At 41.4% G+C, this 144,179-nt stretch overlaps 2 protein-coding genes across 2 annotated transcripts; both read left to right on the forward strand.

Moving 5' to 3' along the window:
• The first annotated feature begins 14,554 nt into the window (after nt 1–14,554).
• GPR78 (G protein-coupled receptor 78) lies at nt 14,555–22,104 on the forward strand. The gene is made up of 3 exons (XM_056326923.1): nt 14,555–15,224; nt 15,723–15,836; nt 19,868–22,104. Exons 1-3 carry the CDS (start codon nt 14,557–14,559, stop codon nt 20,103–20,105), a joined length of 1,020 nt encoding a protein of 339 aa, XP_056182898.1. The 5' UTR covers nt 14,555–14,556; the 3' UTR covers nt 20,106–22,104.
• A 16,145-nt stretch (nt 22,105–38,249) lies between these two features.
• On the forward strand, nt 38,250–81,591 carry CPZ (carboxypeptidase Z). The gene is made up of 11 exons (XM_056326703.1): nt 38,250–38,509; nt 50,538–50,561; nt 52,916–53,290; nt 54,084–54,296; nt 56,422–56,618; nt 57,583–57,744; nt 65,445–65,603; nt 69,583–69,718; nt 70,789–70,928; nt 73,619–73,718; nt 75,500–81,591. The coding sequence occupies exons 1-11, from the start codon at nt 38,422–38,424 to the stop codon at nt 75,853–75,855; spliced, it is 1,950 nt and encodes a 649-aa protein (XP_056182678.1). The 5' UTR covers nt 38,250–38,421; the 3' UTR covers nt 75,856–81,591.
• Nucleotides 81,592–144,179: the final 62,588 nt, after the last annotated feature.

Raw genomic sequence — 144,179 nt, forward strand, 5'->3', positions numbered from 1 at the left:
TGTGCCCTAAGAGCTCTGACCCTACATGCACTCTATTCTCAGGAGATTATTTCATTATTTTTGCCCTGTTTTAACTCATGCTGTTCAAAATCACCTGTGAAGCATATCCCCCATTGACACACCAGTCCTGGAAGACCACCATGCAGTTTGCTTTGTCTTCCCTGCAGGGACCACTGAAGTTATGACAATCTTCTCTGGTACCACAGATGAGAGACAAAAGCCCTTTTGATGAGAATTTTTTTTCCAAAACACTGACCCTACTGATTATTACCTGTTTGCACAACAGCTAGGGGGAAAAATCCATCAGGAATGGTTGCTTTTCTTCCTAGGATGATATAAGAAAATATTTTGGGTTGAAATGATTCCAGGTTCTGCTGGATGGTCCATTTTCTTCTTATAGCATAGCTGGGAATGCACTGAACAGAGACAAGTTAGGAAGACTAGGCCATGTGTTGCAGATGTATTTTCTGGGGTTTGATGTGAGCATGGTTTTTTCCAAATCATTACAGGACACCAGTGGAAACTGGGTCCCTAAATGCCTTTGTAAATCAAAGTGAAACTGTAAGTGAAAGTTAATGGGTTCCATGCTTAAATATTCATGTCTGAAAATTTCCCTCACCACCCATTCTAATATAAATGTGTGAAGGGAAAATTGAGGATGTTACATATTTAGAGTTCAGTGAAGCACTTGGCACTGTGTTTCATGAAATCTTACTGCTAAATTAATTCAGATTGTCTTGGATAGCAGCATACCCATGTGGGCTGAAAACTGCCTGACAGATTGTAAACATGTGGCAGTGATAGAGTCCTCCTCCTAGAGTGTTAAAGATACGTGTTTAGTGACATATACTATAGGGACTGCAACTAATCAAATCTCATTATATTATATTAAGAGTATAAGCATATCCAACATTAGCTGAAAAGAAATGCCCAAATCTGGAAAGACTGAAGTATATATAGCTTTGCAGAGGTTTTAAAATCTTTTTGTGGTCTAGAGATCAAAAGTTCTGAACAGAGAAGAAATACAAGGCTAAGAAATTAGAAACGAGATTGATTTGGTCAGGAAAAAACAACCAAAGCAAACAACCCAACAACAAAAAGAAACACCCAAGGAACGTAATAATAATAAAAAATACAATGAAAAGTAAAAGTCTAGAAAAGTACAATGATTATTGACAATAACGAAGAAGTGCATTAAATAAAACTTTGCAATATGAGACAGGAATGAAATAAGCCAGTGACTTCAGAGTGGATACCCACAAAGTCACAGTGTAACGGACTACTTTTGTTGGGATGTTAGCTGTTAACCATGCTGATCAGAATTATTCCACTACTATTACTTGAAATAATCTTCTTTCTTCTATAGAATCTAAAAAAACAAAGAGCTGTTCTGTTGTGTGTGGAACAGCAGTTTGTATAGTGAAGCTCTGAGCCATCTCTCGGCATTGCAGAATTACAATGAGTAACACAAAAGCCTTTCCTCTATAGCTCTGAGATGACTATACTTTCCTAAAGACTGCATTGTTCGTAACACCCAAAACACATCCAAGGAAACTCAGAGATGTAAAACAAACAAATGAAAAACAAAACTGTGCTTGACTGAAAGGAAAGGTTGAAACAGCTAAACCTACAGAATTTTCTAAAGGATGAAGGGGTACTAGATGTTTTCCTTCTTGAAAGTATTTAGAGCCATTTTGTTCCATTACAGGCTTACTGAAATCCACTGGAGAACCCAAGTAAAAAGAAATATTTTTCATACTACTAAGAATTTCCTTAGCATTCAAAATGCATATTTTGCAAACACAATCCCTGGACTGAGGAGCATGTAAATTAAGAATCATTGTACAATTGCTTCACTGTAGTTTTACCCTGACACAACCTTACATGTCAGCTGTTTCACAGGACCCTCCCAAATGCTAGATCTTCGGCTTATGACAAATCTGAGTTCTTCTTCAGTGAAAGAGGAGTTATTTACAAAAGAATAATACTGCAAAAATAAATGGGTACCATTAAAAATTGGTAGCTTTATAGCATGATGACATAATAAATGACACTCTATATATTTTGCACTCCCATGAACCTTATTTGACCATGTGCAAAAACTAGTTACACCTGTATCTTGGGAGTTCTGAAGCAGCTACAAAGGATGCAGCCTTTTACCATCAAAAAATTGGGTTAAAATCTCTCAGGTGATCGTGTACCTACAGGTGTTGTAATGCAAGCTTTTACTGATAGGTGTTGGGGGATGGTTCCGCTTCACATTTAAAAGAGGGGAGAAAAACTCTTCTCTCATTGATGTGGAGGGAATGGACCAAGTGGATTCAAACCTAAGGTAATGAGAAACACTAAAACCAGTTGAGTACCTCGATCTATGGTAGCCTTATTTGTCATCTTCTGAGTGTTTGCTGTCTATTCTCCACCAAGTTCTCAACCAGCTGGTTAATAGAGAACAACACTTACCGGAACCTACTTGGGTATTTGGTTACAGTTTCATAACAAACAGGTCTCCAATGTATTCAGCTTGACAAAACAGTTATGAATCAGTTTTAAAACTGAACTTTAATTTGAACAAGGCAAAAAAGTGTCTAGGTTAGTCCACTAATTAATGCAACATAAATTTATATAGCTACATTGCTACTTCTACTGATTTTTTAATATATGTGGACAATAAACACATGTATTGGCCAAATGGCCAATTTACTCTTAGCCTAGACTGGCGAGGCAGAGAGGTTTTCTTCTTAATCATCATCCATTAATGTTCAGCCAGCTAAAAAAACCCTCTGATTATGACACCCTTTACTTTCCAGCACTGATGCTATAAGCTGAGAATAGTTAAAGGCAATGTTGAAAGAACTAGGTGCTGGGATACTGCAATTCACTCACAGTGTGGCCAAATACATACATTCTTGGTGGGGGGGTGGAAAGACTTAAAATTCTGATTTATTTTTTCTTCTGTTAATTGTGTCATCCGAGGACAGAGCTAGCAAAAAAAAAAAAAAGTATAAACCAAACTGCAGAAAGATATATAAAATGCAAAAAAACCAGCTAAACCAAATAACCTTAAACTGGATCACTGAGACTATGTTTTTCCCAGTTAACACAGATTTTTCTTTCACATTCGGCATTTTGATTATAAACATATATTTTTTTCATTATTTTGCTTTCATGTTTATTTTTTTGCTACTTAAATCACAGGAAAGCACTATCAGTCTGTAGACCTCCTTGGAAAACTAAGGTACATGCTTAGTCACTCCAGTTTAATCTTATTGAGTGCCTTTGGGAACCAGGAAACTGAGGCTTCAGCAGAGCTGCTGGCCTGAGTACTGCTGGAAAGCTGCACGGACAGCTAAGCCTGGAATAAGAAAAGGGAATGGGCCTGTCACCTGTCTTGGAGAGGAGGAAACACTGCTCTCTGATCTGCATAATGTTACCTGGAATCATCCAGAATTTCATAGGATTAAAATATGCAAAACTGGTTTTGCACCAAATTCAAAATGGGACAGGAATAAAGCTCACAGATCAGGAAGCCTCCCCATGCTTCCAGCAGCCACCAACATTGTCTTAAAGAAGCTGATCTTTTAAAACAGAACACACCGGTTTATAAGATTGCAGCTCTTGTTTCTGTTACAATATTGTTCTTCATAGTAGGCTGCAGAATCATCATCCTGCATGTCAGTTATATTCAAAAACATCATTTGGAGATTCTGAATGTACAAATGGCCAGATTTCAATCATTACTTTCATGAAAGTGGGGGGTTTTCTCCAACAGAACAAGGTTGTCAGTTTTTGTGAGCTAGTTATGATAAAAATCGATTTACATAAAAGGCAATTTTAAGTTGAGAAATACTGTCAATTTTTTGTTTCTTAGAGAATACCATGGGAAATTGGGTTTGGTCTGTGGTGTTTAATACGTTGATCAGGGACTTGGGAGATAATATAAGATCACTGATAAAAGCTTCAGCTCAAAAAGTGAATGGAGATAAGTAACAATGAAGAGGAGAGGCCTATAACCTGGAGTGGTCCAGACCATTCAGCTAAATAAAAAGTACTATACAGTATATGCTTTAAAACAGCCAGGGCAAAATCTAAAGTCCTACCTGTAGGGCCATTTAATTTAGCTTATATTGATAAGAAGGAGCTCTCTGACCTTGGGAAGAAAGTACTGTAACAAAGATTTTCAGGTAACTTTGAAATCAGCTGTACCTGATGCCACAGTGGGATGTTGTTTGATATAAGCCTTCGGCATGTAACAGAATATTCCTCGTAATCAGTGTGGTGGTATCGCTTGTGAACACATCTGGAAGGCTGTGCTTAATTGTGATTCCCACTGTTGAAGACACATGTTGAATTGGAGAGAGCTCAAATTAAGGACTAGAAATGGGTGGTTTGAATCTGTCAGTTTACAGGAGTAGAATTTAGGTAACTGGCTCTTTAATATGGTGAAGAAAATAAGCAATTCCCTGGCTGAAGCTAAAGCTGAACACATGCAGTTCAGGAATGAGCCATACCTTTTTCAGCAGTGAGAGCAATCAGCTAGAACAAATTTGGTGGAACCCATGCAACAGTTTCCCTGGATAAGACTTTTTTTTGTCATCAAGGTTTAATGTTTATTTATGTTGTAGTCCAAACAAGATAATACCATAGCCATTTTTGACAGAATGTCAGAATAAATTATCACAGCTCTTCCCTCCATTTGGTTATATGATCTATAAATTCTCTTAATATACCTTGATTATTGATTTTTAACATTAGCTAATTAAAAAAAAACAACACAACTTTCAAGACAATGTTGTCTTTCAAGATGTTACACAAACCCATTCAGAGATAGTAAACACCTTATTTTGGAATACAATTACATGATCTAATTGGAAAGGAATAGCACATACATAATCTCAAAGAACATGAAGGATTTTATAAAATGAACTTAAAGAGATATTCCTGGCACATTTTTGCTAGGGACACCCATTCATAAACAATGAGAAATGCTGCTCATAAGCATCCTGGTTACTGAGGCCAGCAATTGGTTTTGTCAGCATGTTCTCAGGGTTGGTGATTACTCTCCTGTAGCAGAGCCTGTGTTCCATGTAGTTTACTCCCAGTCCACCATGACTCATGTTTGATGTCCATCCCTGCCCTCCATCCAACGCAGTGATCAAAGGGTAATGACCAACCCCTGGCAAGTAGGGTGCCACCTGCTCCTGCTCTGAGCAAAAGCTGTCCCCACTGACCTGGCACATTTCTCATCTGGTATGGTACCTGCTTCCCATCACTGACCTTCAATGATTAGGCACATGGCCAATGATGATGATATCTTATGCTTATAGGAGATTATTTTTAAGGAATTTGTGCATTTTTCATGTTGCTTGAATAGCACTGGGAAGTACAATTATTTGCTGTTTCTGTAAGGGTATGTATAGGGCCCCCTACAAACACGGCACCTCATAGGCAGCAACTAAAAGGCAGAGATTTTAGTCTCTCCTGCACATAGATTTGATGATGTAAATATGAGATGGGGAACAGCAAATTATACAAGTAAGTGGGAGGAGTGGGAGTTGGGGTAAGGATAGATAAAAAAATGCAGAGTAATGAGGGTACAATTTTGTGAGACGTTTCAAGATGTTAAATTTGTTTCTCTTCAACATCAGAACAAAACTAAAGCTTTCCCAATGTTTCACTAAACTGTAGACAAGAAATGGCTGCCTTCTCTTACCCAGCAGTTTAGTTATTGGCCTCCGCAGGCTCAGCTCCCTGTTCGGGTTAAAACAAGGCAGAATTTTTACCCCAGATTACTCAGGCGGATGAGGGAACATAACCCAAAGTTTTCCTATCCTAGACTTGCAGCTGAATTAGACCAGCTAGCGAGAGGGATTTTGCAACTCCTGGAACATTCTTTTGTGGGAAATAAAGGCATTTTCAAGATGTCTTTTCCTTTTTTTAAGTTGCTGTGTCAAAGGTACCAGCAGCTCGACATGTATTGGAGTGGCAGGGAGAGCTCACAGCAGCTCTAGACACCAGTTGCCCAGAACTACTCTGTTTATGACAACAGAACAGCATATTTTTACTTGCCTAACTCATTGCATGAAGCTAGATGATGGGTATAAAGCTCTGCTTAGCCGTTTCCAAGACTACTACTATGTTAATGAAAACAATTATCCAGAAAAGAGATAAAAACCTTAACAACCTTAAGAGACAGAAAAATGGACACAGTTATCAAAAATAATAATACAGAATTCAGAATAAATCAATGATTTGTAACGTACCTCCAAAGAAATTTCAGAGGTTACAAAACTCAAGGGACCTCATCAACATAGAAGGAAAAAATGTTGTTCTGAGAATAATTGTTTTGCACTGGGCTTCTAAGTGAAGGTCAGACAGAGCACAGGGTAAGTTTTCTGGTCCTTTTGCGTAGCTGTGCCTAGCCAGGCACAATGGAGAACTTCAGCTGTAGGTAATCTCCCAGAGCACTGGCTGAGAGGAGGAGCACATGGCATTTCTTCTTTCCCTACCCATGACCGTGAAAGACCTACATGCCCATCATCCTCCCTCAGGGCCAAGGTTTGAGGAAGCAACATGCAAAAACGTTGTGTGGCAAACAAGCAAGGGTTCATTCCAAGGGTTCCTCAGCCCCTGCTGCCACAGGCACAGGAGAGGTCAGGGCAAGGTTATTCCAGCATAGTGTTTTGGGGAAGAAAGTCCTTCCTGTGGCCTTCTGCACAGGTGGGCAAAGGTGTAGAAGAAATTACTCTAGAGGGCCATCATCCCTACCTTGTGCTTTGGTTCCCCATTCCTGTGCATTTCTGAAGATCTTACTGACTTTAATAACATTTGTTTGTGGGAGGGATTCCTGGCAGGACCGCAGAACAACTCATCCCATGTTCTCCAGATGAAAGCCCATCCCAGGGAAAGATGTGAGTGAGACTCAAGGAGGGATGTGATATTCTTCACCTCTGTGCCTCTGGGGGGAAACTGAGTCTCTCTTCCCACAAAATCAGTAGGGATAGTTTGGGGCTATATGTTATTATTGTTCCTAAGCAACATCACTCACTGTGGGAACCCCTGCCATGCCAGCGCACAGTTTGCATTATACGGTGTCAATTCTGTCCTGGCAGTTCCTTGATTTTCTTTCTTTACCTTAATGAAAGGGGGGCTTTTTGGTGTTGTGGGGTTCTTTAATACACTCGGTGAAACACACAGTGAATGGTGTGTGATAATAGCGACCCCGAGATAGCTGTGCACTCACAATAACCTGTGTTCACATTTAAAAGCCCTAGCCCCGGAGTCTGTTTTTATGAAAGCAGCATAGTGCAGGCCTATTTATTACCTGCCAATTCCATTTCTTACAGTGAAGTCACTTCTGAGCCAGATTTTTTTTTTTTCTGCAAGAACATATTCCTGCGGATGGATGCGGGGGTGGGTGGATGGGTGGGTAGGCAGGGGAAAGGGATGGGTGTGATGGGAGGACAGTACCTAGATGTTACAGAATTTCTGTAGAAAATATCTTGCTATTTATTCCTCGAAGCAGATGGTGCCAGTTGATTACCTTCACCAATAGAAGCTGTACCTGTTAGCGGGGGTGTGAAGAAACCTCTCTGCAGTGATAGCTTAGGGAAAGGCAAACTCTGGCTTAAGGTATTGGAGCAAGAACCTACTGCAGAAAGATTAATGCATGAAGGTTAAAGGGCTGGGGCAGGGGAAGTGGGGTCAGCTCTGTACAACACAGGTCTGTTGCCCTGAATTAAGGAGGCTAGTCTGCTGCATGGCCATGAGGAGATATCTCGTATCCGTCCTGTAGCAGGGGATTTGCAGGGACAAAAGGCACTGTGACATAATGCCAGAGCAAGTTGCCCCACTGCAGCTGCTCTGGCCACGTCTGAGTTCAACCCATGGCCACTTGTCCATCCCACAAGCCCAGCTCTCTCTGTTCCTTTGATCCAGCATCAGTTTAAACTTCTCCTCAGCAAACAGCTCAGGAAAAATCTTTCATCTTTGTGCATGCACTCCTTCCTCTACAGCCATGCAAAAGGCTGTGTGCATCTCTGTCCCTGAGCAGCTCAGCAGTGATCTCGGTCAGATCAGCCCTTCCACTGCACATGGTGGGGTTAATTTTTTCTTGATGTGCTTGCTGAGAGTGCTCGGTGTAATAAATAACTATAATCAAAATGGCCCCCATCATAGAAGCTTCATATTGTTTCTACAGAGTTATAATTGATCGGTTTCATTTCAACTATGTTGGTTTTCCCAGTGGCTTTAAGAGACTTACCCTGGGTTTGCACTGACTCAGGGAAAGCAGAATCAAACCATCTGTGTAAGATATGTGGGGGATTTTCAGCCAGTAAGGCAGCAAAAGGAGAGTTTTACAGTACAGCAGAAGAACACATGCTGGTTTTTTCATATGTTGGCTCCTGGAACTTTACTGCAACAGTAAGTAAATTGCCACAGCAGTTTCTGAAAAATGCCATTTAATGTTTGCTGGCCCCTGGAAGTGCTAAACTTTGTCACATTTGTTGAAAATGCCAGTAAAAGACTCCTGGGAATTTCATCCCCATGCCTGCAGCTTTGATAAGTTTTATAACAAGCTGGTTACAACTGTGTTTGTGAAGCACTGTGGAAAAATAGTAAGAAAAATGTACTTTAATCTTTTTCCTGGCTGGTTAAAAATCTATCTATATACCAAATCCTTATGAAGTGGATGGCATAGATGAAAACGGAAGGAGTCTACATGTGCTCTTACACTGAGATTCAATAGGAATCCACTCCCCAATTTATTTTTTTCTTGACTGTAGAAGAATTCTACCTTAGTAAAATGAAAAATTCTGGTTATGGCCCAAGTTCTGAATATTCCATTAAATCAGGAGTAACTCTGTTGCAGAACCAATCTGAGGAAAGAACTGGCATAGTGAAGGTATTTTGAAGAACTTGACACTGAGTTATGGAAGACAGATTCAAGTCCCTGTGCCATTTGTTCGAGGGAATAGTATTTCTCCATTAATATTTCAGACCTCCTGCATTATAGCCATGAAACTGTTGGGTGTAAAAACTAGTTAGCATTTGTTTACCTCCTGACACAAACTTCACTGAAATCAATATATTTTGCTGCTCAGTAGAATAGTGTATTTTTGCATTGTACTCTAGGAAAAGAATTCAGCCAGTTTTATTCCAAAGCTGAATCTGGCAGTCCAGAGTTCTGGTTCTACCTGCTGCCTCATGTTGTGGAAAAGGAAGACAAAATGAACTGGTGGGAGAAAGAGGAAGCATTGACACATATCCACACATAGCCATTTTTAGAATTGTATCTCAGCTGCAACTGTTTGAATTCTGTGAATATTTTGCTGTTTTCCTTTCATCCTCCAGTATCTGTGCACTTCCATTTCCATTAAGAAACATCAAGAATATAATCATAGAATAGTTTAAGTTTGAAAAGAACCTTAAGATCATCAAGTCCAACTACTAACCCAGCACTGCCAAGGCCACCACTAAACCATGTCCGTAAGTGCCACATCTACATGTCCTTTAAATATCTCCCAGGGATGGTGAGTCCACCACTTCCCTGGGTAACCTGTTCTAATGCTTGGCCACCCTTTCAGGGCAGAAATTTTTACTAATACCTAATCTAAACCTTCCCTGGTGTAACCTAAGGCTGTTGCTCCTTGTCTTGTCACTTGTTATCTGGGAGAAGAGTCTGACACCCACCTCGCTACAACCTCCTGTCAGGTAGCTGTAGAAAGCAATAAGGTCCCCCTGAGCCTCCTTTTCTCCAGGCTAAACAACCCCAGTTCCCTTAGTCGCTCCCCATCAGACTTGGGCTCCAGACCTTTCCCCAGCCCCGCTGCCCTTCTCTGGCTATGCTCCAGCCCCTCAATGTCCTTCTAGTAGTCAGGGGCCCAAAACTGAACACATAATTTGAGGTGTGGTCTCACTAGTTATTCTTGTGGTATTTTTACCTGTTTCTTCAAACCCCAGCTCCATCCTCCAAAACAAAATCTTTTCTGCTGGAATTATATTGAGACCATTTTTTGCAGACTGTAGGAATATGGCTAGTTTGCATAAACACAAACATGAGCCAAAATATTTTTGCACATGTATAGTTTTAATACAACTGCAAGATTGTCCGTTGAACTATGAGATTCCTCATGACAATATTTAAGCAGTTTTGAAGTAATTTCAATCTGCAGAACTGTTGCATGGTTGAGCTTCATATTTCTTTCGCTGTTCTTCCTTCCCAGGTAATTATGATGAATACATCTGCTTTTTACTGCTCCAAATTTTTCCCTACAAAGTAGGGGTCTGCAGGAGGAATGAGTAGACCTTTCAGTTTGGCTTTACTCCATTTTAGGAAGACCTTTATGACAAAGCTATTCCACAGGTGGTAAATGTGCCCACTGGAATTCTGCCACAGGAACAGTGTTGCAGAATTGTATTAGACTGATGAGTCAGGCTTCACATTTTTTCTGAGGAAATTAACAGCATGTCAATTATGTTACTACTATCTACTGGCTTATCTGTCTTATTGTTCCAGAATGAATAAAACTGTATTAGTTTAGCAGGTAAGGATGCCCTGCTTGCTCTAAGACCCTATAGTTCAAATCATAGCAAAGCAGGACTCTGAAAAGAAAAGAGTGAAAAAAAAAGAACAAAGGAATTTAAAAAAAAAAAGAAATTGCTGCTAAGTCTTGATGAACTGAAAGACTCTAGCTTCACTAAGGCTTCATTAACTAAAACTAATGTGACAACAATAATGGACCTGCTGCCACTGTGGTGGTGAGAAGGTATTTCCATGTGCTTGTTGGGAACAATAAGTACCAGACCTGCTTACAGAGCATAGTCAAAAATCTCATGGGTATTAACCATTCTTGTTCATTTTTGAAATGGGTCACTTTATAGCAAACAGACTAACAGTGAAAAGCTTTGTTCTTACCATCAGTTCCATGAGTCATTCCATTTCACCCCATATTGGTTAATATAATCTAATTTCCCTCTCTTCACCTATCATAAAAGAATCTGGGGCAAAGGGTTGCTTTTCTCTGTACTTGCAAATTATTTCATATAATTTGTTTGAGATCTCCTTTCATCGTGCTTTCTTAAAATCAGAGCCAAATTAAATGTGTTCCTAGCCATTGCAGAATACATTGATTAGAGCTGAATTATGCTCAGTTGTGATCTACATTGAAATTTCAATGACACATCTCTCCTGCAGTGAAACTAAAAGGGAATTTGAATCATCCTCTATTCCTTTCCAATGAACACAGTTCATTAACCATTAAATCCAATAAGTTGTGGTCAATATTTAGAACAGATGAATGTGTAAGTTTAATGAATGATGCAGCTATTAGAATAAAAGTCTCAAGTACTTACCTAATCTCTGCTAACTGAATAGCCTATGTTTATTAAAGGATAATTAGTGACAAGCACCTCTTTTTTTTTTCCTTTTCTTATTTGTATTGCAGCAATCTCCACAGTCCCCAGTTTCAATCAAGACAGCATCCTTTATTATGAAAGTAAATACTGTAAGATCTTGCTTGTGAAAATATTTGTGTTTAGTATAACTGTTGTGAGCATTTGCAGTGATTTACATATATCTGCTATATGCAAAAAAAGTAGCATGAGCATATGTATTTTCAGGAGATAAGGTGGCAGATGCCTACTTTTGCAAACCCGCAGTGGCAAGCTCAAGACCTCTGGTCTCACACAGGTGACTGTTTTCAGCCTCTTATGTTGTAAATGGGCATTTGAACATCAGACTGAAAGGTGGCTGGTATGAAGTGGAAAAAAGGTCAGCAGAGGACCCACACCCCACAGGAAGTTATGCGTATGCTTAACTGTTGTGTTGATCAATGTCCACTGAAAACAAAAGGGGAAATCTAACAATGTTATCCTTATTGGGTTCTTTGAGCCCAGGATATTGTTCCAGGGGACCTCATTGTACATGTGAAAAAGCAGAATCACTTTCTTTCCTGTTTTTTTTGCTACTTGCCACCTTTTTTAATTTTCCTTGTCTTATTTTGATATGTTCTTTCTCCATTAGTTTTCAGAATCAATTCATTCTTCATTTGAAAAGGCTCTATGAGAGAAATTATGTGTGTGTGTATAGAGGAAAGAAAGAAAGAAGACTGAGAAGTTGCCTTCTGTCTGGATCCAACAGGACAGAGCTTCTCAGGCAGCTATCACAGTAAGAGAATAGCACATCTAGGTTGTCGATGTGATGATATAAAATAGCATCTACTCCACCTGACATCAGAACACAGACAGCCTCCTATCCCAGATGGCTGACATAAAAGCTCCACAACCCTGTGATACTATTAGATGAAAGGTAGGTCATAGATGGGTTCTGACTAGTAAGAACCTTAAGAACTGCTGCTGTGAAAGGTAATTGCAGAACCTCTGCTCTGCATGAATACAGCCAGCTTCTCCCATAACAGTTCAGTTCTTCCCAACTATCTGCGCAGTGTTTGGCTCTGCAACGTTGATTCCCTGATGATAGAAATGCAACAACTGAACTCTGAGAGAACTGATATTGTCATGCTTTTATAGATTTTTTTTCCAAATGCTTACACAAAAAAATATTGGATTTTTGTTTGTCAAGCATAAGCACTGTCAAATGTATCTGCTCTCTTTTAACTTTGGAAATGACAGCTTTCTGATCAAAGAAAACACTCCTTTTCTTTCCATCCTGAGGAATAATACAGTACTGGTTCTTTTCCAAATAACACATCTCATGTCTTGTTGCTTTCTTCTTTCCTTAAGACATATAACTCACCATAGTAAGCTTTTAAATTAGGGCCTGATCCAAAACTTATAACTACTGTTGGAAGAAAAACAAAAAAACACCCCGACAAACAAACAAACAAACAAAAACACTCAAAACATTGCCTTCATGCTCTTTCAAGCAGTTTTATGTGCAATTATTCACACAGTGGTCACACTTGCGTGACAAGGCTACATAGTAGGGACAATATATACAATGAAACCTTTCCTTAGGATGTTAATGGTTATTTTGGATAGTGGGGAAACTACCTTTTCTTCTCCTTTTTCTTCGTGTCAGTTCTGGCGATCAACTGTAAAATGTGATAGTAATTACACATGGCAGCTTTTTTTTTTTGTACCAGTGTTCTGATGCACCAAAACTTACTCCCACTTTTCTTTTATATATTTTTTTTAAATCTAAGACAAAGATTGATGGCATTTTTGGGAATTAGCCATGCGATCCACTTTCCTGACAGGTGCAGAGGGAGAATTTCTGGCCTCTTTCATGTCTCATTTCAGCTTTTGCCGAAACATGATAACTGAAAGAACTTTTCTTACCATTGCACTTCTGTGTTATCAGTGTGCATGGAAAATGTTAAGAGAGACTTTAGTTTTCCACAGAACGTGCCAGCACCACCCTAATGTGGGCACTTGTTCAGCCAGCTGGGGCTTGGAAAATGTGAGTCCAAGCAGCCAAAGTGGTCTCTAAGCAAGCAACATCCCTCGCTGCTGGCCGATGGGGACAGTGTGAATACCCAGAGGGCAACCATAGCTCCTCTGAGTGCTATGAAATAAAAGGGGGCAAAAAAGGCAAGTGATCCCTCGGACGGACGGACGGACGGGGGGGGGGGGGGGGGGGCGGGGAACCTTCCAAGAGGTACAGATGCTGCTTTTTGACAGGTTCCAGGAATGCTGGATGCACCGTTGCACTCAGGGTGTGTCTGAGCACTGCACAGGAATTAAGCTACTAGCAACTGGTCGGGAGGTCTGATCTGTCCCGAGCTGCGCATCAGCGGAGAGCTGGGCTTTCCCCTGCTCCCTGCGTGCGGCAGCGGATCGGACCGGCTCCGCGCTCCCTGGCTGAGCCTGTGCCTCGCAGCCGCTCGTCTGCGCATGAGTCGCCGCGGGAGGTTCCGCGGCTGGAGTATTTCAGGGGCTGGGCACCGGGGGAAGATGCTCAGTGCCTGACTGCGCCCGTGCCCCCGGCGGCGGGGGGAGCCGCGGCGGGACGCGGGCACGGGCACGGCGAGGGCGCCGGCGCGGGGGGCACCGCGGAGGGCGGCGTGAAGCGAGGGCGGCGCGGCCGTCGGGGCAGAGCCGGCTTCAGCACCGCGGACAGCGCACAGCGGGCACCGCGCCCCGGCACCGCGCTGCCCCCAGCCCGGCTCCCGCCGCCGCTGCCCCGGGCCCCGCCCCGGGGCGCCCCGGCCCCGCCAGCTCCGGCTCCGATTCCCGGGCGCCCGACCTCCCGCTGCCTCGGCTCCGGCCGGCGGCAGCCCCGGCGCCCCTGCCGTCGGCTCCGGCACCGCTGCTCCTGGCCCCCGCTAACCCAGCTGCCCGGCACCGCTCCTCGCGGGTCCTCTCCCCCCTGCCCCTGCCGGCCTTCCAGCCCCTCTCCCCGCGTCTTCGGCTCTGCTCCCCGCCGCCTGCCCCTCTCCCTACACCCGCTGCCCCCGGCTCCGCTCCCTTCTCCCGCGGCTCCTGCCCCCCGGCAACATGCGCGGGCGGCCGCGGGTGGTGGCAGGCGAGGCTGCGGTGCCGGCGCGGATGCCCCCTTCCTCCTGCCCTCACCCACCCCAGGCCACCCGCTGAGAGATGGACTTGGCAGGCGTGCTGCTGGCGCTGCTCCTCGTGCTGGTGCTGGTTGTCTCTCTGCTCTCCAACCTCCTGGTACTGCTATGCTTCGTCTACAGTACGGAGATCCGCAAGCAGGTCGCCGGGGTTTTCCTGGTGAACTTATCCTTTTGCAACCTGCTCCTCACCGTCCTGAACATGCCTTTTACGCTGCTGGGGATCCTGAGGAACCAGCAGCCCCTCGGGGGCTGCGTCTGCAAAGCGGTGGGTTTCCTGGAAACTTTCCTGACTTCCAACACGATGCTGAGCATGGCAGCTCTCAGCATCGACAAATGGATTGCCGTGGTGTTCCCCTTAAGCTACACCAGCAAGATGCGGTATAAGGATGCTGTGATACTGATGGGCTACTCGTGGCTCCACTCCCTCACGTTCCCCTTGGTATCCTTGTTTTACTCGTGGGTAGATTACAGCAGCGTTTATGCCTCTTGCACCTTGCACCTGAAGGAAGAGACGGAGCGGAGAAGGTTTACAGTGTTCACCATCGTCTTTCACTCCACCAGTTTCATGCTGTCGCTGGTGATTTTGTGTTTCACCTATTTAAAGGTGTTGAAAGTTGCCCGGTTCCACTGCAAGCGAATAGACATTATTACCATGCAGACTCTGGTTTTGCTGGTGGATATCCACCCCAGGTAATGCGTGCTTGTTCGTATTCACAGCCCCGGGGCACTTGCATAGGTACCCCTGGCGGAGAGGATGCTCTGTACCCCCCCCCACCCACCCCCCCGAGCACCCCTTCCTGTGCTCCCGCCTGCCCCAGCCACATGGCGAACGCTTCTGCCTCTAGTTTCAGGCTCTGCTTATAGTGCCAGAGGACGGTGGCTTGTGCATTTGTAGCCTGCTTTGTGTAAATGTTAGTCCTGCTCGCCGGCTGCTCCCACTTGCCTGAGCTCCCTTTCACAGGGAGCTGCTGCCTCGGTGAATGCGATCGTCCCCGGGCTCGGCGGGGCCAGCGGCTGCCCTCCCCTTCCCTCCCCTCTCCTCCCCTCCCCTGGGCCGGGGGCTGCCCTGCCCTCCTCTGGGCCGTGGCAGGGTCCCTCGGGCCGGGAGCGAGCCCTTCCCTCTCCCCGGGGCTCCCATCCCGTCTCCTCGCTCTTGCCTTCACCCACCGCCTGCTTTCCCCCTTGCAGTGTGAAGCAGCGCTGTCTGAACGAGCAGAAACGGAGGCGGCAGCGGGCTACCAAGAAAATCAGTATTTTTATAGGGTCGTTTGTGATCTGTTTTGGTCCTTACATTATTACCAGGTTAGTATCGCCTGTTGGGGTGGGGGACTTCCCGGAACCGCTGTGCCATCTGATGCTCAAGGGGGTTGGGGCGGGGGGGGGGGGGGGGCACAGCTAATTTTGGGGTGCCAGAGCCTGACAGAGACCTGGGGCCGGTTCTGAGGGACAGAGCACTCACACATGCACACACTCACTCACTCACACACACACACTCACTCACACACACACACACACACACATACACACACACAGAGGCCCTCGCACAGGCCAACGCAGCTCGCTGGGTAAAGCCCCTGGCTCTCCCTCCCTCATTGCAGCCAAGGCCAGGAGCCCCTGCCAAGAGCAAGAGGCTTTTAGGACAAGTACCAGGAATTAATTACATACCAGTGGGAGATAAAAGCAGTTGAAAAGACTTGCCACCCTTCCTTATTAGCGCAGCCTGAGCAACAGAGAGGCAAGCAGACTTCTTTCCCTGATTAGCTCAGGTCTTTTTGTTGTTTTATTTTTTAAAGGCAAAAAGCCAAGCTTGCTGCTATTGGAAGCTGAGGTGACATAATGTAAATTTATCCAGGCTGATAATTTGTCAGATAAGCTCTGTGTCTGGAGACATCAACATCTGTAAATATAACGCTAATGGTGCAGCATGGCCTTGTGATGAAGTGTAAGAGTTATCTCCCAGGAAAACCAACAATTAGGCCTGTAATATGCATAGGAAACACCATGCTCCTCAACTGGCCAGAACTATTGGCATCCACCCTGGTAGTTCGCACCTTTTTAAGTAGCCATGTATGCATTTCTCATTTCGTACTTGTATAGTCTTTATACAACATATGGACAACGTATGGTTATTATTTTTAAATCTTGCATAAATCAATGATCTGGAAGCCCATGTAACTATGCTGAATTGAAGCACCTCAGGATTTAGCCTTTCATCTCTTGACTAAATGGGTTACATCCTTCACAAATGATTTTTTGAAATATTTCCCACTTCACTTTGTGTTCAAGACACCCTTGAAGAGTACTGACTTCTGTCAAGAAAGGTGCACTAGTCTGCAGAACCACCCTAGTGAGGGCTTCCTCAAGGTTGCTACCAAGCTTCTGGGGTCTGCAGCCACACCAGCTCAAAGCACTCAGCCAGCTGTAGCACACAGGTCTTCCACAGTCACATATATATATAGGCCATCCACACATATATAGGCCATTTATTGACCATTGCCATTACCCTTTTCTTACGTGGGGAGGGGGACAGATTTAGGCCAGTGCACAAAAATTACAATGTTTTTTTAACCTTTAGGATGACATTTATTTCAGTTCCCATTTATATGTTGAAAAGGATTCCTGACTGATTGCCTGGATAGCTGCATATATTTTTTCTGCAGTTGAAAGGGTTATTACAAATGTTATCATTACATCACAAAGTTAAAAGGTTAATTGATCACTGTTCAGTACATTCTGAGTCATTTTCTATTCACCTTTGCCATAATCAGGATATAATTATATTGAGCAAAGTAGATTTTGCCATCTTCCTTCCATCTGAACATTACTGAGCTCAGCAAATTCCAACATTGCCACATTTTTCAGCGTGGAGATCTCTCTCATAAACTTCTAAAATAAAAGCAACTTCCTTCTTCAGATCTTGCATTTGGAAAATGGTGCATTTTCTAAGCGTGACAAACTGGTATCTCATGTGTCACTACAGAGAAGACTGAGGGCTGGTTTCTGTGAATGTGTGTCACGGTACAGCTTCTGCCTCAATCACAAGAACCTAGTTGGTTCAGCAACAGCAAAACAGGAAGTATTTGGAGAGGACATCCTCAAAGGCTCTTTACCCCAAAGGCAAAGCAGTGTCCAGGCAGCACTAGATAAAAGGTGGTGGAGTTGAGACTGGAGGACTTGCTGCCATGCCCATGTCTTCATTCTTCCCCCATTCTGTTTTTTAGGGGAGTGGCACTGAAGCTATCTCTATGGAAGCAGTATGAAAGATATCCCCCCTCTTCTCTTGCTCGGTGGCCTGGTGACTCAGGTTGCATTGTGAGCTCAGTGTTTGCTCCTCACTTCAGAAATGTGAATGAGATTATGTTCATTATCAAGACATTCGTCTGTTCACTAAGAGCCGACAGATGAATTTAATCTTTTTTGTAACAACACCGAAACCAAGAAAATGATACTAAGATGCATTCAGATGGATATTTCTAAGGATGACTTGGTTTGGCCAGGACCTTTATCTTATTAAAATCTGTGTAATTTTTCTTCTGTTGGCTTCAATGCAATTGTGTTGAGGCCCATAACACAATAAATGGAACACACAGTAATGCATCTATTCTCATGACTGAAAGATACCTCACTTTTTGTTTAGTGTCTTTATAAAAAAATGAATTGTGTAAATATCAAATGTATATTTCTTGTATTAGGATGATATACAGGATGGCATATACCTAAGCAACCATGCAGCAAGTGTCATTTATCGTACATTTATTTCTCATGTTTTGTGTCTTCCTGTTCTCTCTGTTTTGACTTGACTGGATTTTTTTTTCCAAGCAGCTTCAAACAGAAGTCATCTTGTTTTTAAATGCACTTGCCATAGGAATGATTTCACTTTTACATATAATAATAAGAAATTTTCCTGTCAGAGTTCAACCACTTGCTGCAATGTTCAGTCCTAGTGGTGGTAAGTCAGCTTTTCTATGTGGAGGGATTGGAACAGCTTCAGAAGGCAATGCCCTGCAAGGTAGGAGCTCTGCACTTTGGAAAGAGGCCAGAAGGTTCTTCAAGCTTGAGAAAGCTTCTGATCTTACATCTTCAGACAGTGATGTTTTAGGGTACAGAAAAGGGCTATTTTATCTCATGGTACTCTTTTTTTTTTTTTTTTTTTTTTTTTTTTCTTCTGGAATTAATATAGCAAAATAGTATATTCTTGTTCCTGCAAAAGGTTTCACAAAAGATGTACAGATAATAAAAACTTCTCACCCTGTTCTTTCCACCGTCCTGGAGAGTCTGCCCACTGCTGATGATCTGTATGCCAGACATTTGCTGGAACAGTCTAAAGGTTTGTTCTCACTTCCATGGAAAAATTGTTTAACTTAGTTGCAGTTTCTCCCCCTGTGATTAATACACCCATCTCAACTGAGGTGCTAAGGCCACTAATCATCCGTGAAGCACAGACCAGAAGACACAGGTCTGGAGACAGCTGACTGGTCATATAATGATGATAAAAATGTTGTTTGCTTTTGTTCTTTGGCCAAACTAGTGGTCAGCCAAGTGCATGCAGAAACTCTCACAGGTAAGCAGATGCAGCTGTGCTCCTAAACATACTATGGGATTGCAGGTGCCACCCGAATCTCTCTGAGATACTGCCACAGTGTTTGTACTATACTGATCTAACATGAATCCTTTTTGCATATGAGAGAATTCACAGCAGTGGTGCAATGCAGGTTCACTGTTCTGAACCTGAGGAGGTGTATTCAGTGATCTAGACCAGGTTTCGGGTGTCATTTGATATGCTGCATAGTATACAAAACCTCTACATAGGCTGTAGAAGACCCACAACTTCCAGGAGCAGCAGCCTGATGCCACGGGGGTTGTACCCAAATGTCTCAAGTGTCACTAGACAGTTGTACTTAAGTAACTGATCTGAGTGCGCCTGGATGCCCCAAGTCACCTGTGCCTATCTCAAGCTTGCCTTGGGAGAGGGGTAATCAATTAAGTCACCAAGATTCTGACTACTTACCAGCACAACTCTCTAAACTCAGAAAGTGAGCCATAAACTGCAGCACTTTCTTATCTCTGATGCATGGGAGCATTAACATTAAAAACACACTTTCTCTCTCTTTCCATAGAGGGAATGATTCTTGTCTCCCAGTGGCCTTGCTAGGAAAGTTCCTTTTGCCTTTATTGAATCCAAGGAGTAAGTAAGTACAGGGCCCTTCTCCTGCAGGGACTGAGTGCTGTAAGAAAATAAGTTTTACTTTAATATTTCATGAAGCATGAGTTGAGCATGGGCTCAGTGTGAATATAACACTCAAGTGTTTCCATCTCTCTTTAATGTTTAACAGGTTGATAGAGCTCCTTCCTTTTGTTACCATAAATTACTACTGGGGAATCATAAGCAAGTGCCTCACCTACAGTAAGGCTGCATCAGATCCATTTGTTTACTCACTTTTACGTCAACAGTACAAAAAAGTTCTGATCAACATCGTCAATAGGATACTTAAGAGGGACCTATATCCGTCATCGGGGTACAACAGCTCTCTCGATACTGAAAACGATTACTGCTTGCACAGAACAAATTAACATGAAAAGCATTCCCCTTCAAGTGAGACAGGAGCTTGCTGTTGCTGGAAAGCTGCCTTTTCCCTCTCGTGCTGACAGTGGTGACAGTGTCTCCAGGGTGCGAAAGCTGCATTAATGTGATGCATTTCATTGTGGACTTTCATGAAAGGCTCTTCCCTGGTCTGCAGCCAAGTACAATATATGGGAAAGCCTCTTCCCTGAGTAAAAGGAGTAGGCTTAAGGGGCTTTAAGAGAGCCTTTGGAGGCTTTAGAGAAGCTTGGAGAGCTTTTAATGTCTCCTGTCTGAAGACTTGGCATATCTTGGAGCATTCCACATCAGACATGATATTCCAGTGTCTTCTGGGACCACAGGAATCCCCAGGATGGAAGGAGAGGTTGAGAGTCCTCCGTGCTGTACATGTAACTTGACAGCTCAGGATCTGCTCTGTTAGTTTTGAACATTACAAATAAGTCTTTTAATTGATTTATTGTATTGGTGCCTCAAGTGAGTCAGCACTTTGAATCTGAGATTGTTGTTATTAATATTTACTACTAGGCATCATGATTGTAACATAGCCTTTAGGAAGTGGTACATATATTTGATATGCCAGTATTCTATCAAGCATAACCAAAGTCCACATATCTGAGTTACTAATATTTAGCACTTCAGTGGTATGTGATTACAATAAATGCAGCAACAGTAACAAAGACATATATGGAATTTAGTTAAATAGCACTGTAGTTCCATCACTGAGCTAGTAATCCTATTCAAAGAAGCTTTTATTCAGAAAAAAAAAAATCAGTTAGACAGTAGAAATGACAGATACCACTGTGTTTAAGATATATTACTTCAGAAGCTATCTGTTTTCAAAGAACAGGCTAAAATATATCAATTCTTTTTAAAGGATATATAATGTGTACAATATTTCATGCATTGGCTATATTTGGTAGATTGTAATAATATTGTGCAATCTTTTATTCGATAATGATTGATTAATCTGGTGATTTAACTGATACTAAGAGATGTCTAAGAGATATTATAACAGACCTGCTGCCAAACGCCCAGAAACACAAAGCTGCTTTATTATTATGTGTATTTTTCACTTATTATTTCTTTTTAAATCTAAACAGGCTTTGGAAAAATATGGGAATTATTTTTGAACAATATTCCTTTGATTATATAAGACATGAATCAAAATATTCTATGGCATTCAATAAGCTACTATTTTCTAATTGAGTACATAAGGGGAAAATTAAAGCAATTCCCAAGTATATTTTAAGAAAGAAAAAACAAAAAAAAAAGAAAGAAGACAGTAAAGAACACCTATTTTTAATGTAAAACTGAACTTGACCCTACGAAGCATTGAGAAGGTTGTTCCTGACCAAACTAAGCATATAAGCATGTGGTTAGGCACAAATATAATTTCCTTTGAAGTTAACAGCTCTATTCCCATGCTGAAATTTAAGTATATGTATAACTGTTTTGTAAAATCAGCGTTGAGCAGTCAGCACATCGAGAGGGGTTTTTCCACCATCCACAATGAGGAAGGAGAGCATCTATCTTATTGCAATTCCATTGAAGTCAAGGAAAGGCGATGCTGCATAACAAATGCAAGGTTCTCTTATCTCCTTCTTTTAATCTCTGAGGCCTTTCTGATGCTTTTTTTTCCCATGCAAATACCTTGGGCCTCTGTGTTTTGCATCAATAGTTCTGCCTGTGTTTATTAAATTGAATGTATTACAATGGTTTTGTCTTCTTAGTAAAGTATTTGTACTCTCTCCAATTTTGTGTAAATACAGTATTTCCGAAAAAAAGCTGTCTGTGGAATCTTTGCAGTTTTACTATCTTCCTGTCTGCCTCCACATATCTTCCCCCTCTGCTATGCCACTACAAAAACCTGATGCTTCAGTCTTTCATTTCAGCTGCAACGTAAGGACCAGATAGCTCTGTAGGGGGTGGGAGTGATGCTAAATTCTCAGTTATTTTTTTGTCAGTTTTGTGCCAAAAAGTTTTGATAGTCTACAGCATTTATCTGTGAATAAACATGAGTTTAATGATACCTACAATTGTTAATTGCCTTTGGTTTCCTAAAGAAAATAGTGCTGCTTTAAGAAAGGAATATGTTACATACAGTTAAAAGTATTAAATTGTCACTTCCAAGACACACAAATGAAATAAAGAAGTGTTTTGACTTTTTTCTTAGTACCAAGAAAATAGTAGAGGAGAAAAAAAATAATAAACTTTAAAGCTATTACAGTAATAACTAAAGCCATTAAACTATAAGCCACATTCTAAAGCTATAAAACAGAACATATACTGCTACATCTGGTATTAAGTTAATTAATGAAGCTTATTCATACCAGTTGAGGGTGTCATCATGCACACACTTTACAATACCACTCAACCTCACAAAGCATTGAACATTTCCAGAGGTGCTCAGGTTCAGGCAGGGAGAAAACAAAAACAAAGAAAATTATTTGAGCCTGTGCTGGGTGTTACAAAACATCTTTTAAATTTCCATAGAGAATTAGGAAGCTAATGTTTACAGTATGCTGTAGACCAGAAACTAAGAAAGGGCAAGGAGAGCCGTAGTCCTCAGCCTGGATTTGCAATGAAGTTTAACTGCCTCGTTTAGCATTACCAAAAGGCATCTTCCTCTGCTCGGTATGCACAGCCAGTTCTGTAGGTAAATTTTTCTTTCTCCCTTCTTCTCACCACCCACTTCCCACCAGAGAAGGGTTTGCTCTACTTTTCTAACCATGGAGGAAGCATTTAGTGAGAGGTCTCGGTTTCATTCCTCCAGCTTCCTGATGTAGGCAAAACTCTTGTTAGCTTGGTGCTTCATTCATCATGCTCTGGGTTATTTGGGGATAGGAAGAGACAGGAGGGGAACCACACTTTGCCCCCTTTTTGTGAGATGCTGCAAAAAGGATCAAAGGATTTAGTGCTCTACTGGGGGTGAGAACATTTATCTTACACAATGGGAGCATCCACCAGAGGTGACAAGGTTGTTGATTCCCTCTTACTGGCATTTTAAATGAGGCAGACATTAGATGCACAGTCCTGACAGTAGGGTTTAGTTTGGATCAGATTTCCAACAAAGCTGAAGTGTGATATCCAAAATGGCATCTTGTCATTGACACACTCTTGCCAACTCAAAGGTATCACTCCAGAAAACCTTATCGGAATTTTCTGCCCAGTGGCCTGGAGTGTTTTTTGCTAGGAGACAAGAGACTGGCAAATACCTGGCAGGTGTGTTGTATAGTTGGAAACACCACGGGGGTTCAGCATGAGCTACCTGCCACTACGACTTCCCTAGCAGAAGGAGCTGTCACCCACCTGTGGCTGCTTAGGGAAAACAATGGCGAGTTGTTAAAAGAGTGTGTGAAAGAAGCATCATTTCCTCAGGGGGGTAGCAGAAGTGCCCAGAAGCAGTCCTGGGCTGTGGCTTTTTCAGCTCCTGGTTGCAATCTGAATCAGCAAAATGGTCTTTCCTTCTCCAAACTTTTATTTTGGCTGCAAAGGCTGGAGTTGAGAACTGCACCTTCCCTGGGTGACATCCCTCCTCCTAATGGCAGTCAGAGTACAAACTCTGCAGCACAACAAACCTTAAATTAGTCCATGTAATTAAGAAGACATTCAACTTCAATTTTTTTTTCTTAACACGCCTCCATCAAAGTATTTCCAAGCCTGATGATTTGAATATTTTCTGGCAAGATCCAGGATGGAGTTTTAAATCTGCAGTATCAGAGGAAGGAAGCTAGCCTGCATGTGGCATTTCCTAGGTGAGTGCACTGGGGTTTATTTATCACAAAGAGAGTTGCCACTTCCAAAGGAACTATAAACTTTTTTTTTTTTAATTTTGCCTAGCACCTATGTTGCAGGTAAACTCTGAGACCGACAGTCAAACTGAGTTTCTGAGGCAATAGAAGTGGAGTAGTGCTTAGACTACAGATTCCCAAAAGTTTTAGGTATATAAGCTGGATCCCAGCCTGCTAAATCCTGACAAGGTGGATGTGCTTCAGTCCAAGTGCAAAAACAAAAGCAGTTTTCTTGGCTTGTGTAAAACCAAAAACTTACGTGGTTTTGAGCTGAGATGGCAACAGAGCAATGAGGACCTCGGGTTCTGTGAATTTTCACTCTGCAAATTCCTTAGCCTCGCTAAAGAAAGAGCATTTTATTCATCTGAGCAAATCAGCACCTAATAGACTTTTGCAAAAAATCTGTGCAGCTCAGTGATTACTGAATACATATTTACCTTGTCTTTTTTCATGAGTAATGATGATACTGAACTTAAAAGTTCAGTGCTAATAGTAATATTAAGCTTATTACATGGTTAAGCATGTAGGAACCAAAGTTCTTCAATGCATGTGCTCCTATATGACCAGAGAGTGATCAGGCTCTTTACAGCTGTGGGTTAAAATTTGGCCCTACTGAGAAATTTAGCAGCGTTGAGCTTTGTTGAATAAAACAACCTGTGACAAGATGTTCACACTCATCTAGTTAAAGTACTTTAAAAAACTACAAATAAACAAACAAAATCCAAACACAAAGAAAGCTGTACTGCATGGGAAGAACTGTATCAAGTGGGAAGGTTTGACTGTATCACCTGGAGGGCATATTTTCTTCTGTATTTAAGGGTGGGTTTTTTTCCAAAAATAATTATGTGCACTTGTGCACCCACAATAAACAAGCAACTGTGTGTCTGTCTCCAAAGCACACAGCATATTTCAGAACTGCAGACAAATGGCTTCTTTGGTCTGGTTCAGGAGGACACCTGGTTTGTGGGAAGTGTTAATTACACAAGTAAATTAGAGGTTCTGCTTTTTATTTTTGGAAAGCAGGTCCAATTAATATTTAATGGCTCAGCTGGAGACACAGCAGAGATGACCTTAAGAAAGGTTGTAAATATATTAATATCTTTCAGTTGCCAGAAGCTTCAGAGAGCAAAATGTCACTTGGCTCAGTATATGCAACCAGCTCCTACTCTGAGCTGGAGCTACTTTTCCCCTGTGGCTTACGAACGTGACACAGGCCAAATGGACGGTCACATTTCTGCATGTCCCTGTTTTTTCTCCCTTTAACAGCAGGTTTTCCTTGCCAGGACATGAGTGCATGATGCAAACTAGGTGCTCCTGCTCTTTTCTGTAAGTGGGCAGTGCATGAGCCATGAGTTGCTCCCAGCCAGGCTATTCACACATTCTCTATGCAAAAGAAACTAATTGTAAAGCATGTATGTTAGATGTCATAGGGTCTGTATGGTTAAAGTTATTTTCGAGTGTTGAAAACTACAGGCCATTCCAGTCCACTTGCACCACCTTTTTAACCAGAGTCCATTCCACTATCACAAGTGTGCAAGTTGATGAGTTGGGGATAAAGACTCTCCAAAGAAAAATCAAAACCATCCCCTTTGGGACATATTTGTTGTGTGTATTTCACCATTTCACTGCATCCTGCTGTTTGTACATGGCATATGCAGGTTAGTAGCCAGCAAATTACCCAGCATATGTTTAAGTTTGCAAGTTTCCTTTCCTGAACCAAATGGATTGACATCTTGAAATGCTTCCCAGAAAACCTCTGCTCCTCATGCCTAACCCTAGAGTACCTTTATTTAACTCACTCTCTGTTCGAATATTTTTTTTCCCAGCTGAAGGTTTAGTACTCTAATTGTATTTCAGTGAAGCCTGACATTAAGTAGCAGACTCATTACCACCTTCTTTTCAGTTTTATAATTCCTGCCTTTACATATCCAGCCACTCTGTTCTCTTGGCTTGCAGCTGTCAACCCTGACGCAGGTTTTCAGAATGTTTTATCGAAACCCAATAAATTGCTCAGTGCCCTCGCTCCATGGATGGAACTGGAGATTGGGTTCGTGTATGCATCTTCGCGAGATGAGTTTTAAGTATTCTGTTTCATATTTGCCCTTATTCACAGTAAAACAAAATGTCGATTGGTGATATGTGACCTTTTTTTTCACAAATGACTGCTGAGCACTTCTTACAGGGGCATAGCTCAAGCAGGCTTTCAGCTTGAAATCTGGCTTTTCAGCTAATCAGACTCTTATTGTTGTCGTTGCTGATGAAACATGCTTGAGGCATTTATAATGTGTTTCGGGCTCCCCACACAGTAGCCTGAATACTTCATTATATTTTTATTCTTACTACCTTGCTGGAAGCCAGGGAAGTACCAGTACTGCTTTTCTCAGGAGCCCTGAGGTACAGACACGTGAAAGACCACACAGCCAAGCAAGGAACAAAATGCGTGAAACAAGGTTTAGGAGATACCTAGGAATGGGAGGCAAACACTTTTATCTTGAATCTATCTGTTGATCTTTTGCTTAAAGTTTCTGAGGCATTTAAAAATGTGTTTCTCATGATATCTGGGGATGCCTTAGAGTTGACAGCAGAGCTGAATTTCTGGAAGAAAGCTATTTAGAAAACAAGAACAAGGTGTTCCTCCTTCCATCCTGAGGAGCTTGCCACACCAGCACCATGTAAAAAACAGTGGCAGACAACCCTTGTTCACAAAACACAGCTGCATGTTTTGAAGCCACAGCTCCCTTTTATGCTTTTCTAGATGGAGCTTCAATGGTCTTCTCTGGGTGTGAGAGCTCAGGCTGGGATCTGTCTTCTCCTTGGAGAATATTGCCTTGGCCAGGCTGGAAGCTAGGTAGGGAAGGTGTCCTGCTCTCCCTCTGTACAAACAAGAATTTGAGATACCGTGGACTCTGTGTACATGACAGCAAAGTTTAGTGGGTAGGGAGGGCACTCATGACAAAGGGGGAGGAAGCTCCTCTCCTGAGAGCTGCTTATATCGGAACTGTGTGTTACATCCCACTCGTTTTGTTAGTAGGCAGAGGCAAAACTGAAGGGGAACGTATGGTAGGGGTAAGAGCCTGGCTTCACTGACTTCAGGTGAAAGTAAGCCAAGATTTTACCTGAAAGTTTTCATCAGTTGAGTCCAAGTCTGAATTTGCAGAAATCTTTCCAAAAGACCACTGAAGAACAGCTCAGTTAAGACATCTATTCACTGAATTAGTCACATTTAAAATTCATATATATATATCTCCTTGGATTCTTGTATATCCTTAGCAAAACACATTAACAGCACTGAATGGAAATGTAATCTAAGAGGTGTTAAGTTTTTCTTCAAATGATAACATAAGGATATTAAGCAGACTGAAAATGCAGATGGTGTGGCTGTAGAAGAAGATGCACTCCAGTCCTTACACTTCTTACACTTGTTGCTTACACTTATGAGTCCTGTTTTTTCTTAAACTTTCTCATGTCCCTCTGTGTATACCCTTGCTGTCCTCTCCCTGATGGATATCTGTGGCTTGCTGAGCAACCACAGCCACTCCAGCCAACAGAATTTAACACTTATAAACTCCTTTCTTCCACACCCAGAGGAGCACTCTAACAGTGGCCCCGAAAAGTGATTCAAACCCAGGGTTTGTTCCTTCCTTCTTAAAAATCCTGTTTATTCTTATTATTTGTAAATTCCCATCTATTCAGTTATTTTCATCTCTGTGCTTAGAGCTCAGTAGGCACAGGAGCAGCATCATTTGTTCTTTGCATCTCTGCTGGCCTGTGCTCCCTTTGCAACTGCTGAAAGCTCAGTCAGTCCCGATGCTTCCTCCACCTTCATCACCTTTTAAAGCCTCTACCTGAACATATCTTTTTTTTCCTCTGGTTTTGCTTTTCTGTGGGTTTTTTTGTTTTTGTGGTTTTGGGTGTTTTTTGTTGTAGTTTTTAATTATTTTTCACTGACAGCCTTTTCAGGTTTTAATTTTGTGCAGCTGAGCAGGATTGTAAAATGCAGATTAAATAAAATAGAAAGAAAGCTATGCTCCTTGCTTTTTTTGTGCTCAACAAAGAAAACAGCCAAAGGAATCAAACCAAGAATTTTACTGAATCTGTTTTGTCCCTTGGAATTACAGCTTACCGATTTCTGCAGTCAATGGCAGACAGAGAGCAGTAATATGACTACTGTCACATTTTCCATTTCAGATAAAATTACCAGATATCCATTTATGGCTGAATCAAGGTGTTCAGCATGAATTCCTCATTAAAATATAATTCTTATTTTTGGAGCTTCAAGAAAACTTTCCACCTACTGTCCCAATAAGCTTCATGCAGGGAAGATTGGATGGAAATGCAGCCTACCCAATGTGGATGCATAGTGCATTTCTCTGGGCTTGTTCTGCAATAACTAAATATCTGGTATTGCGCTGGCAGCTCATAGCCTCTTCTTCCAATGCTGATGATCTCAGGTTTAGCCCTTAGAGTGTCAGTCACCTTTTGCCTTTCAATTGTACATGATACGAACCTGCAAAAAAACAGATAAATGGATCCCAGGACCTTTTGCCTTGCAATTTCCCCTACTGCTGCTGCATTGATTTGATGAGTCTTGAGGGTAGCTGTTGCTTGGCAACTTGAAGCTAAACAGGTCCAACATGAGGTGGAGTATGTAAATGACTTGCTCTGAGCTAGCAAGGTTTCTTGACATCCTGACTTCCTCACAGAGGAAAGCTGGAGGCTGGATTTGTCTCCTAGTGCAACGTAGTTTACTTCAAGGAGAAAGAAGGAGCTACTGAGAGCTGTGTCTAGCACAGTAATCTGTAGGAGAATGGAAAAAATCAGCCTCTGCAGGAATTTCTCTGGATAATTGTGTTCCAAATGTGTCCTGCTTAGCAGTGGTTTAAAGGATAGCCCTGACTAATCAAAATTTTGACAAATACAATTAATCTTTTTGATGAGCTACTGGTTCTTTCTTGTTCCCTAATCATAGTAAAATAGCAGAGGATAACTCAGTAAAATCAATGGTTGAGGGAAATTGGAAAAATACAAATCCCTTGTTGCAGTAGCTCAAGGAGCTACTAGCGTGGCTAGGATGACAGACAGCAGATTTTGAGCTGCTAAGGGTCTTGTCCTTGTAAGCTGAAGAAAACTCTCCCATAGGTATTAGTGTCATATGTGGATGATAAGGCATTTCTCATATCTGTAAAAAAACTTTGCAGTTCTGGATCAGATCTTTAACTAGAGTAACATCTTGATATCAGTAGCAATAACTGATGGAGCTGATCCCAGAGTTTAGCCCATGACTGGTATTGTTCCCAGAGTTTAGCCTGTGGCTAGTAATTAAGAGACTATAGCCTTTCTTTTACTCTCCCTGACTGCCTTGTCTTGTTCTCTTGACCATTCATAACTGTGACTTGGCCACAGTTATGTTTTCAGACTTGGCCAAGAAAAAAAAACATATTCAGCAGCTCAAACTATTTCTCATGATGAGTCAATGCTTAAGCCCCCATCCTATTTGTTACTTCTCTTCAAATCTCTTCCAGTTTGTTAATGCTTTTCCTGAGATGAAAACCCTCATGCTTTTGATGTCATTGGATGCACAATACCGTGACAGAAGGTGGCTCATAGCAGGGACTATGTAGAGTCCCCACATATGTGGGACTCTAGCTCTCCTGCTGAACCCTGAAACACGTCACATGAGGCAACTCCATACCAGTGACCCCCCTGCAGATATTGTTGCAAACTACATTTGAAATAGATATCTATATCTAGGAACTAATGACTTTCTTATAAATGACTCGGGGAGCTGAGATGCTGCATATAGGTCTGGCATGAGTTATGCTCATACAGACTTTGATAAAGCTGGGAGAACAGCTTTGAGGTCAGCTTGCTCTTTGTAGAGCAAACAGGATGTTTGTGATGTCTTTGTGGGGCTGGGTATCCCGCTGCTGAATATGCTGGCTGTGTGGGATCCTGTGGGATCCTAAGATTGACCTCCAGACTTGTCTCTCCATCTTTGCTATCCCTATCCAGCACCTCTTTGTCCTTTGTGGGCAATTCAGCACATCTTCAATGTGAGCATGGCAAGTGGAGCTTGCCTGAATACCACAGGCTAGAGATAATGTCTTCCAAAGATTGTCTGGAAAGAAATGCACCTTACTATTGTTTTATGTTTGGTCTTTGTAACTTCCACTGGTGGCTTGTAAATTCTTTGAATGAAAGAAGAAAATAAATACTGAATTTAAATTCCTTATCTGTTAAAAGACACTATTTAGGGGCAATTTGGGCTATGCCACACTAAAGGCTTGGAACCTTGATCTGAAACCAAATCTTAAGACACTTAAAAATGATGTCAACGCAGACATTTAGTTGAATGTAGACCCTCGGTATACTGATACATAATTTTAAAGTGCCTAAACACCTTTGAAAACATCCAGTTTTAACAAGTTTAGCAGCCTGTTTTTCCTGGCTTTCAGTGAGGCTGGGGTCTTGATCTGACTCAGAAGCTTGTTTGTGGAAGTGAGGTTGAAATCCTCGGAGCTCTTATGCCAAGATCATTCCAAATGGCTACTGGTCCTTGCTGTCTAACACTGTGTTCTGGAAAGCATCAGCCTTGGAGGGCCTGATTTTTCTGAAAAGTGCTTAGGATCTGCCTTCAAAGAATCGGGATCTGCTAAGTGTTTCCCCAGTTGGGTATCTACAAACTAAAGCACTCAAAGTCACTTTTTCAAAATGTTTCCCAGCACCTCTGCAAATGTGCAAAGCAAGCCCTAGAGGACTTCTTTTGAATGTTTTGGCATTAATGTTCCACAAGACAGGGAGAAGAGATGAAGTGAAATGAGTCTCAAAATAGGACTGTCAAGTTCTTTTCTGGTAGAGCTTACATTAATTTTTAATACTCCATCTGTGATCAGAAGAAAAGAAAGACCTTCAGTTCTAAGCACAGATCTTTTTTTGAGCACACTTATTTTTCCTTGTAGCCGTTATATATTCAGCTCTGTGATTCACCAACTTATTTATATTATTTTCTTTGCTTTGTGGGAGTCAGGCAGACTCACCTTTGGGTCTCATCTTGAACTAAAACTGCAAAATGCATTACCAGTAACCCCTGAGTAGGAATCCTGCTTTGCATTACGTGGGGGAGTAATAAGAGGCAGCCTTTGAGAAGATAACAAGGTCCTCATGTCAGTTCTATCTTTTTAATGACTAAGTTTAAATAATGTTGTGTGCTTATAGCAGAGTTTGGTGATTGGTGCATGTCATTTTACACATGTTCTCCTGTATGTAGTCATATTTATTACTGTTGTTCCTTTATGGTCCCATTCTACCATCTGGTACCAGGTTCCCTTCCAGTTTTTTGTATCACTTGTGCCTTTGATCATGGCTGAATTTTAACTAGACATCATTTTCTCCTGTCATCAAAAGAAACTTTGAGTGGCTTCATTTCTTACTGATTAGCCCAAGCAAGCACAGAAATCACATGAAGGGTATGCTAAAAGAAAGGCATGCATTCAGCTGAATCTTTTTGGGATGTTAAGACCTTCTCCTGCTTTAATTGCTTTCCTCTGCATTATGATAGGATCAGTTCAGTGGATCACCTGGAAGTGGTATAAGGAACTAATTTTGTGGGTCATTGACTTAGTTAATCTGTGACAAGTCAGAAGATGAAAACGGAATTTAATTATCACTGGCAGTACTTGTACTGAATTTAAATTATTTCAATATTTTTCAAGAGCTGCAATATTATTTTTTTTTTACATTTTTTATATTTAACCAGGGAGGAAAGAAATATCTGCAATTAATATTAAGGTGGACAGATGGGGAGGGGGACACCCCCCTCTCACTCATTGCCTGCTTTTGTTTCCGGCGTATGAGAGAAAACAGGAAAGAAATTGGCAAAACATGCCAAAATATCAAAAATAAAGAGAAAATAATTAAAGTCAAATTTTTAAGCCATTGCAAGAAATTTAATTTTTGAGTAATGACTAGACTGATCTGCTCTGCAGAGATCTACCAGCACATTACTCCCCCTCCCTTAGTGAGCCGGTACAAATAGGTATTTGGTCAATAATGATAAAAAAAAAAACCTGCCAGAAGTTACAGGGAATTTCTGAAGTATCTGAGACATGTAGAAAGTTGCAGCCCATGATCCATTCTAGGTTAAACTCTCAGGGTACCGTGTAGGAAAACAAGAAAACTCTTACTTGTGTGATCTTTTTCTCTACTCTCAGCCTGTCCATCAAATTTGTGGCACTCAGTATATGTGCTTGTTTCATTTAATCTTGTGGGTCATAAGGGGAACAAATTGAAAGTTGAGATAAAAGGAACTGCTGAAAAAATTCTCAGTGAGAAAGTTAAAAGCTATGTAACTGGTCCCAGAAGGCACAGAAATACATCCCAAAATATCTGTTCCTTTTAACAAGTGCCGAGCTCAGAACAGTCTGTGTATCTTTACAGTAAAATAGCTATTTCTCTTATCCATATGCATGTTAATTTGAATTAGAAATATTTGTTTAGAGAATAAATGTGTTTTTCTCAATTTAGCACCTAGAAGCTGAAAGAAAAGCCCTCATGGGACCTTTCTCAGATCTCTGCTGTTACATGGAGCACAATCAGGGCACAGGGGGCAAAGTCTTGCAAAGGTAGAGGTGTTTGGGTTTTTTTAAAAGTCGCTCTTGCTTTGCAGGAAGTTACTAATCCACTCCCCATCTGTTCTGAGAGCAGCTCCTCTTCTCTGCCCTGTTCTGCAGAAACTGAATGGCGGGGGGGAAGCAGGATGGGTATTGCTTTCTGCTGTGCAAATGAAAGTATCTTCTGGATTGAACTACCGAAAAGTCCTAAAACTACGCCTGCTGACTCTGTACTGGAGCAAATGGTATGTGCTGCATTACACTGTTCTGCCAGCTTCCCTAGCACCTAGTGAGGGAGAGAATAACAAGTCATGAAGTAGCATTTTGATCTGCTCTCTGTCTGTTTGTCCTTCAGAAAAGTTATCTAGGCAGCACTGCTTCTGTTTATTGTTCAACCTCCTATCAGCAAAGTCAAAAAGAACCAGGTAATGAAAACCAGTCTGAGTCTGATACGTCCCTCTGTTAAATTTCCCTGACAATAGTAAGAATCATGAGAATGCAAGCAAGTTAAATGTACTGTATTTAATCCTACTTTGAATACTTGCCAAAGACATAAACCAGTTTAGGTATTTATCCTGTCTGAGGATTTCTGGATTGCTAGGGGACTGTGGACTGTAGGCTAACAGAAAGTTCTGATCAAGAAAGAGGTAGTCAGCAATAAGAGCTAGTAAAATTATTTAACTTTATTGTTGTGATTCAAATGCAAATGATTACACCCAGCTGATGCTGCTACATCTGCTCATCACTCTGGGATTTGTTTGTCCATTTTTAAGATTCTTTTAGAATTGGGGTAAATATATAAAGTTCTGGTTTAGGATTAAATATGATGTCAACTCCCGGGAAAGCCTACAAGATTTACTAAAACCCAGAAATGAAAAGCCAGAGGTGGGTAAATCCATTTGTTCCTGACCATCCCTTCCCTAGCTGCTTTTAATGCTTTTAGGTTTTAGCCATGCACCTGTGCAATACCTGCTTGTTAGTCCCATTTGGTACAACACACAACAAACATACGAGAGAACAAGTGATATATACAAAGTACTAATAATGGGCTGAAAAACAGCCAAACAAGGTAGAAATGCTGGATGGCTGCCAATATTGCATGGGTGAGAGGAGCAGTAGCTGAACTTCTGTCCCCCTCAGAAAGGTGCAGATCTACAGGGGAGCCCAGAGGCAGCAACCATGCGCAGGGGAACAGACAAAGCTTCGCAGAAAGACACACTGCAAAGCCTGGGGTCAAACCCCTTCGAAAGGAGGAAAAGAACAGCCAGTTTAAGGTAAGAGTAATGAAATAACCCTTCCAGACTTTCTGTTCTTCATGCCTTATGGCATGCAAGCATGGGAATATTGCTAGGTGGTGGTGACAAACTGATAAATTTACCTTTATTGCTAACTATCTTACTGATAATCTTAGGTCCCCATCTCCCCTACTTATGTTGTAATTTTTTTCTTGGTACCAAATAGACATCCTCCTTGAATGTAAAAGGTTTGTGGAAGCTGAGAAGCAAAGAAATTTGGAGCTTTCTGGATGCCAGCTATTGAGGGGTTTGTTTAGTTGGTGTATTGGAGCCTGTTAGGGATGTGATGTTTATGGGTGCCAGGTACAGGTAATCAGGACCTGGGGATTCCCTCTTCGTGAGTGTGCTCCAATGCCCAGGAATCTCTCTGTCCCAGACCTGCGGGTGCAGCTACTGCTGTTCCCAATTGCAGGTTCAGCCAGCAGTGAGGACTCCCACAGTGGTACACACACCCACGTGTTACATGTGTTTGGTGCCAGAAGAGCCCTGCCTTTACCAGGGCACTCTCACAAATGCAAATACAAAATGCCCAGTCCTGTTTCCCCTCTCTGGCTGGTTCAGAATTGAGGTTCACTAGTGAAAACACATATGCTCCCCCTCTCTGGGTTTACGTGTATGATCACATTCTCAAATCCCTCAAATATCAGTGCAAGCTCTCAGGCCATGTCTGTGCCCTGGGCCCCTGACCCAGCCACTTTTTCAGACCTTGAGTCTTTCCAGATGCAAGTCTTCTCCTACTTGTCTGCTAATCCAGACTGAAGTTTACTAGAAAACTACACATACACAAACATAGACATAAGATTATGTTCATTTGGGAAATACAAATACATCCAGGTCTCTCCAGTCGCCGATACTTAGACCTTGCAAGCTTGCACCTTGGTCTCTCCAGTTGCTGGCACACTCACCTTTCAGCACTCACACCTAGGTCAGAGAGGGAAATTACACAGGGGGTAAAAAAAGTTAAAGGATTTAATATGAAGATAGACTAGATCGCAGGGACCAGGCACAGGACTCAGTCAGATGAGCATACTGCCCAGCAGCCTGCATGCAGCTGTTCCCTTTAACCCCCTCCTTTCTGATTTTCCTACTGTTGTGCCTCCCTGATCCACTCTGGTCTTTCCCTTTGCTCCTTCCCCTAAGCAAGCCATAATAAGTTGCACGGTCCCTGAAGTCACTTCTAATATCTCATAATATTGATGATAATCACATGTAATGTTTCTTATCAGTGATGAAGTTCAGGCTGACCTGCTTCAAGGCTGTGCCCAAATCATTGCTTTAACAGCTCATCAGTAAGTGACCAATATGTTTTGGTCCCTGTTCATGTCTCTATCACCTGCTTGTTAATTCTTGAGTGTCTATGGATTTAATTTATCACTTTTCTTGTTACTTGTTCATTCTGTTATACTGAATAGTCTCTGGGTGTATGCACCAGGTAAGTTACTGAACCAAATGCTCCCTTATTGTGCATACCCATGCAGAGCTTGCTCTGCAGTATATTGGTGTGTATAGGAGCCACAGAGTATGCCACAGCCCAGGGCTGCAGTGAATGAGCTAACCCTCAGGCAGGCCAATTCTCCCATTTTCATGTTTGAGGTAAACCTGGGTGTGCAAACCTTGGGTGTGGGTAATCCCCGACAGCAATGCTGAAGGCCTCTGTCTCTCCTCCTGCCCAATACTTCCTCTCGATCTTTTAAGGAAGTCAAGAAAAATCAAAATGGAAAGACAAGAGCTTTAAAGGGCTCTCCTAGGCAGCCCAGTGCACACAATTCTGGTGTGGGACAGGATATAACCTTGAAAACACAAAGAATGCGTAGAGCTCTGTTCCTGTCATCTGAGATGGCAGTCCCTTCAAGCTACTCTGTAGCTCGAGACAATGTCATAAAGAAAGCCAAGGTGACCTGCAGGAGTGAGGGTACCACGCTGCAACCATATGTAAGGGCGGTAGCTCTGGTCCTGGAAAGCTTACACTGAGGCCAAGGAGTAGTGACCCTTGGCAAGGCTAATTAGGCTGAGCATATTGCTATGATGATGAGACACAATGTTCTTTTTGTTCCAGAGCTCATCCACATTAGTCACTAGGTTGTACTGCCTTATGAAGGCAAAGAAAACGCTGTCTCTGTTTGATTCTGATGAATACAGTTTAATGGCCCAAAGGCTGGTTGAACTGGAGATGGTGTGTGGAAATGAATGCATAGACAAGCTACAAATAATACTGGATGGATACAATAATCTTGAGAACAAGAGATTATATATTGTGTACCACAATCATTTAGTTCACAGAAATAATGAATGGACATTCCCAAATTACACAAAATCAGTATTCTCAGTGTGATGGGACTTTGTCTCGTTAGTATTTAAGATGAAGTATACAGTGCTGTATGAATGTGGAGTATCACAGTAGGACTAATAGTGTTGGTGAAAGCAGGTGTCGAAATGTTTTGTGGGATCCTGGTAAAGTAGATGTATGTTTGCTGGTGGTTTGAAATATGTGGTCCTAAAGTATGTGGCATCTAAACTGGAGCTGGTGGCTTGAAGTGCAGTGGAGGGGAGGAGACACAAGGATATAGTGCCTAGGCTGAAGCATGGGATATTAAGTGAGAAATCACAGGCAGAAACAAAAAAATGCCAACAAGAAAAAGACAGAAAAAGGGAAAACTGGTGGGATTACAGCTACTGAAGGCTTAGTTCCACAGCAGAGCTCACCGCAAAAAGCATTGGGATGTGTGGGTGAGATGTCACTCTGTACTCTTGAGGGCTGCAGAAAATTACAAATTCTGTTGGTGAGTATAATCTCTGCAGCCTTTTTTGATGTGAGGAATTTAGCCATATCACTGAAGTTAGCAGCCACATTCTTTCCCTTTAACACAAAATGCAGCCCCCAGCACGAAGCAGGCCTGCGGCTCAGACACACCACCAGCTGTACCTGAGCACAGCAGGTACCAATGTGGCACACTGGTATTCAGAGCTGACCTCAGGCTGCCGGGATGCTGGGCAGAAGGTGAAGTACTCCTGCCCTTGGAGACCACGCTTTCAGAGCTCTGTTGGTACTAGCTTTTTTTTGATTCTTCTTCTTTTTTTTTTTTTTTTTTTTCCCAAGGGTCCAGACATGCTGCTCTGTGATCAGGGCAGAAAAAAGGCAGCTAAATAGCATGCTTCTCCTTAGAAGTTTGTTCTTTGAAGTCTGATGGGTTTTGGTATTGTTTACTCCCAGGGCAGACTCTGCAGTCTCCGGATCTAGCAGGAAATCCTGGAGGCAAGAAAAGTTGCCCTCCCTTGCAGAGCCTGGTAACCAAGGATGTACTTTATTGCTGAGCTTCCCAATCCATCTAGCAGTATAATCTCTTCTAAATATGATATCAAATGCTTTCCAAGATGCATATAGTTTTCTCCTGCTCTGTCAGCCTCTTTAGTGTGTTTCCCTATAGGGGGGTTTATTTGATTACATTATCATATAGCATCATAACTCCCTACTGATCTCTCTGATAGTGATCAGCAGGAGCCAGTGTGCTCTGACTGCAAGGACAGATTCTCTGCTCTCATGTGTAAGTGGGTATCTGTCCTCAAAGGAATATGCACTGCCTGGAAAGATTGGTCTGTTTTGGTCTAGGTTTTTGAAGGAAAATTCCTTTTCCTGTGATACAGGATGTTTTTTTGATGTGTACGTAAGAAATTAGGTATTCACATCCTACCTAAGGCAAGCTTCTCCACCATACCTGTTACAGAGGGATAAAAACATACAATGCATATTTCTCCGGGAAAAAAAAAAGACAAAACAAAACAAACAAGCAAACAAAAAAACCCTTTAAAAGTCAATTTAAGATAAACTCAATATAGATTTACTATCCAGTTAAAGCCTGTATTGTAGTTCTGGCATCTTATCTACATTTTTGTGAAGTTATTTTTTTAAAGACTAGACAGAAAAGACTGGTACCCCTCCAAGTTTGCTTCTGTAAACTGGATCTTAAGTAAAATGCTCAGAAGGAGAATATGGAGGGGGATACTGCTGGCTATTTTATGGGTTCCCATTCTCACTGTGTTGGAGGGGATACAGCTTACAGCTTAGAGTTCCTTTGCTGTCATGTTATGTTTTAAACTTGCAGTTAAGTGGGTTATGAAATACCATTCTCTGGGAGGAAAGTGGCTTTCGATTGTTTGCTTTTCTCTGTCTCTCTTCCCCCTGCTCTCTCCAGGCAGTTGCTCTTGGCTTCAGTGAGATACGCCTTAACAAAGCTCCCGTGTCCCTTAGGAAATCTGCTGCATGAAGACCAAAGGCATCGGACCCATGGCGCAGGATAAGGCAGGCGCATCCCTGCAGGGACCCCCCTTCACTCAAACTGTTTATGAAATTGTAAACCAGGCTGGAAGAGTGAGACTGTCCGGAGGCAGAGGGGAGGGGGAGCTCATTCCTCCTCCCTGTCTCAAAGCCTTTTGCTTTCCAAGCTCAAATGCTAGCTGAAATCTGACGCCTGGACTGCACATAGTGAGACGTGGGCATGCCCTTGCAGTGCACTGATTTCCTCTGCAGCTTGGAGAGCCAGAGCCGCGCTGAGGCTCGGCTCCATCAGGCAGCGAGTGCCACATCACTGCACGGCCTGCGCAAGGGGCTCCAGCATGGTCCTGAGGCTCCTGCTCCTCCTCGGCGGGCTGCTTAGGGCTACCAAGCCGACACCCCGCTGTGAAACTGGCCAAGAAACCCTAGGTAAGGCTAACCACCCCAAAAGTCCCCTTCTCTCCTTCCTTCCCCTGGAGATGAGCAGAGTATAGGGCTCCGGCTTCAAGGCGAAGGAGGCAGGAGCTGTCACTCTCCCCTGGAGACAAGGGGATCAGCTCTTTGGAAATCTGCAGGCTGCCAGTGATGACACTGGGGTTGTGCTTGGGAAGTGTGGATGGGAAGGCAGGAGGTGGTGTAGTTCTGCAACAGAAAAACAAGCCTGTAATGTAAGGGATGTAATGTTTCCCCATCACTGTCTTTTAAGGCCATGTGTAGATGCGTCTTTCTGTCAATTTATGGATTTCCCAGTCAGTAGGATCCCCCTCGCTGTTGTGGGGAATGCAGAGGATTTGCCCCATCTCTGGCCTTGTCTTCTAGGAATGTGGTAGTCGGATTGCAAGAAGATGAACTTTCGACCTTCTGTATGCTTTTCTGCTAAGAAAAAACTCCTCTCCCTACATTTAGCTTTAGGTCACTTATTGCAAGTCCAACATATGAGAAGATTTATTAGGATCTGACAGCTGTAGGGTGTGTTTTAGCTTGCTATAAGCAATATGGAATTTGTATGAGTTGATTGGCTGGAAAAGCAGATTTACCCTTTAGGATAAAGTTTAGCTAGGAACACGTAAAATTAAAGCTTTTGGTTCAATAACCAGTTGATTAACAAAAAATATTAAGAGTATATTTTCAAAATACCTGGTGTTTTTTCTCAAGTGGCCTTAATTCAAATTTCATTTATGTGAGGACAGTGGAGAGATGAATGCCATTGTAGTGACAAGTTCTATTCCAAGAAAAATATTTTCATAGGGTTCAAACTCAAAATGATTCAGAAAAATACTTATTTTATGGGAATACAGAAAGAGATAAGTTAACTTGAAAATGACCTTAATGTTACCCAAGGAAATTCAGCTATATTTCAGTGCTTAAATATAAACCATAGACTGTCACTGGCATTGAATGACTACACAATTCAGCCCATGTGCTGTGTACTGCATATAATTTGAGAGTACTGTTCCCACAAACATCAAAGTGAGGTCTACCGCAGCCAAAAGGGATTTTATTTTTGGATAAAGCTGCACAAAGAGAAGTGTTGTAGACTATTTGCAGCCAATTACAGGAAGAGGCTGTGGGGTTTGCAGCATGACTTTTCTTGAGTGAGGTATGTTTCTGCTCCAGTTTCAGCTGATCAAAGTTTTGCCATGGGGTATTAATCCCAACGACCACAAATGTATGGATCATGGAGGGGTAACTTTGCTGTGGCAGAATGTTTTGTGTGTGTTGGCAACTGTGCTGTCTCTAGGGAAGGGCTTCAGGGAAAGGCAGGTGATGGAAATACACCTTGCATGTGGTGGGACTGGACTGCCAATTGTGGCCCTAGAGGGATGGCTAGTGGTAGGGAAACCTCGCTGCATGGTGTGCAATGTGAGGAAGGGGCACATTTCATACTGGAGGGATGTTGGATGGGGGAATAAAGTAGCAGCTTTGCCACTGAGACACCTGCCAGATTTCTCAAGGGTCTTTCTTTTCTAAAGGGGAGAAAAAGTCATGTCAGCCACATGAAAAGAAATGGGGTTGCGGTGCTGCAAGTGTTCACCAACAGACCTTGCAGGGGTCTCCTCTCAACATCCAGGGCAGTAGCTTATGTCTTCAGCTGTAGCAACAGGAATTTCTCCCCTATTTTGGGGTCCCTTGGGCAGATCCTGGCGGGTCTCAGTGGCCAGACCTGCCATGTCCTGCAGAAGGAGACCAGCCTGGAGCTGCTCCTCCGGGAGAGAAGGGCAGCAGGGTCCAGTGCCATTGACTCCCAGCAAGGCTGGAGCTGTTTTTTGCAGGCTGCCTGGTCTTCTCGGTGATATTTGCTCTACTGTGACTCATTTTGTTGTTTTTTTTAATAAGAAACCAAATTGAAACATGGTTTACAACACCAAGATCCTTAAAAAATGCTTTGTGCTCTTCTGTTTAGAAAAATAAGGAAATGATTAGTGTCATCCAGCCCCACAATATGGCACAGGCATCACACACTGTGTGAAGAGCTTTCTGAGCAGCAGTTGGGAACCATGGCACTGAGAGGGCAGAACCCTTTTCCCCAACTGTGTCCTGCATCCCTGCAGGGGCCACTAAGCCACACACTAAGCCCCAGTGATAAGATGCTACATTGCCCTGTTGTGAGGCAGCACTTCCAGACCCTGGTGAGTTTTACTGGCCTCAGCCTCTAGTTCGGGTGAGAAAAGTACAGCTTAGCACTTTTCACCTGAAAGGTGGCCAGCCTTCAGAGCTAATAGCACAGGTGGTCCCTGTTTTATCTGTTGTGCATGCCTTTGCTGCTGACTGATGTATTCCAGCAGTAATTAGTTAAAGGCAGCACTTTACCATCACTGACAACCAAAATAAAAACAAAGTAGAAGCAGGCTGAAGTCACATGCCTTGAAATACTGAAAGCAGCTGACTTCCCTTGCAACTGGGGCCAGGTCTACCACTGGGGTGCTACCAGGGGTCAGACTGCGGCTGCAAAATAGCAGCGATAAACCCCTTCCCCACCACTCATGTTCAGACAGGGCTTTCTTGGGGACTTCTGGGGCAGGGGTACGCCAGGGCTCAGGTGGGTGTGCGAACCCCGGGGCTGACAGGGTGAGCTGGCGGGGGGAACACCGGAGCGCCGGCCCCGGGCGCTGCCGCGATGCGCCGGGAGCGGCGCCGCCGTCTGTGGTGCCACCGTGTGGGCTCCCGGCGAGCGCGGCCGGCCCGGGGCTGCGGCGCAAGGAGGGGGGGCAGGGCCTTTAGGACCCCCGGCTCCCTGCCCAAGCACCGAAGGGTGTTTCGGGCTCACGGCATAGCCTGCCAGGTGTCACGGCTGCGGGGCGAGGTTTGATCCGGAGCTGTGGAGGTGGGGAGCAGCTGGCGCGCTGCGCCCGGCTTGGCACTGGCTGGCACTCGTCACCTGCGGGCCGCCTCTCTCCCAAGCACCTGGGTGTTTCCCGTTATCCCGGGTCGCTCTGCTCCGAGCCAGGCGTTGCCCCATCCTGAGGGTCTCCGAGCTTAGCCACTGGAGACGGGAGGGAGCGGGGAGGTACAAGAAAGAGAGCTGGGGAGGGAGGAGACAGGTAATGTCTTTCTTCCGGAGCCCAGCGCAGGTTTGGTGGCACTGGCTCCTCTCTGAGCTATAGCATTGAGTAAGACTGTCTTCTGGAAAGTCAGACTGACAGAAAAAGTGGCTTCACATATAGACGCCATACCTTTTCCCTCTCCTTTTCTGCCATCCCCAACTCTGTTGTGTGCCATGGGTTTTGCCGAGCTCTTCCTTCCACGAGCTGACCTCAGCTTTGTGGGACCTGAGCATATTGGTTCACCTGCTGTGGACATTTCTGCTTGTTTCCCAGTGAAACCCATGTCTGCATGCACACACACAGGCAGAGCTCTGCAGTTACTGCTGCTCTCATGCGTGTGACTGCGCTGAGTGAGCTGGCGGTGGGCTGGGGTCTGCTCCTCTCCCCCAGGGCTAGTGCTGCAGCTGGACCCCTCAACCCACTGGGGCTGGCACGGGCAGGCGCGGACATGGAGCACAGCCGCAGTACTGTGCTGCCTCGTGTGGGAAAGCCCAGGCTGTAGGAACCTCGCCTGCTGCACCCAAGATGGATGTGCCCAAGTCTTGTCAAAACAAAAAAATGCAGAGCTCGTGTCTGCTCCATGCACTCCCACAAGATGAGAAACTCCAGCTCTCGTAAACTCAGTTGTCATCACCGAGTCATGAGAGCTCCTCTGGATTCCCTCCACCGACTCTAGTATTTTTACACAATTACTATTTTAACAATACTTTTGTTCAGCTACTTCTAACACGGGAAATGGGATCAAACGCAGCCACTTATCTGGGGAAAATAAATTTATATTGAAAATACAATACACAGGTATATCCTTTTACTGCTGAAATATGTTGTGTATTACTTTAATCTGAAGGCAAAGTTTTCTTCTGAATACTTGTTCAGACATTTTTAAGGTGTGGGTGTGTAAAAACATAGAAGTCAAAACCTGATCAAAACCCCCACTGCCCTAAGGCACAGCAAGGCTTTTAGCAAGAGTTAGTAATACTAATGGTTGATCCTCTTCTAACATTTCTAGATATTGCCTTTCCCTTCACACACTCAGTAGCTGGTTGGGGGTGCTGGCTGGCTGATAGCTACCGTGGTCCCATTGGGGCTGCCCAGGCCACATGAGAGCCATCCCCCCCTCAAGCCTGGACCAAATGTTGGATGAATGCCACAGGTGCCATTGTTTGAGGGGGGCTGGGCATGGAGGTACCATGCAGAAGTCACCCATTATGTTGTGAACATGGTGTTTGAGGCTGGTGGGCCACACCCTGGTCTCTTTGCTGGGCTTTTGTGGCTGCTGAATCTTGGTTTGGACAAGATCACCTTCAAGTCGGACGCAGCTGTCACAGATCAATGGAGTTTAAGGACTTGGGGGTTTTCTGCCCATTGCAGAAATAAAACTGAAAATTCAATCCCTTTGTTTATCCTGTTGTAACTCCATTGATTTACTTGGCACTATGTCAGTTTTTACAGGGTTATAACAGGACACCCTTATCCAAGAGACGTTATGAGATTAAGCCATGGATTTAAGCTAAGGCCATTGAATTAACTGTCAATCTTTTGTAACATAAAAATACCATATTTGGCTAAAACTCAACTACCTACAGAAGAACCAGATGTGAAATTAATTACATAAGTTCTCATACATCTATACTAATGAAAAGACAGTTATGCTAGGGGGCTGCACAGACTGTGTTTAACAAGGATGGGATCATATTTTGGCAAAAGTTTTGAAAGTCTTGTAACACCAAAGAGAAAAAACCTCAGTTTTTCAGACATGCTCCTCTGTCCTATGCCATTCAACAGAGTTGAACTTACTTAAAGCTTCTGACTCTGTGGTAAGCTGTTGGCCAAAGCAGTTAGAGAGTGCTACATCCTTAGACCGTGAGAACTGAGCTGTAGAGAGTATAAGGTCACAAAATAAAGCTATGGAGGCATCACAGTTCCAGATTACCAGTTTATTAAGTTTTTTCACCCTTCTGCAGTCATCCTGATAAAAAAATGGATCCTTTAGACAATAGTTATAGAGATTTCCTGACCTATTCCACCTTCTCACCCCAGCTGTTGTGTTAACACCAGCATCCCCCAGATCTGAACTGATTTCTCTTCACTGACCAGACGCTAAGAGATGGTCTCTATATGTCTCCAGATCATCTTGGTGCACAGCGAACACATGTTCGGCATCAGCCCAGGCACACATGCAGCCCAGCAAGTCTTCAGCCAATTTGGCAACTCCTGGGCCATTTTGTTGTCATTGTCTTTGTTGTGTTTTGTTTTCCCAAATCGTAATTTTTCCCTCACAACTTGGAAAAGATCTCAGCTGAGGTAAAGAAAGGACATTTAGTGTTTGTTTTGGGAATTATGCTTCTGTTCAGGATTTTCAGGTGGGAGGACTCCCTGGATCAGCACCTGTTGGCCAGAGACACAGCTGGGGTGACACCAGGGATCCTGTCACTAGAGGCACAGAGACAGGCAGTGGGGACAGACAGGCAGACAGAAATGCTCTTCATCAGTTCTTTCAGGTTCCTACAACTGCAGCCTTGTTCAGGTTTCATCTGGACAATTAGAAACAAGGGAGAATTACTGGTAACCACTGAGGCTGGCTTTGAGCTGTTGCTGAGTCACAGGTCCTGGTGTGTACCCGCACAGATTTTGACCTGTGATCCACAGGTTGCATGAACACCCATCACCCATGGGAAAGCTTCAGCACCTTCTTGCAGGCCCCAGACCAGTTCTGTGAGAGAAACAGTCCTGAAAGAGCCAACTGCAGTGTCATTGCTGTGGGAATACATTCAGTAATTCAGTAAAAATGGGTGTTCAACCGAATGCCAGGCAGCAGGTGGGTTAGAAAGAAGGGTGATTAATAATGAACACTGGCTTGTGTCTTCCTGCTGTGATCTTGCTTGCAAAGTGAAGGCAGATTAGGCATTAATCTCTTTCAGGTGCTTTCAGGCTTCTTCATGTGAGGGAGCAGGGCTAAAACAGGTCTTGTCTCACTGCCTGCACGTCAGGCTGCTGCGTACTGCTTCTGCCCCCTTGCAAACACATTGCTGCCCTGGGGCAGTTACAGCAGTTGCTGGAGTGGAAGATTAGTAACAGGAATTCAGTCTTCTACTCACAAAAGCTTTGATGTACCCAGAAAAAGGAGTTAACCACGTGAGTTGCTTTTGGCAATCGCTCCTCCCTCCTCCAGTTTTCCTGGAATTCCTTCTCTATGGCTGGGGAATCTTCTCCAATTCTGCTCCTGCATGTGTGCCTTAGACATGTAGCTGTCTTCTCTCCTGGACTTTCTGCTTGACCATTTTCCCCCTAGCCAAGCTACCCGGGTGCCTCATTCCTTTGCCACTAGTCCCCTTACTTCACTCCTCCTGGAGGTTCTGATCCATTACAGTATTCTGTAACAGATCTTGTCCTGCTCTTGTCCTCATGCTGTAGCTAGAGCTTGCTCTGGAGGCAGGCTGTGCTTTGCCATTTGCAGGTGCTGTTGCAATGTTTTGTAAAATGGTGCATCCCAGCAGTGTTTTGTATTACTGCTGATGTTAAGTTTTGTCTCTTTAGTGTTACAAGGCAGGTTATAGTTGCAAAGACTTGACTTGATGAACTGTGTAGAACTGCAAGGAGAGTAACACTAATTTGATCAGAAACTGAAATGTTTTGTTTGGAGAAGTGGAGGTCTTGACTATAAACAGTCTAAAATGAATACATATGTCTTCCAATTTAAAATTGTGTTGTAAGAAACCCTGAAAGCTGGCAGGGGGTGTGCTGGTCTGTACAAGATAAATTATCTAATCTTGTTCGATCTGTCAGTCATAACAATGGGATTGTGTAAGCCTTACTGAATGATTTAGATATTTTGAATGTAAGACTGGCCCTTGGGCTTATTCCATATCCTCAAGCACATAAGTCTCCTATTGGCTTTGTTCTCAAAAAGGCAAGCAGCCAAGTCGTGGCACTGGAAGTAGCTGTTGAGCTCTATTGTCTGGGTTAGGGTTAATCACAGCAGCTTGCCTCTTTCAGTGCTGAATCATCGGGGGGGGGGGGGGGGGGGGGGGGGAATGTAAGCTTGGCAGTAAAATATGTATGTGCTGCATTGTAGATTTTCAAGCTTGCCTTTGCAAATTAAAACCAGAAGCGTGTATTATAGAGAGCGCTCAGAAAGCTTGAAATGGCTTTTCTCCTCTTCAATAAGTTATTTTATCCATGATCTTAAATAGAAGCTGTGCTACTGAAAGGACTTTTGTAGCTTTGGTGGAATAGCTAGAGTACAAAAATAAACATAAAAAAGGTTGTTCTGTGTCAGGAAGAAAAAGGTCTCTCTGTACCAACCTGTCCACAGATGGGACTGTGAGAGGAGGTGGCACTGTCTTCCTCTGAGCCCAGGGAAGCCTCTTCTCAAAAAATGGAAGAGGTCTGGGCTCTTTCAAGCGCAGAAGAAGCAGCAACTGAAGCCTGCCAAGTTAATTTGGAGACCTGAGAAACTCCCTGTCATTTCTTTTCTGAAAAAGAGAAAGGGAGTGGCTGAACTCTTCTAGCATTGCCAGAGCTTTGACAAAACAGGCTATGATGGGTGGGGACAGGGATTTGCCAGTTATTTCTGTGTGCAGAGACCCAGACCCGTGAGTGCAGGGCTCCAGGAACGGAGAGTGCAGCTGCAGCTTGGGATCTGGCCTCAGAGGGTTGCCTGCTGCCTGCTCTCCAGGCAGGCAGGCTCTGGCCCAGCTACGTGCATCCACACTTACTTATATAAGTACACATACTGGAGAATTATCTTTGGCCCTCGTAGAGCCGCACCCTTCAAAACATATGCAGGCATTGGCATTACAAAACATAGGAAAAGTCCAAACACCACATCTGCACACATACACATTTAAGACTCACTATAAAGCAAGAAAAGCAGACCTTTTCTCTCTTGCTTTTACGTATATTAACTCCTGATAACATGAAAGCTCAAGCTGTTTCACTCTTGCTTGTTCACAAGAAGAGCTGTGGCTGATGTATGGATCATATGGCAGTTTGCACGGGGCTGTGGTGGGGAGAAGTGTTACAGTTTGGGCAGAGCTGGCCTCTGACAGCAGAAGAAATTGCACAGATGTCTTTGGCAGAGAGAGACAGAGAGAAAACAGTACAGTATGCTGCAAAAATGTGAGGCTTAGTTCTATGTTTAGGCTTAGAACTAGGTTTAGGACCCAGGAGGAAGGAGTTTGTTTTGCTGCGAGCCAATGAGTGAGTCTTGGTAACTGCATTTGTGAGGGGCATCCTGCACCAAAAGTAGTAGAAAAGCTTTATCCTGTGTTGAAAAATTATCCCTGCTTATCACATACTGAGATGAACAGCTTCAGTTGCCGTGGGAAAGGCTTACCTGGGTTTGGGTTACTCACCTAAAAAATGAATCTATCCTCTTCAGTCAGCATCTTTGTTAATGAGTAATAGTCATGTCCCTTAGTAGATTGCCCCTTCCTGTAAGTATGGTAAAAATAACAAAATGTAAAAGCCAGGTAGCAGACCATCTGAAACCAGAACTGCCTTTACCTCTCCAGTGCTAGCATTTACTCCTGCTCACAAAATGATCCAGCCCTCTTGTGAGCCCAGCTACAGCATATGACTTAGCAAAATTTTGCATGTCTGTTCCATCAGCTATCCATTTCTTCCTGACTCCTTCTGGCCAGCTGGGCCAAAAGAGGGTTCTGCTAAGTGCAGCAAAACTGCTGCTGCTTGGAGAGCCAGAGCAGGGGGAAGCAGCAGCCTCAAGCCCAGACCGCGCCTGCTACATTTTCCCTTTGGTTTTGTCTGCTTGTTTCAGCAAGTTGCCAGAATACCTTTTTGCTCCAGCTGAATAAGCAGAATACTGAGACACCGTTGAGAACAAATTTGCGCCACGTATCAAACTGACTGATGGCTCTAGCACTCCTGCACAGTAATAGTGGTCTGGGGAGACTGTGTGTGCCTCAGCTTCGTTATTTGAGCAGTGCATGTCAGAGACACACGAAAAGGATGTTAGTAGCTCGTCAGCAGAGGGGAAATGCCTCTTACCTTTGAGGATATGTGAGCAGTTGTAGAAAGACCATCCACAAATGAACCCATGAAGAACTGCACGCAGCACACACAACCCTCTAGTCTAAAATAATAGCTACAATACAGTCATTTTCTGCTGAGAAGAAAAAAAAAAAAAAAAGTCAAATATTTCTTATCCACCCTTCAAGGTACTGAAGGGGATTCATTGCTAATGACCCTGGTGATAACCAGAGATAGTGTCACTCTGCTCATTGGGATGTGGCTGGACTCAAGGCAGTCCCATCCACATAAAGTTTTCCTCCCTGTATGGAACAATTGGCTCGCTCTATAGACTTCTGTCCATGGATAGCCTCACAAGTTGTTGTGGGTGTGATAGCATTATGATATAAGACTATCCAGATTCAGGGAGGTAGTGACATCCAATTTTATTAACAGGATTAATTACTAGAGCTCTTACTAAGAAGAGATCACTCCTTTCTCTTTCCCAGCTAGTATTGTACAAAACGTTATTCCTTGATTATGCCCAGATGTAAAACTTCACACAGTATCTGGCTGAGATGAAGCTTTTTTAGAAATACCTTGACCTTTAACTAACTAACTGAGGGGATTGTACCTAGCGAAGGGAAACACTGAAATCCTGTAACAGAAGACACTGTTGATGAACCAGGTATTGTTTATTGCTATCAGCATAATGTACCAAGCCAGGAAAGGAGTTTGTATGGATATGATTTTTTTTCCAGCTTGCTGCTTACCAGAACTTGCTGGTGTTGGAGATGGACTCTTTCTGCTAGCTCTGATCCCTCATTTATTTTATCAGGTAATGTGGATCAATGACAATCCATAATACAGAACCAGACTAATTTCCAATTAAATGTATCCCTCCAAGATAAAATTCCTGGGTTATTTTTTTTTTCTCATTATAATGATTTTATTTTGGCTAAAGAATGATCAACTCGTTAGCAACAGATGTGCAGATGATTTCATTTAAACAAATAGGCTGGGAATAGAACTTTAAACTTTCTTTAGTAGGAAAAAGAAAACATAATGAATTTGTTCTTACGAGGACAAATACTCAATTCGCTAAGCAAGAAGCTAGATGCCTGTCCCCACAGCGAGAGTTAGAAGAAATAGCAACATAGCTAGATCCCCAATACATCACAAGGAAAGCAGACCTGTTGGTGTTCAAAAAGCATGCACATAGTGGCTTAGCTGCTATGAGGTACTGGTGAAACAGCTCTGATACCTTGATAGCAATATTTTTCTTTACTTGCCAGTATCGGAGAAGGGCAATATAGAATCATTGGCTACAGGACCAAAAGAGGCCCCTCCTGGGTGATCAAACCATGTTCTTTCAAAGCCAAGAGAGCTTCTTTGTTTGACCTAGTAAACAGAAAGCTGAGGGGATCTGATTGCTCTCTGCAAACACACGGTGAAGGCATGCACCAGAAAGTGCAGATTGCTATTTAAGCTAAAGGACAATGCTGGCACAGCAATGCACGGATATCAACTGGCCACGAATACTTTTAGGGAGGAAATTAAAAGGCAATTTCTAGCCATTAAAGGAGTGAACTTTTGGAAAAGCTTTCCCATGAGAGTAGCTGGGGAGGGAAATAATTAGTTTTAAGTTTTTATTAAAAGGATTATAAAATGCAGTTGCTAGGGATAGAATGAAGTAGGATGGGGAAGAAATACATCCCTTCACATCCATCAAAATTTTAATTGCTTTACAAGGAAGGTAGGCACACCATTATGTGGGACACAGATTTGTTAGGGGAAGATCCATGAGGCATCTTGGTTATGTTCAGAAGGACTCACATGGACTTTTGGACTAAACCAGATTATTAAAGACCTACATTTTCATTAGTGAAATTTCCTAGGCACCTAACTTACAGTTTTTAAGCATGCCTAGAAATATTGTCAGGTTGTCAGGGCTGGGGAGCTCCATGTTTTTTTCAAAGATAAGCCTGGTTTCTTACACAACCACACTTCAGATATATTATCAAGACCTCCTCCCTTTTTAAACTGGATCAAAAACTGGCTGGTCAATATGCTTGTCTGGCCATGCCCTGCACAGGATCCTTGAAGTCTGTCCTGTCTTCTTCTTAAACTCCATTTCTGACTGTTTGCTAGGGTGAGGGTCTCTTTTTTTTGTGTGTGTGGGGGTGGGGGTGTATGGGGCTCCACAAGAGCCCCATATGGTCTGGTGTAAGACCATGGGTTAGAGGGGTTTCTGTGTCTGGGGTGCAAAACCCAGAGGGACCAGAGTACATGTGCCTTGTGCCTGTATGTCAGTGTGTGCAGTTGCTAGCAAACACCACACTGGACAGGACAAAAGATTGGGAGCTGGGTATTTGAGCAGCTGTGATCCTGGGCTGGAGAGTGAAGAGTCAGGAGGGTCTCAGACATGGCTACTAGAGGAACCAGGAGGTCCAAGCCAGCTATTGGGAAGACCATGGTGCCTGGGGCTTGGCTACCAAGCATACCGTGCTCTAGGTATGGGCCAGCTACCAGTGAGACCAGCATATGTGTCAGTGCATGAGACAACTGGGAGATCAGTGGATCCAGGTACCACCTGCTGGGTAAACTGAGCCTGGCTATTGGGGTTTGAGTATGTCTAAGCTGAGCTACTGGAGGAATCCACCTGTACTTCTGTTCCACCAGTGGTCTTTCATCCTGATTAGCCAGAAAGGGGAATGGGATGATGCTTTTGGTGCTGGTTGGTTTGCCTGTACTGTGTTTTCTCATTGAGTAAATATATGTAATATGTGACTGTTGGGAATAAATGCGTGTCCCCTGTGGACCTCAGGACATAGAGCTGCAGCAGCCTTTGTGGGGCTACCAAACTGGACAATTCCTAACATGAGGAAGGTACCACAGATACCGCCATAATGCTTTTTTTTTTTTTTCCTCTTTATTTGCAGGTCAATGCCAAACCGTACAGAAAGGTATGATGTGACTTTGCTCACTGTCCTTGGAGAGTCTTGAAACCTTAAGTATTCCTTTACTATTTCCTATTAAGTTTTCTAGTGTTGATGCTATACTAGGTCTTATTCCTCGAGAGATGATCTCTCACACAAGGTAGCATTTTGCTGCTGTGACAATGCTATTTGCTGCCAGCCAGAGATATTAGCAAGAGAAGGAGGCTCAAACATAGGCCCATTACTGTAATAGCTGGTAATTTTATGAAAAGACATCTCTCTATTAATCTATTACTACTCTTCACCTCCGAGTGGGTTGAAGGTATTACCAACATTTATCCTTCGTAAGACCTCTTAACCTGATTTTTTAAAAGGTATTAGGTTTGTGAGAATATACATGTAAGGACATTTATGGGCCTGCTTGCCTGAGAGTCAAGTCCCAGAATAACTTTTGATCTCTTTGGGCAATTTCAACCAAACTTCACAGAGGAGCTGCATTCAGACATATTAAGTCTTATAAATTTTATGGGGCCAAGCAAAGAAGAAAGATACCTTACTAATGCCTTCCCCATTACAGAAAATAGAGATCTGTATGATCTCTCACCTCATCAGTGAATCCATAACAAAAGGTAAGGACAGGGAAGATAATGATATCAAAACCACACTTTATTCAGAATCTGAGTTTTTCCTATGTTAGACACCAGCAAATTCACACCTCAAGGTTTTTTTCTCTCTTATGGATTCTCTGGTGTTTAATAAGATCAAACTGTAATGTTAATTTAAATCAGATAAGATTTATTTGGAGATTAAGCTGGAGACATGGATTTGACAGATGGACAGCTCAGTGGATAAGGCATTGGCCTCGTTGCCGATCGGTATGGTTGCACTCAAAGAATTACGGTCAACAACGGCTCAATGTCCACGTGAAGACCAGTGACGAGTGGCATTTCTCAGGGGTCTGTACTGGGACTAGTGCTGTTCAACATCTTTGTCAGTGACATGGACAGTGGGATTGAGTGCACCCTCAGCGAGTCTGCTGACGACACCAAGCCATGTGGTGCATTCAACATGCTGGAAGGAAGGCATGCCATCCAGGGGGACCTTGACAGGCTTGAGAGGTGGGCCCATGCAAACCTCATGAAGTCCAGCAAGGCCAAGTGCAAGGTCCTACATATGGGTCGGGGTAATCCCAAACACAAATACAGGCTGGGTGGAGAATGGATTGAGAACAGCCCCAAGGAGAAGTACTTGGGGGTGTTGGTTGACGAAAAGCTCAACATGGCCCAGAAACATGCACTTGCAGCCCAGAAAACCAACCATATCCTGGGCTGCAGCAAAAGAAGTGTAGCCAGCAGGTCAAAGGAGGTAATTCTCCCCCTCTACCCCACCCTCATGAGACCCTACTTGTAGTAGTGCGTTCAGCCTTGGGGCCCCCAACATAAAAAGACAGGGATCTGTTTGAGTGAGCCCAGAGGAAGGCCACCAAGATGATCAGAGGGCTGGAGCACCCCTCCTATGAATACAGGCTGTGAAAGGTTGTTCAGCCTGGAGAACTCTGGGCAGATCTTACAGCAGCCTTTCCATACCTAAAGGAGGCACATAAGAAAGCTGGAGAAGGACTACAAGGGCATGTAGTGATAGGACAGGGGGGAATGGCTTTAAGCTGAAAGAGGGTAGATTTAGATCAAATATAAGGAAGACACTCTTCCCTGAGGCTGGTGAGACACTGGAAGAGGTTGCTCAGAGAAGCTGTGGATGCCCCATCCCTGGAAGTGTTCAAGGCCAGGCTGGATGCGGCTTAGAGCAACTTGGTCTAGTGGAAGGTGTCCCTGCCCATGGCAGGGAGGTTTGAACTAGATGATATTGAAGGTCCCTGCCAACCCAAACCATTCTATGATTTTATAAGTATGAGACAGCCTTTCCTTTGGAAACCAGATTTTATTAATATTGGTGGTTTCCAAGATATTTGTTAATGAACTCACATATGGGCCCAATACTCCAGTGTTTTCTGAGCAGGGATGTGTCCTTTCATTGCTGTTCAGGTATTGAATTAACAAAATAAATCTTGTTTTAGGAACAATGCTTATTAATCAGGTAACTTCTGATGCTCCATCAAATTGTTATATACCATTTGAATTCTGAATGTCATCTACTTGCATCAAACTGTTTGCAGTCAATCTCCAGACCAAGCATACTTTCCATTATCTTTCTATAAGTGGTTTTAGACATCAAATTCATTTAAGAGTATTGCAAACTGCCTCTAGTCTATCTGTGAACAAAAACCTAAGTTCATCTAATGTGTTCTTTGTTATGTTGTCTTTCAACTATTCAGAGTGTCAGTGAAGCAAGTTATTTTTCATATGTTTATCTTCTTTTCATAGCAAAATGTGTGGACATTGCTTTAAGTTCTTGTACTGATGTTGCCTATACTCAAATGATGTATCCTAATTTTCTGGATCAGAAGTCTCGAGAAGTGATTGAGTACAGCTCCGAGTACATCCTCATCAGTGTGCTGCACAACTTGCTCCAGGGAGAATGCAATCCGGACCTGAGGCTCTTGGGCTGCTCAGTGCTGGCCCCACAGTGCGAAAAGGACAAAGTTATAAAGCCCTGCAGGCATGTCTGTGAAAATCTGAAAAAAAATTGCCTCCCTGCCTTTGATGCAATAGACATGGCTTGGCCGTACTTCTTAGACTGTGACCGCTTTTTTGCTGGGGAAGAAGAGGGATGTTTTGACCCGCTGGCAAAGCTGCGAGGTAAGGAAGGAAGCCCTGCTGATGCAGCTTACTTGTCTAGATGGGAAGGGTCTCACCTCACTCAGCTTGACAAGTCTATGGCACAAAACCTCTCTGCTTGTCATCTCAGCTTGTCATCTTTTTAGACACCTGTAAGCTGTGATTCATCTTGTTCCACCTATTTTAAACACTTAATTAAACTGTGCTCAAAAAGCATCTGTTTCTCTCTCTCATATACAAAGAGCATCAAGGCAGGCAGCTCAGAGCTAGATGTTTAGACTGCCAAAGTGCGTTTAGATAAGCCCTGCTCTGTGTAATAGCTGTCTGTATATTTCAAATATTTTATTTAAAAACTGAAATAGTAATGCAATCATAAATTCATGACTGCTTGACAAGCTTAACACCTCATTAAAATAATCTCATTAATGGTTGTCACAGATTTTTGTTTGGATGAAGAAGATCCAGATAGCTGAAGACAACTGAACCTCTTAAAAAATGAATTTGCTCCACCAGATTCAAAGGGAAAGATCTGTACATTTTGTGACTATAATGTGCTAAGTATTCCAAAGGCCAGATTATAACTGGAGGCTGCAAAAAAATATTTGTCACTGTGCCTAAGCATTAGTATGATTTTGCAAACAAAATATGCCACAATAAACAGTGTAGGATGTACTACATAGTTTTAAATTTTGATTGCAGCTGTATTTTCTATAATTCTACTACTGAAAAAGTTATTTTGCAGAAAAGTGCAGGCGTTCATACAATCCTCTGAGCATCATGGTTTTAAACACTGTGTTACAATTTTTCTTTGCAGGGGAAGTAGATGTGGAGGAAGATTTGCCTTCAGATTTGCCAGCAACTTTTATTCAGTTCAAACACCATTCTTATTCCCAAATGGTGAGCACATTAAAGAAGACTGCTTCTAAGTGCTCCCATATTGCAACAACTTACAGCATAGGTCGCAGTTTTGAAGGAAAGGATCTTTTTGTGATTGAGTTTTCAACCAAGCCTGGACACCATGAACTGCGTGAGTTATATCAGTGTTGATCAAGTTGCTTGAGGGAAGTCCAGATTATCCAAGTGAAAGCAGGTCCTTTTAATGGGATATCACTTAAACTGTAAAAAGCGTTGATTCAAAACCATTTCTCCTCCTTTGTGTTCCTGAATTACAGCAATAGCCGATGGTTCACTGTAGCAATTATAGTCCAATTGCAATTTTCTACCTTTATGACCTCCACTTATGACCATGGTTGACATTCCTTGTTCCTAGATGTATGACCATGTGCTTGGTTGCAGTGATATGGCTATTATTTATATGTGTCCAGTGTACAGAGAAGTTGGGATAGTTTTCTGTTACTGACCTGTCCTCTCCATCATCTACCACTTCCTCGGTCTCCTTTTATTTATTACTAATAAAAAGCTTTATTTATCAAGTGCTACACACTTCCTACAAGTAATGCCTGTCCCTAGACTAAACATAGTCTTTCACACCCTACAATATGTACATGTGAGAAGGCCTCGGATACAGAAGGACATTGACATCAAAAATAGGCAATGCAGCACAGAAAACAATACTGAACAGAGTTTCAGGCCAGTGTAATACCTGTCAGTATAACAGGTGAATGATACCAGGAATTTGTGATATCAGAATGCCTGAATACCTTTAGGATATGAATCCTCACAACTGTTCTGCAAAGGGGAACAGTGCTGATCTCTATTTTGTAGATTCATCACTGAGACAGCAAGGGCCAGATTTTTAAATGTTGTACATTCTTCAAAATCCAGATCATTTCCCTGGGGAGGATTAGGTGTTATTTTCCAGTTACCAGCTCCCAGCTCAAATACAGTACCTGACTAACTCAGGTGGACTGCTATGGCCACTGCTGCATACCCAGAACCTCAGGCTGCTTCTCATCAGACTAGTTCCAGCATCAGAACAGCCTCAGCAGTGCAGCAGAACTGAACTACATCTGATTTAATACTTCAATGAGATTATTATCTCAGGTCAAGCTACTGTGTCTTCTGTGTGATATGCTGCATGGGAGACAGAGAAGACAGTGAAGACTGGTGTTAGCTTTGCTTAACTCTCAGCCGCGCTGCCTTGCATGATGTAGAGGTATTTTGAGGTGCCTTTAAACATGCTCAAGGTCACAGGAGATGTCTTGAACAGAGCAAAGACCTACATTACTATTTCCTGTCCTATTATCCTTCCTTTCTTGTGTAAAGAAAAGAACTTGCAGGTGTCTTTTTAAGCTGATAGTTCCATTTGCCAGGAAAACACAAAGCCTACAAATCAGGCTTTTAAATTAAAACTGTGATATGGCATGATAAAGATGGTAGTTTAACATATTACCTAGCATTTCCTTCTAAATCTGTTGCTTCGTGCTGCTCCGGACAGCACAAAAGAAAGTGGAAATAGCTCTAGAGGTGGAGATTTTGCCTGCTTGAGCAAACTGCATAATAGGTCTGTGCCAGCCCTCCTCCAGCATTTAGTGCTCGAGGCTGGCCAGGTTCGAAGAGGAAGATGAAATGATAGACAGGAAAGGGTGTCTCCAAAGTGCATCTTTTTTCTACTTTCCATTAGTCTCTAAGAAAGGGTGGAAACTGGGAGAATAACTGTGGGGAATTGTGAAGTTTTACGTTTCTAATAGTCTTATTCCAAGGCTATTTAGCCTGAAAGCCATTTTTTATGCACGACCTAATTTCTGTTCCAAATAGAGAGACAATATATTGCACATCTGCAGGTCGTTTCTAGGATCTGTGACAACATAAAGCATTGAAGCCACCCAAGGTAAGTGAGATTGCCAGGGATGTATTTTATTCCTTCCCTGCCGTGGCCTGACACTTTTGTTCACAGCAGTCTTTGTTCACAATTAATAAGTCCCCCAAAATCAGAGCAATGATTGCTTCTTATGGTGTGGGATCCTGAGAGTATGGACATACTTTATTTTGCACTATTTAAATTGATGCTGAACTGACTTGTAAGGGAGGGAAATTAATCTGGAATTGGTGTGCTATTTACAGGAACATATGCATTAAATTAGTGTAAATAAAACTTTCTGACTCATCAGTAAGGTATTTGGGTTATGCTGCTTTTGGAAGCCATCCAAGTATAATCAAATTAAAGCATCTCATTACTTCACATTTCGCAGTTAAGCCAGAATTTAAGTACATTGGCAATATGCATGGAAATGAAGTTGTGGGGAAAGAGCTGCTAATATACCTCGCACAGTATCTGTGTTCGGAGTATCTTCTTGGGAACCCTCGCATCCAGACCTTGATTAATAATACCAGAATTCATCTCCTACCTTCACTCAACCCTGATGGGTATGAACTGGCTGCAGAAGAGGTAAAAGACTTTTTATAAGGAAATGTTCAGGGCTTCATGTTTCTAAAAACCCCCAAGCTAAAGGACAAACTGGGAGGGGAATGTCACATATGGGAGGGAGTATTAATAATCAGCAGCCAGAATCCCAGGCTGTTTTGGTGGTAGGTTGCTTTCCAAAGATGATGTGGACAGAGCCAAGAGGAAATCAGAGCCACGTTTGTCATTTTTGCTGCCTGCATGCAATGACGAGGGAATGACTGTGTTACTTTTTCACACATTTAGCACTCTCTGCTATCAGTTCTAGAACAAAATGCCCACTGAATCACTGTAATGACTGTTAAATTATTTTATAAGGAAATGTGGTTTAATACTGTGGAATAGATGTTCTTCTCCTTTTAGAAGAGCAGGTATAATAAAATGTTTTTTCTGTACTGTCACCCTTTCCTAATCTATAGCAGTTTTCAGAGATCAGCTGGTGTCTGAAGGAGATTTGTGAAAGCAAAACTTCTATTATATTTTACCTGACATTCTTCTTCCTCACTTTTACCGATAGCACCATTAGCATGAAAATAGGACCTTTCTTTTTCTGCATTGCTCATGCGGTGAGTTCTCTCTGTTGTATGAGTTGTATGAGTCTGGCGTTATTGCAATCTGCCTGATCCTGTCTGGGAATGTCAGCTGTATTTTCTTTTTCTCCTCCTCTAACCCACTCTGCATCCTGCTCCATGCTGAGTAAGAAGCTGCTGCGTTCCTCTCATGAGTCACATCACTGGTGAATGAAATGCTTCCTGCATGCTGGTTAGTGTGTTAGTGTTCATGGGAATATAAAATGATTAGTAAGTGTGGCTCTTTAACAGTATAGACATTTTCAATTTACTTATTCTAAAACTTCTCTTTGATTAAAATGGCATTTTAAATCATTTCCACAAAGTGATATTTTGAAACAGAAAGTTATTCTGAGGCTGGCTTCTGTGTTACAAATTAGGGAGCTGGTTACAATGGATGGGTCATAGGACGACAGACAGCTCAGAACTTGGACCTGAACAGAAATTTCCCTGATTTGACATCTGAGGCTTACAGAAGAGCTGGGATTCGTGGGGCCCGCCTTGACCACATCCCCATTCCACAATCCTACTGGTGGGGTAAGGTATGAATTACAGATTTTATAATCACATGTACTACATAGCAACTCAGGAATTTAAGAAGCTGAGATTGCTTGTTCTGAAGTTATTCTCTGGTAATCAGATTTTGCAAGTAGGACTAAACTGGACAGGCTCAGAATTGGCATGAAAAATGATGGTGTAGGTCTGGCCAAAGAGGCAGGTGTCACAGATCATTGGGAAAATTTGTGGATAATTTGTATTTTGCTATTTTAGATAAAGAATAATGACTGTTAGGAGGGGGTCACAAGTGTGTAATGGTTCATCATTAGTTAAAGACTTTATGAATTTGGCTCTCATTGCACTGCCTTGGAAAACATACAAAGGCTTCATGTGAAGTTGTGTGGCATCAGCTTCCACAAAAAGGATGTTGATAAATGACTGTAACCAGTTGGAGCAATAGAAACAGCCTGTCAAGCTGCAGTGGTGCTGGAAGGGAGAGTTGCTGCTGCTTCCAGTCACGGGCAGCAGGATGGAGGCAGCACTGCAGGGCCTCACACTCATCATCACTAAGCTGCATGTTATGTGATGTACAGGAATGCAAAGCTCAGTTCTACCTGTGTCACTGGCAGCCCAGAAGCCCGACACTAGCAACTCACGATGGAACTTAGTTCCCCTTGAAAGAAGAAACACAGGAAGCAAATCAGTAGTTCTGATACTGGGAGCTCTGCTTTTAAACTCACTTTATCCTAATTCAAATTTTATTGCTAGCAACAGTCATTTCAGCAGCTGGTGTATTAGCAGATTTGAGAAACCATATTTCAGTTCTCTACTCTGCTGCAGGTGATCTATTATGAGGCTAGGTCTAAATCCCAAAGGTATCTCTGATGCTGCCCCAGTGTTTTGGTACCCAAATTCAAACTAGGGAAATCTGAATAGAAGCCCCTCACTTCCTCAGGATAATGTACCTCTGAAGATGCAAGGCTGCAGGAAGCTCAGTAATGCAGGCTGTATTAAACACTTGGATTTTGACATAACTAAGCTCAAGAAGTTTTTTTCTGGTTTATGGATATAATCGTACAGATCCCAGCTCATTCTGCTAGATATCTACCTGAGTATAAGGTCATAAACTTAACAGTTTCCATTTTCTGACTGAATAACGACAGACAACTGTGAGCTGGTAAATGCAAGTAGAGTACAGAGCCTCAGATGGGAAAGAAGGGTTGAGGGTGTGTGGAGCAGAGCCTGAGGTTAAATGAAAACAGCTGAGGCAAAAAAAAAAAAAAAAAAGATTTTAGGAGAAAAGCCTAGAGAGATAATAGTTTTGATTCACCCCTGTGGTGGGTTGACTGTGGCTGGGCGCCAGGTGCCCACCAGAGCGGCTGTGTCAGGGCCCTCCTCAGCTGGGCAGGGGGGAGGAAATGTAACGAAAGGCCCGTGGGTCGAGATAAGGGCAGGGGGGTCACTCAGCCAGTACCGACAGGGGCAAAACCGACCCGACTTGGGGAAATTAGTTTAATTCATTACCTATCAAAATCAGAGTAGGATAATGAGAAAATAAAACCCAAATCTTTAACCACCTTCCCCCCCCCTTCTCGTGTTCCCGGGCTCAGCCTCACTCCCGATGTCTCTCCCTGCTCCCCCCGAGCGGCACAGGGGACCGGGAATGGGGCTGGGGTCAGTCCCTCACAGCTGCCCCTGCCGCCCCTTCCCCCCAGGGGGAGGGTCCCCACACGCTGCCCCTGCCCCAGCCCAGCCCCCCCCGGGGGCGCAGCCTCCTTGGGCACCCCCTGCCCCGGCCTGGGGCCCTCCCCGGGCGGCCGGTGGGTCCCTGCTCCCCGCGGGCTCCATGGGCTGAGGGCACAGCCGGCCGCGCCGCGGCCTTCACCGCGGGCTGGGGAGGAACCTCTGCTCCGGCACCTGGAGCCCCTCCGGCCCTGCCTGCACCCACCGGGTGTCTGCGGGGCTGCTGCTCGCACACCTGCTCACTCCTCTCTCTGGGTGACATTGCTGTTGCACAGCAACTTTTTCCCCTTCTGAAATACTTTGTCCCCCTGCTGCTACCACCATCACTGATGGGCTCGGCCTTGCCCAGCGGCGGGTCCATCCTGGAGCCGGCTGGCGTTGGCTCCATCGGGCATGGGGGGAGCTTCTGGCAGCTCCTCACAGCAGCCATCCTTGGTAGCCCCCCACTACCAAGACCTTTCCATGCAAACCCTGTACAACCCCGCTTCTGTATAGCAGTGTTCATAGCAGTACCTCTAACAACCATTTATAGATATCAAACCGAAATTTTTCTTCAACAAATGAATGGTATATGAACAAATATGAAGAGGCTTGGGAGGGGGATTAGGCCTAGCCTTCCAGTTATCTGGCGTGAAACCGCATTGTTTGTGCAGAGGACTGAGTACTGCAGGTGTGAGCTCCCAGCTGGAGGCACTACAATCTTACCTGGTCTCCCAGCATGTTTGCTTTCCCATGTAGGACTAAGGCTTGGAGCCATCCCTGTTCTGATTTTAGGAAACCCTCTTCCTCATCATCTAAAGCCCGGACTTTCACAGCAGTTCTCTAAAGATGGCTCACTTTAGTTCAGTATCTGTCATCCTGTTCACACAGGGCAAAACAAGATTATTCAGTTAGTCAGGAACCTGCCAGCTTTTGTAACATGATGTTTACTTAGAAGAACATGCTGAATCAAAAATATATAATAAAGCGACAGTCATTACAAACATACATGTACGTTTCTATCTTACCGGTAGCCTCTCAGGTGCTATTTCAGATGCTCTTGCAGAGCCCATCTCTCTTGGTCACAGCTTCTCACTGGGTTCCTGATTTGAGAGCAAGTGCTGTCCTGCTCTCAGTTTTGTCAAGGCTGGTCATTCCACGCAACTGCAGGTCTGTTACCTGTCAGGCTTTTTGACCCTCATCAATGTATGTGCTTTCCTTGGGGAAATGCTTACAGGGAGATGTTCCCTGTCTTAGGAACATGAACTCACAGACGCTTACTTCAGTTCTTACCAAGGCTGTATAGCCCAGCCACCAAGCACTGCCACCAGCGTGTCCACAAAGATACAGCTGATGAGTCAAATTGTGTCTGCAACATCTCACTTACCAGGCAGAGTCCTTCCTTTCCTGGCCCTTTGCAAAATCAGTAGTGAGGATGGCAGTCTCCTGGGAGCTCTTTCATGGGCTGTATCATTCCCTGAGCTATGTGTAGACAGGCTACAGGATTGCTGGTACACCTAAAAGTCATCAAAAATGCCTTTGGTTTTCCATGGAGGTATCCAGGAAAGCTGCTTTTGACCTTTCGGACTGTATGTAGTGGCTGTGCAGCAGGCTTTGGGGTATAAAGGAAAGGATGGAGATCTCCTCCCAGCCATGTGCTCACTCTTACTCTCCATCCAGAGGTGCAGGGTTGAAGGCTGAAGGCTCAGGCACCACTGAGGAAGGACAAACATGGCTTCGACCCCTCTTTGTGCCAGTGCCTGGTGCAAGCCATGCAGCCCAGAGTGCCTGCAATCCTCTGGATTTTCTGGCTTTAACCTCCCCACTCCCTCCCCCAGCCCTGCTTCTGCCATGGTCTTTCTGATGGTCTTTGGGATGGTCAGTGGTAGGCAGCCACTTGCAGATGTCATTTTTACAACAATGTATTCGGCTTTCTTGGGTGTATAACATCATAGTGGTTTGTAGAGGGCTGGATGGAGTCAGCCTAACATTTGTCCCACAGTTATCCCCACTGCTGTGGCCACCACTGCCCCAGCTGCAGGGTCACTCCAGGGTGTCTGTCACCACAGACAAGGGACCAGGAAGTATTGGCACACAACCACCCTCTGTCTGAGCTCTGCCTCAGCGGGTGCAGACCTGGGGTTATAAATAAATCTCTTCTCCTTCAAGTGTTTTCTTGTTTTCGAAGACAAAATAAGGCAGTGACCCAACGATTCATTCCTCAGAGCACCAAACCTCAGGGAACCTCTGGATGCTCTCCTGACACCCAAGTGGGTCCTGACCTAAGCAACACCCCAAGCATCTCCAAATCCATATGCTTTATAGAACAAATGAGAGAACCAATTTGCCTCTGACCTGGATGACACCACAAAATCTCCTTGCTGACTGCAGTTTCACATGGTTCAGAAACCTGGCAGTATGTGGTCTCAAGCCTCGCATCCCTCTCCTCTGCCAGTGGTATCATAGGACAGCCAAATCAGCTATCCCATAATGAGCTTCAATTTTGTCAGGCAGATGAACCCATGGCTTTTACAGTAGTTGGCTTTGTGCATGCAAAAACATTAGATTGGATGTTTCAACACCAGCCCCTCGGCTTTCATTTACTTAATGATGTGTACGACCTGCCTTATTAAAGTAATCATCTGACTATTGCAGGGCATTATATAAAGATCAAAAAAGGAAAAGTGAGATCCCAGCCAATCCCATAAACTCAGGAGAGCTCCTGTCTCCCTGTAACCCTTGCTGTACAGTGCATTTTCTTCCCCACTGTTTTGAATTATTGTAATAAGTGGTCTGAGGGCTCAGGCTGAGAGACCTCAGGTTTCATCTGAACTGAAGTCAAATTGGCTTGATTCAAACAGAATTTAGAAGTCTGTGCCAGTGGAGGCTGGCATAGTCTTTAGGAAAATGAGTCTGGTTGCTTCTAAAAGGATAAAAAGAAGTCTTTGAAAGCCATGGAGACAGTGACTAATTGCAGTGTAATTGACAGAAATGAGACTCAGGTTTACAAGGGTTGTGACCGTTCCTGTACTTACGCAAAAATATTTCAGCTGTTTTCTGATTGTGCCCCAAATTGTTCCTGTGAGGTGGATACTTTAAAATTGATCTCTGACTAAAAAGCAAGAGCCCTGGTAAAAAAAATAAATAAATCAAAACCCACATTAAAGGAAAAGTCTATGAATAGTCAAAGACCAGTGTGACACAGATAGCATCTGTTATCATCCAGTGGAGCTGAACCAGGATGTACACATTTCAAAGCCTTAATCACTGTAATGATGTCACTGAAATGCTATTAGGTTAAAAATAGTGACATTGAAACTCCTGATTTTCCACAACATTCGCTTCAATAAGACATCGGCTCTGTGACACAGCAGTGTCTTGTGGCTTCTGCAGGTATCTAGTAAGCAAGCTGCCTAATCAGGGGGGAGGACTGGATTTAGGAGCTCTCTAAATAAAACTGTGCATTTGACCCTTGCCCACTGAATTGCAGAAGCAGCATAAAGATCTTATCAAGGCCAAAACTGCTGTTTGACAGCAGGGCTGATTCTGGCATCAGGGATGCCCTCTCTGGCTGGGCAGTACAAGCTGGGGCAGCTGCAGGTGGGGCAGGGAGCTGCTGAAATTTTGGGACAGCATCCTCCTGGCGAGTGCTGGTGTTATGGGGCTTGGGAGGTGCAGGCTTGGTGACAGGTCCTCAGCCATCCCGTGAACCCCCAAACGGGGATTCATGGGGCAGACAGTGCCACTTGCAGCCCCTTATAAGCCACCAGGGGTCTTCTCTTCAGAAGAGGTGGGCTCGAAGGATGAACAAAGCACTCTCAGCGTTCAGGTGAGAGTGGCTGATTCAGTCCCAAATTCTCTTGGGATAAAGATATTTATCAGACCATCCCAGGGCACTGCACAAAGACAGAAAAGCAAATACTGACTGCTGCTGGTACCATTCTTTGGACACTGTCAGATTCTTTGTCGTGAAGCTTGGTGGGCTGTTTTCTTCTCCCACCTCTGTGTTGGGTGAGTGGGTATGTGAGAGTGCAGAGCATTTGTCCTTTCCCTTTGGAGTGCCCTTTATCTGCCTTGTTAAAAATTATTTTCAGGTCATGCCCTTCTTGGAAACTTTGTGTCTAATCTGCACTATTTTCCAAATTACACAAAAAACCTTGGTTAGGTTTTTGGTGCACAAAGTGCATTCTGTGTGTTCCTGGGCTGGTCAGACTTTACCTGTTACATCTCATCCTACACTTAAGTTGCCGTTTTATAGTACCAAGGTTGAATGGTTTGTGACACAAAGATTCGGAGGCTGCCACTAGGCTGACATATAAAATGGACCTAGCCTGTTTCTTCTGAGGACAAGTGGCACGATCTGACTTGTGTCTATATGCTCACCACAAACTACTGATTTAATGACTCACCTTACAGCAGTGGGAAACTCAGGTTTCTATTTCTTCCCAAGTACAAGGTACAGCCTTTTCAAATAGCACAGTGGCAGTGGCTGGAGGCTCAACAGCTATAGAATGGCAATTTAAGGAAACCTGAAAACTAGGAGGACTCAGTTAATAACTATGGCATATGAAGAACTTTAGCCTTCTGCCTAGGTCAGGGATGGGCAGGGTGATACCTTCTTAAATCATTCCAGGTAAAACTGTATTTAGACATGGCTTTTTCCTGAGACACTTTGCTTTCTACCTCATTGCTGGGAGCTGTAATACATCCATGATGCACCTTTGCTTCACAGTGTTTTTCTCTGTTCCATACCTATGTTTGTGTTACCCACTCATCCCCAAAGCTAGGATTTACCAATAGCAGAACAGGGACTGATCCAAAGAAAACAGGAATTACTATTATTGCAACTCTAATGTATAGGTCTCTAGAGTTTTTGTTTGTTCATTTTTTTGTTTGATTGGGGGTTTTGTGTTTGACATTTTTCGTGGGTTTGGTTTTTTTTTTTTTTTCCCCTGCACATTGCTGACTTGATTCAGTGTTACTAGTCCTTAGCCACTCTGGGATCCTGGCTGGCTGATTTGCTAATGGCTGATGGAATTAAAGCAAAGGGTGATATGCAATTTAGCAGCCCTATATAGATGCTGGACTAAGTCCATCATAACAGATCTGGCTCATTTTTAAAAAACTGTAGATCTGCACCCATGCAAAGCAAAGCGCAGGTTAGCAGCCTCTGCCCTCACCCACGTTTCCTCTGGAAGCTTCACAAACTACAAGCAAAAGACCTTCACCTCCTCCAAGGGCACTGGCGTGCGTCTGGGCTTGCAGGGAGCGGCCACCAGATGACACTCTTACCACTAAGAATTGACTAACTCCGGAACAGGTCCGTGAAATTACTCCTTAGCAAAGGGGATGAAGGAGCCTCCTGCATTGCAGGGGGAGATGGGTGCCTGAGCATCCTCGGGAGTCCGGTGCCTACTCCTTTGGCCACTGTTACTGAGCGCTGATTGTCAGAAAGGCAAATTCTATGACTTACTGCAACCGTTCAGTGCAGGTAAACTGCAGTCATTGTGTTTTATATATATTAGTTTTCATTTATTTGCATATAAACCTAGACCAAAGGATAGCAAATGAGACAGTGTATTTCCAGCCAGTGCTGAGAATTTCAAATTGATCCCCGTATTCCAGCTTATCTATCCAAAGTCAATTCTGCTGATTCAGAAATGAAATTAGATAAAGAGTTTGGTTTGTGAGTAGTGGTACAATGCCACAATTTTTCAAGCCTAAAATACTAACATCATCACTTTGAACTGCTGAAATGTCACTGTAATAAAGTTATTCTTCTGTCAAAGTTGTTGGTTTTTTTTTTCTTTCAGTTTTTCCATAGTGAACAGTGTGTCTCGTTTGTTCCCTGGAGCAAACTGACACTCTTCCTCCACTAACCTTTGGGATGGAAGAGCCAAAGAGCTTCAGCATTCTTTTTTCTGACACACTCTCTTCTCCACTGAGCTTCATCCTGCCCAGGATCAAATCCCTTCGGAGCTGCATGACTATTCACAGCTTTTCATTTTCTCCTGGATTTCAGGTGGCTCCTGAGACAAAAGCAGTCATGAAGTGGTTGAGGTCTATCCCGTTCGTGCTCTCTGCCAGCCTCCATGGGGGTGAGCTGGTTGTGACCTATCCTTATGACTATTCAAGGCATCCTATGGAAGAAAAAATGTTCTCCCCTACACCTGATGAGAAGGTAATATAGTTTTTGCAGGGTGAGCATATCAGTGTTTCCACATGTGGAACTATGCAAGTATTTTGCTTAAACAAGTAAAAAACCCTGATTTATTTAGATTGTATATATGTGTGTATATGTATGCATGTATGTATTAAATATGTAATAAATCACACGTTTATATATATAAATGCATGTGTCTGTGTATATATATATATATATATATATATATATATAGTATTATTTATACACTTATTTAACATGGCTTAAAATATAGGGTCATTTACACACTATCAGCCTGATCTGTAAATATTTACCCATATATTTGTGAGGCCAAACATGATTTCACAAGGCACAGGTGAGGAAAAGACAAGCTTTTACTATTTAATGGTTGTAGGCTGTGACATTTTTACTACTGATTTCCAGAAGAAATGGAACAAGCCTGACCAGCAGTATTATTTTCTGTTGACTTCTTTAGGAAAAAAAAAAAAAAAAAAAAAAGGCTGACTGCCATATGGTGGCAGCCTTGTAACATTTATTCCAGGTCAGATGAACAGGAATGGTTTACCCCTCATCCCTGGAAAGTTCCCCAATTGGGACTCACTGTAAATCTTCTGTGAAATTTTTTGCCATCTTCCCTATTTCCCTTTGGCTTCCTCAATCTAGTATTCATTGCCGACATGCCCACTAGGAGAACAGCTATTTTTTCAGCCTTCTAGCATATGATAAAAATGTCCCTGTCCTGTTAAGATAGTTCTTTATATAATAAACATTTGAAAATACTCAGAAGTTGATCTTTGACTTGAAGCATCTGTTGTTTGAGCATATCTCTGGGATGACTTCTTCTAAAGTAACAGTTCTCACCAGCACATATTAAATATTTAAATATTTATGACTATTAAACATTTTCTGTAACAATTCATTTCTTCTGAGCTGTATGATACCTACTGACTATGTCTGTATGACAATGATTTAGCAGTGAAATAAACCAGGCACAGTAAAAAGCTCATGTAACAAATACCTGCTGGGTGGTAATGAAAGCTACAGAAGCTCTTGGTGAAGACTAGGGGAAATCATAAACCTGTGCACTTATATTCCATCATTTAGGCTAGGGGTATCCTGATTTACACATAGGTGGTGGAGGAATGTGGCCATGTGTGCCTTGTCAAGCAGTCCACCTGCGGGATGGAAGGACAGGAGTCTCTCCATCATCTTCAGTCAGGGACAGTATGTGTGTTTTCAGTGAAAGAATGCAGTCACTTGGACAAAGAGCTCCATCCCAATGCAGTGCATAGTTGGGCAAACCCAAATGGCATTCCTGGTTTGCAACAGTGTAAGAGGACCTCACACCAGTGACTGCTGCATAGTCAGTGGCTGCAAACCCTGGGAAGTTAACTATAAACTTCGAAGTTTAAAACATATAGGGCAGGACTGGAGGTATCCTCAATTAAAACCAGTGTTTCAAATGAGTCAACACAGAAACCTTAACACCACTAACATTATCACTTTAAATTTTTTTCCGAAAGTTATAAAACCTGTACCTGTGAAGTGACCTGCATTTTAGTAATGTCATCTGCAACTGCTGCTGATGGGGAACCTGCATCCTGAAATATAGCACCTTGACATTATGTCAGGACCTAGCTGCCATACGTTAGCCATAGCCCTTGTTCTGATCCCTGACCTGTTGAATTTGCCGTGCAAGGGGAAATGAGGCTGCAGCCCAGGGTGAAATACTGTGGTGCAGGTAATGGTCAGAAATTAAAAAGTCAAATTCTACAAAGTATATTCAAACCAGGTTGCCCTGTTTGAAAACGCATGTAGGTGCTGCCACCTCCCTGTGTCCCCTCATGGTGTATGTGCAGTAGCATGAGGATCTTCCTGGCACCTGCTCCAAGACACTGCAGATTTCAAGCCTCTTTAGCCAGCATGACAGCCTGGGCTGGTACCTACTGAGACTAAAGTGTCTCAAAGCTGGACCATGTCCTTACACTCACATTCTTGCACCTCGTTCAGGCCACCCAATCCAGAAATTTCCCATTTTTTGGCTTTTGTAGAGGTGTATGTTTTTAGCAGGATCTTGTTTTGTGTTACACAGAAGGCTGCATTGATGCATGTGCTCACCAGAGCAGAAAGGTGCACACCAAGTTCCCTCCCTTTGGTGAAGAGAAACACTCCTTTCCTTCCCCCTATAAAATCCAGCCTATGACAGTCGGTAGGGTGAGGGTGCTGGCCAAGGTAACAGCGGTGACCTCATTTTGCCAAATGAAACATTACGATTCTGAAGTCACAAGGATGCCTCTGTGATTTTTTTTCCCTTTTTGTTCCACTGTGTTACACCTAAATGTCTGGTTTTCTGAGGTCCATGACTAGTCATACGTTAGCTGCTAAGTAATAGTAAATATATTGCTATTTGAGACCATTTTAACTTGTTTTTTTAAAAAGTTTAACATTTTTTTTTACATCAAGTTAACTTGATTTTGGATTTCTCCTCCTCTCTACCATCCATCTTCGTTCACTTGCATTAGTGGCCAGGCAAAGCCTTATGCCAGTTGGTGTGAAACAAGAGAAGAAAGATTTCTCACTGGAAATAAAACATCTGCAGGTGTCTGGGAAAGTTGAGGAATATACTCCTAAGTCACATAGGCACCTTCTAAACTTTTAGCAAAGATCTTCCACAGAAAACTCGGAACTGGGACCCAGATTCCTGTAGAAATTCAAGATATTGGGCCTGTCCACAAATTATTGGCAGTAAGAGTTCTTAATGAATTTAATTAACATCCATTTCTTTCCAGCAGAACTTTGTCGTACTCAGCCCTTAATTTTCTGGACTGAGCCGTACTTAGACACACAGAAGCTCAAGGGAGATGCAAAAGCATTCTATATTAAGTCAGGATTTTTAGACTGTGGTCATCAAAATTATTTTGGTAAATTTACACTTACAGTGGAAATCCCTTAATTGGCTCAGTTTTGTGATTATTAGAAACATTTATAAATATTAGATCAAAGTTGTGTGCTTGGTTATTTTCACCTTTATCCTTGATGACAACATCAAGGATAAAGTTCTAGGATCACTTCTAAAAATAGGATTTTACCCACCCAACTTCTTGCACACAGTGTCAAGCAATATACAATGGCACTCATGATGATGAGTAGTAGGATCTAGTAACTTCTGATAATTGCTGTAATTTCAATGTTGAAATCTGCAATTATAGCTTTTGTAGATGAGGTTCAAAAAATGAAAAGGAGGGGGGGGATTTCTGTACAAAGTTGGAATAAACATTGGAGAAAAATGGCAGGAACCTGATTCAAATAAATGGTTTCTGCAGATCACTGCTGTTTCTTCTGTCTTCACTACATGTACCTGTCACTTTTCCTTTCTGGGTGATGACTCCTCTGCTCTTCATCAGTATCAACACTCTTAGGAAATCAGTGGTGACATCCTCCATCACCACATCCTATCCTTTGCTTTTTTAGAAATTATTTCTGCCCCACAAAGAAGCAACTGTCATTGAGATCAAACTGGCAGGTTGTCCTGTGTGAGTGATAAGTACAAAGCAAATTGATACTGTCTATTTTAAACAGCAGCATCCAGCGTGGTTGGGCTGAAGCTGGTGTAGGTATTTTTGAAAGGGTAAAAACAGCAAGACCTAAAACATAACGGGGAGAGCTAATTTCAGCTTTAAAATCTGGGACTTGAAGTACAACCAAACAAGCCCTCGACTCCTGCCCTAGGTGATAGGTTGAAGCCAAGTATCACAAAACCCACTGGTATTTAATGTTGTCTTGGCTAAATGTATTGGATTGCAGAGAAGGATCTTGGAGAAGAAGACAAGTGAAAACTTCCTGGCAGAATATCCTTGCATGGAAGTTCACCCCCTCCATCAGCCTCAAGGACACAGGGTGGCTCATTGTCTGGGCTTGCAACAGCAATAGTTGCTAGTAGCAATGACAGTGTTTGCAATTTGTAAAAGCAAATATATTCCAAACTCTTTTGTTACAGATGTTTAAAATGCTGGCTAAAGCCTATGCAGATGCACACCCAGTCATCTCAGACCGATCCGAACTTCGTTGCGGTGGAAATTTTGTAAGACGCGGAGGTATTATAAATGGTGCTGAGTGGTACAGCTTCACTGGAGGTAAACCACTTTACCATCATATCAAGTGAGGTAAAACCTCTATATGACCTTTATGAGACACAAGGGTTTGAAAGAAATAGTTTTATTCATTCCAGCTTGCTTTAGGTTAGACCCCTGCAAAACGTAACTTGTAAGGGATTTAAGTAGTAAAATGTATGTTGGTAACATTTATGTCCATATACCATGGAATGTATTTCCCTGAGGAAAGTTAACAATTTATACAAGGGTCACATTTGTTATTGCATATACCGTTCTAGTTTTCAAATCTGAAATGTAGAAATAAATGCCAGTGCTATGCTCTCATTCCTTAGTGGCATGAGTTTGAATCCATCTTGCAGACTACGCAAGCGCTGCTTTTTCAGTCTGTTTAAATAAACTCTTTTCCAGGGAAACTGCTACAGAGACAAACATCCCATTCATTTGTGCTTAGGTTGCTAATTTGATTTCCCCAATAATAGTATTTAGTTTTAGTCAGGATTCCTGAAATACTGGCATGGATGAAATATTAGTGTTCATAAATTTTCAGCGGTGCTTCAGTTGTGTTTTCAAATAGGAGTCAGCTGGATCCCCAAATAATTATGTTGAAACTAGGCGTTTGGAAAGCTTTGAGGCATGAGTGAGAATTAGGTTTAAATGTCTTTGGCCTACATTCTTCTGGAAACTATATCCAATGCCTTTTGTACAGAAACAGTTTTGAACATTATAATGGCAAAATGTCATCTCTTTAGAGGTGACCCTTGGCAATCACCTCTGATACAGCCGATTATGTAATTACCATGATTAACCAATCCTTATATTTCTATTGCTACTTCTTGATCAGGTGAATAATAATTTAAAATTATGATTTTTTGCCTGAAAGAAGTGTCATTGTCATTAATTAACTTGTAGTTGAAATGAGCTGTAGAATTCTGAATTTGTTGAATACTTCTTATGTATTGGCCATGCACATTCTTTACGGTACATTAATACACACCCACAGGGACTGCATTCAGCTGACTGTGACAGCAAAGCTCCAGTTAAGGGTTACATGGCTTGTTCATGATCTCTTTTTTTTCTTTTTAAACCTATAGGTATGGCAGATTTTAATTACCTTCACACAAATTGCTTTGAAGTCACCGTGGAGGTAGGATGTGAGAAGTTTCCTTTAGAGGAAGAACTGTTTACAATCTGGCATGAAAACAGAGATGCCCTTCTCAATTACATGGAAATGGTACGGCTCTGCTTTCACAGACCTTTGTGCTTATGGCTTTTCTTCTCCATTCTTTGTCAAAATTAATTTCTTTACTGTTTCCCTGGTTAGTTATCGAGATAGCACTGAATCGATCATCATAGTCCTCCAGGGGCCCTGGTGCCTCAGTGTGTCCAGCAGGAAACACAAATAATAGTTTGCATATATAAGTTTGCATACAGAAAGGATGGAGTTTGAGGACTCTAAAGGCCTTGAAAACAGTGAAAAAGGGAATTGTCTTTAAATAGGTTGTGCAACATTACAAATCAGCTCTCCAAAATGTAATGCTAGACAAAACCCACATATTCAGAAAAATATGAACCAGTCTTTCTCTTGAAGAATAGATCAACAAGATCTACTTTTCAGAGAGCTTCCTGGAACTTTTCCCTTTCCATATTCCATGTCTTTGGCCCAAACCCTACTCCTCAGCAACAGGAGATTTAGGTTCAGCTAAAATGGGGAGGTTCGAAGTATCTTGCTAGAAATGCCATTTCCACACTTTTCAGCTTGATTTCTTCGTGAAAGTAGCTAAAAAAGATCTGAACCCTGGTCTTCTAAAGCAACAATATCTGTAAGCATTAAAACATGCCATTTAAAAGTCATTTTTAATAATAAGTTTAAGCTCAGCAAAAACAAATACCTCACTGACAATAAGTAAGTGAACACAGAAACAGAAGTTGCTCATCTTTCTCTCAGCCATTAGTAGATTAGCTTTCTGTCATGCTTTATTTTGATAGAGTACGCAGTAATTTAAAATTGTTAGGAGTGTTTTTATGGCCCTTCTAAGCAACCTCTTGCTCCTTGTGGTAAGTATTATCATTCAATAAAGTCTACAGTACAGACCACCAAACTCATTTCTTTTTACAGCTGTCTGATGAAAATGAGTTTTAGTGAATCCAAATGGAGCTGGGTTAAATCCATATATATTGCAATTGAAGTCTTCAAGATGTAAAGATTTTTATAGTGTGAGATACTGTAGAAGTCTATGCCGGAAAAGCTTTTTGAGTAAACGCAGGACAGTAAGCAAACAACTTTTTAGATAAGGATGACTGAATTACTCCTGATAAGGATTAAGTCTGCCATAACCAATTCAAACTTTTCTTATTCTGATATATACCAGGCTGTTTGGTGTGTTTACAAACCTACTTGGCTTAACATGCAGAAGTAGAATTCATTTCCATAAATGCTGATCTCTTCTCCTCTTCAGAAGTGATACCAAAACACTCTCCCAAACTTACATGGCACAGACTTGAGGCAATATGAAAAATAGTATATTTACTAAATCAAAACGAATCAACATTGTTAAAGAAACTTCAATTTTTTCATTTTTATTCCATCATGTTATAATTGCAAAATTATTATTGAAGTTGGATGAGGTCATACTACTTTGAGTATGTCTATACTGTAAATTAAATTTGGGTCTGAGATGACTCTTCTGACCAGATTTACCCGCTATCCATATGATAAATCCTCAAATCCATGCTGAAAAACAAATTGCAGTGCTTCATCATAACAGTTTTTAAGGGACAGTCTTCAAGCCCTTATCCTGAGTTGTTCCTAAACCTTCCAGTGAATAGCTCCCCTCAGTACAGAACTGCTGTTTAAGAAAAGCAGTGACAAAAAAAGCTCACCTTAAATAAAAACTGCTGTCACTAGACTAGAATTTTTTTCCAGCTTTGTATTAAGAATTACTGTTGAATATTTTAATGTTTATTTCTTTATTGTTAAATATTTCTTTTTTAAACATTTCTATATTCCAACAGAAAAGCAAATATCTTTTTCCATTGCTTTGATGATTTGTTCTTTTTTTTATCCTTCTTTTGTGACAAAGCATAATGGGGAGGGGAAAATGACAGGAAAAGAAAGAAAGAAGGGTGGAAGTGAAGTAAAGAACAGCTCAAGTTGATCATAGCAGTTCAAGAGAAAAATCAAAATGGAATTACTTTTCATTTAAAAAGGTCATATAGAGTTTCCAATAGAAAATGTTTTCATTTTGGAAGATTGCAATAAAAAGAACCTGAAGAGGTTTAATGTTTAAATACTTAGATTTTTTCCTCTTTTGTTCTGTTTTATTGAACTTCAAATAGAGTGAGCTGTTTGTGCACCTCTTTGTATGACAGAATTCACATTGCTCTTTAGCTTGTCAGCAAGCACATTTCTCATCAGCTCAAGCACCTCAGTTCTGTGCTTGTAGAGAAGGGAAAAGGGTTATTATACACACCGCTACCATGACATTCTGACATGTAGTGAAGTGTAGGCAGCAGAGCGATGATGAGTCCAAAGTAGCTAAAGCAATGCCTTCTTGTTGTGTGTAGGGCATCAGATTGGGGTTTTTAAGCCTTAACTTTTCATTTCTTTGTGCTTCTGGGTGTAGGGCAGACATTTAGAAACTGTCTTTAAATACTGTGCTCCAATCATGAGGTGCTAGTGATCTATGCAGAGAAGGGTCTCTCAATACAGAGCCACATACCTGGCCCAAAATACATTTCCCTCAGCCCTCTTGGAGCTCCCAAAATAGAGGATGTCATGTGAACAGGCAATAGCACCCAAGAGCCTCTATAATGGGTTGAACCTCTTGACAGCTGTTTCCTCTCTACAGGGGTTTTCTTGCAGAAGATGAGAAGGTGGTACTGTAATAAATGACTTCCATCTAACTTTGCTTGCTTTGCCAGGTTCATCGGGGAATAAAAGGAATTGTGTCTGATAAGTTTGGCAACCCAATAAAAAATGCTCGTATTTCAGTCAGGGGCATCCAGCATGATGTCACCACAGGTAATATTTTTAGTTTGAGCTGTTTCCTGGGGCAGAGTGAAAGCACTAAGAGCTTAACCTGCAGATGTCTTGTTGTGTTTGATAGAAATGGCACCTTAATGGAGAGCTGGAGACTCAGATGTAGGTTTGTTTCTAGAATAACATGAGAGAACACATGTCAAACTGGCTGTTGAGTCTGTCGTGTCTCTGAGATAACATGGTCCTTGGCATTAAAACTTCCACCTGGAATTGTTTGCTGTCCCTCAAAACCAATGTGCCTTCATAGAGATTCAGAAATCCACCTTTATGTTTCTTGTTTGGGGGAATACAGCAACAGCCCTGTGCAGGGGCTTTAGCTCAGCATGCAGAGGTGCAGAGCCCTGGTAGAATAAATTAGTTGAAGTTTTGTGAGCATGAAGTGTAGACATTAGAATAGGATCCACACTAACTTTAACAATTGGAATAACTTCAGTGATTGAAAAAGGGCCTGCAACTTTTTTTGTTCATGTAGAAAGGCATAAATATATGCTTTTTTGGACAATAGTTATATCAAACACAAAAAACTAGAACATTTAATTATGTCCATTTTATACCTGTCACCAGCCGGTAAACACGTACTGAGGCATTTGCAACTGTTAATTTTCACAGTCATAAAGTTCTGAGCTTTTAGGCTCCCACTGAAATCAGTGCTTTTATTTTATTATTGATTTCAGTGAGAACAAGGTAGGCCATAGGAGTGCAAAAAAGAAGACGTGAATGGTAACATTTTGCTCTAACGATGATTGTTGAATCAACTGAGAAAGCCAGAATGGTTTATAATGTAATAGATGCTTTCCAGCTTTCAAAAAACTTATATTAAAGGGGATACAATGGTGCAGATGATGAAGATTCTTGAGGCTGGTGGAAGACTGGCATGAATTAGGGTCTTTTCCAAACTTCTTCCCAGACAATGGCTTTCCATTGGCAGTGGACATTTAAAGAACTAAGAATTAAATAAAAAATGTGTTTACATTGAAGGAAAAAGGAGTATTTGTTTTGAGTTAGGTGGGGTTAAGAATGTCATATGATTAATAAGTCTTTTTAATGTCAGTGTTAAAAAAGACTGAGAAATTCCAGCAGAAAATAGCATTAATGCAACATTAACTGAGCTAAGAAACTTACCATTCAAAATAAAGGAAATATAAAATGAAGACTAATATTGTTTTAAAACTCCCTGCTTTTGCCTGCAGGCTGTAACCTTCAGCTGGAGGAAATTTACACCCATTTTACACTAATAGCAATTTATACCAGCTGCAGCTCCAACTCCATAGTCTTATGTGCTATAATGTCTGCAAAGTAATTGAATGTAATATAATGTAATATAATAAAAGGAAGGATTTCTTAGCTCCTTAGACATGCTATATTGCAGCCTGGATTGTGCTTTCACTTTCTTAAATTTCACATAGTTTTGGATTCATTTGATTTCTTTGGAGTTATTCCTTGCACCCTTGGGAAACTAGCATGAAGGAAAGCTTCCTTTCCCTCTGATACAGGCACAGCAGTTATTGACATTCGTGTATGTCATGTAAATTCTACTCTCTTAGCTCCCAAAGCCCAGATTTCCACAGCCAGAGCCTTTTTGTCATTCAAGAGTTTGCATCTGAGCTTTTTTCAAAATCTGAATCAAAATCTGAGATCCTTTCAAAACCTGCCCCCTAAATGCTTGCTCTACCTGTGCATGCACATGTATGTGAGGGTGTAACTATAAAGGATGCAAAACTAAAAACTAAGCTTTGTTTGGTTGTACCTTTACCTTCCCTAAGCTGCTGATGGAGACTACTGGCGACTCCTGCCGCCAGGGACATACATAATCAGCGCCCAAGCGGCAGGATACAGCCGGGTGATGAAGAGGGTCACCCTTCCTGCCAAGATGAAACGGGCTGGGCGAGTCGACTTTGTATTGCGACCCGTTGAGGCTTGGCCCAACAAGCTCCTTCGCCGCTCAATGGAAGACCTGTATGATCCATACGACCCACTGGAACTTTTTGACCCCCACGCCCAACATGGGCAGCCCGAGGCTCGAGGTGCATCACCGCCAGGCGGGGAGAAGCCCTGGTGGTGGTCTTACTTCAGTTCTCTAGACCTGCACAAACCTCTGTGGCTGCTCAAGCAGCATTGAAGAGCATTACGGTCCTCTGCTCACCTCACTCTGCTGCCCTTCCACCCAACTCCAGGCACCCTCGCTGCTTTTGGCAATATTTAAATCTGTTTCATTTGAAAATATAATGTTAATTTGAGCGCGCTTCTTTTATTTTCTCTTCATACACAACTGAGTATATTCAAGTGGTTTTATATATTAAAAACAATGGTGCACATCCATTCAAAGGCCAGGTTTTAAGCATTTTTTTCTTGGTAATGTTCTGTGCTCTGCCCATGTAGTTAATCATCACATTCATTATTTATTAGATTCTAAGTACCTGCAGGAAAATATTCCTGATCCTTTAATGCATTTTTGTACATGTCTTAGCACATTAATGACTATATACTAAAAACAACTTTCAGAAACATTTAGAAAACTCTTTTCTTTCCTCCTTTTGCATTATTTTAGCATACTAAGTTCAGTTCAGTAACTCTTGCAATACAGCTCACAATTATTATTATTTTTTAATCCATGATGTGATTTAGCATTGATTTTGGACAGAAAAAGAAAAATATTAGGAATCTGAAAATAAATATGCATCTAAATAAGTAACATGTTCAGTAGAATGGGCTGCTCATAGGCAGGTCAGTATCAATAATAACACATTTTCCTAAGTAAATTTTCAGAAGTTATCCTTTGAAGACATATGTATTAAAAGTGTTAAATCTTTACAGCCTTCCTCCTTTGAAATCTTTTGCACCGTGACTAGGCCCATCAAATGAAGAAAAATTCTTGGAAAGCAAATTCTGTTCCAAGGACTTTGAATATCCAATTTTATGTTGTTTAAATATTAATATAATTTGAACAGTTTGTAATCTGTTAAGCAAGTAGATTTTTCATCTAATTCAGCAAAATACTGAAAAGTACTCTTACTGCTGGAAGTACACACATCCTATGATATAGAAAAGTACATGAGATAATTTGAGAGTTCAGGTTACAATACGACATATTACACTAAGATTGTTAGTGCCATACACTGTTTTGAGTCTACATACTTGTTAATGAAACATAGACACCAAAGAAATCACAAACTTCTTTTCAAGACAGTTGGGTAAAGCTAGGTGAATAGCGTTCTTGCAAGATGCTGTCCTTTCTCAGACATCAGATGTAATGATTTTTTAGGGTGACTCAAAAAAATATCCTTAATTTTGATCAAACACGTAGGCCCACACTTCCTTTTAGCTTGAACTGGATAATGAACTCTATAAACCAATAGTGTTTCCTCATTTAAATGCCACAGTGTGTGAATATGGTGATGGTTTGGAGCTGATGTACTTACTGCAGGAGCTGCTGGATTAGCTTTCAGGATTGCCCTTTGATTTCAAAAACTTTTTTGCTCATCTTAGGTAAAGAAATCGACATTGCATGAATCCTATATAGTCCATGTGCACATCTCTCATGCTATAATCACCTAAGGAGACCCAAGAGATGAATGATCTTAATTCTGCAACCAGATGCTACACATGCCTAAGGACCTTATTCCCATTTGTAATCTGATTGAAGTTAGGAATCTGTTATTCATGAGTTTGAGTCTCTGCAGGACTGTAAAAATGAAAGAAAACAGTTTCACAGTATTAACAAAAAGTAATTATATGGGAGTGAATGCACTGCATGCACATGGACAAGTGTTCCTTGCCCAGGCTTGCCAACTTAAAGAAACTCTGAATCCTAAATATGCTAAAGTGAGCAAGAGATACACCTCCAGTCTTTATTTCCAGTAATAGGTATTACTACTGTTTTCTGTGGTCATTATTTTCAAAGCCACCATCCTGTGAAAACAGTGGTAAAACTAACAAAAAAAGAACAATATCCCAAGTTGCTGGCTATTGGCTACTCTTTTTATGCACATAATGTATTGCACACTTAGAAAGATGTTTTCTGTAAGTATTTCCTAGATTCTTACAGGGCTATTTAGAATTTTTGCAAGTAATCACAGTAAAACCAAGCCCACTGAAATGCAAAACAGGATGACTGCACAGGAAATCCATTTCTTTCCTGGATTCCCAAGTTGAAATAGCAGATGGCATTCAAGACTTGGGAAAGATTTGCAGGGAAAATTGTAAAGCTGTGTTATGTTTGAGAGAGTTTGAAAAACTAGTATTCTACACTACTATACCACTAATGTGAAATCAGTATGATAGAGCAAGAGTAGCCTCCCTGTGCCTTTCTACCACATCTGCAAAAAGAGGTGTCCAGTAGAAAGTTAAGATCAAACTTCTGCTAATTCACACACAACCACCTGTATGGATGGGATGTATTAAAATGCATTGAAACAACTATGAGGGTCTTGGGAATAGGTATGCCTTAGTCTTTTGGAATTACTTTTTTTTTTCCTCCCCAAGATAAAATCTTCTGTTTTCAGGTCCTTGGAAGTGGGAAAGACTGCCAGAACTCCCTGGGTGGCTCTCAAAAATCCATTTTGGTTTAAATTAGATTTAGGACATCTTTATTGGTGCCTTGAGGTAAGAAAGAAAGAAAAGGAAGAAAGGGAAAAAAGGGAAGGAAGGGAAGAAAGGGAGGGAATGAAAGGAAAAAGGAAGGAAGGAAGGATTGGTCAAAAACAGCCAAATAACAATGCAGCCAAACTTAGCATCATCTTTCCATTTTTATTTGGGATTAATATAGATTCAGTTCTCCATTTATCTGGGAGAGAAAGTATTGGCTTGAATTTATATCCTGGATTAGGTTACATAAATCTTCAATATTTATTTAAATCAAGAAATGTGTGTTTAATAGATAGTTTTGCTTTAAAAAACCCAACTAAACAACCCATCCTACAACTGTAATATAGTTAGAAGGATTGTAAGTGGTGGTGAAGTTCAAGCAACTGTAGGCAGCTCTGTAATTAATGTATGAAAATGAACACAGCAATCAGCTCTCTCATGCACCTCTCTGGAAGATACTTATGTGCAGAGTTCAACAGAACATATAGTTAGAAGCATATTAAATACTTTTTGAATAGGAAGAGGGATTGAAATGCTTTAGTGAGACATGCCCTCCTAAGCTGAAGTACAAGTAACACAGGAAAAGAGTGAAAACCAACCAAAGTTCCCTGGCAGTCTCCATCATGCTTAAACCATGCCTTACAGACTGGGCTTGGCCTTTTTCCAGTGCTACTTTGGAGCATGACAGGTTCAGCAGTCAGACGGTGCTGTCAGGAATTATAGTGTGTGTTCATGAGACTCCCTCTCCTTTTAAGTCAGAGTCTACATAATTTTTTCAATTACCTTCCAACCACATATTGAACAGTATTGATGTATGTTTTTGTAACATCCTCCTTAATAATTAATTTCCTAGTCTCCACATTTGTTTCAGAGGGGATCTTCTCTACCATGGAGCCAAACTTTTTCTGCACAAAGCAATCACATCAATAAACGTTCTGATCTGCCAACTGTCCAGACCTCATTGCTCTGCCAGCAATGAATCTTCCCAACAAGTTCAAGCACGCAAATCTAACTAAAAAACATTACAAGCATAAAGAGCAAAGAGAAAGGTCTGCTTAAGTCATACATGCTAATTCTTTCATTCATATGGCAGAAAAAATTCAAGAACACATACAGAAAATAACAGGAGACAAATCACAAGCTGTGTGCATGAATTATATCAAAGAAGATTTGATTCTGCTTGTTCCATTCATAAAAACATTTTAGAGCAAAAAGAACAGTAATAGACAAAGACAGAAAAGTTCGCAGCTGTTGACATCTTCATCTCCTGTAACAAAATGATGTACCAGTCTTGGGCCACCCACATATAGGAAGGAGCATCTTTATTTTCCTAAAGATAGAAAAGAAGAGAAAGATGTCTTAAGCTAACTGCCTGAAAACAAAACTTTAAGTGTCAAAATCACTGACTAATGGAAGCCCTTCCTGCTATCATTTTTCATAGTGTTTATACAGTTCTTCCTTTCATGCCCTAGTTTAGCAGCTCAAGGGAAGCACTCCAAAACAATATTGCAGTCTTGTTTGAAGTTCTGCGAACCAGCTGCCGAGCAGAGTTTGTCAAGCCAGTGCCATTTCTTTGTGTCCATCCCTCTAGTATTGCACTACAATTCAAAAACAAGTCAGAGATGTCTTTAGCACTTACAAAAGCAGCCGTTGAAGTGAGACAAGACTATGTCTCCACAGTGATGCCTGCAGACAGACTAGGAGATCTCTGTGATGGGTGGGCATCTGCCCCGCAGCAGAGAAGCACTGAAGATTCAGCCTCCAGGAGACAAGGAACAACAGGGAACGGAGCCATTCAGGTGGCTTGGATGGAAATGTCAGCTGAAGCTGATACCCCTTTTTACAAAGCTCCTGTCAGAGGTACTCCCACACTGCCTTCCTTCACAGCGTAAGATCTATCTTTTGAAGCTCCCGCAATGTAAAAGGAGTGGATGGGCGGCTGTAGTATACTTCCCCTGCTGTCTTTGTCTTTGCAGCATATCGGAGGAGAGATCCCATTTGACATTTGTCTTCTCTGACATCCTGTACTCTCAAGTCGTGCTGCCAAAGGGCTTCACATCAGCTTCCTTATGGACACCTAGACCTCTGCGAGGAGAGGTGTGCTGCTTCCAGCCTCCCATCACAGGCAGGGGGACACTGGAAGAAGGGCTTCTCTTGTAGGGGCTTTTTGGTGGCTGTGTTGTTTCTGGCTCCAAGCTGCTTAAATGAGTATGTGATGAATAGGGGATTTCCCCCCAGTTTGGCAGCTCCTCCTGGCTCCCAGGGGCCACCAGTTTCACGCTGGTACAAAAACACTAGTGGTGTTGTGCCCATGGTAATATAAGGGAAGGAGCTGAATTCCTCTGCAGCACACCATCAGGAAGCATCTCATTGTAATACTGGAACTGAACCAGATGGCCTTTATGGGCAGAGCTTGGAAGCATAACATGACTTTCCCACCCTGTTTGGGGATGTTAATAGCACATAAGGCCAGCTGGCAAGGTGCTGTCATACCACTGAGCAGGCAAATAAATACTTTTACAAATACAGGAATTCTAGGCAGGTGATTGCTACTGCAGTGTCTGTGTAGAATTGGATTACGGAAAGGGATGCAGCAATTTTAAAATATTTCTATAAATTTATATATACATATCTTTAAGTGCATCTATAACTTCAGTATACAGGTCCCAACTTTGAAAAGAGGCAAGAATAAAAACAAAAATCATCTGTAACTAATCTTTGTTAGCAAGGTTTATTTTACATGTTGGGAAAAGAGATTTAGAACTTAAATATTTCTCTAAAGGGTTATATCATCTAACTGTAGAGTTAAAAGCATAGTGATAGTGGATGCTGATATTGTTTTTACTTTCCTTCTTTCAAAATGGAATTTAAACGTTTTTGTATACTCAGTAATACAATGTACATGCATCTCTTGCAGTTTTCTTTCTGCCACAAGGTACATATTCTTTATTTTCATGAAATGAATATTGGCATTGTTCTATGCTGGATCTGATTAAGCATTTTTAGGTGTTTTTTTTTTTTAATTTAAAAAAATAGTGATTCAATGACATGGGCAAGAAAAAGGCAGTAGAGAATTCTTTTTTTATGAAGTCAGGATATTTAGCTTTTCATGATTCAAACAGAAGCACAATTCTGAAATATCAGTTTCCTGCAGGATAGAAACTTAATTTTATAGATTGCACCCCATTACATTTTGAGGAAAATCTTTCTAATATCTGCTTTTTACCTTTTAGGAACTGTCATGTAGTGTTTGAAAAACAGGCTTGTTCTTTTCCACCTAATTAATAACTGTAATTTTGAATAATCAGATTAAAATGTTAAATTGCAGTATTTGGTTTGTTTTACTGTTTTAAGGAAAGTTTTTTCTCCTGCCATAATGCAAAACCTGATAATTTCTTGTTAAAAATTCACTGAGCAGTCTCAGACTATTCAATGTAATACATGCTATGCAATATATGCTGAGTACCGCCATTTATCCTACAGCTACATGTATAAAAATACCAGCAGCGTTGCAATAATTAGAAAGTAAACCTTGAATATTTTAAGGGGTAAATTAGAAGAAACTTTAAGAATATATTTATAACTTTTGGCCCAGAAATTCAATAAGTAAAGGCTCAAAATGTCTGCCTAACTTTGAAGGCTTGGCTGTTTGAGCTTTGCCTCTTGGCACGCACAGCACTGCCCGCGCTGTAGCAGGGCAACCATCATGATCCTTTCACACTGTGTTGTGTGGACATCCCAAATTAAGTTTTGCCTCTTTCTTCCTTCTGATGCTGAGCCCAAGCAGATAAGCCAGGCTCTGCACTGTGTACCCATGCAAGGCAGTGGCTGCCCCACACCCAGGGGCTTCCTTTACACTGTTGTCTTCGAAGAGGGGTTGCTCAGCACCGCAGGGGAGTGCTCCTGCTCCTGCTTCTCATCTGCAGCTATATTTGCTAATTTTCATGTAATTCCTGATTGCTTGCAAACAAACAATGCTGGTGGTGGGTCTGTGATAAGATATTAGAAAGGGTAAAAAATGCACAGCAGCTGTGAGTGAGAGGAGTGAGCAGGTGTGCGAGCAGCAGCCCCGCAGACACCCGGTGGGTGCAGGCGGGGCCGGAGGGGCTCCAGGCGCCGGAGCAGAGGTTCCCCCCCAGCCCGCAGTGAAGGCCGCAGCGAGGCCGGCTGTGCCCTCAGCCCATGGAGCCCGCGGGGAGCAGGGACCCACCTGCCACCCATGGAGCATTCTCCGTTAAAGCAGGTGGACATGTTCTGAAGGAAGCTGTAACACAGTGGAGAGCCCATGCAGGAGCAGGCTCCTGGCAGGACCTGTGGCCCATGGGTGACCCACACTGGAGCAGTCTGTTCCTAATGAGCTGTACCCCATGGGGGAGCAGTTTTTGAATGACTGTATCCCATGGGAGGGACCCCAAGCTGGAGGAAAGGAATAGCAGGAGGAGAGGAACACCAGAGATGAAGTGCTATGGACTGACCATAACCCCCTATTCCCTGTCCCCCTGCGCTGCTTGGAGGAAAAATGTAGAAGAGTCAGGAGTGAAGCTGAGCCTGGGAAGGAGGGTGGGGGAAAGTGTTTTTAGGTTAGATTTTCTTTCCCACTATCCTACCCTGGTTTTAATTGGCAACAAATTAAATTAACCTTCCCAAGTCAAGTCCATTTTGCCTATGACAGTAACTGGTGCCCTTTTCTTCCCCCACAAACTTTTTAATCTTATTTTTCTTTCCCTGCCTTGCTGAGAAGGCAGAGTGAGAGAGCAGCATGATGAGCATTTGGCAGCCAGCAAGGGTTAACCCACTACACCGTGCCTGCATGTCCCCGTGAATTTTGCACTAAGGGACATGCCCTCTGTATTGTGAGCAGGTATTTAACATGGGTTTTGAATTCCCCTACACATCAGGGCCTTAAATAAAAGATGTTGTAATGAGGAGGACAAAGTTTGCTTGTGAAGCTACAAAAGCAGCCCTGAGGTGTCTCCTAAGGAGTTGCTGGCAGTACTTTCAGCAAACAGGCTGAAAAAGCTAAGGGATTGTTTAACACTGTGCATGGAGGTGATGATAGAATGAGGACCAGGTTCTCTTGGCTTCCTGGCTTCTTCAACCACATGGAAAGCAATGGCAGCTCTTCTACCATGTATTTCCATTAACATTTGCTTGACTATCAACAACTAGTAGGCTAGCTGAAACAGCCCTGTGCTTATTCCTCATTCAGGTACATCCTATAGCTTGCTCTACTCAGCTGCACAGTGGTATTAGTTTAGGTGCAATAGCAGTGATCCATTTTAAGATGAGAATTCCTATTAAAGCTACACATGTAACAGCCAATGCAGCTGATAGCAATAATACATGATCAGCAATAAGTAGACTGGTGAAACCCATCTAAGTTAGATTAATAAAAAATTGCTTCAGGGTTCACTGCTTTATTCATCTTTAACAGGAATAAAGATAACATTTGTCATCAGAAAATAAAGTTTCATAGATAAAAATCAGACAATATGCAGCAATATATTGTAGAAAGCAATGTACTGTTATCTCACACTGACATTAAGTAGAATTTTATGTCTGTAATAATATTTCAGCTAAATATATATTTGAACCATATAAACCAGTATTCAAATGAACATTGTTAAGTCATACCTTGGATGTCTCAGTCAACCTTAATGTCAGTCACAAATGTAGTTATAAAATAGTCCATAAACCTACTAAAAAATCAATCTGCCTTTACCCTATAGAAGGTGTAAATCTCTGGGAGATAGATCATGTACATGTACAAAGAAAGGAATATAAGCAATACATTTTTACACATGAATATAATCCAGGGAGAAGGTGACTTCTAAAAACAACAGTTGTGTATTGGAGGACTGGATGGTATGTATGCTATTCAGCCTTGGAGAATTTATCTCCTGTACAGTCCAGTGAAAGTGATACCTGGTCTAATCATAAATATACTACAAACTTCAAGGAGAAATTAAGAAACTGGTCTGCACAGGAACTAGTATGAAGTAAATCCACCTAAAGGTAAGTATTATCAGACATGAGTAAGGCTGGGTTTATCATCCCTTCTAATCAGCCTTTCTTACAAGAATCAAGTTGGCACAGAATTGTTAACCAGGCTACCTCTTTTTGACCATATGAAGCCAGGGCAGGTGATCAGTAGACCAGAGGCATGGTGAATTTTTGGGTGGCAGGGTGGTATGAACAGGGCAGAAGGGTGGTGAGCACTTCAGCTGGCACAGCTACCACCCCTGGGGGATGAAGAAACCAACCCAAGGGCTAGCAGAGCTGCTTCCCTAAGAGAAGAACTAAAAATAAATTTCTGTGATTGATATGACTGCATCCATAGGAAAACTCTTGCTGGACTAAGTGGAAGTCATATGCACTGCTGAGACAGTCAGATCAGTAGAGAGGAATGCAGGAAATGCTGGTCTGGATCACACCAGTTGTCACCTCCATGCAGTGATCCCTGAGGCTGGTGGCTAATCCTTCCCAGACAGGTGGGATAAGCCATGGCCAAGGAGCCTTTGCCTTTAAAGGAGGTTTTTTTTCTGGACATAAGCAAGTTTAGGCATGGCCTGAGTTATGCAGGCAAACGTTATGTGGTGTGGCTGCATTTGGTTCACAGTTCCAACACTGCAAAGTGCCTCTGAACACAGCCTCAGCCACACTCCCCAAGCAAATATGCTTAAATTGAGGGGGTACGTTACCAGCACTTTGGGGAGAACCAAATAAAGCAAGATGGTTGTGTCTGTGCTCAACTGAACAAAAAAAAAACCCCTCTTGCCAGGGGCTCAGCTCTGGGACGGCCTCATGCTGCGCTGCCAGGTGGGGCTGGCACACCCCAGATGTCCCTGCAGCCCTGTGCCCATGATGCTAGTTCTCCTTGGGCTTTAAGAAATGCCACAAGCCTCTATTAACCCACAACATGTTCTACTCTTTTCCTTACCCACATGGACAATCCTCTAAATGAAAAGCTAGACTGGAAAAGGGATTTTATATTTATTAAATTGAAAATGTCACAAACCACAACTCCAAAAATCAGAACGTTCATTTGGAACGTCTCTTAATTTATACACATGCACACATACACGTACATATACACACACAAGTGCACGCACACATATAAGGAGGCGTATTTTTGTGTAATATATACATAACATATTACTTACTATTTTGTATTGCTATCAAAAATACATTTGATCCATTAGGAATAAAAAATTAATATTGCCTTTATTTAAATTGGTTCTGATTTGTGAAGACTTGATAAATATGCTTTGTTTCAAGGCAAATAATAAAGCCTTCAAAAGCAGCTGGGTCGCTAAACCTAAGGTATTTTTCGTCATTAATTTTTTATTAGCTAAATTGAATGAAGTATTGATGTGGCCAAAATACAAATATGTGAGCTTTCTGCCAAAATTTAACACAGTAAAATTGATTTAGATAGTTCTGCTGGTTTTATTAATGTAAAATACCAAACTTAGGGAATTCACAAGATCCAAGCCTTCAGTAACAGAATTACTAGTGAAATCAAACGTGAGATCTGAGCAGGTTAAAGCAGCAGAAAGGTTTAGCAGTTAGGGCTGCCAGGGAGCAAACAAAACAAAGAGACATGGCAGTAAAACAACATTGTTGTGTGGCTAACACAATGCTCAAGGCAATACTTCTTCCCTCCAATAGGTAACCAGGAAATCAATTTATTTTTTTTTACAAACTTTCTATTTTTTCACTAATGTTAAGAAAGGAATGGAGAAAGAAGAAACTTACTTAAAAAATTGAATGCAGACCAGTCTGTCTCTAGCAAATAAATCACTGCAGTCATTTGAAATCACTAAGAAAACATTTGTCCTGTTTGTTTAGAAGACATATGAAAACCCATTTCTGGCTATTTCCTTTGAGGCATAGGAATTGGACAAGTCCGAATTTTAGAATCTCAGAGTCCTTGCTCAGCTACTGTAATTTGTGTACCAAAAGTATGCAGATTAGATTACTTCTAACATTAACATTAAATGTCTACTTGTCAGCTTGCTCAAAAGCATCAGTCTTGGCATGCTGAGGGGTACAGTTCCTATTTCAGTCTCTGCTGGGATTCACAAATTGGCTTTTCCTCTGACTACCTCCCCTGAAAGGCTTGGTCCAGTCAGTGCTCATGTTGTTTATCCAAAAAACTTCAGTGGCTGTGTCATCTTGCATTTAAAACCCAGCTAGAGAAGGCAGAGCCTTTGATAGCCCGATGTCTGCGTTATAGCTGCCACATCTTTAGCTGTCCAGGAGCACCACCCCTGCAGTGTATATGTTCCCAGGCAGGTTCACACTGCTGCACAGTGCTTTCCCTGCTTCTTTTCCCTCCACCCTCCTCTCATTCAGCCGCTGCCTGCTTCATTGATGGGAAACAACAGCAACATGATACACTACATTCGGACCTGTCTTCTCAGGGATTTCTCAGAAATTCCTCATTACGGGAAGAAATGCAGTAATGGATAGTGGTGGAAATCTTAACCTGTGAGCTTATATAAGGGCATAAAGTTCTGACGTATAAAACCCAGTATCTCCTGTAAAATAGCCCCTTAACATATCATATAGTCGTGGATGACTTCGTGAGCTATTTAATGTCAACCATTATGTTAAACTCTTGCCAAGTACCTTGCTTCAATTCTACTCTGAGGCAGTGATTTCCATAGTTTGCAGACATTTTAATGCTCTTAGCTTTATTAAGCTGATGTTGCAGTTTACTGCCTAAGTAAATCTAAGCCCCACTGTCGAGACTAGGAACAACTTTCAGAAACTGTGAGGCAGAAATCCCTCTGGTGGGAACTGGCCACTGGCCCCTCATCAAATGTAAGTTTGAAAGCTTTCTTTGTAGGAATTGACTATTGGATTTTGGCAAAGAGTGGACATGGAGCAGATACTGCATGTTGGCCCCTAGACTGTGAGAAAGTTTTTCAGGCTACACTAGCCTGTGTGATACCTTTAAGTTTTATATTTCTTTAAGGACATATCTCGAGGTGGAGTATAGATCAAGGACTCTTCTGCTTTCCTCCTGCTGCTGCTAGTATCCATTCAGCTCCTGTTCTGCTGAAAAAGGAAGATACTTGCGGCATGTCAAAAAGTGAGGGAGGAAAAACCTTTGAAGAGCTCAATGCAGCTATGGTTAGACAATTTCCAGTGCCCACATGCACTTGGCTTAAATGTAACTTAGGTAACTTATTACCACTGAACATAGTGTGCAACAGAGCTATACCATTAAATGCATCCTCCACCCTTAAAGATGACTGAGAATATATTTGAACAGGGACGTAAATGCAGAGATTTGAAACTGGCGTAACACAAGATGGTTTCCTTCTATTTAATCCATGTTAAAAATGCAAAAGGGTGGTGCAGCATGCTCCTGGCAGTTTGGTTTATAAAAATAAGCCTTGTGGTTAAGTGGATGGGAAATACAATGAGGAGCTGAGGACCAAATGGGAAATGTCTCTTTGTTGAGGAATGCCTTTGTGATCTTGATTTTCTGTGTGTAAAGTCAACCTTGCAGTGTGCAGACTAAAAGAAGAGACCACACAACCCTTTGGGGCAAAAGGGAGCAGTCATTATGAGGACAAAGAAGTATTTGCTAACATGCCCTAATAATCGAATAAAGTAGCTAAACTGCCTTATCTTGCTGGAGAATAAATTGATTTCTTATGCCAATTACAGAAATAATGCTGAACATTTTTTTCTTCTTATCATTTAGATCCAAATTCTTCCATCCTTCAACACCTTATATAATTCAATCCTCTGTGGACAACTCCACAAAGCTAAACCCTGGAATAATAAAAAATATGCACACTTCCATGGAGCTTTTCAAGTGTGTGACTGGCTACATCAACATTGACCTTGGAGTGGTGGGCCAATGAGTTGGCTCAGGTCTTATTTCCTTAGACAATGGTGGGGAGACTGGGATGTCTACACTGGCTCAGTGTTGTAGGATGTGTTGCACCAGCAAGGGCAGCCAAATGTGAATGTTCTTGGCTTAACTAGCAATGTAAGTGGGAATAAGTCAGCACAGCTTCTGCTCAAAAGCTTTCTGGTGAAAAAACACCTTTCAGAAGCAACCGTACCACACCATGGCTATATAGGTACCACTGATCTGTCTTGTCTTTAAAAGTGACATAGCTGTAAATATGGAGTCTGATTCAAAGGAGATTTCCTTTGAAATTGCCAGCTGCTTTAATGACTGCAAAATGACTCCTAGATCAGCATGAGCAAAGAAAATATTCTGGTGGCAGCAGAATGTTATAACAGCAGAGAGGAGCAGTGGTAAGTACACATAACTCTATGAGCACAAGAACCAAGGTTGTCTGGTGTCTTATTAATTTGTGTCTCAAGGCAGAGTTCCCAAGAAAATCCCACATATCCAGGCAGGGCTAAACTCACTGTAAAGTCACATTTTCAGTGGAAGCCTTAGCTGGATTTCTTTGTTTTGACATCTTTCTCCGTCTCTCAAGTTTTGCTTGCAATTGGCCAAAAGTCAGTGGAGAGTAGAGATAATTACAAATACAGGGGCACATGCACAGATCCACACCCCACAGTGTTTCAAGGTCTTTTCCTGCGGAAACCAGCCTAATAGTAATCTGTGCAAACACATCTGCCCCAGACCACTGGGGTGGGCTGCCACTCCTTCCTGGGTGCAAGGGTGTTCTGTTACTGGGTACCTAATACCCATCTAGAAGTGATGAACTCCTGTGCTTCAAACTGCCTTGCCAGTGATACAAATAAAAAGCCAGAATGAGCTCCTTCACTTTACAAGCAGTGATAAATGCAGTAGAAACCACTTAATTAGTCTATGATAGATTGCATGCCCAATTAATTGTGATGATTGCCTAGGGGGCAAAACACGACTCGAGGCAGTCTGATGACTCCAAAGAACAGACAACTGGCACGTTTTAGTGAGCATTGGAGGGCCTTTTCCCCATTCCCTTCCTGCAGTTGTCAGTAGCTGAATCACAGCAGTTAACTGCCAGGGATGTATTTGCTTGCACCAGCTTTGCCCCACCTTGACCTTTTCTACATTTTATGCTGCTTAAACGCATCAATATTGCCTTAATACAGCGTTTCCTTTTGTCCTCCCAGTAGAAGTGCGTGGTTATACCGTGGACTTAAAATGCAATTAATGAAATATTAAATGAGTGCAATGCGCTTCCTTATCCCTCAGAGTTTCAGGTGGGAATTGGGAGGAAACATATTAAAGGTAAAGTAGTTACCTGAATGTTAGATCAGTTTAGATCTGAAAGCCATGCTCCATAAATTTATGTACAGAGCCTGTGAAGCATGGCCATTGCAAGCAGTGTTGCACCAGTTTGAGCGAAAAGATAGTTTTAAAATTATTTTGCTAAACCAGTGACAAAGACCGTGCAGACATTGTTCTTTCAGTTTTAAAACAGTAAATGACTTCACAGGGCAGAGTCAGGTCCCAAATGTGCCATCTGCCTGGTTGTGGTTTGTTTACTTTATACATGATTGAGTTTAGTGCTCATCTTTGTTCCTTTTACATAATGATGCTATGATAACCACATAATTAATGGTTTTAGTGTTTAGCAGATAAATGAGATGCAAAAAGAGAGAGAGATAAATATCTGATGTTTAAACAGAAATTCTTCTGAAATGCCCAGTAGGAGCCAAGTTTTATTCTATGATATTTAAACTCTAATTTAACATATCTAATATTTAGCATTAGTCTACAGTGATAATAAATGTGGTTCACAGACCATTTCTGGGATGTTAATGAGTGGGTGAAACAAATCCTTTTGTCTATTGTTTTCCTCACTCTTTTTTTTAGTTTTTTTTTTTCCTCTCAGATATTAATTTCCAAAACTTCACAGAAATTTAGCAGAAAACAGATATAAAATGACACATAATTAAGATATGCAAAAATATTTCACTTTATTGGGGGAGCAGTTGACGGATCTCCTAGAAATCTCGTGAAAAGTGCATTCTTGAAAATCTTTCCATTTTTTTCAGATCTTCTACTCCTGCAAGCATCTGATTTCTTATACTCTTGTCCCTTCTTATTTCTTATACAAATGTGGACCTTATACTCTTGCCCCTTCTTATTTGGAAAGTTAACCTCTCTGCAAACACAACTAGAGTTTGAGCAGAAACATATGGGGGAAATACGTGGTTTTCTTCTGGTTCCATGAAAAATTATGAAGTGGATGTGAAGAATGTGAGCTTAGTGGGGGAAGAGGAGGTTAATGAGAAATTTGTCCTTGTTTCAAGTATTTTTGCATCATAGACTAGATTGGGCAATGTCCTTCCCAGGTCAGGACTACAGAAATGCATCTGAGTGATTTGACTTTAGCCTCTCTTGGGATGGATTTCTGTGGGGACTTCTCATAGTTCTTAGCGATGTTTTAAATTGCAAATGTTCAGATAAAGAACTCCATACATTCACAAAAAGCAAGTTCTACTAACTTCTGTGGCAATGCACAAAGCTGATGTCTGCTATTAAGAAAGTGCTTTACAGGAATAGTTTTGAAGTGGAATTACACATTATTAATGGAGACAGATCTGATGGTGAAGCAAACTGCATTTGGCAGCAAGAACATTTACTAAAAATGTCGTTAAAGAATTTAGGCTGTATGCTACCAAGTATTTTGTAACTCCCTCCGCTGACTTCTTGGCCTCTCTTTTTTCTTTCATGTCTGGTAAGTAACTTGAGGTGGTTGATGAGCATTGGAACTGAGGAAGTCTGGCTTCTTGCTGCTGTTTGTCTAAAAGTTTGTTGGCTTTGACACCTAAGAAGGAAGCTCTACCCCAGTCCCTGCCTCATTTTGTGCATTTAGAACTTTCCTAAGGCTTTGCTTTCATGTAAGTTTTATGGTGTCAAAAAGAAATAGGGCTTTTACCATAACTGTTTCCTCAGTAGAAGTAAATTTACATATATATTTTTTCTAATAATGAGTGCCTATTTCCACAATTTAGAAAATTTGAGATCTCTTCCAATCTACCCCTGACAAATTTATATCAATACAAGTTGATAAATTTCGCTAAAATTTTCCGCTAAATGATAAAGAAAAACAGACAATCCCGTAGGCTTTAATATTCACTTAGAATGATACCACAGAACTCATTTCTTAGAAACCCCACCTTTAAAAAAAAGAAGCTATGTGGGATGTATTTCATCAAACACTGCATTCAATGTCATCTTCGGGAAAAAATGTAGCTTACTACTGCATCTCTTTCCAGGTGGCAACTCCATTTGAAATGCTGAGGCAGTGAAATGAAATAGTTACATTTGGAATGAAATGTAGCCTCAGAGCTCCTTTTACTGGGACAAGAAGTTACCACCTAGGTGCTCTTTGGGAGAGACTGGAAAGTAGCAGTCCTGCTTAAATAGCACTCATTTTTCTTTCAAAATAGGCAAGTGATACTATTCTTTTAAAATCTTCTGATACCAAAAAACAATGCAAGTACCTAGGGGCTTTTTTCTGCCATACCACTGAATGTTGTTTATAAATAAATAGCCCAACAGAGCTGGAATCAGAAAATGAGGAATTATTTCAAAATCTGAAATCTAGGCAGATGGAAGTAAAAGCAAAACAACAAAAAAATATATATGTAAAAAAATTGTTTCCACTGGATATTGGACAGCTCTGCAGGGCCTGTCACTGAGCTCTCTACTCACTGAATTTAAAGAAAAAAACCTGTACAGACTGAAGGTCTGAAGCTGGACATCGGCAGTTAGGACTGTGAGCTGGCATTTGTGATCTGTAGATACTACGACCTTGATTCCCAAAGGCAACAAAGTTTTAATCATGGAGTTTCCTATCTCCTTAGGGAGTGCTGAAAGCATGAAGTATTTCTTCCTGCAGCTTCCCCAGATGGATTAAGTGCTTCTGTCTCTTTAGGGATTACAAGCAGACCTTTCCATAAAGTTAGGTCCCTCTTTTTTCAAAGTTGTACTGGGATTTGGTGTTGGCCTCATCTCAACCTCTCAGGAACTGGCTGGACCCACCACCTTGGAGGTTACCTTCTCCTTGGAGCGGCTTCATAGAGACATGAAGGAGTGGATGAGACCTATGTCTGACAGTCTTCCTGAGGAGGAGTTGTTTGTTCTACTTTTCACCAAAGTACTTAAATATTTGTTAACCCAGAGGGAGAAAGAAGGAGCATGGCATTGCTCAAGTAAGGGCTGTCCAGCTGGGACCAGCTGCAGGGGCTGTCTACCTTTACTGGGGAACCGGAGTTACTGATAGATGTTTGCTGGGAAATGACACCTGCACCAACACTTTGCAGAGTCCAAGCTGATATTCCCCATCTTCCAAGAAGGGCAGCCAGAACTGCACCCTGAGTGGAGGTGTTTTGGGAGGTTTGCAAGAGCAGAACTACTGGGGCATTATGTGTGTTGACAGAACATAGATGTTTCCAGTGGAAGATGAAAAGAGGGTGGTGGTTTTGAGGAGTGAAATTTAAGTAAATGCACTCCAACTGTACAGTCTATTCTGGAGTTTAAATCCCTCTGTGGATATTGGCCTATATAAAAATCCGCTGGACTGTGCTTTAACATAAGATTCTAAGTGACTTTGTAAGCCTTCAGCAGCTTCCAAATCCTTCACTTTCAACAACAGTGCTCTTTGTACTAAAAATTTAGTATATAAAGCCATATCACAGACATGGGTTTGAATGTACTCAGAAAAGTTCCATGTAATGGCATCTTAATGCCTAGACAGATGCAAAATTAATATACTGCAGTTCTCCAGCAGCAGTAAGAGTAAGAGCAGTATGATTTTTTGTGTGTGTTTTGTTGGGGTATTTTTTTATAGCAAGCTCTATTTCTGAGACAGGCAGAGGAAAATCTTCTCAAGCTGTAAGCTCAGCGTCCCCGGAGTGAATAGGGTTCAATGTAGCATGGATAATTTGTTTGCTTTGCAATTATTTTCCATCAGTGGAGACAAATTGATTTGTACAATAAAATTGACGGTCACTGCAAGGCAGCTAGCTTTCTAAATAAGTAAGTACCAAATTTTTGGAGTACTGGGATGTCCTTTCATACTGGTAAAATTTGCAACAATTTTAGAGCTTGCCTGTGATTGCTATGTGAAATTCATCATCAGAGAATGTCAGAACAGTTATTCTTAATACAACCCTGAGCAGAACCATTGCCAGTTTTTTTGTGGCCTCCTTTGAAAATTAATTTCACCAAAACAGAAATCAAAATGCAGGAAAAGAAACTGATAGTAGAGCAGATGAATAGGTAGGAAGGAAATAGCAATAATTGCCTCAAAACCGCCTTCTTAATTATTAAAGGAAATTAGATATTTAACATGAGCCAGAGCCAAGGATGCTGGGCAACAAGAATTTCTGCCTGAGAAAAGCATGTAACAAAAACTTTGCTTGGAAAATAGGAGCATGATCAGCCAGTGAGGTGTATTTCCAGATGTTAGTAGTGAAGGCAGAGAAGAAATAACCATTTTGTGCTGCAACTAGAATATTTGGATGTTTGTCCAAATAAAAATATTTAAAGGCCATAAAAACTAAACAGCTATTGACATCCATTCTTTTACTTTTCTGTTCAAAACCCGAAGACTTCATTTAGCCTCTCAAAAGGCCTGGAAAAATTTTAGTGCATGCATGGCCAAATGCTAAGTGTGATTAGGAATGGCGCAGTACCTGGTAGCTGCTTGGAATGAGGCTTTGATTCCACTTCTCACAACACTGGGCTAATCAGGACATACTGTCATATTCAATCTACAATCAGAATATGTCACAAAAAAAATGCTGGACCTAAAAGTTCAGTAAATTGCTCTGGTTAAACTTCATTTGAATGTTCCAAGTGTTAAACGTCATTGGAGACATCAGGATTACATTAGTGATACTGTCAGTTTTGCAAAAGTCCAAAATCAGCACTAAGTAAGGTAGAAGTTTGCTAAGGCAGGCTAGTTTCTCTTTGCCCAAACTTAAAGGACCTGGGAAAAATTGATACTGTACAGTTCAAGCACATTTGACTGGCCTTAATACATAAGGTAAACAAAGTGCTTCAAGCACCGATCAAAGTGCAGTTCCGGGGGCCAGTGGCATGATCTTTAGGTGTGAGAAAGAAAGTTTTGAGGAAGAAGGTCACATGTTTGAAGGTCCAGACAATCAGGCTTTGGCTTGACCTCTCTGCCTAACTGGGAGCAGCTCTCCCCAGCTACTCATGTGAGCCGGGTTCAGAGGTTACCAATTACTTAGGGAGGCTGAGAAAGTTGTATGGAGCTGCTCTCAGCTGCCATTTCACATTAGCATCAGGCCACTTACAGGTAGGCCATTGTGGTTAATGCTTCACTGCCAGTCACTGATGTTCTTCAGCTTGCAATTACTGCAGCAGCGACATACCTCCCCATCCCTCATCTTCATGTCTGCCCTACGGCACAACTGCTCCAGCGCCACTCGCCATCCCCATGCATTTGTGCATTACATAGCGGCACCTCCACTACGTGGAGGCTGTTGTAATTGCTTAACTGTCAACCAGGTAATGTTTTTCTCTCTTTTTTACATGTTTTTTTCCTTCTGTTTCCCCCTCTGTCCCCGCCCCTCCCCCCCATTTTGTATATTTCAGAGCCACCAATAGAAATGAGCAAAATGCTTTAATTGGTTACAGATATTGAGATGATCAGACTAATTTCTGGCAACTTTTTTGTACAGATCTTAAAATAATGTATGTGCCTTCACACACATCATTACTAACATATTAAGCAAGGGTGACTAATAACCTTGTGATAGCAGAAGTATACAAAAATACCATGAATAAAAATCTTGAAAGTTATAGTAAATTTCTGAAACTTATACCAAAGCTATTTATTTAAGAGATTATATCATTTTCCAACTTTAGAAGTTAGAATTACCATTAAAATTTATCGGGGGGGGAGGGGGGGGGGTATAGATTGTGTCAAACGAGCTCCCTTGGGGGAGTTCTCATGCTTTCTTCTGAAGATGCTCTCTTGGGTTGAGACAAACAGGCTATTGAACTACCCAGGCCTCTGGTTTGATCCAGTATGGAAAGTCGTACTCTTCCCATTTCACAAATAGGATTGGGGTGTGTGAGGAAGTTTTTGCCTTGTGGAAGTCACAAAATCGAGAATGATCACACTTCCCTAACACAAGACATATTTTCATTCTAAAAATGAGCCAGTTTCAGAAATAAATCTGGTTTTGATTACCCATCCTTTTACTTTCCCTGGAAAATGAGTACATTTCTACTTGGAAATATTTACATAAGTGAAGAAATTTTCTAGGAAATTAAGTGAGCCACTTCAAGTTTACAGCAAAAGGCAAAAGCAGGCCAGCCTTAGACTATGAATATACTATTTCACATACATTGCCATCATATATGTTTACAGTTAAGTATTTCTTTTTTTTAATTCAGAAAACTACGACAACACAACTGGAATTATTTTAGTCTAGATTTGCACCTCACTTTCTTCTTCTCCTCCTCTTACCAGTTATTTCACCTCTAGGGTAAAAGGTGATATCTGTTAAATAGTGTTTCACAAAGTAAATAGATAGTCCCCATAACTTCTTGACTGTCATTTATTGCTACAAGCTCACTGGAAATCATATTTTCCGTACAGCAAACAGGAAGAATAAGGACCAGTACTCTCAATATCTGGACAATAGAGTTAGAATATCTTGGTCATATGGCATGTCATGTGGCATGGCACAGAGTTTGACATATTTGTCAACTTGCTACATCCCAAGTTTTTTCAAAAGCCAGTCCTTTATCCTTCTTTGAGGTGGACGTCTTTTCCCCAATAAAAAAAAGCTTCCCTTCCTCATAGGCTTTGTCTTCCTAGGATTTTTAGTTCACCATGCTTTTATATTGACCTTTCATTTGCCACTGTGCCTGAAAATTCACTGTAATTCCTTGTTTGCCAGCAAATATCATTTTTAAGGCTGCAAAAATTACATTTTTGCACTTTTTTATGTGCTTATTAATGGTATAAAAGAGCTACTCTTTACAACATGATCTCATTGGTATAGCCTGAGAATTATGGGAGAGTTACCAAGATTGATGTGAAAAAATACTGAAAATTAGAATAAACTGAAACAAATGAGTAGCCTTTTAATGGTAGATTGTAGACAAGGCTAAAGGAGGCTGTTCCCACTAAATGTAGCTCGTTTTTCCTACTGACATTAATTACATTAGACCAGATCCCAAGTTTGCACTGACATTATGATATAGGGAAAAACTGTGACACCTGCAAAGATGTCTTTGACCATGAGATTAATAAAGGATATTGGTTTTATTTAAAAACACTAAATATGAATTGAAATCCTAAATCTGACTCAGACTGCTAGAGTATTTTTACTTTTTTTTAAATTCATTTATTTATTTATTTATTCATTTATTTATTCATTTATTTATTTATTAATATACACATACATTACAAATGTTCCAGTTTGTTTAATTTTGTCATTTTTGTTACCACTTGCCAAGTGAGACTGAATGGGGCGGCAATTATTTTCCAGTTAACTTTTAAGTAAATATTACTTTTCTCCCCAAAAAAATTCCAGTGGTATTTCCACTGTTAAGTAAACCTTAACTGCCTAATATTTTTAATAATTCAGTCCTGTCACTGTGGGTTTAATAAAAGAAGTGAATTTATACCTTGATATAAATGGAATTTTAGCCTCTTAACGGGTCTGCGGTTAGGAAAATACGATCACTTTCACAGGAAAAAAAACCCAAACAAGCATAGACAATACTGAGAAAAGTCAGGGTGTAGTATTCAATAGAATTTGTAGGAGTTACATGTTTATAATTGTCCAAATTGCAATATTTATAGCTATCATATAGTATGATGCAATAGGTATCTTCAATAGGGTTATTGATGAAAGAGGAAGGAAATGCAAGGATGATGTTTTAAGTCTTTTAGACACCATTTTGTGCAGACTTGTCCTTCTGCAGAAGTGTTTTCAAATTTCAACCCTCACTATTAAAAGGCAACTCAAAGCATTGCATAAATGTCAGGAAGAAGACTGTGGAGGATGCTAGGCATGAGAATAGCCAGGAAAAGATTCCTGGAAAAACAGGGCTTGTAGAGATTTTTCAGCTCATTACTCACTTGGGTTGAAGCCAGAGCAGGCAGACTGCTGCAAAGGAGAATGAGTGAGAACTGGCTGAGGATGAGGAGAAAAAGACTGGAGGATTGGATGAGGAGGAGGAAGGTTATAGGAAGAAAACAAAAAGTACATGAAACTTGAGATGTGTTTTGGATGAGCATTAGAGGCACAGACCCTAAGGTATAACAAGCAGAGATCCAATTTAAACGCCTGACAATAAACAGAAGAAATTATTTCTATCTGTTTTACATTATCTTCTGTTAAACAAAACATTTATTAGATTACACGCTCTATTATGTATGAACTCAATATTGAAAGCAATACTACTGTAAAATACTCTTCTGTATTTAATGTAAGAACATTCTTTTGCTCCTTTACTTATAGTTATTCCATATAAAAAAGAAAAACTGCAATCCAGGCTTTTTTTGTGAATAGTATTTGCAAAAAAATACTCAACAGTGAGTGTGCCATTCCAAATACTGTAATGTTTAGTTGTTTAACAAGACCATCATTAATTTAATGATAAAACCCTCTTATGCCCTCTGTGAAATTTAGTATGTTTAAGAATATACTTTAAAAAAACTTGAGTCAAAAATCCCAGTGCTGTGCAGAAGTAAAAACATGTTTTGCAGAGAGAAATGTTTCTGGCAGAAGTGTCAGGAGTAGCAGTTAGGGAAGGATTTAGAAATTTAGTGTCATATAGGTGACAGAGGCTTCATTAATTCAGCTACTTATGAAAGAAAAAAGCCTGAACAGCCTAAGAGTTTTTAAAGGTACTGCCAGACATAAATACTAGACCCAGTTTGGAATTCTTACAGAGATTCTACAATGATGCTCTGGATGGCTGAAGGAATGCTATAGAGTACAGGGAGAATAGAAGAGTATATTTTTGCAATGTGTATTTAAAAGGGTTTTTTTATCAGTGAAAATTTCATGGCTGAGCAATGCCAAAATAACAATTAAACAAATATACATATTGAAATGTCTACTGTACCCTTTCTTCTCATCGTTCAATATATTTAAAGTCACACATACTTTACTACATATGCATGGTACAAGTTGATCTTTGTCAGAAATATTCTGCCCTGATTTCTGCATGAGGCCACACAGTTTTCAATTACTTGAAGGATGAGGGCACCACTTATTGCAGTGTGCCATCTGGTGTTTAGAGAGGTGGACAGGCCATAGGACCTTGGCAAGGTAGAAGTGTTTGATGAAAATAGGATAGAGAAATTATATATAAATTATAAAATGGAGTCCTCATTTCTTATTCTCTTCTTTACAGAATGTCTCATCCAGGTAGGAACTTATAGAGCCATTTGATTGAATAACAAGTCACGTGTTATAAATAATGAATATTGTAACAAAAAAATAGCAAATAGTTGAAGTAGCTTGTCTACTGAAACCTCTTGCTGAAAAATACTCCCCTATTCAGTTATTGACTGCTTCTGAAGAATAAGCCCATCAACAGAAGTCAAGGGCTCCACTTGTGACAGGTCTATGACCATGGAGTCAGTGGTCTGCTTCGATCTGTCATGATGTCAGCCTGCAGTCCAGGTAAGACCAATGCCTAAGATATGTCAGTCAGACTCTGCCACAGAAAGATTGCCATCTCTATGGATAGGGCAGAACAGAAAATGTGGAGGAAGAAAACAGGCATTTAAGATGGCAAAAGCTAGGTAAGAGGGTGAGGAAAGAAAGGGGAGTAGAACTTACATGTGATGTCCTGCAAGGTGTTAGGAAAGGCTTTCTGGTGCTTGAGGGGTCTTATTGCTGTGTGCTTCAAAGGGATGCAAGCAGTGAATTTGGGGTGCATAGAACATCAGATCACCCAGATTATGGGTTTAAAAGGCATGGTGCTACTTCAAAGCAATAGTGAAAAGCTTTTATCTTTGTGCCTCTCAAGTGGAATTAATTGTTCCTAAGAATCTCAAAGCATTGTTTTTTCTCCTCTAAAATTTATTAATCTTATTTCCATGATAATTTGCAGAGGAATTAAAAAAGAAAAAAAAACCATGACAAGAAGATACAGAGTTTACTGGGTGGGCTTTTTTACCCCCTAATCATTCAAAACTGAAGAAATATTCCCAGACTTTGAAGATGAAACCATCGGCATCCCTGCCATGTCAGCTGATCCTGGTTAAGCTAGTACAAAGAACAAATAATCACAGTGGGCAAAGCACAGCCAACAAGGTCAGAGGCTGTGACTGTAGTGGTAGATTCCTGAATGATGCCATCTTGGATGAGTAGCTGCTGAATCGTGTTGGGAGAGCCAGGGAAGATTTTGATCAGTTTATCAGAGTGAGGAAGCTAGATGGAATCAAGCTTCCAATCAAATTATGTCTTTGAAATGATAGCTCTACCAAATTTGTTGCACATCACTGAGACACACTGATAGCAGCCAGCCCACATAGGATTACATTTCAGTATAGAGTGGCTCATTTTAAAATACCCCAGTGAGCCAGGGAAGAGAGGCAGTAGGAAAAGTGAAGAAAGGCTGAGCAGACTGAAGCCCTGACCTCCCTTTATGTCATATGTAGATGTGGTGAGAAATGGTGTCATGCACACACTGGGCTTTTCAGTCACACTAGCACATAGAAAACCTGACAGACAATAAATATCCTTTGACTCTGAAGGCCAATGCACCAATTTCGCAGAAACTTGCAGCTCTTGGGCAACATCATGCAGATCTGGTTTCTGTTATTCCCCAGGAACATTATTGACAAAAGAACTTATTAAAGCGGATAAACAGATGCAATATAAAGCCAGCTTTTCCACTACAAGATTGGAAATCAAGACATCTGGGTTCAGTTCCCAAGTCTGCTTTAATACTGAATGTTCCACAACAAAGTGCATGCCTCAGATACTCACCCACCGAGGTGGCTAGTGGTGCCTCACCTGCCTTTTTTGTCAATTGCCTTTTAACCAAGATACTTTTGTCAACTTTCAAGTCTCCAGCAGCACAGTTTGATCTAATTGCAGTGCTATAATACATAAAATATGTTTTAGAAGACCAATATCTTTATTTTCTTTTTCTGTGTTTTGAACATATATAAAGATAAAATCCTACCCTGAAAATTAACATGATCAAAGGTAACACCAAATTCTTCCACTACATGCTTCACCACCCTAAAGAAAAGTTAAGATTCATTCAGGTGAATAGCACCCTCCTCATGATGAAGAATCTAAATTTGCCTATTTAAAACAATTATAGAAGTATATTTTTTTCCTTGACCAGTTTTATATTTCATCAAAATATTCACTAGAAAATGTATTTTGTTAAAATGGCATTTTGGAAGAGGTGGGGGGTGATTTCAGCCAAGGTTTTGCTTTCTTTTGCTATGTGTAGTCTATCCTCCAGTGTTTCAAGCAGTTTTTATTGTCATTTTTTCTTTTTTTCCACTGGTAGTAACTAGCTAAGCAGAAACAGACCTGTGATGACAGTAATATGTTACAGTGGGTGCTACAGAAGGTGGGAAAGAGTCACAAGGAATGGAAGGGGGAAGTGAGCAGATACAGCCAAACTGCTCTTTTCTGGACTATTCCCAGGTTCAGAACAGTGCAATGGGATCCATCCCAGGATATTTTAGCTCTTTCCTAGGCAGGAAGAAACTGATCACATATAGTTTTACAGTTCCTACATATACAAAGATGTAACTAGCTTCAGCAGCCTCAGCAAGGACCAGTGGACATCAGTAGTAGCACACAGGTTTGAAGGGTTTTTTAGCTTTCAGTTGGTGTAGCTGCTTACACCTGTGCAAGCATTTCAGTTTTCCTCTATTTGTTCTACCTGGTCCACTTTTTCCTACTCTCTTTTCCTCCATGAGTGTTATCATTCCGTATTTCTATTCTGAGTCTTCTCCCAGCTATGATCTGTGTTGGATGCAAGGGATCAGATGTATCAGTACAATCAGATTACTTTGCAGAGGCAAAGATGAAGCTGGGCAGTGGAAAATCTAACCTTGTGGAGTTTTAATAGTCGTGATCACTCCAGCTCTGCCATTTAGAGAGGCTGCTGTTTGCAGCTGGACATAATGGTCATCCTTCTAGATACCACCATCCTCGCAGTGCCGGCCAAGCATCTAGTGTTAGCACTGCATCTTCTTCCAGCAATAAGAAGCCAAGTCTGCAAAATTGGCCAAGAAACCCTTTCTTAGCACAGAGCGGCCATAGCTTCCTCTGCTCGTGTAGTTCTCCAGCATGCTCCTCCTGCAGCTCCGTCTGTCTTTTGGCTTCCCTCAGCACTCCTTAACAGTCACCCCCTGCCTCACTCTCCTCCTGATGGCAACAGTTATGCCCTATAGCAGCGATTTTTAAGGATTATCCTCTACCCCTGCTGGCTAGGCCAGACAGGAGGGCAATTGCTAGGAGTAGCTGTCTCCTTCCTAGCTGATGCATTGTACTTGCTTTCTCTTTTATGTGTGCTGGCAAGACTTGCAAAGTGTTATTTTAGTTGCAGTCATAACTAAAGCTAATAAAATGCTATTATGGTTAATTATATTCACCAGTGAGGCACTTAAACTTTACATGAAATGGCATCCCAGTAGGCTTGAGTTTTCATAACATATGGCAGCTGGAATGGCAAGGTTTTAAAAAACGTGTAATTTCATTACAGTAACAAGACAACCACTTGAGTAGTCTTTGTATGACATTTTTAATGGTGCTGCCATATGGATGACTTGTAAACAAAACAAAAAAACCCTATGGAAGGCTAGATGATTTAAGGGACACATACATCTGGCAGAGGATATCCCAGCGTGCTTCAAGCACTTGCAGCTTTAATAAGCACTTCTCAGCACTTTGTGCTTATGAGAAGGTGCAGTGAGGCTGCGTTCATTCTTGTCCATTTCCAGAACTGATTTTTATTAAAAAAAAAAAAAAAAAAGTGTGTGAGGCTATTATAAATTCCTTTCAGGCCCTTGGGATGTCCTGCTGTATACCAAGGAGCTTTTCTCACTGGCTTTGTTGACTAGAAGACATTTATTTCCTACTTATCTCAGTGCTACTAACTTTTAAGCTAGCTCCACGGTTTCGTGGAGATATTCTTTCCTACTTTTTAGGTACCTTGGAAAATTACTTTGGGACACCATGTCATTAATGGGATGCCCTAATGTTAACCTACTGTAGTTAGCTTAAGCCTGGTTAAGAGTATTTATTTATGAAATCCAAAATAGTGTTACAAAGGTTTACAGAGGTGCAGGTGACAGAAAGTAAAACCATGTTTAACTACAGGATGAAATCCAGGAGACCTGTCTCCTTTTCCATAACTAGCTGCATAAGCGTAGGTGCTCTTGTAACCCATAGCAGCAGGGAGTTTGGCTGTGTGTACTTGACAGGGCATTTACAGGAAAGACTTCTCAGTTTTGGCTGAGGTTTGTCAGAGGGTTCTACGCATGATCGTGTTTTCCCCCTTCTCAGTTCTTCTTCCTCAGATTATCGAACCTCAGTTTGGAAGATGTTTCTGAACTTCTAGGCTAATAACTTCTCTCAGTGTTTTGGAAATAGCTACTACGTCTTTCGCAAAATAGCTATTTGACAATAATTCTGGCAGGTCCTTACCTGTAGAAAAGTGATATACTTCTTTGTGACTGATAATTTGCAAATATCAGACAAACTGTCTCTGTTCTCCAGAACATATAGCTCACATTAACATGCAGTTGACAACTGTATTTTGGGGAAAGCAACCTGCTAATGACTTCTGACTGAAATTATAAATGATGATAAATAACACTACAAGGTGTTAATCTCCGAAGAGGCATGACTCCATCACACAATCTTGATTTTTTAGATACACCATAATAAAAGCTTTTAAATATTGTTCCAGAGGAAGTTATATCAGTTGTCCAATCTAACCTACTAATCACTTGTGCTGTCAAGAGTTTTGATTATTTCCAACCAGGTCTGTCAATTGGGACTGCACAGTAGACATGCACAGAAAAAAAGGAAAGGAATTAATACTCCATGAATAAGATTGCATATATATGAAAGTCCAGGATTAGGCAAATACATATGTGAAGTCGAGGAAAGCAGTAGGTGTTCTCCATGGGCACTGAGGGATAGAGAAGAAAGACACTGGAACAGCCAGATGAAGTAGGTTAATGGGATTAAATTTGCAAAAGGAAATTTGCAGGAATGGAAAAACAGGATGAGGGGGAAAGGGAAGGAAGAGCCCTTCCACTGCCAGCACAGCAGAATATGTGAGGGTGGGAAGGACTAAGAGCAGCGGAAGGGTTATGGACACTGACAGCTTAGAGACCTCAGAAGCATTGAGATCATCATCAGAAGAACTTGTGGCCAGTCATGATAAAGTAGGAAATGAGGGCACTTCTGTTCATGGCGGGATAAGGGAAAGCTGTCTTGCGTTTAGCTTCCCTGAGCTCCATTTTGCCCTTTTAATGGGTGACTTCAGGGCTCATTAAAGAGCAAAACCAGTGACACAGACCTGAGGAACACAAAATGTGAGCAGATGTTATGCAATCTCGTGTGTGTAATTCTGCCACGGTACCTGCCATGTCAGTTGTGACCTATAGTAATAACACCTCTGAACTTTCACTTCTGTACTCCTTTTAACCACAGATTGCAGTAGTTTGGGACTGCATGCTGACTTTGTGATGTTGACAACTGGATACCAAGATTAAACTACTACATTCTTTTTACTAACAACCAAACATAGCATGCAAATTCTCTGGAGGCTACCTAACTTGTGAACTGCTTTTAAAAATATAATTTGCCAAGAAGCAATCCACAATTTATATATCTATTTCATTTTAAAACACTTTTTTAAAGCAAAGAGGTATTAAATACTGGCAGAGGCTTTTGGCTAAAATGCAGCAAATATATTATGAACAGATTTTTACAGTATGTTTCCTCATTATTTTTATGTTTCCTCAATATTTTTGCTATATATTCTAGCCCTATGCAAAACCTGTGCTATGTATTTTTCCCTTTAAAAATGGAAAATAGTCAGCAACTTTAGGGTATCATTAAAGCCAGAGAAGAAATAAATTTTTAGTATAGTTCAAGATAATAGTTCTAACCAAAGAAACCTTTATCTTGACAATGTGAAGATGACATTGCCCAAGACTGCCACTCACACAAGAAACAAGCTTAACAGATAGAATAATTCACATACTCCTTCATACTTTTAAAATATTTTCTAGCTATCTTGTTTCTAAAGACCATTTTAACATCTCAAAAGTAAACCTCATAAGCAAAGGTGGATGCTTCTTAAGTTCTTTCCTTTCTTTCCACTGTGAAGTCAGTTTGCAATGTAAGACCAGCTACTCTGTTTGCCTCTGAATATTTAAAGGGGGAAGCGAAAACCAGGGATTTTTAAAGTGAGTTTAGAAATTGGTGGATAGAGGTTTCTGAAAAAGAACAATGAGTAAACATGGGGCACAGGACATTTTTGAACTTTTTGAGTGTGTTTGTATCTGAGAACCATTCTAGCTTGTGGATGCTTTTCTGTCCTCCATTAAGTGCTGCAGCGTTTCAGGTGCATAGGGACCATCCCATGGATGCTGACACCAAAATTTTCATTTCAAAAATAAATCAAAAAAAGAAATAAAAAGAGTAAAGTTTCTCCCCTAACCCACATAGAGGGCAAATTATAGAGCAAGACAAGGATAATAAAAGTGTATGATTGACAGCTGACAGAATGCCAGTGAAAATTTCTCTCCCCCTTAGGATATTGTTTTGATAATCTTTGCCGATTTAATACTTTATGGAACTAGAGATTTTTCTTTTGTTTGTATGGATATTTTTTGAGGGGTGGGGGTTGCACTTGTCAATTGCACATCAAAATAGGGTAGATAGACAGGAAAGTGAAATGTAAACAACAGCTCCAGGTTTGTTTTTCTCTTTGGTCTGTTGGGGGATGGTTTTGTGCATGAAGGTTAACAAAGCACAGCAGCAGCCTTCATCAGTTCTTAAGGACATTTGGTCAATGCTCCCATATGACTCAGCTGACCATAGTGTAATTACCTGGCTTTGTACCTTATAGTCAAAAAAGTTTGTTCTGAAGAGTGACTGTAAAGCAGCATAATGGGCTTACCTGTTCATGGTATTTGAAGACTATAGATCTGTCTAGAAATACGTATGTCATTTGTTGTTGGTGGGTCCACGATTTTGCCACTAGGTCTAGTCTGCTTGGTTGTTATGTGTTTTATACACCTGCAAAGTTTTTGTGAGCATGTGCTGATGTCCGTTCCAGCTGAACCGTTGCACCCAAACAATGAGTGTCCTGATCATGCTGGGGTGACCAGTAATGCACGCACACACCCACACACAGAAAACAGAATACAGCCCAGCTCATGGCATTGCTGATGCAAGTATGCAGTCCATGGGACTTTGCACAACTTTGTGTCCTCAGGCTCCTCCAACCCCAGCCACCACGACTTCTAATCCCTCACCAATGGCACTGATTTCTCAGAGCAGCAGCAGCAGCTAGTCAGGCTCAGGATCCTTGTCCCCATTTGTCATCTGGCCACCCTTTTAGCTCAGCACTGACTTACGCCTTGCAAGATGGGTGAAATAGCAAAGTTTCCTCTCCTGCACTTGTGCTCAGTCTACAATGCAACCAAGAAAAACACCTAAACAAAACAAGCTTTTCCTATGGTATTTTGCAGATATGACTCCAAATGCACTGAAGATGCCAATCTGTTGAGTCAGTTGATGCCTTTTGTAGAAAAGTCATCAGTTTTCTTACTGCGGTTGGATTTTGCAAAGTTTTTCCCTCTGATTTCAGTGGGTTCATATAAAAGTTTCTTGGTTTGCAAGCAAAATGTAATGCTCATCTTGAAAATAAAGACAGCTCTGAATGTTCAGATACATCCCCCCCCCCCGCCCCCCCCAGTATTAATATCAGGAAACAGGGCTCTACAGGCCAAACAGTGCAACCCATGTAGCCCTACTAATGTCAGATAATGCCTTCTGTGGCACAGATGTCCATTGCTTTTGGTAGGATATCACTGCTGTTATTGATTGGAGCTTACTAAACAGTTATGTAGATGATGATGCAGAAAAGATTTTTGTTCATTCTACTGAATAAGCTTTAGGGTAGGAAAGAGGATGCAAATCTTTCTGACTGTGGATCTAGCAGCAACTACCTTGAGCACCTTTGGGCTTGAGCCCACTTCTGGTCCAGCTACACCAAAGCTGGAGTGGGGCTAAAGGAGTGAGGACAGTGTCACTCTGAATTGTACCACTTCAGTCTCATATCAGTATTTTGATAACAAAATGGGATTCTGATAAAAAAGGAAATTAAATAAACTACTTTTGAGTGTTTATAAATATAATGAATCCCAGTGGAAGAGTGCCTTTTCAGTTAGTTTCTTTGTGAAAACGATGTGTTATTCAAAGAATGATAAAAATGAAACTATACACTTTCACATCAGGTTAGTTTATCATGGAGGGTTTTTTGCCTGGTTAGCTGAGATGGGGGTCAGTGCTTGAATACATTAACACTGCAGTTTACTGTAGTCTTGGAGATTAATCCTTTAAAAATACATCCAAGTAGCCTTTCATACAGCCATGTTCCCACTGAATGCAGTGAGGCTGCACGGAAACATCTGTGACCTGGTTAGCTTCACATAAATGTGATTTGGGTAGAGTATGACTAATTCATTGGGGTCTGATGAAGAGTGTCTAAAGTTTTCTTCTGTCTAAAGTATACCATGTACAATTTTTCTATTGATATGCTATTGTACGTCTTGTATCCTTGTAAAGAAAATGTTCTCTCTTTTTGTTCTCTTAGCCCTTTTTGTCTGCCTTGTGCCCACTTCTTTGTGTCTGGGGATGCCCTTGTGTCATTTTTCTATACTTACTTTATGCAAAGGCAAATAATAATACTTGTCAATTTATTTGTGGGATTCTCAGCTGTGAAGCTAATGCTCTTCTGCTTGATAGGATGTCGTTGCTTTCTGTAATTATTGTTCTGCTTATGCCCTTGAGAAAGAACATCTGCTATTTCCCACTCATGAGTTATATTTCACCGTCTCATTTCCTCAGTGTTATCCTGCACCACAGTGATGTGGTGATCTCTGATGCCCTTTGCAGGACTTTTCCTTGGGATTCTGTACAGCAGGGTCCTCAGCCATCCTCCTCACCTTCTCTTTATTTCATCAGCCTGTCGTGCTGTTGTCCTCAGTGTGGGCAATGCATTCACTTCTCTGATTCAGCTGGGAGGGAAAGGGCGGAATTGTGCAGGAAGCTCCCACATCAGTCTGCCTTGGCTGGGAACAAACGTGCAATGAAAGCCTGAGGACAACAGGCTGCAATGCTTTTACCAAGAAGAGCAGTGTAGTCTGTCAGGGTCATGGTACACGACCACCCAATTAGAACAGAAAATAAGAAGAGGAGGGGAAAAAAACACCTTCTCTTTTTGGACACTTACAATTAAAATTCTGCAAACTTGGCATATTATTCCCACCATTTTTGTTGACTTTATTGTTTACCATAGCAATCAGTTGAATGATCCTATTTTAGTCCTTTGTTCTTATGTATCTATAATTTTCTTTTTAAGTGATTTCTTGATATAGACATGAAGCAATCTTGTGTAGAAGGCAGATTTCAAGGGATAATATATGTATTTCTGGAACAGTCAAAATTAACAGTTTAGATTTCTTAACATTTTTGTAACATTCACTCTTCTTGTATAAAACCTATTTTTATACATCTTGAATCATTTTAATTAATAATTTATACATATTTTTACATGGTCATAATTAGGTGTGGTGAATCCCAACAAAGACTAAGTCAAAGACTTTGAAGTGTTCAGGTGTTGTGGTTTTAATCCCAGCTGGCAACAAAGTGCCACACAGCTGCTCGCTCACTCCCCCCTACCCCCGCAGTGCGATGGGGAGGCAAATCAGGAAAAAGGTAAAACTTGTGGGTAGAATAGAACAATTTAGTAATTTAAATAAAATAAAATTATAATGATTACAACAATAATTATATTAATTAGGAGAATGGAGAGAGAGAGGGAGAGAGGAATTTAAAAAAGGGAAAACACCCCAAGCAGTGCACAATGCAGTTGCTCACCACCTGCTGACCGATGCCCAGCCGGTCCCCGAGCAGTGATCGGTGGCTCCTGGCCACCTCCCCCCAGTTTCTACACTGAGCGTGGCGCTCTATGGTATGGAATATCCCTTTGGCCAGTTTGGGTCACCTGTCCTGGCTCTGACCCCTCCTGGCTTCTTGTGCGCCTGCTCACTGGCAGAGCACGGGGAACTGAAAAGTCCTTCATTTAGAGTAAGCACTACATGGCAACAACTAAAACATCGGTGTGTTATAAACATAATTCTCATATTAGTCCAAAACACAGCACTGTACCAGCTACTAAGAATAAAATTAACTCTATCCCAGCTTTTATCAAGTTTTAGCAAGGGTTGGGGAGAAGACAGATGTCATTACTCATAATAGCAAAGGGCTATGCTCTTTATGAGAGGGAGCAACTGGAATGTATCCAACTCTCCCTAGGGGTGGGTGCAGAATGAGTCAAGAGCTTATGTGTAAAGATTAAGGGGCAGGCCAACATGGGGGTCACTCTAGCAAGTGTTTCCTACCGGCCACCTAATCAGGAAGAGGAAGTCAATGAGGCCTCCTACAGACAATCTACAGACAAGATTGTGAGGTCACCTCACGACCACAAGTCCTGGTTTTCATGGGAGACTTAAGCCTTCCTGATACCTGCTGGAAAGACAACACAGCTGGGCACACCCAGTCCAGGAGGTTCCTGCAGAGAACTGATGATAACAAGTAGGGCTTCTTTGAGTACATCAGCAGGCAAAAGATAATTAGAGAAAATGTGGGCCCGCTGCTGAATGAGATGGGTGCCCTGCTGACGAAGGACACAGAGAAGGCAGAGTTACTGAATGCCTTCTTTTGCCTTAGTCTTTACTGCCAATGCCAGCCCTCAGGTTTCCCAGACCCTGGAGGCAAGAGAGGAAGTCTGGAGAAAGGAGGACTTTCCCTTGGTCGAGGATGATCAGGTTAGAGATCATTTAGGCAAACCTGACACCCACAGACCCATGGGCCCCAACAGGATGCACCCCTGAGTACTGAGGGAGCTGGCAGATGTTATTGCCGAGCCACTCTTCATCACCTTTGCAAGGTCGTGGAGGACAGGAGAGGAGCCCAAGGACTGGAAGAAAGCCAGTGTCACTCCAGTCTTCAAAAGGGCAAGAAGGAGGACCCAGGAAACCACAGACTTGTTAGCTTCACCTCCACCCCTGGAAAGGTGATGGAACAGCTCATCTGGGAAGTTATCTCTAAACACAGAGGAAAATAAGTTTATCAGGAGTAGTCAACATGGATTCACCAAGGGGAAATCATGCCTGACCAACCTGTTACCCTTCTAAGATGGAATGACTGGCTGGGTAGATGAAGGGAGAGCAGTGGATGTTGTCTGCCCTGGCCTCAGCAAGGTTTTTGCTACTGTCACCCATAACATTCTCCCAGGTAAGCTCAGGCAGCGTGGGTCAGGTGAGCGGACAGTGAGGTGGATTGAGAACTGGCTGAAAGGCAGAGCTCAATGAGGATCCCTTAAAAGAAAGTATGAAAATCACATATTTGGCAAAGTATAATATGGGAAACAGATGAGAAGTCCATACAGGAGAATCATAGTATGGGGGGAGACAGGCTTGTAAGCAACATGTATGGTGTTTCACTGACATGAAAACTGCTGAGTTCTTTGCATGGACAGTGGATAACCCAGTGCAGATCCCTGAAAGGAAGAACAAGAAAAGTATCTGTGTGATAGTGAGATATCTTTGCTCTTCATTCTTTCTGTTACTGAAATGAAAGAAGAGTCCAACGAAAGTGAATCTTGTTATAGAGACAAAGAACACAAAGAGTGGCTCTTTTGAGAGCAGAGAAGCATACCTCCTTTATCTCACCAAAGAGGTGAAAAGGTGTAAATATATCAGCACTGGAATTCATGTTTCAAGAGAAAAAGAAGTTAAGAGGCAGTAAAGGATGCAACAGCAGAAGAGTTACTGCTGGGACTGGTAGTTGTAATTACAGAAATGTCAGCCAACCTCAACACCAAATAAATAAACAAAGATTAGGGATGAGAAGAAATGAATGGGGAAGAAAAAAATATGGTTGAGGCAACAGAGTAGGTAAGCAAAGGAAAACAGGAGAACAGGAAGTGAGGGGATAAAGTGGAAAAATCAACAGGTGACGAAGTGTAAAGGACACAGAAGGAAAAAGCGTAGCAAATGAAATGAGTAAAAAGGAGAAGAGAAACAAGACTATAAAGCATCATGTAATCAGATCTACAAACATGCTGAAGTATCATCAGTAGCTTGCTCCAGAGCAGTAACAGTGCTGTCTGGAAGCTTTGCTCTCATTGAAGTGAGGAATGGTGATGGTGGGGACGGTTATCTGGGGAGGTGACATGGGATGCTGTGGGCCGTGAAGGCACTAATGGGATCACCAGCACCTCATCACATCCAATGGCTCTGCTGTGTGCAAGAGGGGACAAGATCTCTCCTTCCTTCTCTTCATCCACTCTCCTGACTTTTTGGGAGGGGAGGGGGAATACTCACTGAGAAAGTGATACTCACTGAGAAAAAGGTTGGTTTTCATGTACATGCACATACACATGGACGCACACACAACACACATGCATCTGCAGTGTCTCAGACTAGCTTGTACTGCACTCTGAAGGGGGACATGGGAAAAGATGCAAGCTTAAATACATTTAGAGACTTTTTTAGAGGAGGAAGGAGGGACAAGGGACAGGCAAGTGCTGACATCTGGAGAGTGGTAACAGCTGTGAAGGCCTCAGGGCCAGAGACTTTTGTTTCTGACCTTAGGGAGAAACCGGAGAGTACTGACCACATGGAGTGGTTGCAAGGAAGAGTGAGGGCAGAGGGGAGATAGAAGTGGCAGCCCCTTATTTTTGTACCCTGGAGCCTTGGTAACATACCTCTGTAAAGAAGCCAGTGCATGTTCATATGATTCTGTCTGAAGTCATGTTAAAAATAACTTTCTTTGGGCCTTGGGGCATTGCACTATAATGAAGTTAAAAGGATAAATGCTATTAAATGTCTGAATAATGTTGCTAACATAGCTTGTCTTCCTGATCATTTTGTTAAACTACAGTAACATACAATCATGTCACCATTAATACTTCCTGCATGTGCAGGAAAGAAGAATACAAAGAGTATGAAATATCAATTGATTTTAGGATGGTGTGTTTTGTATTGAAAACAGCTGGATAACTTATTCTCTCATATGGCTGGTGGCGGGTACTGGAAACATCACATATTTTTATTGTTGAAACAGAGTGCAAACTATTCAGAGCGATACACCTACATCTGTACTATATTATACTGTATGCCTGCTGCCATCATTTTATGGACTCAATATCTGTCCAACCATTATTTTTATAGGGTCTTATAACTCCATAGTTGGTCCACCTGTAAAGCCTGCAAGTTATCAGGTTAGTGTGTTTTGCCATTGTCATGTGTCCAGTTTTCAAATTAGAGTGGTTTCCAACTGGACTACAAAGAACCAGAACTGCTATTCTTATAGCTATTTTTATTTTAACTACATCCATTCCTATTTATCATTGCAGTGTGCTGAAAAAGTCTACTTTCCAACAAAGAGAAATTTTTTTTTTTTGGATGAGGGAAGGGAACATGTATCGTATTTTTCATCTCCTTTTTATTATAATTTAATTGTTCCCACACTTGACACTTGTTTATCACTATCATATTAAAAACCAGGAATGGTTGTCCAATTCCTGAGTTGCAAAATAGCCCTGGCACATTCCTGAGGCTCACTTAGTGCATGATCATTCAGACATCAAAGGCAGCTAGAATCTAAATTCTCCTTTGAAGACAAACAGCCATTCTAAAAACCCGCGAGGTCCATTCTGGGCAAGGCCCTGTTGCCACAGCCTTTGCTGGCTCTGGCTAGCACTGACTTGAACAATACGATTTTTCTTGGTCTTCTCTATCATGTACATCTCTCCCCACATATTTTTTGCACATCTATCTGCCCCCTTTTTTCAAATTTCTACCTTCCTCTGCCCTTTCCATTTTTATTTCATAGTAGGTATCACCTTCATGTTGCATTTCTGTCTACTGGTCCTTTTCTGAGGTACCCCTGAGCTGGGATCTCTGGCTGCTGTCTGCCTTCTTTTCCTTCTTCCTCTGTCCAGTGTCCCACCCTCCAGTGTCTCTTCCCTGAAACTGTCATTCCCTCTCCACACTTGATTCCAGTTGCAGCCATATTCAAGACCTCAGTTGATCCCAGACCGTAGTATCTGCAAGCTCCCAGTCTCCTCCCATTGCTCTTTGGGGTGGATGGTGGACACGTGCCTCCAAGGCAGGGGTAGTCCATGACCCTTGGGTGTGCTGATAGTACCACATAACTTACTGGTTGTGCGAGTGGACAATCCAAGGACCTACAAGGTGTCCCAACACCAGGATAGTTCCAGACCCTGCGAACCCCCAGAATCTCTATGTGACCACCACATGAGCTGTCAGGAAACATGCCATTCTTCACTGGTCTACTCTTTCCTGTTACCATGCTCATCACAGCTCTGTATTGCAAGCTCTACCAAAGTAGTTGTTAATGTGTGACTGCTTCAGTACTACGTCATTTCCCATATGGAAAAGTGTAAGATGATGCTTTAGATGCTGCAGCAAGCCCACAGATTGTGATAGGGCTGTATATTCAGCCATCAAAATGATAGCCTAACTAATTTTAAATTACTTACTCTGTTCTAGTTTCTGTATTCAGCCGATTTCACAAGTATTTACAAGCCAGCTTTGGAAGTTCCAAACTATTTTAGCAATTTTATGGGCTAGAAGTACAAGTCTGAGCTTTTCAGTGAAGCCTATGGGATTAGGCCTTTTAATAGGATTTTATAAGAACTAAAATGGGCAGGTTCTATGGACCACCACTGCGTTATTAGGCTTATTAAGTTGTCTTTAATGTACCCTGCAGTCTTTGCAGTCTAGGAAAGAAACATCTGGTTCATGAAGGTTTCCATTTGTATCTATTTTGTTAACTACATTAAGCAACTAAATAGAAAAATATATATATAATGCAATGAAAACAAAACTACTTAAGCTAAAAGAATTTGAGGTCAAATTAGTCATGCAACTGTATAAAATATGACAATTATTACAACCAGCAACCACTCTAAGATTTTACCCAGAATTAGGGATGATGATAAACCTTATTCATCTGCTACTCCCAAGTAACAGACCATTATCTATGCAGTAAAGATATCTATGTAAAGACACGTGTTTATGTTGCCCATAAGCTCATACTGATTGAAAGATGTTTAATTACAACACTAAAGGACTAGGTCCCATTTACTGTAGTCCACTTCTCACTTTTTTTTTTTAACATCTGGCTTTGTCCTTTGCCAGCATAACTATACAGCTTCAGGTATGGAACTCGCTGGTTACCCAGACAGGCTGAAAAGTCATGGAGAAGTATCCATGTTTGTCATCATACATGTGGAAGATGTTCCATCTCCACTGACAGGCATGCTCCAGGCAAATGCCTGAAAGAGTAGAGCATCAAGTCACACTGACATTAATATTTAAATGGGTAATTTCTTGTCACTTAAGGCAGACTGATCAGGTGTAGATTATTTTTTTCTCTCATTAGCAAAGAATTAAATTAAATGATAGTGGGAGCAGCAACTTAGCTTTTGAAATTTGTAGGTGGGACTATATGTAGCTGTGTAAAGAAGGTGGAAAAGATCCTTGAAATACCTGTTTCACCTAACTAACTGTAACGGAAGTTCACAGAGAAGGACTAATTTTAGGCAAGCTGAATGCACTTCAGAGAGCATAGATTAGTGAAGCACCCAGTTTCTTATATTTTAATTGAGAAAGGGATTCCTTTCACTTAATTTTTACTGTTAGGCATTTATTTTACATTAGTTGTCCAAATTTTCTTGATAGCTGTTTAAAACAAGCATTTCCAGAGGATAATTCAGCCATTGTCTGAGCCACCCTGTTTCAGCTGAGTGTAGTAGCCCTCTAGAAGCTCCCATCTCTCCGCTGAGTACAGCACAAGCCTGGACAACTAACTTGATTAGACACATAGTTTAGAGAAAAACGTGTTGTCTACGGTATATTTTATCATTCTAAGGTGTGCAATATACAGAAGTATTTAAAAAACATTTTCAGGGAAAACTCAGAAAACCAGGAGTCAGGGAAAGGTGGACAGACAGATGGCTGCCTTCCCCTGGAGGCAGGAGCTGCACAAGGGGCTGGATTCCATCGTAGTCCTGGGCACCCCAGAACAAGTGGACACACAGGTTGGTTGGCAAATGAAAAAAGATTTGTACATGTATACAGCTGTGCAAAATTAAATAACTGCATCAAAAGGGGATATTTTCTACTATGCAAGTGAAATTTTAGAAAATATGTTTGATACCAACTCCTTTTTTGCCTCAATGTCTTAATATGGCCCTCAAACATGACTTACAGAAACATTTCTTTATGTGTTTGCTGCTTGTATTGCTTTGTCACATTCATCATAATAAAGGCCTGTGATTTTGAAATTAGAAAGAGTACTGAAGTTCACAGGCATGAAATTTTTATCTAAGAAGAAACCAGAGAGCCCTGGCCAAAGACAAGATTTTCTGGGCTGAAGCTAGAGGCAATATGTATTTCCCTCTGTAAAAGAAATTACAGCTAGAAGTCAAAACCATCAAGTTTACACAAGGGTTACAGGAAACTGAAGTAGTCACCAGAACACCTGGAATAGATATATTTCCTTGGAAATTTTATTCCTATTTTAAATAGACAAGCCTTCAGTCTGGAGTACAACTATGTAAAAACTTCCAGTTAACTTGGCTGTCAGTTTACACAAAATATTTGAGAGAAAGAAAGCAATAAATGATTGAAGGGTCCTTAACCCTAAAATGTTGTTAGAATTAGTGGGAAACTAAATTTTCAGTGGTCATGAAGGTTATTGGGATAGTCATTTTACATCACTACAGTGAAAACTGAAGGTAACTCTATACGTATCACAGGTTTCAACAAAAACGGTGTGTTAATATGAGCAAATAGACGTGGAGACATTGGTCTTATTCCATGAGTTTAAAGGGTTTCATTTGCTTATTTAGGCTAGCTTTAGCTGGAACACACTGTAAGCCTTATATTTCCATCGTCAAATGAGATAAATACCCATGAGATTTTCTTTCCAGTTACAACACACAATTTACAAATTGAACACCTGTCCACTAAGACTGATAGTGTCACAGGGGTAGAATGATTAACCAAGGCTTACTGGCAATTTCTTAAATAAATATAAAAATGGCCTGGTGCCTCTTGTATTTTCATTCTGATAAAAACATGAGGTTTGCAATATTTATCCATCTTCTGAGGGTAAATACATGGCTGAGCAGCACTCACTACTTTTGAACTGAAGTTCACTCCATTTCTTGCATATGAACTTTGACAAGTCCTGTTGAAGTCATATCAGATGGCAGCTTCACCAGGCCATTCCCCTCCTGCCCATCACACTGTGAGGCAGCAGCCTTAAGCCCAGGGATGTGAAGTGTCCTAAATCACTGCAGTAGGGTTGTCCAGACCTCATCCATCAGCCAGTATTTTCATTTTCTTAACATAAAAAGCTCTAAATAGACAAGTTCTGAAAAAGAATCAGAATTAAAATCTTGGACAGAGTTGTCTCCCAGGTAATACAAATGGACATATACAGAAAATGGCAGATTGTATTTAGTTTTCTTCACTTTCAGGAAATTACATGAAACTATTCTCTTACATGTTCTTGATTTATATATTTAGTATTGGTATGTTCATTTGCTGGCTTATTCATAATATATTGTCTTAGATCCAAAATGTCCTTTTTGCTCATATCTACTTCCTGGCAGGAAGGCAGAGCTGTAACAAACTGCACCTTGGAAAACTGTGCAGCTGAGGACGTTAGGAGTAGCTGTAGGCGAGCAGCTGAGCTGCCATCCCCATGCACACAACCCCATGCAATTCCACTGCCCCAGTTATCAGCAGGGTGGGAAAGGAAGGTGAGGAGGACAGAGGAACAGAAGCCCCTGTATAACAGTGGAAGAGGCAGCAAAAGAAAAGGCATGGAAAAAAGTCTGACTCAGTTGTTTCCAGGTGAAATCTCTTTTCTTTCACTCACAAAAGATGACTTCCAGATCCTTGCACTATCAAAGACTTGAAACAAATGCTGAGCTGAATACCCAGGCAGTTTTGAAGGTCAACACTGTCATCAGCTTGGCTCTGAAGATTTTAGCATGCAAAATTAGTACAATATTTAATGTGAATTTGTCAAGAGTAAAGCTATTTCTGTCCAAAAATGTTGATGGCTGACTTTGCTGGCCTGTGTATTTCAAAGTATAAAATTTCCTACCTCACATTTTTTCTGAAATTTGGTGACTTCTTAATTAATTTCAACCTAAAAATCTTTGTCCGGGTTATACATTATGTAACACTACTTAAACCATGGCCAGGCAAATGAGATTCCTTCCAGTATTTTGATCTAAGCTAGCCAAACAGCAAAAGACATGGGAGGGTGGGAGAGGCAACTTAAAGCTCATCTCATTTAACAGATAGCAGTAACTATCTTAAAAGTGATTGGCTTATTATGGATACTTTAAGCATCTACAGAAAGCAGCTTTCCATGCCCACAGTAAGATCATTAGTGAGGGAGGGAGAGAGAGAGGGAGGGATTTAGCTGATACCACATTCTCTTTTCTGTGCAGACACTGAGCTGGAAGCTCTGCATTTGGACAGTTTTCCCCCAAAATAAAAGATTCTTGGCACTGTAAGTTAGGAAATGTTAGGAAATGCAGCAGAAAAATAGGCAAAGCAGAATCCTCATTTTGAATAACTGACTAAATTTAGACCTACACGTGTAGATTTTGCTCTCAACGTAAGAAGTTCAGAGAGATATATTGCTACTAGGTATGACAGCAAAAGTAATATTGCCACTATGCTCCATTATCATTCTGTACAAAATCAATATCAAAACAACCCAAGTCTAGACACATAAATGTCAAACTATTTAACAAGAAGCAGTTAGTGCAGAAAAAAACACTTAAATGGCAATTGAGGTAGTCTGATGGATCTTAAAGTAGCTTACCAGGATTTATGTAAGATAAAAACAGTTTAACTAAGCATGTAGAACAAAGCCTGGGGGCTTATGGCTAAGAACAATATCAGAAGAACATCTAAGCTCTTTATCGTACCTGTCAGGTCCTAGTACTTGACTGTTCTGTCAGAGGTGGAAGGCCTTCTAAATGTCCTAATTTCCTCCTTGATTTTAGGTTTTAGGTTACTTAATAAAATTACTGTTCACCTACTACTCACAAGATACAGTGGCCAGTTCACAAAACCACGTCTGAGTTATTCCTGCCACTCATATGAAATCTATCATTTTCAGAGTGCTTTCCCCACTTTTTACATTCATTCCCTATTGAAAGCTGACAAGGAGGTTGTTAGCAAGTAATATCCTCCCAGAAATGGAATGTTGGAATGAGAAAGGCACCAGAAATTAACACTTAATTAAAATACAAAATGACTAAACACTGAAACTCATTTCAGTCAAGGAAATAAGAGGGACAGAGAACTGGAAAATACAGAGGCATTAACTTAAAAGTGACCAAATATTTCGTTCTCCATTTCTAAAGGTTAGCTTTTAATTCAAGTGGCTTTCTTTCAGCTTTCAAATGGACCTAAAATATAAAAGAAAATGAAAAATAATTAGGGCTTAGCTGGAGCAAAACAGTTTTACTGGGTTCGTAATTTATTTTTTATTGCTTCACAGTTCATTTTTGCTCTTTATGCAACCAAAAGACATTTTGATTCTGACATGAATCAGGTTTTATCTGGTGTGGTCACAAAACAAAAAAACTCCATCATTAACCCATTTGAAGTGAAACCTAGTTGGGGTATAGCAGTGCTGAAAAGAACATACCTTCAATGTAAACAGAACTAAAGGAGATTTTATTTCATAGCCTTCAGCAGAAGTCATTAACAGACCTCTACAGGACTGTGAACTCTGTGGGGAAATTCGTTGCCAATTTCCCTGACTAGAGGAGAGGGCCTATGCTTTACGTAGGAAAACTTACCCACTAATTGAATAAATATGAATCTCAATAGAAAGCTGTTATAACCTCAACACCCGATCTTCTATGTTTTCAGTCATGTGTATTATTTAAGATAATTAAGACAATTTACAAGTATTCAACTTAAATAACTCATTTGAAGTGTTCCATTTGCCAAAATGAAACAACTCATGACATGGATGGTTCTAAAATAACTCTTGTACCTTGTGATGCTTTTGCTGTAACCTGCCCAGGAGGAGGAGATGCAGTGCTACAGCAGGTAAGACAACCTGTTATAAATTCAGGCATATTAAGCGTGGCTTTGGGCAGGTGCCCATATGGCCAGCTGTATGGGAAGCACAGGTCGCTGAGGACAAGAAATGGAAGGCCTCCAGGTGTGAGACCAATCACTTTGCTCCTCTGTGCATGTTTTCTCCAAAAGCAGCTATTTCTTATATATACCCAGCAGAGCTACTCAAGGTCTGAGGTTGGCTTAGGCTTTTCAAGCGAGTAAAAGCTTTTGTTAAATCTTTTTTTTTTTTTTTCTTCAAGCCCTACCACACAACAAAAGAGCAGGAATTTTTTAATAAAATGCAGTGCATTTTTTAAGGTGACTAAGAACTATCTGTCTTATCTATTCTGAATGATGATCACGAAGATAACTAAGCAACGCCTGACTTCAATTATGACAGCAATCCTATTAAATCAGTGGGATACTTGCAGGCTTAATGTTAGGAAGAGATTTAAGGATTTTGCAACCATTGTATTGTCTCCAGTATCATTGTATTCAGCTTAGGACATCCTAGCATGTTGATGTGCAACACACTATGATCCACTGTCTTCTTCAGCTGGAGATTTCAGGATTTCAGTGCTGTGTCCTGTGTGTTTATACTATGTGGATGGCAACTTACACTTGGACAAAAGGCTTCATACTTCACAAGTCCCATAAAACTAAACTGAAAGGCAACTACCAGGTCTATGTATGAGTATTGTGTTAATCTGAGGGGGAGGATGCATCACATTAGAAAAGTAAGTTTGCAGCTTGTAGTTTAGATCTTTCATTTCCAATTGTATCCTCGTATGGAAAAAAATCTCTGAACACAAGGAGTAAGGAACCCTCCAGTCATCTTCTACCGCTTTGGCTGAAGTGCCTCCATTAAGGCTCAATCCATCTTCTGCACCACAGAAATGGGAGTGACATTAGAGGGGACAATAGAGAAGGTAAAAATATTTATCTGGAAAGCTATCACCCATCCTTTCTGTTTTATCCCTGAGAAAATTTATGTAGGTAATCAGTGCAGACTGTTTGCTGCTTCCTCCTTTATCCCATACCCTCAATTATTTGTATAGATAAGCAGGATCTCAGCTCAGCAGAAACCCATTAGAGTAAGGAAGCGGGCTCCCCATCTGTCTCTGTAGGTAAAGAAATTCTCCTGCAAAAACCTGATGGGAGATCTTCCAGGACAGGGGGCTTTAGGGGATAGAGAAGAACAACTATTATCACTGTGAAACTCCAAAAGAATGAGTTGCTGAATGATCCCAACCTTTGCTACATTGTGTTAGGGCTGCAATTTTCAATTCTGCCAAGAATTCTGATCACAAATTCTGATTCCTACCAGCCACTTCTAAGAAATCTGTTTTAATCTGCACATATTTGTGCACACGTTTATGATCAGACCAAAACTGTAATTTGCTTTATACTCTGGTCTCCGTGGTCCTCTGAAAGCTTGGTGGCTGGCAGCTCAAGGTGACACCACCTTTTGTGCTGTGGCTTTGCACAACCATGCACTTTGATCACAAGCCACTTTGGAAGTAAAAAGTCAGCAAAAGTAGAGGATGTAACTGACTGTAACATGTCATGGCATTACAGCATGGGTGCACTTAATGTTATCTAGAGACACAGTTTGCTGAAGACAGAAGTTTAGAATTAGCACTGGAAGTTAAATGTACTGACTATTTCTAAGTGAAACCAATCCTCTAAACACTTAAGAACTTGCCTAATTTTCAGCATATGCCACAGACTTCAAAGGAGGGTCAAAGTCCAATAGTCTGAAGTAATGACAAGCAAGAAATGCCCTGGAATACTGGCTAAAGAAGAAAATACTATTATGGCAAGTGTTTCTAGGTGCTACTTTTACATTTAGCTTTTCAAGTTCCTAGCATGTGTGCAAATTTTCAATTTGAGAAGACATGTAATGTTGCCTTTTTAGAATAAGGGTCTGGAAAAAGGTAGAGGACCCTGATATTTGTTGTGTACTTTCATCATTGATTTAGTATTTGTAATTGAGATAATTATTCTCTGACAACCAAACATGGGTGTTAAGTAAATATTCCTTAAAGAAATAATCACCCGAAGTGCTGTTTTACCACTTCTACTACCAGGCCTGGTTAATATATGTAAACAAAACAATTCATACTTAGAACATACCCAGACATTGTGTCACTGGTTTCTCCTTCCCTGCAAAGCTGATTTACAGGGCCTCAGGCTTAGGCTGTTGCTCTGTGGAGAGACACTTTTGTCTGGATGGGATATTTGTGTCAGAAGGAGCAATGATACATTATCATCACTGTAAATGTGAGCCAGAATAAAAGGATCAGAAAGACTAAAAACAATAATTAAAATTCCTTCCCCCTCTGTATGTGGCAGTCATGATTTAACATCCAGGACAGAAACAAGCATGACTGGAATAGCAAAGGAGAGGTCAAGGATTACACAAAATCATTTCCTGAGGTCACCAATTTGTAACATACACATCACATTCATTCTATGCCTGCAGTCACTGTCTGCTCTTTTGTATATTTTTGTTATGTTTTATCATTTATCTGGTATAAGATCTTGAGCCAGAGAGTTGGACAGATGAAAATAGACCAGGGGAAGATGTGAAGAAAGCAAAGGCAAGAGGAGATGAAAAATTGAAATGGCTCAAAGAAACAGCATAAGAAATGCTTGAGAAGTGCTTGAAAGAGCACTGCAAGAGGACATATGAGTCCGGAGATGGTTTTTGTGTGAGGGAACCCTCACTCTGAAACATCACTCTGGGTTTCCTCCATTTTCTGTATTAAAGTCATGTCTTTTATTCCCAGACTAATTGTGTCAATTATTTTGACCTTGACAGAAACCCTAAAGAGAGAGAGAATTTAGTCATATTGCTAAAACCTTTTTTCCAGAGGTGACAGTATCCCAAACAACAATCACTTTCCTTTGCAATATTTTTTTCCTGGGTAAATAGCCCACTCTGGTCTGTTCCTTTTACTCCTAAAAGGCTGGAGACAAACTCCATACCAAATTAGCAAAATTTCTACCCGTCTTTTATGAAAAGTTTACCAGATAAATTCAGCAAAACTACAAAGTACAAATTAATAACTAAATATCACATTTCCTTTCAAACCACGGTACCCTTGTTATACCCCTGAAATACTAATAACTTGGATAGGGGTCTTTGATTCAGTTATAAAACACCTAACATTCCTTGGTCAACAAAGCTGGGGTGGGGGGAACAGAGGCCTCAGAGATCATCTGGGACCTTTCATTTAGGACTCTTTTCATATCAATCACAGTGTCCCCTCAGTAAGGGAGTAAAATGATGGGATATTTCACCTTTCCAGATGACCAGACCCCTTCACTTTCAAGAATGTCTAAGTGAGAATACATTGCAGCTGGTTGCACTATTGAGAACAGTTGGATAATCTTTCACTCTCAAACACTGACAGAGTAGCTTCAAAGCATTCTCCTTCTATCTCTCATCCTTGGGTGTCAGACTGTGCCGTAGGCGACGTGACAGCTGAACATATGGGGCTTGGGTAAGAACGTACGTAGATGGTCGAAGCTAGGTTCTGTGTGAGCAGCATTTAGCATTTGCGTGAGTTCAGCAGGCTGAGCTTCCCCCAGTTCTGAGCACCCACTGAGCAGGAGGAAGAGAGGGCATGGGTGAATCCATCTCTTCAGCATGCCATTGCTTCTGATTTTCTCCTGTTTAAAAATGCAAATAATGGAATAACACCCTACCAGAGCAAAGTGAAATTCCTAAAAGATTTCATGTAAAATTCCTTTTAGGATTACCACTGCAGTGGTAACAATGCAGTGATCACAACACATCTAGAGCAGCAGCACTTTTAAATAAGAGATTATATTTGCTAACACAGAAACCCCTTCTATTCTTGGTATCTGCTATATACAAGGCTGACTGTAGGTTCTAAAGACAGCTCTTTTTAGACCTCGATGAGTCAGATTAACTCTTCTAAGACTCATGAACTTCTTACAGAAGCTCAGGCAGATTAAAAGGAAACTAGGGCTTGGCATCTTACTTTGGTATCTCATATTCCTACCCCCTGCAGAATTCTGGTAATTTCAGAAGTGAATATACCATTTCTGAGATGTAGGCGAAAAATGCAAATAAATAAAGGTAATGCTGCTTTTCATGTAAATACTAATATTATATGCAAAAAGTAGTAGTCCTGCAGTAATTATTATGCTTACTGCTACTTCTTCCTTTGCAAGAAGTCAGGTGTGATTTTTTTCCATCAGAAACTGCTAAAAATGAGGTGGTCACGGTAACCCTAGTGCATGCTAGATTGTTTCCCACATGCCTTCTGGAGTGCAATAAAACACAATGAAATTCATGGGTGGTTCAGAGACTCAACTTGTGATTCTGCTCAAATAAACACAGACAGGTCTTCAAATCTTAAAATGAAATATAACCTATGGGGAGACCTGGTGTGGTTGTGTGAGGAGTATGGAGCTGGCACATGTTGCACACGATACAGTCTTTGTGCTCGGGAGATGCAAAGGCACATGGATCAGGTGCAGAGCCAGGAACTGTTAAAATGATCTGCACCATGGAAGCAAGCGCAACACTTAGTGTGCATATACACCCCTCCAGGTCAGCTGGCTGAGGAAAAAGGTTCCTATCCTGGAGCAAATTACAGAGGCAATATAGGTATATAGCCAAATGAAAACTAGGCTAAACTGTGTGATATCACCATTGGTTTTGGCAAAGAGCATGCACAGCAAATGGGAATTTGATTTTGCTGATCAGGAGTTATTTGTTAAGCTGGTGAAAAAGTACTAGCATTAATTGTGTCTATACCATCTATTTTAATTAATTTGTTGTTTCTACTCAATTTTTCCAGTTATTATCCTTTACTCTTTTACAGCAAATTATCGCCAATCTGTCCTTAACTGGAATCATCTTACAAAAGCTGATCTCAGAAAAGTTTGCTATCTGTATTTTGAAAAGATGATAATGTTACCTTTAAGTTACATTTTAGGCATCTCAGAATACAGAATTATTAATGTGTCAGAATAGTTTATTTTGCCACAAAAATCCATTGTCTTCTGGTATCCTTCATTGCCCTGCCTAATCTAGTTTTAGAAGTTCCAGGTGATGGGTCTTCCTTTTCTCTTGGAACATTCCATAGCTTAATTATTTTTTTTCTCTCTTCTTCTTAGATTAAGTTTAATTTGTTTGTTTTCCATATGGAAATCAAAAACTTTGTAAAAATGGGTTGGTTATTTTATTAGTTGAATTTATCTGACTCTTCCTTTTATACTCACATTCCAAAAATTTTCTACAAAAGAAAGATTTTTCAATGAATTAAAATATTAACAAATATTATATAGCCTCAGTAAAATGTTGATTCTATCCATGACTTCTACTGAAGGAACAATACCAAAAGTTTCCCCTGACAAAAAAAAAAACAAGAAGAGCACTGTGAATTATTTGTCCAATGAGATAAAAGTCTTCAATATTTTTGTTATTAATTCCAGATAAAAGGGTAAAAGTCCCATTTTTTTGTTATTGTTTTATCACTGAGACTAAAATTTAAAGATCACAGCTATTTTTAAAGTGGGAGTGGGTTTTCCATTTTTTAAAGTTTCCTTTTTCTCTAATAAGTGGATGGGGGGAAAGAAAACAAACAACCAAGAAAGCAATTCCCTCCACCCCTGTGTTTCCAGAGAAAATAAAAGAAGTATTAAAAAATCTAAAGAATTCCAATTACACAATCATTTGACAAAGCTAGCTTGCTTTCTGGACTGTTCATGAATAGAAAAATAAGCAAAATTTGTTATTACAGACGATTCATGCACTCTGTCTTTCGTTTCACAGTATCATAACCAACAAGTCCTCTGGTAATGCAAACAATTATGCTCCTTTATAGTACTTATTAAACTATCTAATTTGTACCATTGTACAGCCAATTTGTACTTTTTAGAAATGCTTACAAACATCACATTTGAAAAAGCATGGGGAAGTTAAGACTAGATTAGTTGTCTTACCAGATTAGACTGCTCAAACAGCAAAGGAAAAAGGCTAGAAAGTAAACAAAAATTTCTGTGCAGATTGAGGAAAACTGGGGCCAAGCAGGCAAAACAAGAAGCAAAGGAGACTTCCAACAGAGACTGCAATGCATTGGCGCTAGCTGCTCCAGCCAGTGGCCAGCAGTCATACTCTTACCCTTGCCCTCTGCCTGGGGAACACCTCAGGTTAGGAAAGGCCCCGAGGTGCAAAATATTGGATACTGAGTGAGTATTCAGGGCTTCAGCACTGTGGGCTTTTCTGTTTTCTTGCTGCACTCTAAGCATCTGGGTTTGGCCTTTCCCCAACTCACTATCAATAGATGTTAGTGCTCTGAATGCTTGTGCACATTTCCTCCAAGAAGGAGGGAGGGCAGGAGTATGGTGATGACCACAGAAGGCAGGTCCTGGGATCCAGGGCGGGTTCCACGTCCCCTGACATTAAGGATGAGATGGGCAGAGGGATGCCACAAGGCTGCGGGGAGGTTATGGGCATACCAGCTCAGGGCCCAGCACAAATTTGCTGACTGTCAGTGCTGAAAACTACATGGCACTGCGGCTGTAGATAAGTGCTGGGCAGATACCTTGGCTCTAGAGACTGCAACCAAAGAAACTGCAGCCATCCAAAAAATTACCTATTGGCTTCAGAAGTCATATGAGAAGTAACAAATGTGGGTTCACCTCACTGCTCTGCCCCCTTCAGCCCCAAGCATGAAGAAAAAAACATACATAGATGACCAACTCATCTGAGAAATGATCTCATCTAATGACTGGAGAAGTCCATTATGATGCTGGAAATCTCTGCTCCAGTTCCTGCTCCACCAAACACTTGTTTACACAAACAGAACAACTCTAAGAATAGGAAAAGACCTCAGAATAAACCATCTCCCTGGCAGTGCAAGTGTAAAGTCTGACTGTTCTTCAGATCAGTCTCAGCAGATGTGGTCTTAGTCTACACAATCCCACCAGAACAGTGTGACCAGCAGGTCACTGTCTGTTCCATAACCATGTTCTGGGTGCAACCAGAAGTTTCCTTTTGGACCTGAGAGCTCTTCGACCTCTTCTGAGTGAACATTTTTTATAGTCCATAAAAGTGTCTTGCAAATCTATCTTACAGCAGAAAAACTCTGGGAGGACCCCTTGGGAAATGGTATTTTACAAGACTTTGCCTACTTGTCTTTGCTGATGCTATTGACTATATTGCCTTCCACCCATACCATCATCAATTTTTTTTCTGTCTCTTAAACAGGCATTTTCCTTTCATGTTTTATTGGTTCAATGAGCCACGAGTTGGAAGGGAGTTTTCTGTGCACAGCAGGACTATGGATGGGCAGAGGCCCAGCTGTAGGCGGGGTTAAAAGATCCATAGACATGTTTGTTCCTAATATCTTCAGTTCATTGTAAAAGCTGTGGCTGTATTTTTCCATCCCCAATTGTAAATATGTCTCTCTTACGATCATCTTCTGACAGAAAGAAATATAGGAAATTTATTTTACTTTTAAAATCAAATCCTAAATATTATAGGCATTCACAAAATAATCACAAATATGTTCTTTGACAGTTTAAATGAAAGTGCCTTAACAATTAAAAACTACTTTTGTTGGATATATTTAGCTTTTGGGTAAATGAAGGAAATAATAAAGATAACTGTTTTTCATTCCACACATTCAGTAAATTGAGCTTATATGATAAGTTTCATAGGATAAATGTTAGCTTAAATTATCTGCATTTGACCTTTAAGCTAGTATTAAAATGCTAAACCAATTTATGCTGTTAAAATGCATTGAACAAATTATATGACAATAACTCTTATACAATGTGAAGCAATTTTGATGATCTTTAAAGATAGTGGATGGTATTTATGATAACAGCTCTAAGCGCCTTTATATCACAGCTGTGGTGAGGCTTAATGTGGCAGGAACTGTCAGACTGGATCAATACATGCTTTTCAGGCTTCTTTTGGTGCCATAATCCAGCCCCTACAAGAAGTGACCTCATGAGCTGCCTAAGCTCTTGTTGTTCTTGTTCTGTTTTGTTAATTGAAGAATATCGAGGCTTATGAAAATGACAAAGCTGAGCAAAAGCTAATTATGAAAGAAAAACAATAAAGCCAGGGGTGAGTCTAGGTCAGCTTTCAGTGGGAGTCCAGAGTCTACTATATTTTTTTTGCCATCTGTCTGCTGGTGTTTGAGAGAAGAAACTAACATTTCTTGCATACTAAATTAGCGAGCAAAATTGAGCAAGGATTTTAGTCTTCCCAGAGAAGCCATTGTTGCTTTAAAAAAAAAGCCATCAGCCTACTAAAAGGAAGCTGTAGGTGACAACAAACAAGTTGCAGACAAATAAACCTCTCGTCTTTCCTATTTATTTCTCTCTCATTTTACCTGTGGCCCCCTCTAACACCCAGCTCTTCTGCTGCCTTACACAGCTGGTCGCAAGGACTGTGGGATTGGGTTCTTCAGCAATATGAAGGCACTAACACCTTGACTTATTCAATCTAACAAGGGCTGCAAGGATAGCAGAAAGAAAAGCTTTTATCATGAAGGCAGAAACGTCCTCAGCAATGAGAGTGAACCGTGTTAGAAACCTCAAGGGAAAACATAACCTCGCTGTTAAAATGAATTTTTACTTTAATTTAAAAGCCTTTTGTATGGAAGCGCTAGGGCAAACAGCTTAGCACATTCATCTGCTCAGGACTCAGTTGACTGTAAGTAAAAATATGACAGATCCTTAAGCTGGTGTGTAAGACGTTGTTTAATACCTGGACAGAGGCACCAAGTGACAGCTGCAAATAATTGGCTGCACCTTTTCTTAAGTATTTTAGTAATATACGATAGATCATTAGCCATAAAAAACCTCTCACTGGGTTCCCAGTCTCCGTGCAAGGTCTAATACTCTGGCAGGAATCCTGTCCTTCTCTGGATCTCAGGTTTAATTATCACAGCAATTTCTCTGCCTTTGGAAAACTCTGCTGCACCAAAGCCAGATGTACTTCTTATTGGATATTAGCTGCCTATGCATTTCAAATATTGTGCTGAGTCCAGCTGTACATTCTACGTTTGATATGCAGACACTAAATTAAAATATAAATTGACTATGCAAGTGACATGTGTTTGACGTTAATGTTAGAGAAACCTAGAAATGAGATTAAAAATCCAATCCAAACATGTAACAAATGTCTTATATTTTTCTAGAAGAGGATTTCATGAGTTTAGTTGTATGTTTTTAAACACAGGGTACTAATATTTTCAAACAATCCCAATAAATTCATACAAACGTATTCCAGAGTCACATTTTATGCAACTAAAGTATTTGGATGAAAAGCCACTATTGAGACCTGAGCACAACTTCCCTTTTCCTACCCTTAAAACTCAGTGTGCAAATGGAATTAATTTTTCCCTTAAACACCACAAAATCACAGTAATGGGAGTTCAGTCCCAACACATAAGCAAATTTAACTGAAGATCTCCCAACATCATATATATGGACAAGGTAGTGTATTCCTACTTCATCTTATAATAAAAATAATCTAGTATTGACGTATCATTACCAAAAGCTGCTTACACCATGGCAATCTACATATAAAATCAGTAAGATAACTTTAAAAACAACAGAATGTGGTACTGGATCCCATCTAATAACTTAGACAGAAATCATTGAGTACCTTAAGGACCAAGCAAAGAAAACTGACCAACAAAGGATTTTTGGCCAGAAAGATTGAATATGCATCCATGGGTGCAATTAAAGCAGGTAGCCTAGAACTGAGGGGTCAAACTTGTGTTTTAAAATTTGTTTCTGTTTTTCTTAAGGCACTCTTGGGCGTTGCAGAGGATTTCTGCAAACACCTGGGGCAGCCGCTGGAGCAGGCATTTGGGAATTTTCCCCATGTGCAGTCCCTCTGGACAGGCTGGGAACACTCACTGGCAGCAGCCCTGGACCTGATGGCTTTGCAGCAACACAAAAGGTGAGGATTACATCAAAGAAACTACAGCGGTAACCAACAGGACAGGAGAAAAAACACAGAAAGCAAGGCTACCAAACCTATCCAGGAAAAACTCATGCTATCACAGTGCTGTCCTCTGCTCGGCAATCACAGCCCCTTCTGCTTGCAGGGCTTCGTGGGGCATCCTCAGCACCCTACACAGGCAAACAGCCCCAAGCCCAGGTCTGCCCACACATGGACAGCGTGTGCAGGCAGGCAGGCCGTCCAGCTTTGCAGGTCCCTGGGACCAGATGAAGAGAGAGATCTGGTCTTGGTGTTGACTCAAGTGGGTGTTGCAGGTCTGAACATCTCCGGGAGTGAGGAGCAGTGCCTGTGCCCAGCTCTGCCCCAGCTCCTCCTGGCTGTGACCCTTGCAGCCTTACCCTGGGATACAGCTGCCAGGGTCTCCAAACCCCACTTTCTCCCAGCCTCACAGCAGTCAGCCAGCAGCAGCCTCCACATGCTGCAGGGCTGGATCCTGGCCATTAAGCTGGTTTTAAGCTGCATCTTGTGATGGAGAATTGACTGGGGATAGGGGAAAGTCTGCTCCATCCCATCTGCACCAGGGCAACCCACCCACAGCAGCCCACTGAGCAGTGCACCCACTCAGGGGAGAGGGTGGGCTTCTTTGGGTTTTGTGGGATTTTTAGCTTCCTTAACCTAGCTGAGAGAAATGAAAAGGCTGTGTGCTGTGGCACTATCTTTGTTCCCCAGTCTCCTCCTTTTCCCCATCCCCACAGCACTCCTTGCTGGGGCTGGGGACATGTGCCTGGGGAGTCCCCGCCAGATGCAGGCAATGCTATCTAGGAATTTCAGCCAGAGCTTTGGCCCAGGAGCTAATTCACATCTTTGGGCAAACTCCCACTGCTTTGCTCCATCTCAGGCTCATAACTTAAGAGCAGGCTCAGCCTCCGGTTTTCCAGCTGCTGCCTCTCCACTGCAGTCTTTGTGGGGGACCCATGCTCCAGATGCTTGAGGAAACCACTGCCTTTTTTTTAAAGGATTACATTTTTCAATGAATAATGCTGATTATTAGTAGGATTGGAGGAGTCCACTCATGAATCGAGTCCTTTTTTCCTAGCCATTACCCAAATTCCAAATAACTTACAGTAATAGTTCTGTTTGTTGCCCAGTATTCATGGACTGAAAAGAAATTCTTCCAATCTAAACACATATTTAATCTAAAAGCAAACACTGTTCATGAATCTGACACTGATCACATCTTTTTCCAACATGACAGGAACTGAACCCAGACAGACTTTTTTCTGTGCCTATTAAGAAATCCTTTGAAGCTCATGGTGACCCCTCAGAAAGTTTATGCAGAATAGCCACGCTTAAGGAAGTCATAGTAGCGTCTGATAAAGAGACACATTTTAATTTCACTCCCTTTATTTTTGAGGAAAGCAAGCAGTGGACAATGCCCTACAACATGAGGCAATGGAAGTGCTGTAAATTGGTAAGTCTAAGCTCCCTTTTTTTTTTTTTTTAACACAACAAATAGCCAAATGCATCAATTAAGGAAGCTCCAGGAAGGAGCAGAAAAGAGAATTAAGCAGATACAGAACACCAGGAGGGAGCAAGCAACATGTTAAGGCATCTAAGGAACTGCAGAGAAAAAGAAGTGTCAAATGAAATATACTTAGTGATGTGAAACATACAATCACCCAACATTGCTTTGCATTATAAAAACTAGAAGATGGACGAAGAGGAATTTAAGATCATGTAAAATGGAATGGAATTTATAAAGAACAGGAATTTCTGAAGCATGAAAAAGCAGTCTGCAAAAAAGAGCTCAATATGCACAGATACATTGAGCATGCTGGCTTGCTGGGGTTTTTCTTCTTGGTGCACACACTCACGTCAAAAATTAAAGCCTGCCTTCCCTGTGAAATCCTGGACTCCAGTTCCTTGCACACTGCAATGAATAGTACCACTCCAACTATAGCACTGAAAGCAGACCTTAGAGCCCTCTTCTGCACACCCAGGTGCTGCTTACCCAGGGATGCCTGAGTGACCCAGCCCAAGCAACCCAGTGCTGCACATTTATAATCCTGCTGCCTGACCTGTGTGCAGTCACACTGCCATGTGCCTGGTGGCCTTGCACAGGGTGCACAGACTGGGACAAGGGAGGAACGTCTCGGTATTTTGCAACTCTCATGGTTTTACTTTAGCATAGTCTTTTTAGAAATTCACCACATATTAATCTTCTGGAATTCATTTTCTCATGCTGGCCATACTGCTTGACCAATCTACTGTTTGCAGTTGGATATGGATATATCCGTATAAATGGATATTACATATTCAGTAAATGTATATGTTTAATGCTTTGTTGATTTACAAATGTTTAACGCATACTTAAAAAGCACTGGAAATTATATGCAGCGGTAGAGCTGGATATTCTTAGTTTAACACTAGCATTCTAGATTTTGGACTATGTACTATATTAAAATCACTGCAGTTTTTATTAAAATGACTCTTTTCTTGTGTGTCCAATTTTAAATAGCTTTTCATTAAATGACACTTCTAAATTTGAAGGGTTTGGGTTTTTCTTCTGCAGACATTAAAATTAAGATACAGTATGGTCAAAGATTTTAATGTATTCACGTAATTTTTAGTTCTTTTTCAAATCTAAGCTCTATGCACAGACAACTGTTGCAGCAAAAAGCTCTTCTAGTCGTATGTATGTACCTGGTTATTTGTACGTATAACCAGAACACCAGCCAAGGCTCTCTGAACAGACTTTGCTGTCTTTGGCTGACTGCTACATACGTTCCTCCTCTCACAGGTTATCTAAGCTCCCTCTGCAGTCAGTGAAATCACCTGCAGAGGACAATTCTTCCAGCGTCTTCTAGGCACTTATTTGTGGTCCACTGACTATGAAAAGAGCCTAAATAGCTACCTTAGGTTTGACACCTAACTTTTCCAAATCTTTGGCTACACGAGACAAAGCCATCCCTTGCTGTAAGGACCTATTTAAACACAGCCAAGAGCAGAGGAGGGCTAGTAGGGGGGAAAGTGAAAATGCACACACTGCACACACGTGTATATGCCGCAATTTTTTTTTTTTTTATAATGCTTTTCATGGGAAATATAACCATAAGAAACAGATGTTCCTCTCAGATATGCCTTCAACTTTTCATGCCCTTCTCCCATCAGGGATTTTTTTTAGGGAAGTAACAAAGGTGGATAGTACATAATGTTTCTATGACTGGCAAAGAAAATGAGGATTTGTACAGCTGAATTTGCATGAGCTTTCTGCCTGGGGAGCCCTGCCGATGTCAGTACTACTTGGTCTGGTTATAAGCCACAGATCTGGATTTTAAAAATTAATGCCTGCCCACATACACCTTCACACAAGAGTATTTTTCTTCATGATCCTTAAGGTTGTGTTTGTGCTTAGAGACTTTTTTAAAGCAAATTGTAAGAGCAGCAGCCAACTGCAGAAGAGGAAGAGAAAGATGGTTATTGTTTTCTGTCTTTTAACCTCTTCCTTATACACAAAAGAGGATGGAGCACTGTTCAGAGCTGGTTATTACAAGATAAATGCTTGCAAATAAAGATGTACCAAGACAAAATAAGTGCATTTGTAAACTGCTCATGGCTATGCTACAAATAATGCACTTGCCTTTTACACAAGTAACCCTTCATCGTGCATTTGTTTGCTGTGTCTCATAGGAGCAATAACACTGTGAGCCATACCTTTTCATGACTTTATTATCAGTAATCTTTGTTAGCCTGTCTCTCTTCATCTGCGATGTCAAAGTAACTATGTGCACAAAGCTGCCAGGCTCCCAAGTCACACCTGGCCCTCAGAACATATCACACCTATGTGCTCATATTTAAACTGGCTTCTTGTCACATTTTTGCCTGGACTTCCAAAACGCTGCTTCCAACCTATGAAGCTTAGCACAGACTCACCATTTTTGTGCAACAAACCATTTCTGCCTTTCTGCCCCGTTTGCTCTTTAACAGTATCTGGCAAAGGTCACCTGGGGTCAAATCTTCCTAAACTACGTTGTAAGCTAAAACCCCGCTTTTCTTCAAAATTTTAGAAATGATAGAGAGATAGGTGACTTTCAAAGTCTGATTGTAGGTCCAGGTGCAAATTCTGTAAGTTACTTTTCTAATATCACAGACTCCAAGCCGCAAATTAAATTTTGCAGCCTGAGATCAATTCATAAGACCTAAAACCTGCAGCTCTGGATGTGAGGCTAGGGACCGCTAAAAATATCTTGTTTAGACACATTAGCAGAATTGAAAAGTCTGCATAAATTTAGCCAAAACCTCTCTGGATAAATGTAGCAAATACTTCTCTGGATAAATGTAGCCACGTGAGGTTGTTTGGTGTTGGGGCTAGGTAAGAATCTTTTTAGATAAAATAGAACTGACATAGATCTTTCTCCACACTTCAGTAAAACTGGTTTTGCAAAAAAATATATATATAAGATACGTTTTTTCCCTGCCAAACAGCCTTCAAAGAGTAATCGTTAATATTTGTATCAGTATTTTCCAGTGTGTTTGCTGAATAAAGACTGAGCTTAGGTTGTACGTATTTGAAGTTTTTCTGTGCCTTGATAACATCGGGCAATTGGTCTGCATGTGGGGATTTTCCATGGAAGCAATTATTTCTTCAAGGGAACCTATGATTTCTTCAAGACCAGGAATAGCAGTGGAAATGTTCTGATGCACTAATGTCTGTGCCGCAGTGCATGAGAGGGCAAAAGTTGGGAACCCAGCAAGAAACAGCTATGGTACATCTCTTGTTTTTCTGCCTAAAGATCACTGTGCAATGAAGCAGCTTGCGGATGCTGAGGTGCTGTCCCTCCCTGAAATGCCCCGGAAGGGTTTGGGGGTTTGCTTGGTTTGCCTTTCCTGAACTGGAGCAGAAAAGTTCTGGGAGCACTGAGAAACTTCATCCCCAGAAACGTCTCTCTTGCTGTTTTCTGTGCTACCTGTTCTTAGCTGGGCAGGAGGGTGTTGCAGCAGACTGGCCTGCCAGACTGCACACAGCTGCCAGACTCTGCAGACCAAAGAGGTATGAACCAGGAATCAGCCAGGAGTGGGCTGGTCATTTATCAGTGGCCACTGATCCGTTTGAGAGTGTCCTGCCATGGTTCTGGGACTGTTCCATAGAACTGGGGGACCAGAGGAAACCTCCACCTGGCCAGAGTTTCCAGATGCCCCATAAGCAAAAGCTCTACCTAATTCTTGAGAAAAAATTCAACAGGTCTGAGGTTTTATCAAAATCAACCATACACATAAGCAGTGCCTATTACACAAATGATAACTTCAAGCACCTGGCTAAGTCCCTGACTCCAGGATCAGACCCCAAAACATGTGGTCCCATATTGCTTTGCTGTAACAGCAGGATTTGCCAACTTCTTTTGAGCAACTGGTGGGGGAAAAAAATACAAGAAAAAACCTTCCTACAAAAAACAGAGATTCATTTAAAGCAAAGTCAAAACCTTCAAATTTCAAAGGTGATAAGAACAGGCCCTGACTGGTCTGTCACTTATCGTGGTAGACAGAAACCACATGTTTCTCTGGGCTGAGATTGCTGCTCTGCTTGTTCTTCCAGCTCTGGACTAACAGCAAGAAAAATTGAGGGAAGCCAAGATCACAAATTTTCTTTTCTCACCAGAGTTTAGCCCTTCTAGTGGGGCAGTATGCTGTTTTGCTAACTCAGAGCTCTTGGAGATCACTGTAATCTTGCAGAGCTGGGACTCTGAACATCAAGAAAAGTGTATGCAGAAATTGCCAGGCACTCAGTTTACGCACTTCATCCCCAAAACACAAACATGTTCTTTTTTAAACTTAGGAATTTCAGCTGTACTTCACACTGTCATGTAACACACATACCTGTGACCCTCATTTTCTCTGGAAAAGCAGGTTGTAATAAAGCTGCATGCACTCTTGTGGAAGTGAACTGTGAGGACAGTGTAGGACTGGTATGATTTTTTGCCTTGGCTTTGCCTCACAGCTTTCTGAAGCTACAGAATTACATGAAAGCCAGTTCTCTGGTAAGGAAAATGATGACTGTTCCCCTGAAGTCAATAGAAATATGTGAACAGGGCTCAGGAAGGTTTGTTTGATTTTAAAACTATGTATGGAAAGAGAAGGCGGATCATGGAGGCTGCTAGTGTTTAAATAAAATGGTAAATAAAGGATGGTAAATCAAATGATTACCCATTCCTGGAATGGTCAAAGTCCTTCCATTCAGTAAATGCAAGGTACACACCTAGCCATATTTTTCCAATACCTAAAAGACCAACAAGATGATTCTGCTTTAAAAAAAAAAATAGTTAGACTATGCAAACAGAGCTTGTAGTAGCATAAATGTCATCTGGTTTTGCAGTTTAAACATGTTCTGCTCAATTTCCTACAGTAAAGATAGTTTATGGGCCTTAACCCATGCTGTATGGTCACCATCCAGTACACTTCATGACAGCAGCTACCTGGCAGGGTGTGTGCCTGCCACTGGAGATGCCCAGCTGATTTCTTTGATCTCCATTTTTTGCATTCAGGCCATGTCCTTTGGAGGGCAGATCTGTGTTACTGTACACCTATATCTGTTTTCGATTTGAGTTAGGCAGCATTGCTTTATGAAAAGGGATTATTTTTCAAAGTTTCTTAGGCCCCCAGGACATCTCAGTTCATGGAGGAAAGGAATATCCCCCTTTCACTGCTTTCCAAACAAGTTCCCACTCAAGCCATTTTTTCTCAGTTGTAATTCATTATCGGGGGCCTCCGCGGGCGCTGCATCCTCTTAACAGCTCTGTCTCATAAGGTTACTGCAAAAAACACGCTACCCCTAAAAGGCCCCCTCTTTTTTATATGGCATGAATTACTGCTAAGGAGGTCACAGGGGGAAAAAAAGAAGGGGGATAGGAGGCCTTTTGCTACTCTGAGGAAGTAGCTCGTGGAGCAAATGCTTTTCACCACTGCTTGGGATGACTAGGGAGCCTGGTGGACCCTGGTTTGCTGACGCTCATGTGAACATGGTAATCCCCGAGGGCTGGTTGTGCTTCTTAATTCATCCTGCAATAAATTTGCTACTGATGGTGCAGACTTTGTCCTTCCCTCCCCATTGCCCTCAACAAAGCAGGGAAAATTACTCAATTAATTGCCTGGCGGTTGCAGGGGCTGCCTGGCAAGGGGGTACTGCCCTTCTGCGCCAAGCTAGGGATATAAATTTTTCCCTGTGAGCAGAGCACATTACGGCTGTGTGCTGTGAGGCAGGGAAGTGCATGCATGCATGTAATAGGCAGCTGATCATTCCCATGACAGCTGCTGCGGGGGGAGCAGAGAAAGGTGTGCCCACCGCCCCACGCCGCCGCCGCCTCCCGCATGTGACCCCGCCAGGGAGTCACGCAGGCGACCCTGCACCGAGGGGATTTCTCAGCCCATGACTTGCTCTCAAATGAGGACTTTCTCCGACGGCTGCTTATATTCAAGTCAGCGAGTCATGTGCTCTGTTAATTTGAACCGTTGGATTCACCAGGGCAGCCATGGCTGGCTGTTTAAAAACACAGTGTGTTTCCAGCTCTGCAGCATAGGGGAGCTATCATTTAGTTTTTAGCTCTTTGGCGGAAGAAAACTGTACATGAGGGTGAGCAGGTTAGATTTGACTGGATAATTACATATTATTTTGCATGAATAGAAATGTCACTGCTAATGACAGCCGCCACATGCTCCAAAATATTTGGGATTAAATATGTTTGGTCTTACACACCAGAAGCACATACATATTTTAAAATGTTTGTATGCATTTAGTCCATCTGAGCAATTTGTTAAGTAATATGTATGCAAAGCAGTAATTCTCAAGAACTCATGTTTCTGAAACCACTAACCTGGTCTGTATTAGAAGAAAAAATTGTAAAACACAAGAGGCATCTGCCACCAATTCCCATTCATGTTTCTCCCTCCCTCCCTCCTCCCTCTTCTGCTCAACTTCAACTCAACAATCAGAGTTGAAAATACTTTGACTTCTAAATTAAACAGGGCCAAGAAACTTCTAGCACTGGGTCTAACTGTGCGGGCTGAGCAGGGCTTCTCAGGACCCTGAGCAGGTATGTTCATGCCAATGGTGCAGCTGCAAGACCTGGCAATTGCCAAGAGATCCTGAACTCATTGTAACAATTACAAACAGAAAATATTTTTATTTATTTTTACAGCTATGTGTAGGAGCAGTTAGGTGTAGGCCTTCTTGAACCTACAGCTGAATTTCAAAGCAAGTTAACCCCTTCTTTGCAATGAATGCTTTCCATCCATTTTGGGGTGGATGAACTTTCTTTCTCCATATCAGCTAGTGTTACTGTGGTCATTTTTCTGACCCATTTTTGTGGGAAATATTGTCAAAAGTCTTCCTAGTATTTCTCCAGGGGCAAGCTACATAACAAGGCTGTATAAAATACCTGCCACACAGTTCTACATATTAGCAAAAAACTATAAGGATTTTTCTGTCATTCCAAGACCAGTTTCTGAAGGACAGACGGAAGAAGCGTTTGTGTGAGAAATGGAGATTGCCACAGAGGCCTTTTAGGTGTCTCAAATTTAGTTGAATTCATCTTAACAAGTTCCATTCTGGAAGCAATGACATTCTGAAAATCAGACCCTAGATACAAGAGAAATATCCTCATTTTTTTTCAACATAAAACATAGATACATGGCCTCATAGTACTTGCTAGCGAGCTACTTACCAAGGAAAACAGTCTTACTTAGTGAGTTGTACAGTCTCAGATTCTTGTATTTCAAATAGTAATTTTGCTACACAATTTCTTGCTTGAGTTCCTATCACCGCAACTTCAAATTCACTAGAAGCTGGGTTTGCATTGGCACAGGGACTTCCAATACAGAAAGACACGGTCTCTGCTCATGATATAATTTGAAACAAGATGCAGCATGTAGGTTTTTAATTTTGTTTGTTCTCATTAAAGCATAAACAGTTGCTCATTCACTGTATCTTGGCACACGAGATGGATATATAAATTGTTCTGGGAATATGGAAATTAGGCAAATAATAGCAGTCATAAGTGAACAACCTTTTTGAAAAGGAGGCTACTATATCTAAGAAAATCTTGTCTGCTCTTTAAGGTTGAGGATTTTCAAATTGTGATGGCTCTGTTTTGAAGGGGAAAAGATGAAATGCAGGATTTGGAATTGTTTCAGTACGAAACCAACTCAATACATTCAATGCAGCTTGTTTATATTTTATGAAGAAGAATGTGAGTGCTCTGGAACAGGCAACAAGAGAGCACCATAGGAGGAAGGCAAACCTGGCAGAGGTCTTTGTTCTGCCTCATGGCCTCAATCCAAATTTCCTTACTGTCCTGGCTCCTCCTGTGCTATTTTGAGATGAGCAGACCTTCATCCCCTTCAAGGACCTTCCCAGCAGATTTCAGTGCCCTTCTCCAGATGTATTTCCACATTAATGCAGTGGAGACACGTCTCTTTTGCCATCACTGCTGGTGTACAGCTTTCCAACGGCCTCAGCAGGCTCTGAGACAGGCTCTTAGCGCATGGTACCACTCATTTTTCAATCAGTAGCAATTCTGTATTTCATTTCAGTAATTCAGAAAAAAAGAAAAAAACTTAAAGCAGAAATTGCCAGCATATATTGAATGCAGAACCATTCTCTTAGTGCTCTTACTTATGCACTACAGTACACAATGCCATTTAAAATAATTTCCAAATCTCAATTTAGAAAAAAAATCTTCTGTTTTAGTTGTTACTCTCCCTCACAATGGAAAGCTGCCTCAGAGCATGTTACATTTCAGAGGAGCCTGTGAGATTTTGTTTTAATGGGAAGCTAAATGAAATGTTTAAATTTCAAATCAACAACAGAACATGTTCAAAGAGCTATATTTATAGGATTTAAGTGAAAAATGCTCTGGCACTGCTTTTAAATAATGCTGGCAAGCAACGGAGGGGAGAACACCACTCGCTGATTCTTTGCATGGCTTAGTCCACAGCCTTATTCAAGGCTCATGTATAATGTGAGTTGTTGGCTGTGATACTTTGGTTGTAGTGCGAGCAGAATTCACTGTAGGCAAAGGCTCGTGATGCTAAACAAAGTGGACAAAAGGCTTTTACAGAATAATAAAAATAACAAGTCTCCATTTATGACTTGAAGTTAAAATGTCCTTAGTGAAGACATTACTCAGTAAATAACTCTGTGGGAAAACCTGTAAAATATAAATGCCCTGGCAAGCTGGGGAAAGCACTGAGGGTGATAGAAAAGCTTAGAGTCAAAAAGGTGAAAAAGAACATTGTGTCTTGCTCAAAGCTCTGTTGCTGAATTTCTTCTCTTGCGGCTCTCGGTTCTAGCACAGCTCATGTAGCTGGGGAAGCAGGGTCCCAGTTTCAAGTCTCCTGAAACTATGCCATTTTTTGTGTTCAGCTAAAATAATATTGAGCTTGTTTTTCTGGGGTGAACATGCAGAAAATGGCTCAAAAGTAGAAACAAATGTAGACAGACTGTGAGCAAAGGAGAGGAATGGGAGTAAAGAAAACTGCTAATGAGAAATTAAAGACAGAAACTGTACAATGCAACTTAAATTTTTAGTAATCTTCCAAGTTCAGCTAGAAACACTTCCAAAAAATTCAGGCTGTCAAAGCTGAGGGTGAATCACCTGATCCCTAAATGAATCCTGGCAGGACAAGTACCTGCTACCAGCTGAACAGGGCTGCCATCCTGTACCAGCTTTCACGTGTCTGATCAGAGCTATCTCAAGCAGTTTGCCAACAAGTGTTTGTAGCTATACTGGATTTCCTACAGCTGTTTCCATTCCTGCATTACTGTTTTTCTACCAGAGTACAAAAAAGGAGACAGTACAAGGAAATCTAAAGGGATGGTTTACTCTGAGTTAAATAAAGAGCTGATACAGAGCTGACTACCATCATCACTAAAAGAGGCCAAAGTATGGAAAATATTTTGCAATAAGATTTTAAAGCATTAATGTTTTAAAGTGAATTCAGTTTGTTTTGTGTGATTTTATCTTTTCATTACCTTTTCTAACATTTTGAGCCAAAACCTTCATTCAAAGACCTTTTAGGTTTCTTTTAATTAGCACTAAAAATGCACTTTTATGAAATAACATTAAAAATTCAAAGTGAATAAAACAACTTGGGAAAATTTGGCAAAAAGGGATGTTTTGATGATATTGCCAATTTTTAAATAATAGGGGTTTATTTCTGTAAGAAATGGAAGCCAAAAATTACCCTAGAGAGATTAGTCCATGAACACTTTTCAGTGCTTCATTCTTTTTTCATAGTGCTGACTAATGGTGTAACTAGTACCTTCTCTTTAACGATAAGAACTCTAGATTTACAACAGAAGCAAATTCAACCTAAGCATTATTCTCTATAGCGTAATTGGTTTGTTCATTGTCTGCTTTGGTTGTAAGGGAATGGTTTTGCCAGAAGAAAAGAGCAGACCTGAGTCAACACCTGATTCTCAGTCTTCCAGAACTCTTTCTCAGGCCATGTATTCAACGCTGTAAAATTGCTGCATGCCCCACTTCTGCCTCATTAAGAGGTGCTTTCATGTCACCTCCAGTGATGGAATCATTATAAACATCGAATCAGCCCCAGGGGCCCAGTATTGAGACTTGTTTCTCCATTTTGAGGTTAGGGAAGGTAATTTTACCACTATAAATGTCTTTAAGAATTTGAAACAATTCTCTTTTCAAACTTTGTGTGTGTGTATGTGAGGGAGAGGTGAAGGGAATAAAAACCTTATTTCTATTATGGAAGTGACTTTCTGTATCATTCTATTAAAAAAAGAAAGCAAAATATTCTCCCTTGGAATGTGTTTCAGTGTTGAACTAAAAGTTATTCTCCAGGCTCCAGAAATTCCCCCAAGAATATGTGATCTACACAGTGACAGTTCTGGTTGCATTCCTCGAGGAATATAGCATGTATTTACTGACACTCCTGGTGCCAGAAACTTGGAACTCTGGGACCCCAAGCTCTATAACTAGCCTCCCAGGGAAGGGAGAGGATAGCTGGTTCTGAGGAAGGTGGCAGAAAGGAACCAAGGCAAGTTTTGTTGGAATAACAATGTTCCAACAAATCTGGAAGAACTGGAGAACAGTTCCAATGGGAAAGCATCCCTGGGACTGTGGAGACGAGGCTGGGTGGCTCAGAGGACATGGACCCATCTTCTGTGGTGCCTTTCATCCCCTACTGCAGCGTGGATCGGTGGTGCTGGCATCTGAGCTGCAGCTGCACCATGTCCAGCTTGCTCTGGGCACAGACTCGGTAAGACTGACATCAGTGAAGACATGCCCTTAAGGACCATCTTTCAGAGGTGCTACTGAGTACTGGCATTTTCCCCTGCCAGCTGTTGAGAATTTTTCCAAGCTACATGGAAAATTCCTTTAGAGAAAGGTATTTTCCAGGTTAATGTGGAGACAATCTCTAATTAAGGATTGCATTTCTTTCTTCTAAGCAAGAGGAGTCTAATTCGTCATCCTCTCTGTGGTATTGTTCTGTAAACCTTTCCTCATTTACTTTCTCAGCATTATTTTCTCAATATGCCCACTTGCAGCAGTAGCTCAAATGAGCTGGTAGTGTGTCACAGTTACTACACTCCCAGCACAAGGGCAAAAACAGGTCACTGTAGCCTGGTACATCTGTAATGAACCTGATCCTGCTAAAGCTGAAGCCTGTAACAAAGCTTCGGAGGTACTGAACTGATCCTTGTGTATCTGTCTGGGGAGAGGTAATGGAGAACGTGTGCCCATACAAGGCTCTGTTACTACATGCAGTTTGGGTTTTGAAAGCAGGAAAAGTAAAACCAGAAGACTCCAAATGAACAAATACCCAGTGAGGAGATGTGAGCAGGGAAAGTGAGTATTCTCACTCCTGCTGAAAGAGTAGATTGGTGTAGGAGATTATGGTATCTGCTTCTGTCATTCACGTGATGGTACTGTTACCCACAGGGATGGTGTCTAATTTGAAGATCACCTTCACTAACCAATTCATACAGAATATGTCACAAGGTAAATTGAACAGCTAGATGTATAATCAGACAGAATGGCACACTGAAATAATTGCATACAGGCAGCCCCAGGATGCTCTCTGCTTAATGTAGAATGCTAATTGGTATTCGAATACCACACGGTGTGTGTTGAAGAAAGACAGTGTAACTAATGTACCTGTATGTTGTGTGTAATAACACAGAATGAGACCTTGAGGGTACATCATCCCCTGAGAATTTCACGCTACCAACAGCTGATACCAATAAAAAAAAAGAGAAATGTATTTCCCCTGATATTTTCCTGACATATTCTATCCCTGTTCCTGCTTCACTGCAATCTGTGAGAAGCTTTAAGAGGGATACTGTACACTGGAATTAAATGCAACTTATGAAGTATGTATGTCATCTTTTCAGTAGAAGAAACACAGCAAATAGAATGGTGATACCAGACTTCATAAATCCCTGCTTGGTTTCTTTCACCCAGCTGATCTGAAAAATATAAGCAACCTTTTTTGTATGGAAAAGATTTTTCCTAATATAATTTTCTGATGCTTCATTTTTTAACAGCTGCAGTTTTGTGACTTCAAAGTAAATGGAAGTAAACTTGTCTTGAGGTAGAAGCACTGTTAAAGTCTTCCTTTAAAGAAATTGATAAATACATTCATTTTCAAATTTCTGCTTCAAAGTAGCTTAATGGCATGCCCTGTATTTACTTTTTGTTGTCAATACACTTAACTGGTAACTAATAAAATATTTTGAGGTAAAAGATACTTCATACATATTCAGTACAGGACAAAATATTTAAACTAGATTGTGGAAAACATTTGCATTGAAAATACAGTGTATGAAAAGCACTTCTAAGACAAACAAGCTCCCACCCTCACCCCCAAAAAAAGAAACCAAAAATGGAATACAAGTACACACTTACAAGGAAATATTGTGGTCTGAGCAGTGGTTATACCTGTTGGATGGTATTACCCTACCCTTGACAAACAGTATTTCACTGTTCTTTAATTAGATAGAAGGAGCATTTATGAAGTAGAGGGCTACTGAGTGTGAATGGGTAGAAAAATTGTGTCCATATGCATACAGAGATATTCGAGATGATGTTCGCTGTATTAAAAGAAAAGTCTCTTAGAAATGGTATTCTTATTCCTTAAAATGCTTCTGTGAACATGAGAGCTACAAATACAGTAAAATATTTCTTTTCATGCATAGGCACACCACATCAGAAGTAGTGTTCTTCTGCAGAACAGCCTTTGCTTTGTCCTCCACCTAGGAGATTTCCAATGAGACCAGAAATCCATTTTGCATCCCAAAGATTCATCCCAGTTGACACGAAGGACAGCTATTTTGCTAGTCCCACTTGCATAAAGGAAAGTGAGATAAATAGGATCATACATACAGAAGATTAAGTTTTTCCCAGGCTGGAGTTCAAAACTGTCCCATGGCATCCTGAATCACAGAATGGCTGAGATTGTCAGGGACCTCTGGAGATCATAGAATCATAGAGTGGTTTGGGTTGGAAGGGACCCTAAAGATCATCTAGCTCCAACCCCGCTGCCATGGGCAGGGACACCTTCCACTAAAGCTCCATTCAGCCTGGCCTTGAACGCTTCCAGGGATGGGACATTGTCCTGGTTTCAGCTGGGATAACATTAATTTTCTTTTTACTAGCTGGTACAGTGCTGTGTTTTGGATTAGTATGAGAATTATGATGATAACACACCGATGTTTTAGATGTTGCCATGTAGTGCTTACTCTAAATGAAGGACTTTTCAGTTCCCCCGTGCTCTGCCAGTGAGCAGGCGCACAAGAAGCCGGGAGGGGTCAGAGCCAGGACAGGTGACCCAAACTGGCCAAAGGGATATTCCATACCATAGAGCGCCACGCTCAGTGTAGAAACTGGGGGGAGGTGGCCAGGAGCCACCGATCACTGCTCGGGGACCGGCTGGGCATCGGTCAGCAGGTGGTGAGCAACTGCATTGTGCACTGCTTGGGTGTTTTCTAGGGTTTTTTTCCCTTGGGTTTAATTCCTCTCTCCTCTCTCTCTCTCTCTCTCTTCATTACAATTGTTGTTGTTAATTGTTGCAGTTATTGTTGTTGTTACTATTCTAATTATATTTTAATTGTGTTTTTCTTTATTTCAATTACTAAATTGTTCTTATATTAACCCATGAGTTTTACCTTTTCCTGATTCTTCTCCCCATCGCACTGTGGGGCTCGGGGGAGGCAGTGAGTAAGCTGCCGCATGGTATGTAGTTTCTGACTGGCATTAAACCACAACAGACATCGACAACTTCTTTGGGCAGCCTGTACCGGTGTCTCATCACTCTCATAGTAAAGAATTTCTTCCTTATATCTAACCCAAATCTACCCTCTTTCAGTTTAAAACCATTCCCCCTTGTCACTACATGCCCTTGTGAACAGTCCCTCTCCAGCTTTCTTGCAGGCCC

This window comes from Falco biarmicus, chromosome 1 (genome assembly GCF_023638135.1).
Source record: "Falco biarmicus isolate bFalBia1 chromosome 1, bFalBia1.pri, whole genome shotgun sequence".
NCBI lineage: Eukaryota > Metazoa > Chordata > Aves > Falconiformes > Falconidae > Falco > Falco biarmicus.

Excerpts from the sequence above, each read along its gene's own strand:
- CPZ (XM_056326703.1), top strand. The coding sequence starts at position 38,422 with ATGGTCCTGAGGCTCCTGCTCCTCCTCGGCGGGCTGCTTAGGGCTACC. Across the intron at positions 57,745-65,444 it reads AATCCTACTGGTGGGGTAAG|GTGGCTCCTGAGACAAAAGC; the intron begins GTATGAATTACA and ends CCTGGATTTCAG. Across the intron at positions 73,719-75,499 it reads CCAGCATGATGTCACCACAG|CTGCTGATGGAGACTACTGG; the intron begins GTAATATTTTTA and ends ACCTTCCCTAAG.
- GPR78 (XM_056326923.1), top strand. The coding sequence starts at position 14,557 with ATGGACTTGGCAGGCGTGCTGCTGGCGCTGCTCCTCGTGCTGGTGCTG. Across the intron at positions 15,225-15,722 it reads CTGGTGGATATCCACCCCAG|TGTGAAGCAGCGCTGTCTGA; the intron begins GTAATGCGTGCT and ends TCCCCCTTGCAG. Across the intron at positions 15,837-19,867 it reads GGTCCTTACATTATTACCAG|GTTGATAGAGCTCCTTCCTT; the intron begins GTTAGTATCGCC and ends AATGTTTAACAG.